This window comes from Salmo trutta, chromosome 12 (genome assembly GCF_901001165.1).
Source record: "Salmo trutta chromosome 12, fSalTru1.1, whole genome shotgun sequence".
NCBI classification, from domain to species: domain Eukaryota; kingdom Metazoa; phylum Chordata; class Actinopteri; order Salmoniformes; family Salmonidae; genus Salmo; species Salmo trutta.
This window is the reverse complement of record NC_042968.1, coordinates 56060492-56179584: the sequence shown is the minus strand read 5'-3', so window position 1 is coordinate 56179584 and position 119093 is coordinate 56060492. Positions and strand designations below refer to the sequence as shown.

General features: G+C 41.8%; 2 protein-coding genes and 2 long non-coding RNA genes across 4 annotated transcripts; 2 read left to right on the top strand and 2 right to left on the bottom strand.

The window, feature by feature from the left end:
* Window positions 1–54762: 54762 nt before the first annotated feature.
* Window positions 54763–56340, bottom strand: LOC115203836 (uncharacterized). Its single transcript, XR_003880263.1, has 2 exons — window positions 56229–56340; window positions 54763–55162 (listed from the first exon to the last, which is right to left on the bottom strand). It is a non-coding gene; the product is annotated as an uncharacterized LOC115203836 (long non-coding RNA).
* A 3736-nt stretch (window positions 56341–60076) lies between these two features.
* LOC115203833 (torsin-1A-like) lies at window positions 60077–78066 on the top strand. The gene is made up of 5 exons (XM_029768867.1): window positions 60077–60367; window positions 73045–73310; window positions 75115–75290; window positions 75983–76110; window positions 76470–78066. Exons 1-5 carry the CDS (start codon window positions 60184–60186, stop codon window positions 76712–76714), a joined length of 999 nt encoding a protein of 332 aa, XP_029624727.1. The 5' UTR covers window positions 60077–60183; the 3' UTR covers window positions 76715–78066.
* Window positions 78067–103543: 25477 nt separating this feature from the next.
* On the bottom strand, window positions 103544–105632 carry LOC115203835 (uncharacterized). The gene is made up of 2 exons (XR_003880262.1): window positions 105402–105632; window positions 103544–105204 (listed from the first exon to the last, which is right to left on the bottom strand). It is a non-coding gene; the product is annotated as an uncharacterized LOC115203835 (long non-coding RNA).
* A 137-nt stretch (window positions 105633–105769) lies between these two features.
* LOC115203831 (torsin-1A) lies at window positions 105770–118812 on the top strand. Its single transcript, XM_029768864.1, has 5 exons — window positions 105770–106057; window positions 115186–115451; window positions 115854–116029; window positions 116740–116867; window positions 117223–118812. The coding sequence occupies exons 1-5, from the start codon at window positions 105862–105864 to the stop codon at window positions 117465–117467; spliced, it is 1011 nt and encodes a 336-aa protein (XP_029624724.1). The 5' UTR covers window positions 105770–105861; the 3' UTR covers window positions 117468–118812.
* The last annotated feature ends 281 nt before the right edge of the window (window positions 118813–119093 follow it).

Here is a 119093-nt window from a genome sequence, read left to right as displayed (position 1 = left end):
TATACTGTATATGGGGGATACAACCATCTGAGCTCTGCAGATTTTGGTGTGAAGAGACAGAATCATTAGATCATTTGTTTTGGTACCGCCCATATGTAGCTTGCTTCTGGTCTCAGGTTCAAGAATGGCTGAAGAATTTACCTGGAGCTAACTCTGCAAATGGCACTGCTAGGTGATTTGAAAAGTCATAGTCAATCGATCAATAATATAATAATACTCTAAGTAAAAATGTTGATCTTTAATTTACTATCTTTAATTTACAATCTGTAGAAACAATAAGAAAAGAAAGGTTCAGAATGTTTGTGAAACAGCACAATGGAAAAATATATGGCAATTAGAAATAAAAACTGGATGGTCTTCAGAGATAGATGGAAGGGGTTGAGGGTAGCTGAAGGGTTGGACTATAAACTGGATGGTCTTCAGAGATAGATGGAAGGGGTTGAGGGTAGCTGAAGGGTTGGACTATAAACTGGATGGTCTTCAGAGATAGATGGAAGGGGTTGAGGGTAGCTGAAGGGTTGGACTATAAACTGGATGGCCTTCAGAGATAGATGGAAGGGGTTGAGGGTAGCTGAAGGGTTGGACTATAAACTGGATGGTCTTCAGAGATAGATGGAAGGGGTTGAGGGTAGCTGAAGGGTTGGACTATAAACTGGATGGTCTTCAGAGATAGATGGAAGGGGTTGAGGGTAGCTGAAGGGTTGGACTATAAACTGGATGGTCTTCAGAGATAGATGGAAGGGGTTGAGGGTAGCTGAAGGGTTGGACTATAAACTGGATGGTCTTCAGAGATAGATGGAAGGGGTTGAGGGTAGCTGAAGGGTTGGACTATAAACTGGATGGCCTTCAGAGATAGATGGAAGGGGTTGAGGGTAGCTGAAGGGTTGGACTATAAACTGGATGGCCTTCAGAGATAGATGGAAGGGGTTGAGGGTAGCTGAAGGGTTGGACTATAAACTGGATGGTCTTCAGAGATAGATGGAAGGGGTTGAGGGTAGCTGAAGGGTTGGACTATAAACTGGATGGTCTTCAGAGATAGATGGAAGGGGTTGAGGGTAGCTGAAGGGTTGGACTATAAACTGGATGGTCTTCAGAGATAGATGGAAGGGGTTGAGGGTAGCTGAAGGGTTGGACTATAAACTGGATGGCCTTCAGAGATAGATGGAAGGGGTTGAGGGTAGCTGAAGGGTTGGACTATAAACTGGATGGCCTTCAGAGATAGATGGAAGGGGTTGAGGGTAGCTGAAGGGTTGGACTATAAACTGGATGGTCTTCAGAGATAGATGGAAGGGGTTGAGGGTAGCTGAAGGGTTGGACTATAAACTGGATGGTCTTCAGAGATAGATGGAAGGGGTTGAGGGTAGCTGAAGGGTTGGACTATAAACTGGATGGTCTTCAGAGATAGATGGAAGGGGTTGAGGGTAGCTGAAGGGTTGGACTATAAACTGGATGGTCTTCAGAGATAGATGGAAGGGGTTGAGGGTAGCTGAAGGGTTGGACTATAAACTGGATGGTCTTCAGAGATAGATGGAAGGGGTTGAGGGTAGCTGAAGGGTTGGACTATAAACTGGATGGTCTTCAGAGATAGATGGAAGGGGTTGAGGGTAGCTGAAGGGTTGGACTATAAACTGGATGGTCTTCAGAGATAGATGGAAGGGGTTGAGGGTAGCTGAAGGGTTGGACTATAAACTGGATGGTCTTCAGAGATAGATGGAAGGGGTTGAGGGTAGCTGAAGGGTTGGACTATAAACTGGATGGTCTTCAGAGATAGATGGAAGGGGTTGAGGGTAGCTGAAGGGTTGGACTATAAACTGGATGGTCTTCAGAGATAGATGGAAGGGGTTGAGGGTAGCTGAAGGGTTGGACTATAAACTGGATGGCCTTCAGAGATAGATGGAAGGGGTTGAGGGTAGCTGAAGGGTTGGACTATAAACTGGATGGTCTTCAGAGATAGATGGAAGGGGTTGAGGGTAGCTGAAGGGTTGGACTATAAACTGGATGGTCTTCAGAGATAGATGGAAGGGGTTGAGGGTAGCTGAAGGGTTGGACTATAAACTGGATGGTCTTCAGAGATAGATGGAAGGGGTTGAGGGTAGCTGAAGGGTTGGACTATAAACTGGATGGTCTTCAGAGATAGATGGAAGGGGTTGAGGGTAGCTGAAGGGTTGGACTATAAACTGGATGGTCTTCAGAGATAGATGGAAGGGGTTGAGGGTAGCTGAAGGGTTGGACTATAAACTGGATGGTCTTCAGAGATAGATGGAAGGGGTTGAGGGTAGCTGAAGGGTGGGACTATAAACAAACAAAAAAGTTCATTCATGTAAAATATACTGTGGATCTTTATTTCAGGTCATGAAACATGGGATCAACACTTTACATGTTGAGTTTATATTTTTGTTCAGTATTTAATAATAATAATAATATACACTGCCGTTCAAAAGTTTGGGGTCACTTAGAAATGTCCTTGTTTTGGAAAGAAAAGCAAATTTTTTGTCCATTAAAATAACATCAAATTGATCAATAATGTAGACATTGTTAATGTTGTAAATGACTATTGTAGTAAAGTAAAGTAAAGTGAGCAGAGGGTACTGCTGATGCAGATAACATCTGAAATGGTACCCTGTTCCCTATATAGTGCACTACTTTTGAGCACTATGCAGGCCCAGGTCAATAGTACACTATAAATTAGAAATAGTGCCATTTCAGGCGTACCCCCCATGACTTCTCTGGTGGAGAAGAAAAGGCCTCTCTGACACACAGAGCCTAAAGACCTTGAGTCAGTCAGTGGGTAGGACTGTTAAAGTAGATGACCTGGCTGTGTACACAGTAGCAAAACACCTTGGAAAACAAGCCTGACAAATGGCCTTCTTTGTCATGGCCGTGGTCCTGACCAGAGCTGCCTGCTACTCAGTCCGTTTATGGAGCAAGGCGCTCTCTTAAACATGTCAAAGACATTAGCAGCCTGGGCCTAATGCGCCCACAGTGTGTGAGTGACAGGCTGTCAACAAATACACCTCAACAACCAAACGCTGGCTGTTAGCGAGCACACTGTGGAGGGGAGGGAGAGTGAGAGGAAATGGGGGAGGAAAAGGGAGAGGGCTGGGAAGCCAGGGAAGGAGGGAGCGTAGATAATGGAGGGAAGGAGGTAAAAACAAGGGAAGGCTGATTGACCCCCACAGGTAAGAACAACAAGCCATCAGCCAAGCGATTGTTAAATCCACAGGGTTTTTTCCATGTGGGGTTGTTCACCCGAGGGACTATTAATCCTACAGAAATCATGGGTCATAACACTTGCTATATCAGTCACACACACAGTCATTGCTCTTATGGTAGAGAAATTAATGAAATTAAAGCCTTTCATTGGTAGCACTGGTGGCTCCAAACCTAAAAAAGTTAGGAGCACCACATGAAATTTAGGAGCACCATCAAATAAGATTTTTGTTACTGATTGAGATACAGACTTTATTGGGCCTATATGAATTCTAGCTACTATGTTGTGCCCTAGAAACTAATATATAACTCTGTCAAGCCATTTGTTTATTATAAAAGCTCAAGTGTTTATACAAAAACCTGTCACTGAAATTATAAAGTAATTTGTGGAATATTAGGTTTCTACATTGAGTAAAAAGCAGTGTTGAAAATTGTACACTGTCTTTTTAAGAGTGTTACATTTGTGTGTGTTGACATGACATGCAAATTCGTCATTCATTAATCGCTATGATCATTGATCTCCTGAAGAAGGTATACCTTTACCATTCTTTATGTGCCCTCAAATGTTTGGACATACTGGTAAAGTAACCACTTTAAAGCTTAGCGGTGGTAATATGGTAACAACTTTTGAACGGTTTGGGCTACAGACAAGCGGTTTTCTCAGTAGTAATGGTGCAACCACCACGGTAACGAATCTGCGCTAAAAATATATCTAGGGCACTCGGAAACAGAGGTACGGCGAAGCCTAATCATTACAACATTTACAATTTGGCAGATTTTTTTGTTGTCGCACTGGTGCTCCCAAATTAAAATGTCAGGTCGCACAGCAAAATATTGAAGACCATACTCGACCACAATGGTCTCACTTTTGAGCCCTGCACACAGTCAAACAAACACACACACACACACACACACACACACACACACACACACACACACACACACACACACACACACACATAGAAAATAAGCACTGTCAAAAATGCTCATATAGTACAATGCACTTAAAATAGAACATGACTACAACTGACACACACTGGATGCATACACAATATGCTGAGCAAATTCACATGTTACACAGGCACACACACAAAACACACATTCTCCCACAATGTGAACTGAACTTGGAAAAAGTATATCCATGTATCCCGCCTCAAATCACAAATCCCTGTGCTGCTGAAAGACAGCAGTCTTTCTGGAGAGGAGTGGAGGATTACCGGAAATCTGTCCTCTGTCGAGCGCCGAGCCTCATCCCCGAGACAGGTCCCTGTCAGACGTCCCAGAGGAGAGAAACCCACTTAAAACCCCCTAATCATACAGTAGGAGAGCAGTCCTACCTTGGAGTACAACAAGCGTATATTTTGGGTTCTGATGGGGTACAACAGTTGAACTAAGGTCATAAGGTATTTATAGGTTCTTTTCTTCAAGAACCAGTGGGTACATATCATACATTTATAGGTCAAAAAATGGATGTAGCAACTAAGCATTGCCTCTTTAATAACAGGCAGTGACCTTCATATAGCAGAAATATGTCGTCATTTGAACGTGTTCCATTAACCTGCCCCCAAAAAAATTATTCTGTCCACTGTTCTGCAAAAGTCCCGCAAAATCATTCCCGTGTCCCACATTTGGCCATTTTAGATGTGGTCGCTCTTAATTCCACTGGTGGAAACATTGCTCGTTGGACCTGCGTTTACAATGTATCCACATGTGAATCTGCAAAACCACATGTGAAAGTGAGATTTTCAGTTGGAGTTTTCTTACATGGCATACTGCAAATTAGATTTTCACATATAAATGTTTTTCACAAGTGAAACTGCATATCCGATTTTCACGTGAAAAAGTGGTGTTAACATGAGATATTTAAGCTCAACGTGTGAAAATGGTTATTTCACATGTGAAACTACCAATTTTACATGTTTTAAGGGACACACACTTTTTTTTAGGGGTGTTTATATTAGCGCGCTGTGGGACTGTGGGGCTTGGCATTCCTCAGTGCCCTGGCCTGAGACACAAGGACAGAAGGGGTGGTACAGGATACAGAAAGGGTGTGATACCAGACCATTCCCATTCTGTCTCTCTCTTTCTCTTTCTCTTTCTCTCTCTCTCTCTATCACACACACACACACACAAATACATTCACGTACCACATACACACACATGTATGTATGCACGCAGACGCATGCACACACACACGCACAAAGATACATTCAGAAGCCTATTCCACCCCCACCCCTGACTCCCGACATAGGGGATAATGAACTTGTTTTAAATTCCTTCACCTCTTGACAGGATTTACATTCCAAGCCTTGAAAATAGAGTGGTTGGAACAAAGACAGGAAGTGATGTGAGAGGACTTCCTATCCGCCGCCCTCCCCCTCCTCTCTCCCTCCTCTCTCTGCATTTATATTGACCCTGCAAACTGGACTCCCTGAACAACCGGCCACCACAACCTAACACCCACCCACCTGGCAACCAAACGCACACACACAGGGATGCACGCACACACACGCACACACACACACCTTGTCAAACACCAGACTCTGCACCCCATTAAAACAGCATTCACCAACCCATGTACACCCCCTGCAGAAACGACCAGTCAACAGCCAGACTTTATTCCCTCACCTAATCCTCGGCCAGTAACACCAGACAGACTGATCGTAATTATCTGCACCCTCCGTCTACCCCGACGTACATACAGTTGAAGTTGGAAGTTTACATACACTTAGGTTGGAGTCATTAAAACTTGTTTTTCAACCCCTCCACAAATTTCTTGTTAACAAACTATAGTTTTGGCAAGTCGGTTAGGACATCTACTTTGTGCATGACACAAGTAATTTTTCCAACAATTGTTTACAGACAGATTATTTAACTTATAATTCACTGTATCACAATTCCAGTGGGTCAGAAGTTTACATACACTAAGTTGGCTGTGCCTTTAAACAGCTTGGAAAATTCCCCAAAATTATGTCATGGCATTATAAGATTCTCATAGGCTAATTGACATAATTTGAGTCAATTGGAGGTGTACCTGCGGATGTATTTCAAGGCCTACCTTCAAACTCAGTGCCTCTTTGCTTGACATCATGGGAAAAAATAAATTAGCCAAGTCCTCATAAAAAGAATTGTAGACCTCCACAAGTCTGGTTCATCCTTGGGAGCAATTTCCAAATGCCTGAATGTACCACGTTCATCTGTACAAACAATAGTATGCAAGTATAAACACCATGGGACCACGCAGCCGTCATACCGCTCAGGAAGGAGACGCGTTCTGTCTCCTAGAGATGAACGTACTTTGGTGCGAAAAGTGCAAATCAATCCCAGAACAACAGCAAAGGACCTTGTGAAGATGCTGGTTGAAACAGGTACAAAAGTATCTATATCCACAGTAAATCGAGTCCTATATCGACATAACCTGAAAGGCTGCTCAGCAAGGAAGAAGCCACCGCTCCAAAGCCACCATAAAAAGCCAGACTACGGTTTGCAACTGCACATGGGAACAAAGATCATACTTTTTGGAGAAATGTCCTCTGGTTTGATGAAACAAAAATAGAACTGTTTGGCTATAATGACCATCTTCATGTTTGGAGTAAAAAAGGGGGAGGCTTGCAAGCCGAAGAACACCATCCCAACCGGGAAGCACGGGGGTGGCAGCATCATGTTGTGGGGGTGCTTTGCTGCAGGAGGGACTGGTGCACTTCACAAAATAGATGGCATCACGAGGAGGGGAAATTATGCGGATATATTGAAGCAACATCTCAAGACATCAGTCAGGAAGTTAAAGCTTGGTCGCAAATGGGTCTTCCAAATGGACAATGACCCCAAGCATACTACCAAAGTTGTGGCAAAATGGCTTAAGGACAACAAAGTCAAGGTGTTGGAGAGGCCATAACAAAGCCCTGACCTCAATCCTATAGAAAATATTTGGGCATAACTGAAAGAGCGTGTGCGAGCAAGGAGGCCTACAAACCTGACTCCGTTACACCAGCTCTGTCAGGAGGAATGGGTCAAAATTCACCCAATTTATTGAGCTTGTGGAAGGCTACCCGAAATGTTTGATCCAAGTTAAACAATTTAAAGGCAATGCTACCAAATACTAATTGAGTGTATGTAAACTTCTGACCCACTGGGAATGTGATGAAAGAAATAAAAGCTGAAATAAATAATTCTCTCTACTGTTATTCTGACATTTCACATTCTTAAACTAAAGTGGTGATCCTAACTGACCTAAAACAGGGCATTTTTACTGGGATTAAATGTCAGGAATTGTGAAAAACTGAGTTCAAATGTATTTGGCTAAGGTGTGTGTAAACTTCCAACTTCAACTGTATGTTTCCTGCTGCAGTTGATTGAAGTATTCCTGGTGAGAAGTATGAGGATGCATAGATAAGGGATAGGGGGATACCTAGTCAGTTAGTTGTACAACTGAATGCATTCAACTGAAATGTGTCTTCTGCATTTAACCCAACCCCTCTGAATCACATGTCCTGGTCCCGTTTGGGTTTGATCCAACCTAAACCTGCTGTGACCTGTGACCTTTAGATCATGTGAGGTGTTGCCGTGATGATTACAGGCAGGCAGGAAGAGCAGAGGCAGCAGCAGGTAAACCGTTAAGGTTTAAGGTAAACCCATCATTCAATGAGCCTTTGCAGGAGAATGTGTGTTTTCATGGCGTTAAAAGCAGATCTGAAATGTATGAATACAACTCTGGCATTACAAGCCTTGGATTGCTGGAGATGTTTGGCCAGAGTATTGCATAATGTTAGAGTTGCATTATATGAACCTCTGTGACTTTAATAAACAACCTGGATTATCCACAGAAGCTGTAAGGTGATTAGTTCTCCATGCGTTTGTTCAGGATGGAGGTGAGTGCCACTGGTCTAAAATCATTCAAGAGTAGCTCCAGGCTTCTTTGGTACAGGTATAATATTGGATAGTTTCCATGAATTGGGTACAGTGCAGGTGGTCAACAGAAACAAACTTCTTTGGGATCGGTGTCCCTTCCACGGGACGGTTGAGCTAATGTAGGCTAATACTATTACCATGAGATTGTAAGTAACAAGAACATTTCCCAGGACATAGACATATCTGATATTGGCAGACAGCTTAAATTCTTGTTAATCTAACTGCACTGTCCAATTTACAGTAGCTATTACAGTGAAATAATACCATGCTATTGTTTGAGGAGAGTGCACAGTTTTGAACATGAAAAGTTATTAATAAACAAATTAGGCATATTTGGGCAGTCTTGATACAAAAGTTTGAACAGAAATACAATGGTTCATTGGATCAGTTTAATACTTTGCACATACACTGCTGCCATCTAATGGCCAAAATCTAAATCACAGCTGGGCTGGAATAATATATTATGGCCTTTCTCTTGCATTTCAAAGATGATGGTACAAAAAAAATACAAAAGAACGGTTGTTTTTTTCTTTGTATTATCTTTTACCAGATCTATTGTGTTATAGTCTCCTACATTCCTTTCACATTTCCACAAACTTCAAAGTGTTTCCTTTCAAATGGTACCAAGAATATGCATATCCTTGCTTCAGGGCCTTACAGGCAGTTAGATTTGGGTATGTCATTTTAGGCAAAAATTGAAAAAAAGGGGCGGATCCTAAAATGGGAATATAATCTTTAAGGAGGCCCCCTGACGTAGCTTCCATGGTACTGAACGACAGCTCCTTCTGTCCAAGAACCTTAATTCTCGGGTGGTTGGGATGAGGAAATTAAAGTAACTGCTCCTCTGGAAAATGTCAATGATGTGCATATTTTATTGGGTTGTTTGGAGATGATTTTGAATGAGTTTGAACATTCTTTGCATTTAAGTGAGTGTGACAAAATCAACAGTCAAATGGAACAGCCCGTCTTATTTAAGGCCTACGTAATATTAGTGAGTAGCTGAAGCTACATTAACATATTACAGACATGACATACTTTACCTATGAATAGAAAACGCATGTACATCAGTAGTTATATAGGATGACCCTTGACAAGAATGAAGTATATACATATGAAGTGGGTAAAACAGTATCTAAATATTATTAAAGTGATCAGTGTTCAATGACTATGTACATAGGGCAGCAGTCTCTAAGGTGCAGGGTGGTAGCCGACTAGTAACAGTGACTAAAGTTCAGGGCAGGGTACTGGGCGGAGGCCAGCTAGTGGTGACTATTTAACAGTCTAATGGCCTGGAGATAGAAGTTGTTTTTCAGTCTCTCGGTCCCAATTTTAATGCACCTGTACTGTCTCCGCCTTCTAGGTGGTAGCATAGTTAACAGGCCATGGCTCGGGTGGCTGAGGTCCTTGATGATCTTCTTTGCCTTCCTGTGACACCGGATGCTGTAGATGTCCTGGAGGGCAGTCAGTGTTCCCCCAGTGACGCATTGGGCTGACCGCACCACCCTCTGGAGAGCCCTGCAGTTGCGTACGGTGCAGTTGCCATACCAGGTGGTGATACAGCCCGACAGGATGCTCTCAGTGGTGCATCTGTAGAAGTTTGTGTGGGTCAAGCAGAATTTCTATAGCCTCCTGAGGCTGAAGAGGCACTCTTGCGCCTTCTTCACCACACTATCTGTGTGGATGGACAATTTCAGGTTGTCAGTGATGTGTACGTCGAAGGAACTTGAAACTTTACACCCTCTCCAATGAGGCCCCATCGATGTGGATAGGGGCATGCTCCCTCTGCTGTCTCCTGAAGTCCACAATCAGCTTCTTTGTTTTGTTGACGTTGAGGGAGAGGTTATTTTCCTGTCACCACTCCGCCAGGGCTCTCACCTCTTCCCTGTAGGCTGTTTCGTCGTTGTTGGTAATCGGGCCTACCACTGTTGTGTCGTCTGCAAACTTGATGATTGAGTTGGAGATGTGCATGGCCACGCAGTCATGGATGAACAGGGAGTACAGGAGTGGGCTGAGTACGCACCCTTGTTGGGTCCCCATTTAGAGGATCAGCGTAGTCGAGGTGTTGTTGACTACCTACAACAGGAAGGAAGTCCAGGACCCAGTTGCACAAAGCGGGGTTCCTACCCAGGGCACTGAGCTTAGTGATGAGCTTGGAGGGCGCTAAAATGTTGAAGACTGAGCTGTAGTCTCTTTTCCAGATAGGATAGGACAGTTTGCAGTGATGGCGATTGCATCATCTGTGGATCTGTTAGGGCTTATGCACATTTTAGTGGCTGTAGGGTTTCGGGTAAGGTGGAGGTGGAGGTGATATGATCCTTGACTAGTCTCTCAAAGCACTTCATGATGACAGAAGTGAGTGCTATGAGGCGATAGTCATTTAGTTTAGTTACCTTTGCATTCTTGGGTACAGGAACAATCGTGGACATTTTGAAGCATGTAGGGACAACAGACTGGGATAGGGAGAGATGGAATATGCCCGTAAACACGCCAGCCAGCTGGTCTGCACATGCTCTGAGGACCTGGCTAGGGATGCCGTCTGGACAGGCAGCCTTTTCGAGGGTTAACACGTCCTCGTGATCGGTGCTGGTTTTCCTCAAAGCGGGCGAAGAAGGTGTTTAGCTTGTCCGGAAGCAAGGCGTCGGTATCCACGACATGGCTGGTTTTCTTTATAATTCGTGATTGTCTGGAGTCCAGGCCACATACACCTTGTGTCTGAGCCGTTGAATTGTGACTACACTTGGTCTCTGTACTGAAGTTTTGCCTGTTTGATTGCCTTACGGATGGCCTAGCTGGACTGTTTTTACTCGTCCATGTTCCCAGTCACCTTGTCGTGATTAAATGCGGTGGTTCCCACTTTCAGTTTTGCGCAAATGCTGCCATCTATCCACGGTTTTTGGTTTGGGTAAATTCTAATCTTCAGAGTGAGAACAACATCCTCTATGCACTTCCTGATGAACTGAGTCAGTGAATACATCAATGTTATTCTCAGAGGCGACCTGGAATATCTCCCAGTCTGCATGATCAAAACAATCTTGAAGCATAGATTCTGATTGGTCAGACCAACATTAAACAGTCCTTACCATAGGTACTTCCTGTTTGAGTTTCTGCCTATAGTAAGGAAGGAGCAAAATAAAGGCGTGATCTGATTTGCTGAAGGGATGGCGGGGAGGGCCTTGTAGCCAGGGAGAGTAGTAAAGGTCAATATTTCTTGATGAGCGAGTAGCGCAGGCAATGTGTTGATAAAACTTCGGTAGCATTTTTCTCAGAGTTGCTTTCATAAAGTCCCCAGTTACAATAAATGCAACCTCAGGATATGCGGTTTCCAGTTTGCACAAAGTCCATTGTATATACTTGAGAGCCGTCGATGACCAAAGAGAATTCTCTCGGGAGGTAATGCAGTCGGTATTTGATAGTGAAGTATTCTAGATAGGGAGAACAAAAGGACTTGAGTTCCCTTATTTCAGTAACTGAAAGGTCGCTGGTTTGAATCCCTGGGCTGACTCGGTAAAAAATCTGTCGATTTGCCTTTGAGCAAGGCACTTAACCATAATTGCTCCTGTAAGTCGCTCTGGATAAGAGCATCTGGTAAAATGTCAACTTGTTGACCGTTTAAATACTACTTGTTTTTTGACAACTCTTTGAATTTTACTGTGAACACTGACTATATTTTTAAGAAGTCAATGCAGTGATTGTTTCTGCTCAGGAAGTTAAACAGCTTTGGTGTGAGCCATCATATTCTTGAAATAGTGTACTAAAGTCTGGTAGAAAGTATTCTTTACTTCAACATGACCACATGTTACAGCAACCTGAGTGCCAAGAACAGGACAAAACTGTCCAGAGTAGTATATATGGGCAGCAAGATAGTTGGTAAATCTCAAAGGCTGCTCAGTAACATGTACTGTATGTGCCGAGCACTCAGCGGAATGCACTAACTATTGCTAATGACCCCTCTCATCCCCTATTCCCAGAGTTTGAAATGCTCCCCTTTGGGAGGCGGTTCAGGATGCCGAGGACCTCTAAGAATATCTATAAAAAGTCATTTGTCCCAAGTTTCATTAGCATAGGTGCTTATAATGTTCATGGATCATGATGTACTGTATGTACATAGGAATTATTGAATCATGTAGATAACCAGGTGCCCTTCAATCTTGGCGATGATGTATTTTTAAATAGGTATCGTTTTTCGACCAATGATGAAATGTATACTAACTTGAAACAGAACTTGCACTGTAGCACTTTTGTGCTTTATATACTTTATTTTAGTTTATGGTGTTACTATTTTCTTTTTATCTATTTGCTAATTTTCCTTCTTTTTAACTGAATTGTTGGGAAAGGGCTCCTAAGTAAGCATTTCACTGTACAGTTCATACTTGTTGTATTCGACGCATGTGACAAATAAAATGTGATTTGTTTTGATTTGATTTAATGATCTTGAGGATGCTGTGCTCCTGAGGGTGTTTAATATCTGCTTTAAGACAACTGTCCACATTGCGTGGACAATAACGTTTTTCTAATTCTAATTAAGACACAATGTCAGTAGAGCTGTATATCAGTATAGCTAATATTAATGTAACTAACCAGCTTTAATCTTAACTGTATGAGTTGATCTTTTAGAAATTTGGGGGGACTATGAACTATATCTGTCTTGAGAAAGGTCCCCAACCAGAATGTTGACACAAACAGTGCAGAGGTAATAATTGTTTTGTGGGATTTTTCTTTATAACGAACGGTTCTATAAGCCTCGGCGTTGATGTGATGAGTTACAGGGCTATATTAAATTGGGAGATATAGGGTGGTAGAAAGGAAAGGCTTTTAGCCTGCAGTGACTCAATCTCCAGAAACAGACCTTCCTGGCCCATGGCATGGTTGGTTCCCTCCGTTAACACTACATTATACCACAGCATTGTTGAATACTCGTTTCTGATTGGCTAAAAGGACATTCTAAAATTGACATTACAACCAGAAAACGGGAAAGTTGAATTTGTACTTGTTTGTATTTATATTTATTATGGATCCCCATAAAGGCAGCAGCTACTCTTCCTGGGGTCATGCAAAATTAAGGTAGTTCTACAATTTTAGAAACATGTGCCCTCAGGCCCCTACTCCACTACCACATACAGTGCCTTTGGAAATTATTCAGACCCCTTGACTTTTTCCACATTTTGTTACGTTACAGCCTTATTCTAAAATGTATTAAATACAAAAAAGTCCTCAGCAATCTACACACAATACTTCATAATGACAAAGCGTAAACAGGTTTTTGGAAATGTTTGGACATTTCTAAAACTAAAGAACAGAAATACCTTATTTGCAAAAGTATTCAGACCCTTTGCTATGAGACTTGAAATTGAGCTCAGGTGCATCATGTTTCCATTGATCATCCTTGAGATGTTTCTACAACTTGATCGGACTCCGTCCGGGTGGTAAATTCAATTGATTAGACATGGTTTGGAAAGGCACACATATAAGGTCCCACAGTTGACAGTGCATGTCAGAGCAAAAACCAAGCCATGAGGTCGAAGGAATTGTCCGTAACGCTCAGAGACAGAATTGTGTCGAGGCACAGATTTAGGGAAGGGTACCCCAAAAAGTCTGAAGGTCCCCAAGAACACAGTGGCCTCCGTCATTCTTAAAATGAAGAGGTTTGGAACCACCAAGACTTCCTAGAGCTGGCCGCCTGGCCAAACTGAGCAATCGGGGGAGAAGGGCCTTGTACAGGGAATGACCAAGAACCCGATGGTCACTCTGACAGAGCTCTAGACTTCCTCTGTGCAGATGGGAGAACCTTCCAGAAGGACAACCATCTCTGTAGCACTCCACCAATCAGGCCTTTATGGTAGAGTCAGACGGAAGCCACTCCTCAGTAAAAGGCACATGCCAGCCCACTTGGAGTTCGCCAAAAGGCACCTAAAGACTCTCAGACGATGAGAAACAAGATTCTCTGGTCTGATGAAACCAAGATTGAAGTCTTTGGCCTGAATGCCAAGCGTCACGTCTGGAGGAAATCTGCCACCATCCCTACGGTGATGCATGTTGGTGGTAGCATCATGCTGTGGGGATGTTTTTCAGCGGCAGGGACTGGGAGACTAGTTTAGATCGAGGGAAAAAGATGAACAGAGCAAAGTGCAGAGAGATCCTTGATGAAAACCTGCTCCAGAGCGCTCAGGTCCTCAGACTGGGGCGAAGGTTCACCTTCTAACAGGACAACGGCCCTAAGCACACAGCCAAAACTACGAAGGAGTGGCTTTCGGGACAAGTCTCTGAATGTCCTTGAGTGGTCCAGCCAGAGTCCGGACTTGAACCCGATCGAACATCTCTGGAGACCTGAAAATAGTTGTGCAGTAACGCTCCACATCCAACCTGACAGAGCATGAGAGGATCTGCAGAGAAGAATGGGAGAAACTTCCCAAATACAAGTTTGCCAAACTTGTAGCGTCTTACCCAAGAAGACTCAAGGCTGTAATCGCTGCCAAAGGTGTTACAAAAAGTACTGAGTAAAGGGCCTGAATACTTGTGCAAATGTGATTTTTCCGTTTTTTATTTTGAATAAATTAGCAATATGTCTAAAAACCTGTTTTAGATTCGTCATTATGGGTTATTGTGTGTAGATTGGAGGGAAAAAAACAATTTAATACATTTTTGAATAAGGCTGTAACCTAACAAAATGTGGAAAAAGTCAAGGGGTCTGAATACTTTCCGAAAGCACTGTATCTACAACACAAAATCCATGCTTATGTGTGTGTATAGTACATATGTTATCATGTGTGTGTATGCATGTGCCTGTGCCTATGTTTGTGTTGCTTCATAGTCCCCGCTGTTCCATAAGGTGTATTTTTATATCTTTTTTATCTGATTCTATTGCATGCATCAGTTACCTGATGTGGAATAGAGTTCCATGTAGTCATGGCTCTATGTAGTACTGTACGCCTCCCATAGTCTGTTCTGGACTTGGGGACTGTGAAGAGATCTTTAGTGGCATGTCTTGTGGGGTATTCATTGGTGTGTGAGCTGTGTGCCAGTCATTTAAACAGACAGCTCTGTGCTTTCAATATGTCAATACCTCTCACAAATATAAGTAGTGATGGTCAATATCACTTCCACTTTGAGCCAGGAGAGATTGACATGCATATTATTAATGTTTGCTCTCTGTGTACATCCAAGGGTCAGCCGTGCTGCCCTGTTCTTAGCCAATTGCAGCTCTTTGTTAAGTGTTGCAGTGATTTCAGTCAATGTAGTAGCTGACGTGTGTAGTGTTGAGTCATCCACATACATAGACACACTGGGTTTATTCAAAGCCAGTGGCATGTCGTTAGTAAAGATTGAAAAAAGTAAGGGGCCTAGACAGCTGCCCTAGGGAATTCCTTACTCTACCTGGATTATGTTGGAGAGGCTTCCATTAAAGAACACTCTCTGTGTTCTGTTAGACAGGTAACTCTTTATCCACAATATAGCAGGTGGTGTAAAGCCATAACACATAAGTTTTTCCCAGCAGCAGACTATGATCGATTAATGTCTAACAAAACAACCCCCACAATCTTTTTATCATCAATTTCTCTCAGCCAATCATCAGTCATTTGTGTAAGTGCTGTGCTTGTTGAATGCCCTTCCCTATAAGCGTGCTGAAAGTCTGTTGTCAATTTGTTTACTGTAAAATAGCATTCTATCTGGTCAAACATTTTTTTCCAAAACTTTACTAAGGGTTGGTAACAGACTCGTTGGGTGGCTATTTGAGCCACTTGGAAAAGATATCGGACACTTTGCAATTATGACACAATATGCGCCAACACATGCAGACCATACTTGCGACAAAGTTACAGAAAGCTAAACGAACAACCACACAAACTGAAATTGGATACATTGTAAACGCAGGTCCAACGAGGAAAAACCTAGCTAGCATTTATTTGTTTTTGCAGAGACATATTTTTTTTGAGCATCTGATGACCTAACGTGGTGAGTAATGAACATGAATTTCTCGAGGCCCTACTGTTGCAGTCATGACGCAAGAGGCGCTATGCTGTCAAATCCTCCCACATGTTTCTAGTTTGACTAGCTGTTTCTAGCAACTGCTATTTTTGAATTTGTTTGTCATATTGGCAGGCTTGCTAGAAACAAACTATTTAGCTAGATTCTAGCCTAGTGTTTGATATGCAATGCGATCTCCTCCGCCGATCACATCTACAGGCCGTTTATTTTCTAAAAGGACTCAAGTAAAACAAAAGCCATTCTTCATTCTCGACCACCCAGGACCTGGATTGGGTTGCACTCCACAGATTCAGCCATGCACTGCAGGCTACATGTTGTTTATCAGCCATGTTTCCGTCTCTCTCCACCAGCTCCTCCTCTCCTTCTCTCCTCCTCTATACTCGGGGCCATCTGTGGCCTAGAAGTTAGAGCAGATAGCCTAGCAGTTAGAGCGTTAGAGAAACCGAAAGTTCACTGGTTTGAACACCCGAGCTGACAAGGTGAAAAATCTGTTAATGTGTTCTTGAGCAAGGCATTTAAACATGAATTTGCTCCAGGGTGCTGTATTTTTTTGTGGGGATGTAATGTATACCCACTGAGCATTTGATGTTAGGCGACGTCTTCTGGACGTCTTTTTTGTCGTACTCCATATTTGTTTTACTCCTCAGTCTTATTTTTGTATTTTTTAGTGCGATCTGGACTTCATTTCAACGTCCATGGGCGATTCTTTTTGGTCCGGTCCGGCTTTCACATTATCGATCATAGTCTGCTGCTGGAAAAACATATGTGTTATGGGTTTACACCACCTGCTATATTGTGGATAAAGAGTTACCTGTCTAACAGAACACAGAGGGTGTTCTTTAATGGAAGCCTCTCCAACATAATCCAGGCAGAATCAGGAATTCCCCAGGGCAGCTGTCTAGGCCCCTTACTTTTTTCAATCTTTACTAACGACATGTGACTGACTGACTTTGAGTAAAGCCATTGTGTCTATGTATGCAGATGACTCAACAATATACACGTCAGCTACTACAGTGACTGAAATGACTGCAACACTTAATAAAGAGCTGTAGTTAGTTTCATAATGGGTGGAAAGGAATAAGTTAGTTATAAATATTTCTAAAACTAAAAGCATGGTATTTGGGACAAATCATTCACTAAACCCTAAACCTCAACTAAATCTTGGAATGAATAATGTGTAAATTGAGCAAGTTGAGGTGACTGAACTGCTTGGAGTAACCCTGGATTGTAAACTGTCATGATCAAAACATATTGATGCAACAGTAGCTATGATGGGGAGAAGTCTGTCCATAATAAAGCGTTACTCTGCTTTCTTAACAACACTATCAACAAGGCAGGTCCTACAGGCTCTAGTTTTGTCGCACCCTGACTACTGTTCAGTCGTGTGGTCAGGTGGCACAAAGGAACACTTAGGAAAATTACAGTTGGCTCAGAACAGGGCAGCACAAAGTACTTGGGAAGCTAACATTAATGATATGCATGTCAATCTCTCATGGCTCAAAGTGGAAGAAAGATTGACTTTATCATTACTTGTTTTGGTAAGAAGTGTTGACAAGCTGAATGTACCGAGCTGTCTGTTTAAACTATTAGTACACAGCTATTAGTACACAGCTTGGACACACATGCATACCCCACAATATATGCCACCAGAGGTCTCTTCACAATACCCAAATCGAGAACAGACTAAGGGAGGTGCACAGTACTACATAGATGTGGCTGAGTTACAATTCATATAAGGAAATCAGTCAATTGAAATTAATTAATTAGGCCCTAATCTATGGATTTCACATGACTGGGCAGGGGTGTAGCCATGGGTGGGCCTGGGAGGGCATAGGCCCACCGACTGGGGAGCCGTGTGTGTGTGTGTGTGTGTGTGTGTGTGTGTGTGTGTGTGTGTGTGTGTGTGTGTGTGTGTGTCAGGTCTTTCCCTCTCTGGCTCTGTGTAGTCAACTGGGTGGCTCAGAGAGAGAGAGAGAGAGAGATAGTGGGAACCCTAGGATATCCCAGTGTCCCAGTAAACATATGGTAAGTATACTGAACAAAAATATAAATGCAACATGCAACAATCTCAAAGATGTTGCTGAGTTACAGTTCATATAAGGAAATCAGTCAATTGAAATTAATTAATTAGGCCCTAATCTATGGATTTCACATGACTGGGCAGGGGTGCAGCCATGGGTGGGCCTGGGAGGGCATAGGCCCACCCACTGGGGAGCCATGCTCAGCCAATCAGAATTTGTTTTTTTGTTTTCCCCAGCACAAGGTGCACCTGTGTAATGATCATGCTGTTTAATCAGCTTCTTGATATGCCACACCTGTCAGGTGAAAGAGAGAAATAAGCTCTTTGTGTATAGAACATTTCTGAGATCTTTTACGTCAGCTCATGAAACATGAGACCAGTACTTTACATGTTAACGTTTATATTTTTGTTCAGTGTAGATTCAGAGAGGGTAGGGGAGAGGTTGGAGGAAGGGTATGGGGTTCTTTAACATTTTTGAGTCTGGGCTGATACTGTCGATGAGTGGGAGTGTAAACAAAGAAGCAAGTGTTGCATTGGGTCTCTTTCACAGCTATATCAATGGAATGTTTGTGTTATCCCTATTCACTTTGTAGTCTAGTGTTCTGATAACAGCCTAATCAATGACTTTTGTGAAAGTGTATGAGTGCCCGCGTCAACGCACACTCAGAAGAGACTCCTAATGTTCTCTTTGTAGCAGCATGGTGCCCAAATAACCGATGGTGTCTTCATGAAGAAAGTTTTAGTAATTAACTCTTATCTCAGGGTTTTTGTATCAGAAAGACATTTCATTGATTGCATTCATTTTTTTGTTCTTAGTTTTCTTTTGATTGAATTACCATTTGATTAGCCTAAGTTGGATTGATTACTTATTGTTTGAATTGTTTATTATTTCGAATTTTACCTTAATGATGTATTGAATAATGTACATTTCCTTTTAAACTGATTGAACGTTTTAAACTGTAATGAAATTTGGAGAAAACAAATCAATTGACCTTCATAAAGAAAGTTTTAGTAATGAACTCTTATCTTAGCGTTACTGTCTCAGTGTGTGTGATGTGAAGACTCAAAGCCCTGAAGGTCTGATAACTCTTTTCACAGTCTGCTTTGATATACCAAGGAGTTTAAATGCATGAGTATCTTTGGCAAGAAGCAAACTCTTTCTTATTGAAATAATGAATCCTTGAGTCAAACACATTTCCGGTGGATTTTAACAGTTTAGATCTGGTTTGGTGATTGAGGTGAGTACGCATGCATTTACAGCTAGTAGCTCTAGGTTTACTGGGGTTGTGTAAGGTTTACGGTTTAGGATGTAGGGTCAGTGGCCTGTGGGCAGGTGGCTGTAAGACTAGCCCTGTGTTTGTTTGTTTCTCTCCCCCTCCTGTTGTTTCTGCTCATTCATCTATTTTTGGTGTCCTCTCCTCAACCTTCCTTTCTCCAACACAGGAAGGTTGTTCCCAAGACCCCTGTCACAGTGGGGTTCCCAGAAGGTACGGACTCTATAACAGACCCCCTCTACTCAGAGGTGATCTCACTCCCTCACTTACACTTAGGGGATCTTATTCGTACCCGCTTACCAACATAGTCTCAAACTAGCTGTTTCAGTTCAATTATCCTCTAAGCTTCTGTACTGTACAGTCTGCATAATAAATTGCTTTACAAACTTCACAGTATACTTAATTCAAAGTGTACTTCATAGTTCTTACTTCATTCTCTGCCGCATAGTACAACATTGGCAGGGATGGGACATTTAATGTTCTGTACCTGGTTGGTACATAAATGAGTTACTTTTGTTTTTACTTATCTGTGAATGACACATACTCTTTGAAAGGAAAGTGACCTTGTGAGTGTTCAAACAGGTGTGTGTCTTGTGTGTGTGTGTGCTCTTTGTGTGAAAGGAAAGTGACCTTGTGAGTGTTCAAACAGGTGTGTGTCTTGTGTGTGTGCTCTTTGTGTGTTTAACCTCAGAAAATATATTTATTTTGCCTCAACTATCCCTTGTAACAGTAAATATGGTGCTTCTTCGTTAGTTCACTAGGACATTGTCAGGTAAACATTTCTCCATATCGACCACAGTCATACATGGAAATCCACCACATTTAAACCACTATTCCATTACTACCATACCAACATAAAACTATTACTTTAACCCATGTGTTTTACATCCTTCCCACTTCCTTTTACTTTCCTTTACATTACGGACAAAAACTGCAATATGTCCATTTTTGGGCGATCTGACAAAATTCACATAGAAATGTTAGTTATAGATTTGTCACTCTCATTGAAAGCATGTCTAAGAAGCGGTAGATCTGTTCTATGCTCGCTAATTCTATACTTCCCATTCATAAAGGGTTAACTTCACAATTTTTCAATTTCTTATTCATCATCTCCAACACCACCCCAACCTCAACATATGTGAAAATGGTACTCTTATATGTTTTGTAGTAAAAAAGATAGAGGAAGATAAGTATTTCCAATGACATCAACGTTGTGCATCGTGTGATTTTGACCAATTGTGAGTATGCATTGTCTACTAATTGCCTACTAATTGGTTGATTATGTCATTAGAAACACTTACTTTTCTTTTTTACTACATATGTTGATGTTGGAGTGGTGTGGCGATGAGGAATATGAAGTAGAACTTTTTGGAATTTGCCCTTTATGTTCTTTTATTTTCAGTTTCGTACACCAGCTTCAAACAGCTGAAAATACAATACTTTTCGATATTGAAAAGATATTTCACAGATGTTTAGATGGTATGCTTGTTTAAGAATTGTATTAGAATTAGAATTGTGTTAGAATTTTAGCAACCAAGAAATGGCGTAGAGATTTCTGTACATTGTACCTTTACCTGATATTGGCTTATGGCTCTTTACTATCAAATAAAATACAATTTTATTTGTCACATGCGCCGAATACAACAGGTGTAGACCGTACAGTGAAATGCTTACTTACAAGCCCTTAACCAACAATGCAGTTTTAAGAAAATACAAAAAAAAGTAAGAGATAAGAATAACAAATAATTAAAGAGCAGCAGTAAAATAACAATAGTGGGGCTATGTACAGGGGGTACCGGTACAGAGTCAATGTGTTGGGGCACCGGTGTCGAGGTAATTAAGGTAATATGTACATGTAGGTAGAGTTATTAAAGTGACTATGCATAGATAACAGAGATAATGCAAATAGTCTGGGTAGCCATTTGATTCGATGTTCAGGAGTCTTATGGCTTGGGGGGTAGAAGCTGTTTAGAAGCCTCTTCGACCTAGACTTGGCGCTCCGGTACCACTAGCCGTGCGGTAGCAGAGAGAAGAGTCTATGACTAGGGTCTTCCTCTGACAACCCCTGGTATAGAGGTCCTGGATGGCAGGAAGCTTGGCCCCGGTGATGTACTGGGCCGTACGCACTACCCTCTGTAGTGCCTTGCGGTCGAAGGCCGAGCAGTTGCCATACCAGGCAGTGATGCAACCCGTCAGGATGCTCTTGATGGTGCAGCTGTAAAACCTTTTAAGGATCTGAGGACCCATGCCAAATATTTTCAGTCTCCTGAGGGAGAATAGGTTTTGTTGTGTCCTCTTCATGACTGTCTTGGTGTGCTTGGACCATGTTAGTTTGTTGGTGATGTGGACGCCAAGGAACTTGAAGCGCTCAACCTGCTGCACTACAGCCCAGTCGATGAGAATGGGGGTGTGCTCGGTCCTCCTTTTCCTGTAGTCCACAATCATCTCCTTGGTCTTGATCACGTTGAGGGAGAGGTTGTTGTCCTTGCACCACACGGTCAGGTCTCTGACCTCCTCCCTATAGGCGGTCTCAAACTGCAAACTTAATGATGGTGTTGGAGTCATGCCTGGCCGTGCAGTCATGAGTGAACAGGGAGTACAGGAGGGGCCCCCGTGTTGATGATCAGTGTGGCGGATGTGTTGTTACCTACCCTTACCACCTGGGGGCAGCCCGTCAGGAAGAACAGGATCCAGTTGCAGAGGGAGGTGTTTAGTCCCAAGGTCCTTAGCTTAGTGATGAGTTTTTAGGGCACTATGATGTTGAACGCTGAGCTGCAGTCAATGAATAGCATTCTCACATAGGTGTTCCTTTTGTCCAGGTGGGAAAGGGCAGTGTGGAGTACAATAGAGATTGCGTCATCTGTGGATCTGTTGGGGCAGTATACAAATTGGAGTGGGTCTAGGGTTTCTGGGATAATGGTGTTGATGTGAGCCATGAACAGCCGTTCAAAGCATTTCATGGCTACAGACGTGAATGCTACGGGTCAGTAGTCATTTAGGCAGGTTACCTTCATGTTCTTGGACACAGGGACTATGATGGTCTGCTTGAAACATGTTGGTATTACAGACTCAGACAGGGAGAGGTTGAAAATGTCAGTTAAGACACTTGCCAGTTGGTCCGCTCATGCTTGGAGTACATGTCCTGGTAATCCGTCTGGCCCTGTGGCCTTGTGAATGTTGACCTGTTTAAAGGTCTTACTCACCTCGGCTGCGGAGAGCGTGATCACACAGTCGTCCAGAACAGCTGATGTTCTCATGCATGTTTCAGTGCTACTTGCCTCGAAGCGAGCATAGAAGTTATTTAGCTCGTCTGGTAGGCTCGTGTCACTGGGCAGGTCCTGGCTGTGCTTCCCTTTGTAGTCTGTAATAGTTTGCAAGCACTGCCACATCCGACGAGCGTCGGAGCCAATGTAGTACGATTCGATCTTAGTCCTGTATTGATGCTTTGCCTGTTTGATGGTTCGTCGGAGAGCATATAAGCTTCCGGGTTAGAGTCCCGCTCCTTGAAAGCGGCAGCTCTACCCTTTAGCTCAGTGCGAATGTTGCCTGTAATCCATGGCTTCTGGTTGGGGTATGTACATACAGTTACTGTGGGGACGACGTCATCGATGCACTTATTGATGAAGCCAGTGACTGATGTGTTGTACTCCTCAATGCCATTGGAAGAATCCCTAAACGTATTCCAGTCTTTGCTAGCAAAACAGTCCTGGAGTTTAGCATCTGCTTCATCTGACCACTTTTTTATAGACCGAGTCACTGGTGCTTCCTGTTTTAGTTTTTGCTTTGCAAATGGAGGGTGAGGGAGAGCTTTGTACGGGTCTCTGTGTGTGGAGTAAAGGTGGTCTAGAGTTTTTTTCCCTCTGGTTGCACATTTAACATGCTGATAGAAATTAGGTAAAACTGATTTAAGTTTCCCTGTAAGATCATTTATGTTATTTTACAATCTGGATGTATAACACAAAGATAAAAAAACAAGATGAAGTAATTTGTATCAATGTCTGGTCTGGACGATAACTAACAAATAGGCCTTTAGAATAGAAAAAAAGGAGGAAGGAGAAAGAAAAAGAAAGCCATGTTATTTTGTTAATCATTTTCATAATCTGATAATCTGCAGATTAGTGTGTGTACTGTATCTGTATTGCATTGGGGATCGGGATTACCCTGGACAATGAAACAGAGCGCCCTAAAAAAAATACAGAAATTCATGTTCAATGAGATATGGATCAATCAAATCAAATCAAATCAAATTTATTTATATAGCCCTTCGTACATCAGCTGAAATCTCAAAGTGCTGTACAGGAACCCAGCCTAAAACCCCAAACAGCAAGCAATGCATGTGAAAGAAGCACGGTGGCTGGGAAAAACTCCCTAGGAAAAACTCCTGAGAAAGGCCAAAAACCTAGGAAGAAACCTAGAGAGGAACCAGGCTATGAGGGGTGGCCAGTCCTCTTCTGGCTGTGCCGGGTGGATATTATAACAGAACATGGTCAAGATGTTAAAATGTTCGTAAATGACCAGCATGGTCAAATAATAATAATCATAGTAATTGTCGAGGGTGCAACAAGCACGTCCGGTGAACAGGTCAATCAATCAACTTCACAAGTGAAGAAACAGACGTAATTTAACAAAGATCTGAAACCAAAATTCCCTGTGAAATTGAAATATAAAAAATGGGACAGAACAGGCGCAATTCCATGCTGAACACTGGGTCAAGTGCCATCCTTCTTTCCCAGTGAGATCCAGTCTGCGTGAGCCCTCAAGAGTGCCACCTCTGGATGAGCGTTTTCCTGTTTGCTTTTGGCGGTATACAGCTCCTTGAGTGCGGTTTTATTGCCAGCATCGGTCTGTGGTGGTATGTAGACAGCAATGAAAAATAGAGATGAAAACTCTCTAGGTAGATAGTATGGTCTACAGCTTATCATGAGATACTCTACCTCAGGGTGAGAAAAACCTTAACACTTCCTTAGATATCGTGCACCAGCTGTTGTTTACAAATATACATAGGCCCGCCCCATGTCTTACCAGAGACTGCTGTTCTATCCTGCCAATAAAGTGTATAACCTGCCAGCTGCATGTTCTTAATGTCATCGTTCAGCCACGACTCTGTGAAACATAAGATATTACAGTTTTTAATGTCCCATTTGTAGGATATGTGCTTTCAGTTCGTCCCATTTATTTTCCAGCGATTGAACGTTGGCTAACAGTACGGATGGCAAAGGCAGATTAGCCACTCGTCGCCTGATCCTCACAAGGCACCCCGATCTCTTTCCGCAAAATTTCAGTTTCTTTCTCCAGCGAATGACGGGGATGAGGGCCTGCTCGGGTGTTTGGAGTATATCCTTCCCGTCCGACTCATGAAAGAAAAATTATTCGTCCAATTCGAGGTGAGTAATCGCTGTTCTGATGTCCAGAAGCTCTTTTCTGTCATAAGACATGGTAGAAGCAACGTTATGTACAAAATAAGTAAAAAATATATATAATAAAATAGCACGGTTGGTTAATAGCCAATAAAACGGCAGCCATCCTCTCTGGCGCCATCTTAGAACCCTGACCTCTGTGTTTAAAGAGTGATTTATTGTCTTCCAGAAACACAGTAACATGGTTTTATGGCCATTACTGTAATCATAAAAATAAGTAATTACTACAAGCAAATGGACCCTGAAACTGGTCTGGTGTTGGCATCCTTCCTGAGTTTTGGAAGGGGGCTTTGGCTGCCACCCAACCTTCACATTATAGTGTAGCTCCCTAACGGGGCTTTATAGCAGTCAGACCAGTCATATCGATCCCTCTCACCATGTACTCTCTCTGTTCCCTGTGGTTGGCTCTCTTGGAAAACAGAGTGCTTTTAATGACATCACCAGTGCTTTTAATGACATCACCAGAGTCCAATTTATGTAAAGGGATGAAATAAAGACTTCTATAGTATAGCGGCTCCCAAACCACAACTATATAGTACTATAGGACAATAATATCATAGTGGTTCAAAACTTGTTTTCTTTGTGACCAACCTAAAGCATTTTTAAAAGTTCTTGTGAAATGCCATATAGATCAAATGTTTCTAACCACAAACTAGGCTTTAGCCGACTATTTGAGAAACTGTAAACTTGGTGTACTGTATGGTACAGCACAAAGTAAAATATTTTTGTTGAAGCTCTTACACCCTCACTACTCCTCTTTGACCCCTACCCCCTAGACCTCCCTGTCCCTGGTCTGAATTCTCTTCATGGGGAGCTCTCACCCCGAGAGAGGAAGACTGGAAAAGAGGAGGAAGAGGAAAAGGAGCAGGATGTTGGGTATGAAGTCACTTCCTAACTAGAGGCGTTAATATAGACTTCGGGTATTGGTGGATGTTTACGTTTTAATATAAAGTAGCTCATTATGATTCAATGGAACAGCTTGGAGAACGTTTCCCTATTCTGACGTACCGTCTCATCCCCCTATATCAGGGTTTCTCAAACTCGGCCCTAGCACTACACAGCTGATTCAAATAATCAACTAATCATCAAGCTTTTGCCATTTGAATCAGCTGTGTAGTGTTAGGGCAAAAAACAAAAAGTGCACCAATTGAGGTACCAAGGAACGAGTTTTGGAAACGCTGCCCTATATATAGTCATGTGATGTCTATTATTATTATTATTTCTCTCTCTCTCTCTCTCTCTCTCTCTCTCTCTCTCTCTCTCTCTCTCTCTCTCTCTCTCTCTCTCTCTCTCTCTCTCTCTCTCTCTCTCTCTCTCTCTCTCTCTCTCTCTCTCTCTCTCTCTCTCTCTCTCTCTCTCTCTCAACAGGATCCCTGTGAGCTGGCCGAGGTCAATAGGAATAACATGTGTTCCAGTAAAGTTAGCTTCTTAATGTTCATAGCCATGGTTTTCAACTGTACCGCAAAAATGGAACGTAAATCACAGAAAATAGTTGTTGTGGTGGCAGCTGGAGAGAAGTACTTGGGTGTACGAGATTTTATTGCAGAGGATTTACAAGGTGTGCTGAGCGATATTGTCCCGTCCTCCCAGAATGTCGGCCTGGTGAAGGATCAGATAGGGCCAAGTAGTGGAATAGTGGTTTTAATGGTCAGTCAACTCTTTATGTTTATGAGTAGGGCCTGGACCCATGAGTATTCAGTAAGTCATAACCATTGGTCATAAGCCTGATATACATTACATTAGATAACTTTACTTGCGTGTGCATGCATGCGTCACAAACACACACGCACACAATGGAATTTGGTAGGCTCCAGCCCTTACTGTGCTATGGACAGTGGATGATGGTCTATTACAGTACACATATAAAAGATAACAGAACAGGTGTTCCAGGTTATCTGTGTCGAATCGACACTTCCTTCCTCTCTGAGCTGTGTCTCTCAGCCAGCTGTGTCTTAGCCCCTATGATTAGGTCAGTAGTTCTCTCGATTGTTGAATTGGTATGTAGTCGTCCCATATGTTTCACAGTATTGTAACGGTGGCGACACACAACAACAACAAAAATGATTTGCAAAGGGTGATGGTTCTATGTGGAACCATATTGACTCAAAGAAACCTTTGAGCTCTTCAATGGTTCTTTAAAGTTCTCAAAGGGTTATTTGCTCTTTTGTGACAATTCAAATGTAGGGGAGCGGCTCATTCGAATATTTTGGGGCGTGGTTTGCGCAGAGCTCTTTTTGTGCAACCATTTGTGGGGTGTCATTCCAGTGTATGTAATGTGTTATGTTATGCCATTTCATACAACAGGTGGGTCTAATCCTGAATACTGATTGGATAAAACCTCATTCTAGCCGGTGTCTATTCCACAAGTTACCACTGACGAAATGTATGATGTTAAAATACCTATTTACTCTGTTCCATCTGACTGTGCATAGCCACTGTCTCATCAGCCCAGTCAAGCAATTTATAAACTTGATCTCCACTATAAAAACATCTGGACATTATCTCACATTTCTTTTAGACTAACATTTTGATTTCAACATTGGAGATTTGTATAAACCTTGCTGTCTGTCTCTTCGACATTTGCAACATTGTTTCAATATTCAAATTCAATCTCCTGCTGTCCCATAGTAATGAACCAGTCGGGACGAGACAGACAGGAAGGCAGCGTTTCTCAGCCAGTCGAAATCATGAATCAGCTGGCATCATTTTTATCGATATATTCAAAGAAATGTCAATTAAAAAAAGGTAAAAAGGTAAAAGGTAAAATGAAGCGAAGTGCAGCTAGTTTGCAGTCTTTCCTGCTTCAGTTTGAAGTGATTGTGTTAGCTGTGTTGTTGGCTAGCTCCTCTGAACAACAGTGTCCTGACGAGTGTGCAAATGTTCTATGCCAGGTGAAATCGTGCCTCATTTGCTCATTGTTATGGATGTATCCAAATAAATGTCACTATAAAACAGCTTAAACAAATGCAAATGCAGCTACTTAGCTGTTATTCTGACGTGACTGTAAGTTAGCAGTAGTTGGCTAGCTATCAAGTTAGGGATAATAATGTTGCCAGCCAGTATGGCAATGGCATCTATTTTGTCTCGGACCTAACAACTCCCATGCCAATATATCCTTTGATGAGCTCACAGCTCTGACAATGATATGGAATGTGTTTGTGAGTGCATGCGTGCGTGTGGCATATTTCATCTGTGGACATGCCTGTAGAAAATCACCTAATTCCCTCTGCTGGTGTTAAAGGGTAAGGACTTGAGGTACTGTACAGTCTGTAAACTATTACTACTGTAAACTCACAATATGGTGCCCCCTTGCAATTCCCAAGCACGTTGGTAAAAGGGGGTAAAGTGCATTGAAGGGGTAGGATGAGTAATCCCTGTAGCTAAGCAGTCTTGGGAGGGGGTAGGGATACAGCGAGATTTAGTATCACCTGTTGTCTCCTTTCCTCTCTCTTTTGATCCATTGTAGTTCCCCAGCTGAGGTATGCTCTCAGTACAGACCTGAGTCTAAGGGTGGATCACGTTTCTAAGAGAGAATGTATAAGATACCCTGTGTGGGAAGGAGCCTCTGCCTGTCGTGCTGTTGGTGACAGCTTGGGTTTCAATGTTGAAAGTGGTGGCCTTTGTTAGTATGGCATGATGAATAATTGTAACGTAACGTACAGTCATACTGTAGGAGAGAGACAGGGAGAGAAAGAGAAAGACAGGGAGAGAAAGAGTATAGATACATAGTTATGTTATGGAGAGCAGAAGACAGCTGTACACCAGCTGTACACTCCTTCTGGGAGTTGCCATTACAGTTAGAGGGGACCACTGTTATGAAGCAGATCCACAGCCAAACACCAACCTCTCTTAAACATGTTTACAGTTAACCAAGAGGGGAGGCAGTACTGTATATGAACAGGGAGGGGGAGAGGATCTACAAGTACAACAAGTGATAACGTGATGGAGAGAGTGAAACAACCATTTATTCTTGGTCGATTTACTCCTCTTCACTCTCACTCCATCTTCTTTTGACTTCTTTTGGCAGATTCCCTAATTATTGACTGCACAGGAATGTGCTTTAGCCCTGGGTTTACTCTCAAAGGAGCGAGGTGCTGGGCTGATAGGGGGTGGTGGGGGTAAAGGAGTGGGAGGCTAGGGCTAACCCAGGAGAAAAGAGGGGGAGCTGGGGTCAGCCCCTGCTTTGTAGTGGCAGTGGCCTCTGTTTAAACTGAGATTAGTAGCTGACTTGTCCTCTGTCATTCTAAGAACATGAAGCCTTCAGAGATGCCATCTTTCATTCCACAGCACCGAGCACCATTGACCATTGACCATTTGGGACACACTGATTCAGAACACTGGCTCAAATAACGTTATTATTATTATTGAGAGGATGCCCTGACCTGTCGGACTAGGCGGATTTTGTTACTACACTCTGTAGCCTAGCCAAAGAAAGAAGCCTCTCTCGTAAAACGACACACATAATTCACCGATTACAGGCTTGCTGTATAGCAGTGTTTATATCTGACACTGAGTAAGACTATATACTGTAGAATTATGTCATTAGAGATGAGATATGGATGCTGATGTTTTATTCCAAAGCAAAAGTCACACCACAGAGATACATTATCACCAGATTAGTCTTTATTTGGTGATTAGCTGTAAAGCCAGTTGATATTGTGGGATTATCTCTAGGGTTCCTTCCTAATACGTATACACTCTAACATCTGACCCTGTGTAATCCCTGTGAAGTGTCAGATTACCAAACGTCTGAAAATTATCTGATTGAGCAGAGGGCACTGCCGCCCTGTCTCTACACAAACGCAATACACACACACACACACACACACACACACGCACATTTATCAAAAGAGAGAGCTGAGGACTGGGGATTTGAAAAGTTGAGGAGGATGAGAGACCCACGGTATAGGCGCGGACTGCACAGAGACGTCAAAGTGTCACGTCCTGACCAGTATAAAGTATATTTGGTTATTGTAGTTTGGTCAGGACGTGGCAGAGGGGAGTTGATGCATGTTTATGGGGTTTGTCACTGGTCTATGTCTGTGTTTTTATGTTAGTTGATTGGGGTTAGACTCTCAATTGAAGGCAGGTGTGTTGAGTTGCCTTTGATTGGGAGTCCTATATAGTAGGGTGTGTTTGTCTTTGTGTTTCGTGGGTAGTTATATTTTGCACTGCTAGTCATAGCCTGCGAAACTGTCATTCGTTGTTCTTGTTTTCACGTGTTCACATTCATTTAATAAATTAAGATGATGAGCACTAACTCCTCTGCGTATTGGTCCACATTCTCCGACGATGATTTCGCTATATTGTCTGACGACGAAGAAATCTGTGACACAAAGAGTGTTTCAAATATCGTCAAATAAAAATTATTTTAACGTAAAATATTTAATAACATTTATAGTAAAATATTATGGGGAATGGAAATGAGAGGGCTACTTACACTGTGTTGGGAAAGGATCACAGCAGTGATTGAATGAGGTGTTCAGAGGCTTGACTTCAGTGCAGGACAGGGGTTGAGGTGTTCAGAGGCTTCAGTGCAGGACAGGCTCATCATGGCTGGAGGGTTTTGGAGAAGAGCTCAACTCATTCACTGAGGGCAGGATTTGACTGAGAAGACAAAAATCCACAACTCAACCAGTGGTTTGACCGGTTCAGAAAACAGAACCAAAAACCAAATAAAATTGAGGAACGGAAACAGAAACCGGAACATCAGTGATCAAATCTTGAGAACCGGTTAATAATGGTATTTTTTGTTCAGAAATATTCCAAACTTCGACTATATTATTCTGTAATTCAGTGTAGTTATAATGCTAGTTATAGCATAAACACATTCCATTTCAATTCATGATGTTCAGCGCTTCAAGCCAAGCCCCCTCCATGCCCACCCCTTTCTCTCGCTCGCTCCCCACCTGGGAAATTTCAGTTGCATCTCGCGCCTGCACTTACATGCCTGCACAAACATGTAAACAACTATTTTACCCATTCCACAGCAAGCTGCACTATCGGCGCATATTGGTGGAGTAAATTAATTAGTTGAATGTAAAAACAATGTTGATTTCACAGGTTAAAAAATGAACTAAAAGAAGGTATATGAACCATAACTTTTAGGGGGTTTGAACTGGTTCAGAACTTAATCTCTGGTCAGAACATCGGAAAGGAGTTCTGCTCAGAACGGAAAGATTGTGAATGTTGTTGTTTTTTTACCCCTGAACACAGCACATTTAGACAAATTAGCTAAGAATGAGTTAGTCCAAGCAAAGAGTAAAATCATTGATGTGTATATGTAATAATTAGATTGTTAGCTGCTAGTCTACTATGGTATTTATCCAAACATGAGGGGGCTACTTACACAGTGCTGGGAAGGGATTACAGCAGTGATTGAATGAGGGTATGAGGTATGAGTTGAGGTGTTCAGAGGCTTGATTTCAGTGCAGGAAAGGGGTTGAGGTGTTCAGAGGCTTCAGTGCAGGAAAGGGGTTGAGGTGTTCAGAGGCTTCAGTGCAGGAAAGGGGTTGAGGTGTTCAGAGGCTTCAGTGCAGGAAAGGGGTTGAGGTGTTCAGAGGCTTCAGTGCAGAACAGTCTCATTATAGATGGATGGTGTTGGAGAAGAGCTCAACTCTTCCACTAAGGGCAGGACAGGATTTGACTGGGAAGACAAAAAACAATAACACAACAGAGTTAGACAAAATAGCTATGAATGCGTTAGTTCAAGCAAGGAGTAAAATCACATTAATGTGTAATAATGTGATTGACTCCACATACAGAATAACTTTCCCTCTCACCGTGCCCCCTAAAAGCCAACTCTTACATGCCCAAAATTGCAGTAGTGTCGACAAGCCTCTTGAGAGAATCTGTTACTTCTTACCTTGTCGTTGTGTTGCAGTTTGAATATGCAAACCTTTGTCCATTACATTATCGAAGCGACTTTTTCCCAGAAGATTGAACTTGATGTCGGCAATGAAAGGGTTTTTCAACAAAAAAATCCACTACATTGTCATTAGAGTAAAAACTGCACTCTGGTAGCTAGCTAGCAACTTGCTAATGAAGTTAGCAAGGAAAATTGAAATAAATGATCACTTTCACTCTTCATTATCTCAACTTCAATCAATCCAACATTGTTACCAACTCACCAAGCTTCTGAATCACACATGCGTAGAACTAGGTTCATTCTCTGATCCTTTGATTGGATTGACAAGATGTTAGTTCATACTGCAAAAGCTTTGATTGGTTGGAGGACGTCCTCCGGAAGGTGTCATAGTTACCATGTAGGTCTATAGAAGGGGTGAGGAGCATAAGCCTCCTAGGTTATGTATTGAAGTCAATGTAGCCAGAGGACGGAAAATAGCTGTCCTGCGGCTACACCATGGTGCTACCCTAGAGGGTGCTGTTGAGACAACTGTAGGCCAATATTGCAAAAACGATTTTTTAATCAGTATTTGGTGACATATGAATATATTTAGTTATTTTAAAGGGTCATTTTTCAGAAATTCACTGAGTAGGATGGTCCTCCCCTTCCTCTGAGGAGACTTACTACTGTCCAGGAGGTTGTGATTGGACTGAGACAAAATTGTTGTGATTGGACTGAAACCAAATTGTTGTGATTGGACTGGCACACAAACATTCAAAAGCACACACGCATTCCAGGTTCCAAGTTTGTGTTCTCATGTAATGACTCCCAGATGTTATTGATATCTATTTTGTTACAAACTTATTTTATTTGCTGTTGTTGTAGCACATGTTTTGGTGACACAAATGGATTTCTCCATTGCCAATAACAAAACCTGAAGTGAACTAAGACTGAAATGGAAGCTGGAACTAGGATTAAAATATATAGAAAGACCGTATAAGGCATTAATGTAAAACATGTTGTGTTGTGTTCAGACCAAGTCAAAACGTTGAACATGAGTTACTGAGTTGCCATATCGGTGCCTTTGGTCATGATAATTGTGGCTAATAAAAAATAGCAATAAGACCTCTTGGTCTGCTCTGACAAGAAAATAACAAAAACAAAACACTGAAAAACACAACAGAAACATTCCCTGATGGCAAATCTTGTTTCACTGTATTTTTCCTCCTGAAAATCTGTCGCTCAATGACCTCCTTGAGAGAGCGAAAAAAGAGAAGTGTGGGTGTTTATTTTACAAATCTGGCAGAAGTGTTTGTACAGATCCCTTTGGGTGCCAAGAGTGGATGGGTCTGGGACGGGGAATGAAGGTAGAGCGGAAAGGAGTGTGTATTGGGATGTGCCCTCTCAGCTTTCAGGCCTTCCTCGTTTTCTCACAGCTTCCCACTCTATCAATGGAAACCCAAATCCCTCTCTTTCTCTCGTCTTATCTCTGCCTGCAAGAAGGCCTGTGCTTCGTCAAGGGCCACAGCCCTCACTACCTCCCCCCCAGGGGCCACACCCAGGGCCCTCGAAGGAAGGGCGCTGATCCTGAAGCATAACGAACACACACACACACGCAGGGAGGAAGAGAAAACACCCGAAACAGCAGAAAACGCCAGGCCCCTTTGTTTGGCTTCTTCCCTCACCAGGCAGAGATGGCCTCTGTTGTTGACAGATTTACAGCCAGGCCAGAGACCAGAGAGACTGCCAGGGAGGCAGGGAGGAGGCAGAAGAGAGGCAGGTAGCTGGGCGAAAAGGGTCAATATCAGGGGATATCTTTATCTATCTATATATTTCCAGATATCTTACATGTTATTAGATATAAGGAATAGATGCAGGAATGCCCACATGCAGGAACACTCCAAATAGCGGGCTGCAGTTACACACTATTGGCAGATTGGGTTGTCAGTGGGGGTCCCTCGCAGTCCAGACCCAACATGGTGGTAGTGTCAATCTGCGATTTACTCCAAACTGTCAATGCATATCATGAATCAAAATTGTGTCGATACTCCAAGAAAATATTGTAATTTCACATAACCATACCACAAGGTAGCTACTCTACCTGCTTCATTCATGACAAGAAAACGAAGTGGAACAAGCTAGCTAGCTAGCCGAGTTGCTATTTAGCTAGCTAGCTTATATTAACCAGTAATTCAAAATACGCCTAAACGTTTTAAAACATTAGCTGTTACCTCGAGGCTTGTTAGGGGGTAAAAACGTTTTGCTGAAGGAAAGGCAATTTAGTTATTTGTTAGCTAGCTAACTTAGGCTACCAGTTAGCTTTTACCCCCCTATCAAGCCTAGCTAGCCCTACTGGCTGCTGGCGAAATTAGCTAGCCAACATTCTTGATTCTAGTTACTAAGATAAATAAAACATCTCAAATGAGCTTCTCAATAGGGTGTTAACTTCTTTTAGGTATTTTCTGAACAGCTTCTCACTTCTTTGTGTCTCCAGTTGTCAGTTCGACCACACACTGTTTATACACTCAATTGTGGTGCTCAAATTCTAAAATACCTGATTCTTGTTGCTGGGCGATCACCTTTATGCAGAGGGAATACAAAAATTATAGCTAGTGTCTGAACGAATGATATGAATTGAATATTTGTCATATTATTGAGTATGTCCTCAAAACTCAAATAAGCATCAGAAATTGTCCTTATTTAGCATATCAAAAAGTATATCAAGAATCAAAAAGTATATCAAGATCTTGATATGGACATCAGTCAAGAGCGTATGCATTGTATGTGCTGAGAAAATATACTATGTAAGGCCTACTGTCAGTATTCGTCATGATATAGACAAAATAAGATGTCCACATAGTCCTACTTAAGGATATCTATTGAGTCAATATCCGGCCATATATCCAGAGGGAATCCAAAAATGATTTGTGCATGAAAGGAAAATATGGATTTCATATTTGTCAAATTATTGAGCATGTGCTGAAAGTCTCGGAAATGCATCAGAAACCGTCTTTATTTTCAGCATATCAAAAAGCATATCTAGATCCGGATATGGACCTCCGCCAAGAGAAGCATATCTGGAATGTACTGAGAAATGTGCTGAGAAAACACAGATATGCTGATGCACACAGTATTTGTCAACATGATGAGAGAAAAAAAGATGTCACATATCTCAGGATATTAAATGAGTCCATATCCGACCATAGGAAATGTCCATGTGTGATATTCGGAGTAATCCCAGTATCATAAAAGACAAATCTGGATTCAGAATTTGTCAGGATATGGTGCATATTCACAGAACTCAAAATATGCATTTCAAATGCTCTGTTTTCTCTAGAATATCGAAAAGGTGTCATGTAAAGATATCCCCTGATATGGACCCTTTTCGCCCAGTGGGTGGGAGTCAGGGTGTCCCAGGGTCGCTGAAGGGTAACCTGGCTGATCCTGATTAATCTCTCTGGCTCTGTTGTTCACCTGTCATACATCAGCTGATTAAAGAGCACACTGATCTATGAACAGACAGATTGTGTAACAAAAAGCCAGTTCACCTCCCATAGCAGGCAGACGGTCAGTCAGTCAGGGACCCCAAGGGTCTGATTTAACTACATACCAAACCTTTTAAGTACCTTATTGTCACAATTGTGCTGCTTTGCTGCATGTTCTGACCATATTGTAAGATTTATTGGATGTCAGTCCAGTAACATTGGCCATCTTGCCTGCATATGCTCCACCCCAGGTGATCTCCTGATCTGTCCCCCCCTTCATCTCTCTGTCTCTTTTTACCACTTCAACTTTTTATTGTTATATCTATATTTATTCCACACATTCCACTTCACATTCCTTAGTAAAAATCAGTATGAGTATCAGCATCCTCACCTCAGGCCCAGCTAAAGTGGGCCAAGCGCTGGTTGAGGTGCGGGGTTGGAGAGGGCAGACAGAGAGGGTGGATAGAATGGGAGGGGGATGGAACATTTGGTTTCTATAAACCAAACCATTATCTTACTCTCTCCTCTCTCTCTTAAAATAGACGGGCTTGATCCGAAGGGCCAGAGGGGGAAATGAAGTCAAAGATGAAGGGGTCACGAGCAGGGCAATGTTATTGATACAAAATAAAACAAGACAAGAACATTACCTTTTAATATTAAAGTAACAAAACAGAAATGTGACCCAATCTTTCTCCAAAACATGAACAGGAGGATAAACCCTAAGATCTCAAAGTGAGGAGTCAAAAATGTCAAACGTGATTCCCCTTGCCCACAATAGTCTTGTTATGTCTGATTCAATGGCACATCTTTGTTAATGTGTCCTCAGTCATAATGGTCTCAGGTAGGACTTGAATGGGTCTCAAATACACACACACACACACACACACACACACACACACACACACACACACACACACACACACACTCTAGTGCTGTCATCTATCATTGAGTTTCAACAAACCTAAAGTTGGAAGAGGGCCAACATAGTAAACATCTGGTGAGTCATTTGGAGTCAGTCTAAGGTCAGTGTGGTTTTTTTAAACCCTGCAGTTTTGTGAAGGGCTGCTCTGCTCTGTCTAGTTTGAGTGATTCCCCTGGTTTCCTTCTTCCTGTGTTCTGTGCTGTGGTGTGACAGACAACCAGAACAACCCTCATTTCACTCATTTACGTACGCACGCACGCACACACACACACACACACACACACACACATTCTCTCCCTCTCTCTCTCTCCCTCCCTCTCTCTCTCTCTGCGGTGGTGTGACAGACAACCAGGGACACGAGACTGTGGTAGACCACAACTAGACCATCCCAGGAGGGGCTAGGATGGGAGAGGATTGTCACTGTTGTGGTTGGTGCAGTGACAGGAGGGAGAGAGGTGACAGGGTGGTTGGGGACAGGGAGGTGGACGTCGTTGGTGGCATGGCACTGAAGGGGGAGGGACACTCTGGCATCAGGTTCTAGTTTTGTCTCTGCATCTGCTCTCATTCTGTTGATTGATGGCGGGCCACCCCACCTCTCAACAGCAGTGACAAAGATGAGATGAGTGTCACACAGATGTATACACATGCTGAAACACACACATACATATCTACTCACACATACTGTACACATGCATATACAATTTGTATAGAGACATATACATGTTTTGCACAGGTAGATGTACGTCCCCAACATACAAAAATACATGATTTTGTGTTACATACACTGAGTACAAAACATTAGTCAAATCAAATCCAACTTTATTTGCCACATGCGCCGAATACAACAAGTGTAGAGTTTACCGTGAAATGCTTACTTACAAGCCCTTATTAAATTAAAAATATTTACCAAGTAGGCTAAAATAAAAAGTAATAATAAAAAGTAACACAATAAGAATAACAATAACGAGGCTATATACAGGGAGCACAGGTACCGAGTCAATGTGCAGGGGTACAGGCTAGTTGAGGTAATCTGTACATGTAGGTGGGGGCGAAGTGACTATGCATAGGTAACAAACAAACAGCGCGTAGCAGCAGTGTACGGGGGGGGGGGTCAATGTAAATTTCCTCGACGCGAGCATAACAGGCATTTCGCTCGTCTGGTAGGCTCGCGTCATTGGGCAGCTCGCGTCTGGGTTTCCCTTTCTAGTCCGTAATAGTTTTCAAGCCCTGCCACATCTGACGAGCGTCAGAGCCGGTGTAGTAGGATTCAATCTTAATCCTGTTTTGACGCTTTGCTTGTTTTATGGTTTGTCAGAGGGCATAGCAGGATTTCTTATAAACATCCGGATTAGTCTCCTGCTCCTTGAAAGCGGCAGCTCTAGCCTTTAGCTCGATGCGGATGTTGCCTGTAATCCACTGCTTCTGGTTGGGATAGGTACGTACAGTCACTGTGGGGACGACGTCATCGATGCACTTATTGATGAAGCGGATGACTGAGGTGGTGTATTCCTCAATGCCATTGGATTAATCCCGGAACATATTCCAGTCTGTGCTAGCAAAACAGTCCTCTAGTGTAGCATCCGCGTCATCTGACCACTTCTGTATTGAGCGAGTCACTGGTACTTCCTGCTTTAGTTTTTGCTTGTAAGTAGGAATCAGGAAAATAGAATTGTGGTCAGATTTGCCAAATGGAGGGCGGGGGAGAGCTTTGTATGCATCTCTGTGTGTGGAGTAAAGGGGGTCTAGGATTTATTTGCCCTTGTTGCACATGTGACATGCTGGTAAAAAATTGGTAAAACTGATTTAAGTTTGCCTGCATTAAAGTCCCCGGCCACTAGTAGCGCCACTTCTGGGTGAGCATTTTCTTCTTTGAGTGATGGGATGCTTGTGTACTGATGCTTGTTTCAACATAACATTATCATGTGATCAATGACGTCCAAAGCTTTGTTAGATCAAGTGGTTTTTCACAGATTTTTTTCCGTGGTTCCGGGGCTTTCCTCGATTCTAAGTTGCTTTCAAACACCGACCTCTACTTGACACCGTACTTACAATGTAATTAGGATTTTTTTTATTTAGTGTCACCTGAACGGTAGTTCAGCAGGTAGAGTCGGAGCAGAGATAGACAAATGAGCCAGACATTTCACAGGATGTATAAGTGTGAAGCATCCACTTAGCGTTTTGATTCACTACCAAATATGATGATGAGAGGAAGCCCAGTGGCCCTCAGTGGGAGAAGATGGAGTGGTATGGATTTTAACCGACATTATGTACATTTTCTCATCGATGAAACATTTGATCTCTATACAGTTTTCTGTTCCCAAAACGAAAATCTGTTACGAACAGAGTGGACTTAGTTTTGTAGATTTTAACCCTTTGCCAAAGTAAAAAAAAAAAACAAGTGCCATTTAAAAGGAGTTCAAGGGTGAATTGAGTTATTTCACATGCACACTTCACAGAGTAGGAGGTCCCTAATGGAAATATACAAATACATTCTAGAACGCACCAATCAGATCTCGCTATAGCTCATGCTGGGCTCTGCCCGCCTCCTTGCTTGTTCTGCCCACTATGACTCATTTGTTCCAATTGGAAACGACAGGCTATGATCGATCATGGGTTAGTTTAAAAAAATCTTTGGTCAGGGTCTCGGGGACCAGAACACTCACAGATGGTAGGAAATAGGCTTGAATCCCGGTGGAAGCATATTCATTTGAAAATATTTGTGACACCACACTTTCTGCACATTGTTGTTCAAACAATTCGTTTTATTTAGTCAAGTATAAGCTTCTATCCTAAATAATGCCATAGGTTCATAGTTTTTGATAGCAAAAAAAAGGTATTCACAGCACAAAAGGAAGCACGGTGGAAGGTGCGAACCTATAACAGCAACTGATAAGATGCTTAGACCCACGATTAACCACTGCACCACGGATATTTGATATACAGTGCATTCGGAAAGTATTCAGACCACTTCCCCTTTTCCACATTTTGTTACGTTACAGCCTTATTCTAAAATTGATTAAAAAAAAATGTTGCCTCATCAATCTACCCACAGTACCCCACAAAGTGAAAACAGGTATTTAGAAATGTTTGCAAATGTATTCAAAATAAAAAACGGAAATACCTTAACTACATAAGTATTCAGACCCTTTGCTATGAGACTCAAAGTCGAGCTCAGGTGCATCCTATTTCCATTGATCATCCTTGCGATGTTTCTACAACTTGATTGGAGTCCACCTGTGGTAAATTCAATTGATTGGACATGGTTTGGAAAGGCACACACCTGTCTATATAAGGTCCCACAGTTGACAGTGCATGTCAGAGCAAAAACCATGAGGTTGAAGAAATTGTCCGTAGAGCGCCGAGACAGGATTGTGTCGAGACACAGATCTGAGGAAGGATACCAAAACATATCTGCAGCTTTGAATGTCCCCAAGAACACAGTGGCCTCCATCATTCTTAAATGGGAGAAGTTTGGAACCACCAAGACTCTTCCTAGAGCTGGCTGCCCAGCCAAACTGAGCAATTTGGGGAGAAGGGCCTTGGTCAGGCAGTATACCAAGAACCTGATGGTCACTCTGACAGATCTCCAGAGTTCCTTTGTGGAGATGTGAGAACCTTCCAGAAGGACAACCATCTCTGCAGCACTCCACCAATCAGGCCTTAGTGGTAGAGTGGCCAGACAGAAGACATTCCTCAGTAAAAGGCAAATGACAGCCAGCTGGGAGTTTGCCAAAAGGCACCTAAAGGACTTTCAGACAATGAGAAACAAGATTCTCTGGTCTGATGAAACCAAGATTGAACTCTTTGGCATGAATGCAAAGGGTCACGTCTGGAGGAAACCTGGCACCATCCCTGCAGTGAAGTTGGGATCTCTGGAGAGACCTGAAAATAGCTGTGCAGCGACGCTCCCCATCCAACCTGACAGAGTTTGAGAGGATCTGCAGAGAAGAATGGGAGTAACTCCCCAAATACAGGTGTGCCAAGCTTGTAGTATTATACCGAAGAAGACTCAAGGCTGTAATCACTGCCAAAGGTGCTTCAATAAAGTACTGAGTAAATACTCATTTTTTTGCAAAAAAAAAACACTTGTTTTTGCTTTCTCATTATGGGGTATTGTGTGTAGATTGATGAGGGAAAAAATCCTATTTAATAAATGTTAGAATAAGGCTGTAACGTAACAAAATGTGGAAAAAGTCAAGGGGCCGGAATACTTTCCGAATGTGGAATACATTTCTATATGAACATCCAATGCTACTTTTCATTGCTGACCAACAGTTGTCACTAATGTGCATTGTGTTATAAGCTCCAGGTAATTAACAGTTTTTCAGCACAATTTGGTGAAATCCCCAAAGTCTTCAGAAAGCCTCAGTTTTACATCCCTACAAAAATATTCCATAATCTGTAGATAGGACTGGGGTGTGAATGGATAGTTGAGAGGTTCTGCTATGTTCTGTACTCTGTAGGGAACTCAATATATGGTCTATACTTCGCATGTTTATGTAGGTTTCTCACTTCTGGAATATGGGGAATGGGCAGGGTATATGCAAATTACATTTTACTTTGCAAGACAGTCTGTAAGCTATTAGGTTCCTAACACCAGTGTTGGGGCAAAACATAGCTGTCAAAGTAAGACTTCGTAATGAATTGTCATAAACATTATCTTTCTGTCCATAGGACTAAAAATGAATGAATTCAACAACCATACCCATGTCACTAACAAATACAGTCATGGGTGATAACTCTACAATTCACTCTAAAAGGCAAGGCACGCTGGGTGTTTTAATAAATAACCTATTTTTCCTTTTTTTTTGTACGATGTTATTAAGAAAAATGTAAACAATACAAAACATACACGTACAAACGTCAACAAGAATTTATTTTTCCACTTGGCTAAGAAAGCAGACCTGGCCCTGGTCATGAATGAGGGATCCTTCTGTACTAAAACAAGTGCTAGTATGAAAAATATCCTCCCTCCTGTTTGGCAATAAACTGTCCTCTGTTGCCAGTTCGTTTTTTTTCTTGGTCTTTTGCAAGTCATTCTTTGTTTTCACTCAGTCTGCCTCCCATCCAATATCATGTGGGGTGTTGCTGTGGTTGGCTGGATGGCCTCACTGTACTGTAGCTATGACACCTCATTTCTGCAACAGTCATCAGAAAATATAGGAGGATAAATATGCAAATCAACAACACGTGCATGTGATATACACATGATATACACATGTACATTTGTCATAGATCAAGACTCAAAGATAGAGGCAGCTCTCTCACATGCACACACACAGACACACACTACCAGCATAGTATTGCAACACTGCATCTAATCATCTGCCAATAATATTACAACCCCTCACAAGTATACAGTAAGTAGTAGGAAGTGAAGCATGCTAATTCCAGCAGAACGTTCTGTCTCCGTCTCTGACCTGGCTGTGTGTCGCCCACATCCTCTGGCTTATAGCACAGCTAATGAGACCATGTTAGACAATTCCTCCCTCTTAGACAGAAAAATGACATACCATTTACTCATATCATCCATACAATTTAGCATTGTATGGATGTGGATGGAATACTCCTAGTGTATTTAGTTTAGATTTATCCTCAGATTGACTAAACTGACACATCCCAAATGCAATGTATGTGTGAAATTGTATAGTCGCTTAGGCTACAACATAGAAGTGATTGTACATTAAACCTAAAATATTTCACTGTTTAGAATTCTCTCCATTCTCATCAGATTCTCTCACAATCTTTTTATCTACCTACATTACATTATATGCGCTTAAAACATCCACATGCCACATGGAACCAATTAGACCAAAACTCATGTTTGAGTGATATTTTACAGCTTTTTTACCCACCTCTTTCAATGTTCTCTGACTTTATGTTAATAAAACATGTCATAACCACTGTAAAGGTAATACCAAAACTTCAGAGCGCAGTGTTAGCCTGTAAACGAGGGGAACACTTCACAAGGGCCAGTGGATGCTATTTAATCCTCTTTAAAGCCCACAAGAACAGAAATATAAATGTTTTCAACTGAAAGACAACGTCCAGAGTGAATCATTTATAGCTGGGCTTGAAGTGGGAAATCAGAATTAGGGACTTCTGATTTTTTTATGCGGCTCTGCTGTGTTTCCCCTACGATATGACATGCTAATACTTTTCAGTCTACTTTTATTTTCAGTGCTGGGTTGTATTTTAACGTTACCTCCCACAAGCATGATTTTTTTTTTTTTAAAGAAGAAGAAACACCTGCAAAGGTCTTCCTCTTCGCCAGTCACGACTGAGTTAAACACCTGAGCCATGGAGCAAATTAAAATACGGGGTGCAAAGTTGCACCTCCACTTTTTTACCAGAAAATGTGATCATTTTATGACATTTTTTAGCTTGTCTGTATTAAAAAAAAATATATGACCATTTTATAAATGGTATAATTGTGTGATATGATTGCATTTTGCAACCCTGCTCCCCCCGTTGCCCCAAGATGAATGGTTTTGACCACTAAAGTCTTGCTTCACTACTTCCTTCACTGCTTTGATTGGTGCAGCTAAACCACAAGTGTCTATCCTATAATGAACAGGCACCCGCAAAAGAAAATTCAAGGAACTTGTTGATCTATTTGGTTGTGCTGTTACATTTGTATTGGTGTTTCGTGTTCGGTGGACTCAGGGTGTTGTTACATGTCATTTTCGATGTGGATCATGAGCAAAGTCATTGTAGCCTATCATTTCACTTACCCTGTGAGAAGTGAACCATGAGCACGGGCTGACTTGGCTTTGCTGTAACGCTGCCAAAGCCTATCAGCAGCCAACCTACCAAAGGTCGCACTGTGTACATTACGATGTAGAAAAACATGTCTCTTTATGGAAAAGTGGTGGAAGACTACTATGCAGCCACTGGTGCCATCATCAACAGGGTTAAGAGTGAACTGTACCTGTCACAGGACTGGCATGAGACTCTCCCCACCTCTTTCCCTGTCAAAACAGAGACCATAAAGCTGCTTGGGGTCAGAGGGAAGGAGATGGCTCCATCAGCTGGGAGATCATCCACCACGTTCAACAGAAGATCTGCAAATTGAGCGCACGGCCCCTCACAATGACGGGTAAGATCCTGGTCCTGAAGGCAATCGTTCTCCCCATTCTACTGTACCTAGGCAGGTTGTTTCCCCCGGAGAGAGCGACCAGCAAGAAGATCGAACGCATGATGCTCACCTTTGTCTGGGGGAGCCAGATGGAGCGACTCAAGCACAGCACCCTGCACAAAGCAGTTGAGAATGGGTGGCCATCCTTAACATCATTAAGGCACAGGGACTATCCAACTTGGTCACCAACATCCACAAGACAGACAGGAAAGCCAGGTACTTTGAACGGTACTTTGCAACTCCTATCCTCAGAACCCTCGGACTCAGCACCATCGACCACACTGTACCCTATTGCTGGGACCCCCCCCCAGTGTACAAGACGTGGAAATATTTTGCCTTCAGGTCAGGTCTGCCCACGGTTGAGGCTGGCATCCTGGATGTACAAGGACATCATGGCCCACATCCGCTCCAAGGACACCATTTCCCACCTGAGAGCCAGCTCAGCCATAGACCCGCAACAGGTATGGTTAAAGTTCAATCACCACGACATCACAAACAAACAGAAAGACATCTCATGGATGGCTGTTCATGGTTGCTTCCCCACTAGGTAATTCATGTAAAGATGGCACATAGCACGTACAGAGAGCTGAAAACATCTACCACCTGTTTGTTGAGTGCAACGTGGCCAGGTGGGTCTGGGCCCTGTTGGTTCCGTCTGTCTCCCCCAACAGGTTGCTCACCCTACCTCACTTGACAGCGGAGAACAGTCCTCCCAGCGGATGCACCACCATCCACCACAAATTGACAGACTGATGATTGTTAAATGTTATTTGATCAAATGCCTTTGAAAAATAATGTTTTTTTTTTTGGTAATTGTTTCTTTTTCTTTTGATTAACTTAAGTTGATTGATTACTATTTTGAAGTTCAACAAAATGTTGATTAGACATTTTGGAATAACCAAATAAATTGACATTTGTAAAAGATGCCAAAACTTAGGAGACAATATTAAATGGTGAAGACAAAGACAACATCTGGGGCAAAATTTTCATTATATGCGTATGACAAATACAGCTCCAGACTAGCCAGCTGGCTAATCTTTTGAGTACAGTGTAGTAAAAAAGAGGTGCTAGTTCTAGGTCCCAAGAATTAAAAGAGATCTGATGTTTGATCTGACAATTCATCTTGACGGTTGTATAGTCGTCTCAAATAAAACTGTGACAAACCTTGGCGTTACTCTGGACCTCTGATCTCTCTTTTGACGAACTTATCAAGGATAAGGGCAGCTTTTTTCCATCTTTGTAATATTACTAAAATCTGAAACCTTTTGTCAAAACAATTATGCATAAAAGCTATTATCAATGCTCCTGTCACTTCTAGATTAGATTACTGCAATGCTCTATTTTCTGGCTACCCGGATAAAGCACTAAACAAACTTTAGTTAGTGCTAAATACGGCTGCTGGAATGATAATATTTTATCATATTACTCCAGTGCTAGTATTGACTGTATGTTTTGTTTATTCCATGTGTAACTCTGTGTTGTTGTATGTGTCGAATTGCTTTGCTTTATCTTGGCCAGGTCGCAGTTGCAAATGAGAACTTGTTCTCAACTAGTCTACCTGGTTAAATAAAGGTCAAATATATATATATTTTTTTTATTCAAGGTTTTACTACTAACCTACAAAGCATTACATGGACTTGTTCCAACCCATCTCTCCGATTTGGTCCTGCCGTACATACAGTACCAACGCGTACGCTACGGTCACAAGACGCAGGCCTCCTTATTGTCCCTAGAATTTGCAAAGCAAACAGCTGGAGGCAGGGCTTTCTCCTATAGAGCTAAATTTTTATGGAATGTTCTGCCTATCTATATGAGAGACGAAGACTCAGTCTCAACCTTTAAGTCTTTACTGAAGACTCATCTCTTTAGTAGGTCCTATGATAGAGTGTATTCTGGCTCAGGGGTGCGAAGGTGAACAGCAAGGCACTGGAGTGACGAACCGCCCTTGCCGTCTCCGCCTGGCCGGCTCCCCATTACAGGGGCGGAGTCACTGGCTTACTAGTGCTCCTCCATGCCGTCCTTAGGATGGGCGCATCGTGTCTTGACAGGTTATTTTTTCACTCCACTCGACTTGAGTGGGTTGAGTCACTGACGTGATCTTCCTGTCAGGTTTTGCGCCCCCTTCGGCTTGTGCGGTGGAGCAGATCGTCGTGGGATATACTCAACCTTGTCTCAGGGTAGTAAGCTGGAGGTCTGTTGAGATACCTCTAGGGGTGTAGGGGCTGTGGTTTGGCAAAGTGGGTGGGGTTATGTCCTTCCTGGTTGGCCCTGTCCAGGGGTATTGTCGGACAGGGCCTCAGTGTCCCCCGACCCCCCGTCCCAGCCTCCAGTATCTATGCTGTAATAGTTTATGTGCCGGGGTCTAGGGTCAGTCTTTCCTATCTAGTGAAATTAAATCAAATCAAAGTTTATTTGTCACGTGCGCTGAATACAACAGGTGTAGACCTTACAGTGAAATGCTTACTTACAGGCTCTAACCAATAGTGCAAAAAAGGTATTAGGTGAACAATAGGTAAGTAAAGAAATAAAACAACAGTAAAAAGACAGGCTATATACAGTAGCGAGGCTATAAAATTAGCGAGGCTACATACAGACACTGGTTAGTCAGGCTGATTGAGGTAGTATGTACATGTAGATATGGTTAAAGTGACTATGCATATCTGATGAACAGAGAGTAGCGGTAGCGTATGCTACAAATTATGCTGTCTTATCTGGTGTCCTGTGTGAATTTAAGTGTGCTCCCTCTAATTCTCCCATCTATCTCTCACTCTGTCCCTCCCTCTCCCCCCTCCCGGAAAACCAGAACCCTAGGACCATGCCTCAGCACTATCTGACCTGATAACTCCTGGCTGTCCCTATCCCCATCCAGTTTCTGCTGTTTTACCTGTGACTATGGAACCCTGACCTGTTCACCAGATGTGCTGCCCTATCGCGCTGCTGCTCCAGTTTCAACTGTTCTGCCTGTGGCTATGGAACCAGCTGTTTTCGACCCTCTACCCCCCCCCCTCTCTCCATCTCTCTCCCACACTCTCTCTACCGAACCTGCCCTAATGCACCCTCTACAACCACTGTGATTATTATTTGAACCTGCTTGTCATCTATGAACGTATGAACATCTTGAAAAGTGATCTGACCGTAATGGTACTCTTATAATCTCCACCCGGCACAGCCTGAAGAGGACTTCACACCCCTCAGAGCCTGGTTCCTCTCTAGGTTTCTTCCTAGGTTCCTGCCTTTCTAGGGAGTTTTTCCTAGCCACCTTGCTTCTACATCTGCATTGCTTGTTGTTTAGGGTTTTAGGCTGAGTTTCTGTATAAGCATTTAGTGACATCTGCTGATGTAAAAAGGGCTTTATATATTTTTTATGTTGAGATGATAACTTATTTATCTCATGATCACAACATAACAAAAGTTATTTTGTCGAGCTCAAGAGATAATCAAAAGTAGCATGCATCATCCATTCATTTGTTCAGATGCACGATAACCACCTCATCAAGGAGCCCTGTGGCTGCTTTGATCGCAATGCGCTCGTGGGGAATTTAAGCCCTTAATGATGCCTGCAGGCAGCCCTGTCTCCCAGGCTGCGTGGCGCCCCCAAGACCACAGCCAATCACATGCAAGGAACACAGCTAACTTGGCTAGTCTTGTGAGCAAGCTAGCTAGCTAGGTAGTCTTGTTAGTTGGCTAGCTAGCTAGCTAGATGGTTATCTATGCTGTTTGTAGCTATGGCTGTCACGGTGACTGTATTACTGCCACACCGGCAGTCACAAGTAATGACCACAGTCAAATTCCCTGTGACCCTTTTTTCTCCCCAATGTCATCATATCCAATTGGTAGTTAGTCTTGTCCCATCGCTGCAACTCCCGTACGGACTCGGGAGAGGCAAATGTCAAGAGCCGTGTGTCCTCCGGAACACAACCCTATGTAACAGGGTTGGTTATGTTTCCACTTGCCTCTAAAGAAATGTGTATTTAATGTTCAAGCATTCTTATTGGTTGGTTCAACTCTGATGACAATAAGGCGTGTTGTGATTGGCCCCGCTTGCAGCTAGGGGGAGATCGCGAATGTCAGGTCTTCCCTGTATGAAAATGTGATGCAAGTGTAACAGTGTAGGTTCCGTCCCTCTCTTCGCCCCAACCCGGGCTCGAACCAGGGACCCTTGCACACATCAACAACTGACACCCCACGAAGCATCGTTACCCATCGCGCCACAAAAGCCGCGGCCCTTGCAACGGAAGGGGAACAACCACTTCAGGTCTCAGAGCGAGTGACGTCACCGATTGAAACGCTATTAGCGCGCACCACCGCTAACTAACTAGCCATTTCACATCGGTTACACTCACCCCCCCTTTGACCTCCTCCTTTTCCGCAGCAACCAATGATCCGGGTCAACAGCATCAATGTAACAGTGTAGGTTCCGTCACTCTCTTCGCCCCAACCCGGGCTCGAACCAGGGACCCTTGCACACATCAACAACTGACACCCCACGAAGCATCGTTACCCATCGCGCCACAAAAGCCGCGGCCCTTGCAACGCAAGGGGAACAACCACTTCAGGTCTCAGAGCGAGTGACGTCACCAATTGAAACGCTATTAGCGCGCACCACCGCTAACTAACTAGCCATTTCACATTGGTTACACAAGGGGTAGGTCATGTTCTGTTTTACTGTTTTATATTTTATATTTTACAATGTGTACAAGTTTGCTGTACGTTACTGATTTATACATGTGTGGGTATATGGTACCTGTTAGGGATTGAGGGGCTTTCTGGGATGTGCTTTGGCATATGATTGCTGTATATAAGTGTGTTAGCTAGTATACACTGATGTAATGGTCACATAAGCCCACTGCTAACACAGTTGTCTTCATGCTACAGATTTTGCCATCGACAGCCATCAATATCGTTAAGCCCTGCACAACTAACGTGTTGTTTCCCATTTAACAACAGAAATAAATGATGCTCAACTGGGACCACTGGCTGATGTGATTTATTAGGAGAAAACACAACGCAAGGAGAGTACGATATACATCTGTTACACCTGCCAAGCCGCACTGCTTCTTGACACAGTGGACGCTTAACCCAGAAGCCAGCTGAGGAAACACTGTACACCTGGCGACCGTGTCACCGTGCATGCGCCCAGCCCGCCACAGGAGTCGCTAGAGCGCGATGGAACAAGGACATCCTGGCCAGCCAAACCCTCCCCTAACCCTGACGACGCTGGGCCAATTGTACGTCACCTCATGGGTCTCCCAGTCGCGGCCGGGTCCGAAAAAACCTAAAGGACAACTGGTCCAATCCGAGTGAGGGAAGCCGCAGAAAAGCCAATAGTTATGCTACTTTATTAAACCGGACCCATGGAGAAAGGGAGCGAGAGAGAGAGAGGCAAAGAGCGAGCAGCTCTAGGCTATTAGGGAGCGAAAGCCGTGCAGTGTGTGTGAATGTGAACGTTTGGGTTTTACTGCTAACCTACAAAGCATTACATGGGCTTGCTCCTACCTATCTTGTCGATTTGGTCCTGCCGTACATACCTACACGTACGCTACAATCACAAGACGCGGGCCTCCTAATTGTTCCTAGAATTTCTAAGCAAACAGCTGGAGGCAGGGCTTTCTCCTATAGAGCTCCATTTTTATGGAATAGTCTGCCTACCATGTGAGAGACGCAGACTCAGTCTCAACCTTTAAGTCTTTACTGAAGACATATCTCTTCAGTAGGTCCTATGATTAAGTATAGTCTGGCCCAGGGGTGTGAAGGTGAACGGAAAGGCTGGAGCAACGAATCGCCCTTGCTGTCTCTGCCTGGCCGGTTTCCCCTCTTTCCACTGGGATTCTCTGCCTCTACCCCTATTACGGGGGCTGAGTCACTGGCTTACTGGTGTTCTTCCATGCCGTCCCTGGGAGGGGTGCGTCACTTGAGTGGGTTGAGTCACTGATGTGGTCTTCCTGTCTGGGCTAGTGCCCCCCCTTGGGCTGTGCCGTGGCGGAGATCTTTGTGGGCTATACTCGGCCTTGTCCCGGGATGGTATGTTGGTGGTTGGAGATATCCCTCCAGTGGTGTGGAGGCTGTGCCTTGGCAAAGTGGGTGGGGTTATATCCTACCTGTTTGGCCCTGTCCGGGGGTTTCATCGGATGGGGCCACAGTGTCTCCTGACCCCTCCTGTCTCAGCCCCAGTATTTATGCTGCAGTAGTTTATGTGTCGGGGGGCTAGGGTCAGTCTGTCACATCTGGAGTATTTCTCTTGTCTTTTCCGGTGTCCTGTGTGAATTTAAATATGCTCTCTCTAATTCTCTCTTTTTCTTTCTTTCTTTCTCTCTCTCGGAGGACCTGAGCCCTAGGACCATGCCTCAGGACTACCTGGCTTGATGACTCCTTGCTGTCCCCAGTTCACCTGGCCGTGCTGCTGCTCCAGTTCCAACTGTTCTGCCTGCAGCTATGGAACCATGACCTGTTCACCGGACGTGCTACCTGTCCCAGACCTGTTGTCCCAGACCTGCTGGAACCCTGACCTATTCACCGGACGTGCTACCTGTCCCAGACCTGCTGTTTTCAACTCTCTAGAGACAGCAGGAGCGGTAGAGATACTCTCAAAGATGGGCTATGAAAAAGCCAACTGACACTTACTCTTGTGTTACTGACTTGTTGCACCCTCGACAACTACTATGATTATTATTATTTGACAATGCTGGTCATTTATGAACATTTGAACATCTAGGCCATGTGCTGTTATAATATCCACCCGGCACAGCCAGAAGAGGACTGGCCACCCCTCATAGCCTGGTTCCTCTCTAGGTTCCTTCCTAGGTTTTTGCCTTTCTAGGGAGTTTTTCCTAGCCACCGTGCTTCTACACCTGCATTGCTTGCTGTTTGGGGTTTTAGGCTGGGTTTCTGTACAGCACTTTGTGATATCAGCTGATGTAAGAAGGGCTATATAAATACATTTGATTTGATATGGGAGGCTCAGAGCACCATGAGCCTCAGAGCAGGCATGGAGGGAGAGACTGCAAACACTTATCTCGCGCTTGACTAACTTCTTGCTAGTTATTTAGCCTCACGTCCGATTACATAGTACGTGTCTTGACTATATCAAACTGAGATAAGCTAGCTAACTAGGCTAATTGTGGCTAGCCATAACATTACTGCGCTTCTTACATTTGCATGGCAATTACCAGCTGACAAAATGTCATGACCGCCACAGCCCTAGTTGTAGCTTGCATAAATTATATGTGTATAATTATAAGGGATCCTTCATGTTTTGTGGATAATATTTATGTTTACAGTGGGTGCGCTCCATTACTGACCATATTTAAATTCATCCTTGGTAGCTGATAGGTAGGCTGTTTCAAAGGTAAAGCCCTGCAGGCAGATTAGCTGTCAAAGTACTTTATAGGCAGATGCATATCTTGCAGGCTGATCAGATTCAATAGCAGCCTCAGATCATATACATAATGCATTGACTGCTAATCTGCCTGCAAGGAGCTTTACATATGAAGCAGCCTGTCAGTAATGGAGCTCTGATCCCACTCTGTAAATGTTTTTCCCACTCTGTAAATATTAATATTATCCATAAAACATGAAGTGTGCCTTACAATTATACACATATCAATTATGAAAGCTAACAACCAGCATAGATAACTAGCTAGCTAGTTCGTACGCTCAGAAAACTAGCCAAGGCTGTGGTCTTGGGGGTAGCACACAGCCTGGGAGACAGGACTGCCTTTCAGGCATTGTTCAGGTCTTAAATGCCCCATGAGGGCTTAAATGCCCCACAAGCTCTTAGCTCAATGTCACAAGCGTCGATGAAAGGTGACCAAAACGCAGCGGGTATAGTGCTCATCTTCGTGTATTTATTTAGAGAGAGTGAACACTTAAACAAAAATAACAAATGACAATCAACAGTTCTGTAAGGCACATGGCTATACAGAAAACAACCACACACAAAACACAGGAAAAAACAGGCTGCCTAAGTATGGCTTCCAATCAGAGACAACGAAAAACACCTGCCTCTGATTGGAAACCATACTCGGCCAAACATGGAAAAAGAAACAGAAATAGAAAACTAGAACCAAAATTCCCTAGAACCAAAAAAAACCAAAACACACAAAACAAACACCCCCTGCCACGCCCTGACCATACTACAATTACAAATGACCCCTTTACTGGTCAGGACGTGACATTCAAGGTAAGCGACATTTAGCTTGACAACATTCTAATTTATAAACTGATGAGCTCAAACACAAATTAAAGCATGATGTTAGCATGAAATGTACCATCCCTTAGTGTAGCAATCAATAGAAACGTATATGCTGATCCACCATGAGCTCTGCTGCCTCAGCCATACTGTCACTCTATTATCAATACCGCCCCACCGATTTATAGAGTTTCTCGTGATCTCAACAAAACAACTTTTGTTATGTCGTGTTCATGAGATAAATAATAAGTTGTGATCTCGACACAACGAGGGAATTTATTTATTCATATGTCCTCTCTGGACTTCCATAGCATTGACCTCTGGTGTGCGCCTTTAAATTCTGAAAACCGAGGCACATAACAGCAAACAAACTTAAAGATTCATGACATACAAATTAATATAAAGTACCTTCGGAAAGTATTCAGACCCCTTGACTTTTTCCACATTTTGTTAAGTTACAGCCTTATTCTAAAATTGATTCGTTTTTCCCCCCCATCAATCTACACACAATACAACATAATGACAAAGCAAAAACAGGTTTTTAGAAATGTTTACTAAAAACTGAAATACGACATTTATATAAAGTATTCAGACCCTTTACTCAGTACTTTGTTGAAGCACCTTTGGCAGCGATTACAGCCTTGAGTCTTCTTGGGTATGACGCTACAAGCTTGGCACATCTGTATTTGGGAAATTTCTCCCATTTTTCTCTGCAGATGCTCTCAAGCTCTGTCAGGTTGGATGGGGAGCATTGCTGCACAGCTATTTTCAGGTCCATCCAGAGATGTTCGATCAGGTTCTAGTCCGGGCTCTGGCTGGGCCACTCAACGACATTCAGAGAGTTGTTCCGAAGCCACTCCTGCGTCGTCTTGGCTGTGTGTATAGGGTTGTCCTGTTGGAAGGTGAACCTGCGCCACAGTCTGAGGTCCTGAGCACTCTGGAACAGGTTTTCATCAATGATCTCTCTGTACTTGGCACCGCTCATCTTTCCCTCGACCCTGACTAGGCTCCAAGTCCCTGCCGCTGAAAAACATCCCCACAGCATGATCAAATCAAAGTTTATTTGTCACGTGCACCGAATACAACAGGTGTAGACCTTACAGTGAAATTCTTACTTCAGGCTCTAACCAATAGTGCAAAAAAGGTATTTGGTGAACAATAGGTAGGTAAAGAAATAAAAACAGTAAAAAGACAGGCTATGAACAGTAGCGAGGCTATAAAAGTAGCGAGGCTACATACAGACACTGGTTAGTCAGGCTGATTGAGGTAGTATGTACATGTAGATATGGTTAAAGTGACTATGAATATTTGATGAACAGAGTAGCAGTAGCGTAAAAGAGGGGTTGGAGGGTGGTGGGTGGGACACAATGCAGATAGCCCGGTTAGCCAATGTGCGGGAGCACTGGTTGGTCAGCCCAATTGAGGTATTATGTACATGAATGTATAGTTAAAGTGACTATGCATATATGATAAACAGAGTAGCAGCAGCGTAAAAAGGGTTGGGGGGGGGGGGGCACACAATGCAAATAGTCTGGGTAGCCATTTGATTACCTGTTCAGGAGTCTTATGGCTTGGGGGTAAAAACTGTTGAGAAGCCTTTTTGTCCTAGACTTGCTTCCACCACCATGCTTCACCGTAGGGATGGTAACAAGTTTCCTCCAGATGTGACACTTGGCATTCAGGCCAAAGAGTTCAACCTTGGTTACATCAGACCAGAGAATCTTGTTTCTCATGGTCTGATAGATAGTCTTTAGGTGCCTTTAGGCAAACTGCAAGCGGGATGTCGTAACTTTTACTGAAGAGTGGCTTCCGTCTGGCCACTCTACCATAAAGGCCTCATTGGTGGAGTGCTGCAGAGATAGTTGTCCTTCTGGAAGGTTCTCCCGTCTCCACAGAGGAACTCTAGAGCTCTGTCAGAGTGCCCATCGGGTTCTTGGTCACCTCCCTGACCCAAGGCCCTTCTCCCTCGATTGTTCAATTTGGCCAGGCAGCCAGCTCTAGGAAGAGTCTTGGTGGTTCCAAACTTCTTCCATTTAAGAATGGAGGCCACTGTGTTCTGGGGGACCTTCAGTGCTGCAGAAATGTTTTGGTACCCTTCCCCAGATTTGTGCCTCGACACAATCCTGTCTCAGAGCTCTACGGACAATTTCTTCAACCTCATATGGCTTGGTTTTTGCTCTGACATGCACTGTCAACTGTGGGACCTTATATAGACAGTGTGATTTCCAAATCATGTCCAATCAATTGAATTTACCACAGGTGGACTCCAATCAAGTTGTAGAAACATCTCAAGGACGATCAATTGAAACAGGATGCACCTGAGCTCAACTTCGAGTCTCATAGCAAAGGGTCTGAATACTTAAGGTATTTATATGTTTTATAAATTTGCAAACATTTGTAACAACCTGTTTTTGCTTTGTCATTATGGGGTTTTGTGTGTAGATTCCTGAGGATTTTTTATTTATTTAATCCATTTTAGAATAAGGCTGTAACATAACACAATACTTTATGAAGGCACTGTATGGTGAATGTAAAGAGTGTAGTATAGGTGATTTGTAGACTTTAAAAAGGTGGCTGTAATGCAGTAGGATAATTCCCACTGAGAAGGTAAGGCAAGCCATTTACTCTCTACAATACAATAATGCCCTCTTCTGGTAGGTCTATCGATTAAAAAGTGGCATCAACCATAGCTTTTATTCAATATTCTTTCTAAAGACTTAAATAGTTCTGTCTCTTTTTTACATTTTTTTTTTTTTATCAAACAAACATGAAGTAAACCAATCATAGTACGCTATACCAGAAAATAGCATAATATTCTGGACAGGAGTGGCACATTTATTTGTGATCAAACATTCAGACATATTGGTCCCTTTAAATCTTGATAGCTGAGTTTACTGTTTTTACATATAGAAAATCAATATTATGCAACCTTGTAGAAAATTAACTTTCACCATCTCTTAGGCTTATATTGCACTCATCTTCAACTCAATCTTACCTATTCTAATTTGTCCTAGCCGACCAATGGTGTTAACAAATGTTATATGCAGGGGGAGACATAATTATTATATACATTTCATTTTTTAATCTAGTCAGATAAACTGTTGGGCCAGTAACTGAAAGGTTGCTGGATTGAATCCCCAAGGTAAAAATCTGTTGTCCTGCCCCTGAGCAAGGCAGTTAACCGACTGTTCCCTGGGTGACGTGGATGGTAATTAAGGCAGCCCCCTGCACCTTTCTGATTCAGAGGGGTTGGGTTAAATGCAGAATATCAGTTGAATGCATTCAGTTGTACAACTGACAAGTATCCCCCTTCTTTTTTTTTTTTAAACTAAATTAGTGACAGGTGCCTTGTGAAATTGGACGGAAATGTAATTAATTAAAAACCAATTTATTTAAGTCTGCAAAAATAAATAACTGTACATTTTCAAAGGAGGGGAACATTGAACATCAGCTCACACCAGATACCACACCTGTACAAAATGTGGAAAACAACACTGGACACTGGACCATCGTTAGTCTGGTGTCTCAAGCAAGTCTGTGATGAATTGTGCCCTCACCCAGGCTGGGGGCATGTTAGCTTAAATGCCTACATATAAAGGGGCATCCAGAGGAACAGTGGACATGCGAAGAAATCGGGAAATCCACTGCTGGCCGCCAGTTCACACTGGGCCAACGTTAGTCTGGTGTCTCTCAAGCAAGTCAGTGCTGAATTGTGAACTCCCCATGCTGCTCCTGGTCAACAGCGTCCAGCGAATCCACCCCTGCTGATGCTTGTTGAGAGAGGGAGAGAGTGTTAAACTACTAATAGTTAACACAACATTAGCAAATATTCAATCACAATGAGGCATGTCTTGGAGGCAAGAAAGACATCGCCCTCTTCTGCTGGTCTTCACCCCACTGGGGGAAAGACAGAAGCCTAGGGTAGATCACCCGGGACAGGCCGACCGTGAGGCAGGAGGGAGCGCTGGAGGTACTTGTACATTCAAGGGTTCATACATAATACATACAGAGAATACATAAGTGACAGCTACAGTATTAATCATTCTCAGCACCATGAGAGCAAATCTACAGCCAAGCAGCAGCATGAATGGTAAGTGACAGCTACTAGATTTAGTTAGCTAGCTATAGGACAAAGAATGCATAGGCCTACATGACAGATACACGGCTGAGTGTCATCATGGATGGATTTTCATCTTTGCAAAGTACACACTGCATTTATGGAAAGCATGTAGTAAAGTTGTTTAGCATTCAATGCATGTGAGATCTAACGGGCAAATAGTAAGACTAACGCAATGCATATCATCCCTTATTGTAAAGTATTGATGCTTGCAGAATGTCAAGGGAATTGAATAGCCTACCAAACACCACCATTTAACTAGCTAACATAATACATGTATTAGCTAATACATGACTGATACTGCTACATACATGTTGAATATACCTGTGCCATACACTGGAACCGAAAATAAACTACTGTAGCATGATAACATTACTGTACTGTAGCCTGCGTCACGTGCACACGATTTCACAACTATCGCGACTTCACAGACGTCTTATACCATAAAACAAAGCACGAATTTAAGCGATAGTGTGCATTAAAATAGATACGACTGTAAAAAAATATGATTGAAAATGCAGACAAGCGGTGACTGATTCGACCGGTAAAGTTAGCTACCGATGCCGAAACCAATGCTACTGTACGTGCATCATATGTAGACGACACCAGAGATCACACTGTACAATAATGTTTACAATTCGCTTTTCCATTCTTACAACTTCACAGATGTAGCAATAACATTACAATCGATTTCATGCAAGCTTATAAAAGATACTTACTCTGTAACTCTCTCTCCGTGTGATGTAAACAATGATAGGATGCGGGGAAAGTGTCATGGCCGCCGTTTGTTTTCTGAAAATTCGAGTTGGGGCCGCGGCTAAAGTCAAAGGGCTGGTGATTGGATACAGTCATTTCTGGGGTTCCCCTGTCTGTCTATAGATTATATAAATGCAGAGGGTGGCATAGTGATTGAAGCGAAAAGGTTTTTCAGTAAGAAAGAGGGGCAAAGATGTTAAAGTCTGTCAGTATTATTAATGTTTGAGAAGGTTGTACCAAAGAAAGTACAGGTGGGCTTCCTGGCTTTCACTGTTAGAGAGTGTCCCACCTCTACTAAGGTGTTTTAAATGCCAAAGAATGAGACATGTAGCGGATCTGTGCAAAGGAAAGAAAAGATGTGCCAAGTTTAGAGGGGAATATGATTATGGTGAACGTGGGAACAATGTCAAAGTTAAATGTAGTAATTGTGGGTGGGAACACTGCAGCATTTGGTGGATGCCAGGTGCAGAAAGAGGCCAAAATATATAAAATCACTCATAATGTCTTTTATGCAGAGGCTGCAAGGCAGAATGGTGGAACTATTAGGCAGAATGATGGAGATAATAGGGTTACTCCTGGAATAAGTGGACCTACTGTAGGAAATGTTGCTCATGTTGGTCCAGACACGGATACAAGACCTGTTCAGAAATCTTGTTCAGAAATCTCTAATAGTTAATCAGATTGACTTTATAGCCTTCATTGGAAGGATTACCAACCTGACTGTGTTTGTGGAAAAAATAACTGCCAAGTTGAAGATCATTGTGGAACCAGCAACAGAGTTTTTAAGAGTAACATATGTTACTATCGCCATGATTGTTGATATGTTGACTCCTAATAATACTAATGAGGGAATGTCTCAGTATGATAATAATTAGAGTTATGATTTTTGTTATCCTTCAGTGGAATTCCAGAAGCCTTATTGCTAACTGTCAGGAGTTAAAGAAATATGTAATAGATTTAGAGATCAAACTTGATGTGATGTGTGTTCAAGAAACATGGCTTAGACCACATCTTGATTTTATTATTCCTGGTTATTGTTCAATCAGATCTGATTGATCAACTAAACAGGGTGGTGGGTATCTTACGTTCATAAGGGAAGGTCTTGTATATCATAATATAACTGTCCCATCTGAATATGAATGTGTGATGGTGGAAATCTACAGTGCAGGTAGTAATATTAAGTTACACAATTTTTACAACCCTTGTCGTCAAATATCATTAGAGATGTTTGATGAAATATCAGGAGAATTGGGCTCTAGAGAGATATGTGCAGCGACTTTAATACACATAGTAGTTTATGGGGAAGCACACATACAGATGCTAATAGTACTATTGTGGAAGATATGATGGAAACAAGAGCATTAGTATGTCTTAACGATGGATGTGGTACAAGAGTTGATGTTGTTAGAGGGGTTGCATTCTGCCTGGACCTCATAACGGCTTCTAACTATATTGCATCTATGCGTTCAGCCTTAAAAGGCTGTGGATATACAGCCCCAGGTCATGGTCAGTTGTGCTATGTAATGTTTAAGCATCTACCTGATGAGGTCATACATGTTCTCCTGGGATTATTTAATAAGATTTGGAGTGAGGGGGTTATACCTTCTGGTTGGAAACATGCCTGGTAAGGACCCTTCATGTGCTGATATTTATAGACCAATAGCACTGACCTCTAACTTGTGTAAACTGATGGAAAAGATGATAGTTATATTTCCTGGAACATAGAGGTTTATTGAGTCAATGTCAAAGTGGATTCCGTAAAGGTAGGTCTACTTTGGATGCATTAGTAAAGGTGCGCAAAGAAGTTGAAAAAACTCTGGTCATGAAAGAAGTAATGGCTACTGTCTTTTTTTTTTACATTGAAAAGGCTTATGACACTATGCGGAGAAAAGGCCTACTGAATAAGATTGAAATAATTGGTATTGGTGAGAGATTATTTAACTGTTTTTTGGCCTTATTTAGTCGCTCTTTCCGAATTAAAGTAGGAGCATTTATATTTGATGCCTATGGAGTTGACTATGGTATTCCTCAAGGCAGCGCTATCAGTCCTATTTTCTTCAACATTATGATTAACAATGTGTTTTCGAATGTAGGTAGGGGTATTTGGCTTCCCTATATGCTGAGGATGTGGATATTTGGAGGGGAAGGAATGTCTCTCGTGATCAAATCTATTCAACAAGCTATAGTGGATGTTGAAAGATGGTCGATTGACTTGGGTTTTAAATTGTCAGTGGCGAAGTCTTGTTGTATGTTCTTCTTGAATAAGAAAGTTGCAGATAATATACAGTTGTTTCTGTATGGACAGCCTACAAGGAGGGTTTCTAAGTACAAATATTTGGGTCTATTGTTCAATGAGCTATATAAATGGAAAGACAATGTCATAAATGTTGAAGCAAAGTGTAAGAAGGTGATGAATCTTATGCGCTCGGTCTCTGGTTATGAATGGGGTGCTGACAGACAATCGTTGATTGATATTTATAGAGCTCTGATCAGGACGACAATTGATTACGGGTGTATAGTTTATGGAACAGCGCCGAAGATTTGGCTTCAGAAGCTGGACAAAATCCAGTGTATAGCTTTAAGGATATGTATTGGTGCATTTAAATCAACATCTGTATGTGCCTTACTAGTGGAGGCAGGTGAGATGCCTTTGGATAAACGGCATAAAAAATGGTCATTAGCTTATTATGTTGAAAGGTTGTGAGATTGATCATCCCACCGCTACTGTTCTAGATGATCGTTGGCTCAGTTGGTAGAGCATGGTGTTTGCAATGCCAGCGTGGTGTGTGCAACGCCAGGGTTGAGAGTTCGATTCCCACGGGGGCCAGTACAAAAAAAAAAATATGCATGAGATGTATGCATTCACTACTGTACGTTGCTCTGGATAAGAGCGTCTGCTAAATGACTAAAATGTAATGTAAATGTAACATACTAGTAGACAAGGTAGTGATTTTGGCTGGACAGTTGGAAAGCTTTTTTATTTTTATTTAACTTTTATTGAACTAGGCATGTCAGTTAAGAACAAATTCTTATTTACAATGATTGAACGTCACTGCGACGGCGGCGATTGAACCCATCCAGTACCAGCATAACGGATGGTATGTGTTTTACTATTTTCACGAATGTTGTATACCAGAGTGGATCTCCTAAAAACAGAGCAGGTACATTTAACATTTAGTATCGGTTTGGTAACGTTTATTTTTGGGGACATTTCCTAGACGTATTAAAGGCGTTGCAACTTTATTTATTTTTTTAACATATCCTCGTTTGTAGTAAGTAAAGTTTTATTTTTTTGTAAAAGGTATTGTGGTCCTTCCTTAGCTACTCTCTGGCTCAGTCGGAACACCTCTGGCCCTTGACATTGTAGGCTTTTTGAATATAATTTGCGATTTTAACTTTGAAATGCCGAATGACACCCATGTGACAAACCATGTTCGAACGTAGCTGATGTTGAATGTGATCCCTTTTCTGTCTGTGGTAACGAGTGACAACCAGCAAAGTCAAAATGGGCTATATCGTAAAAATTCATTTAAGGTTAAACCTTCATTTAAGGTTAGTCATAGGGTTAGCGGTGTGGTTAGTATTTTTTTTAATCCGATTTTAAATAGATACATTCTATAAATAGGCGGGATTTTGCCATTTGTAACTGTTTATTTATTATGCCGCGCTCATATTCTAGTCGGAACTCGGAAACGCCCGACTTGTTTCATTGAACCCTGCACGTGTATTAACTAAACAAGATAGCAATTCGGATATTCCGAATTCGTAGTTCCGACTACGCAGGATTATACCTGGTGACGACAATTTTGCTACAAATTTGTTTTTGCTGTGTGTCGCATAGTGATTACGTAGGAGGAAATAGCCGTCTTGCACTCCTAAATTATAAACTAGGTGGCTAAATGTTTATATGAAGTGAAAATGAGAGCAACATACAAAACCTTGTTCGTATTTTATGTTTTGATATCGAATGTTTTTGTGAACGCGTTCGAACCAATCTCAACCACATTTCTGGTCGGTTTGGGAGTTGCAGCAGTAGGACGGAAATTTTACAATTATGTATATGAAAGTTGCGATTCAAAATGGATTTATTTTAATTCAACAGGTATGTGTACAGCTAAATATTAAATGGTTGTGTTACGTGGTTTACTTAGACTATTTGATTATGTAGACAGTCAGTCCTTTTGCGTTTTTAATCTTGTAATTGCTCATGGAGCTCCACCAATATACCGTTGGCCTACTTTAGAATGCGAGGGTTGACTTTAGGGTCGTTAAATATTGGGTGGGTGGCGGGCGGCTTGAGAAAACGATACCTTAAATCCATAAATGTAGCAGTCTTGTGCAGTTCATATCTGTAGGCTACATAGCCTAAAATAAATGACAAACTTCTATCTGGCATTGGTGCATAAACCTAAGCTTTGGAACGGGCAGAAAAATCGATCGGCGTAGACAATAAGGACTAGTAGGCAACGTTTACATGCACGGAAATAATTTGATATTAAACTGATTACGTCAGTAGGCAGATTATGCCATAGTCTTGTAAACACCATACTATGCTTATGTTAATCGTCGTAAAATCAAAATGAACACCTCGTTTTCGGAGTATCTAACGAATTATAAGGACATCTAAACACCTTAATTGGCGTTCCAAAGGTGTGTTTGATCTGCGCATATGTCTGCAACGGTAGCGCAAGCCTACCAGTTTAGCACGAGTGAAGTGAGTTAGGAACAACTGAATCTATGCCTCCTATAGTTTTACATCAGGGGTGCAACTTTGGTTTTAGAAGTGTGGGGGGGGGGGGGGGACATAACCATAGAGGGGGTCCTCCCTCAGAATGGTTTTGGGCATCTATAGCTAATTTACTGCATTTCTACTAGGACTGTCCCTGATAAACGAGTCTTTAATTTTTGAAATTTTAAAATGTGTTTTTTTCCATATATAGACACACCCTATGTGTTTTAATAAAATCAACTGTATGTACTGAACTAGTCAGATGCTTTTAGCACGCTGTTTGATTAAACAAAAGATGACACACAAATTACTCAAAGGGAGCCGGAGATCAAGATAGCCTAACCAGAAGAAACAAAACCTGTTCCCGACCCGCCTTCACAGATTCTGCTGTTATTCTCCTGAAGTTGCTGGTAATAGGCTACACCAGCGGTTGGCAACCTTCTCCATTTGGAGTGCCAATTTATCTTACCATTTCTACCAATTTCCGCGCCAATTAGGATTTTCATATGCAATTTTGTGGAACGGGTTAATTTAATTTATAGTCTTTGTATCTCAAAATCATTGTCTGTGGTTAATCTATATTCTATCTAAATGAAAATGATACAAATCTAAAAGTAACTTTTATTGCCATTTGGCCAATTATGTAATAATAACCTACATAAAGCCAACACATACAAACATTACAGCCTGCAGGTAGGAAATAAATATCATATAAATTACATTGGCTACGCATGGCTTGTCTGCAATGATTTTGAAACATTGTGTCAACTATCAACTGTGTCGCCCCAAAACTCATGCTAGCAAACTTGAGACATTGTATAAAATAGTCTGGGCCCTCAGTTTCCAGTGCCAGTGATCTCGGGACAGACACAGCTGTAGGCTTTTTGTGCAAGGGATAAGAAGTAATCAGTTATTTTATGATGTTTCCACTGGATCAGAGCATTACGTTTTTCCCTTTCATGCTGAGTGGTTATCGAAAGGGAGAGAGCTGGAAATATTGTTCAAATACTTTGAGAACCTATTGTCATTCACAATTGATTGTAAAAACAGACTTTGTTTACTTGCTGTTTTGAGGTGAAGAAAAATTACTTTGAGAAGCTCCATAGCTCATTAGTGGGTGTGAGTTAAGACATCAGAAATACTATCAGACATACCCAAATGGGCACATTTATAGCTCTGCATTTGCGTGCAGGCCAGGTAGACAGACTAGTCCTACTTCTATATGTGTAATCAGGTGCTCGTCCTTACTCAACATTGACAGGAGCGTTTCAAACAAAAGACAATGAATAAATTGACAACTCGTAAATGTAATGAAATTAACCAAACTTGTTTCTCACAAGTGTAGCATATGTTGCGAGTTCTGCAAAACAGATGTCCACTCCGACAATGAGAACTAATGGTAAATGACTAATAAAAATATATTGAATGCATTAACAGAAATGACCATAAACAAACAAATATTGCAGATTAGAAATTATGTGAATTAATGGTAAATGTAGGCTACTACTGGTAATGTAAACTCAGCAAAAAAAGAAACGTCCTTTTTTCAGGAGCCTGTATTTCAAAGATAATTCGTAAAAATCAAAATAACTTCACAGATCTTCATTGTAAAGGGTTTTAACACCGTTTCCCATGCTTGTTCAATGAACCATAAACAATTAATGAACATGCACCTGTGGAACGGTCGTTAAGACACTACCAGCTTACAGACGGTAGGCAATTAAGGTCACAGCTATGAAAACTTAGGACACTAAAGAGGCCTTTCTACTGACTCTGAAAAACACCAAAAGAAGGATGCCAGGGTCCCTGCTCATCTGCGTGAACGTGCCTTAGGCATGCTGCAAGGAGGCATGAGGACTGCAGATGTGGCCAGGGCAATAAATTGCAATGTACATACTGTGAGACGCCTAAGACAGCGCTACAGGACTGACAGCTGATCGTCCTCGCAGTGGCAGACCACGTGTAACAACACCTGCACCGGATCGGTACATCCGAACATCACACCTGCATGACAGGTACAAGATGGCAACAACAACTGCCCGAGTTACACCAGGAACGCACAATCCCTCCATCAGTGCTCAGACTGTCCGCAATAGGCTGAGAGAGGCTGGACTGAGGGCTTGTAGGCCTGTTGTAAGGCAGGTCCTCACCAGACATCACCGGCAACAACGTCGCCTATGGGCATAACAAACCCTCTGTTGCTGGACCAGACAGGACTGGCAAAAAGTGCTCTTCTCTGACGAGTTGCGGTTTTGTCTCACCAGGGGTGTTGGTCGGATTCGCATTTATAGTCCAAGGAATGAGCGTTACACCGAGGCCTGTACTCTGGAGCGGGATCAATTTGGAGGTGGAGGGTCCATCATGGTCTGGGGCGGTGTGTCACAGCATCATCGGACTGAGCTTGCCATTGCAGGCAATCTCAACGCTGTGCGTGACAGGGAAGACATCGTCCTCCCTCATGTGTTACCCTTCCTGCAGGCTCATCCTGACATGACCTTCCAGCATGACATTGCCACCCCTGCATGACAATGCCACCAGCCATACTTCTCATTCTGTGTGTGATTTCCTGCAAGACAGGAATGTCAGTGTTCTGCCGTGACCAGCGAAGGGCCCAGATCTCAATCCCATTGAGCACGTCTGGGAACTGTTGGATCAGAGAGTGAGGGCTAGGGCCATTCCCCCCAGAAATGTCTGGGAACTTGCAGGTGCCTTGGTGGAAGAGTGGGGTAACATCTCACAGCAAGAACTGGCAAATCTGGTGCAGTCCATGAGGAGGAGATGCACTGCAGTACTTAACCTGTTGGGGCTAGGGGGCAGTATTTACACGGCCGGACAAAAAACGTACCCGATTTAATCTGGTTACTAATCCTACCCAGTAAGTAGAATATGCATATAATTATTGGCTTTGGATAGAAAAGACCCTAAAGTTTCTAAAACTGTTTGAATGGTGTCTGTGAGTATAACAGAACTCATTTGGCAGGCAAAAACCTGAGAGATTCCTTTACAGGAAGTGGCCTGTTTGACCATTTATTTGCTTTCTTTGACATCTCTTCCAAAAACTCAGGATCTCTGCTGTTACGTGACACTTCCCACGTCTCCAATGGGGTCTCAGAGCCCGGGAAAAACAGGAATGATGTAATTCAAAGCCCTGGCTGAAACACACGAGAGCTTTTGCTAAGTGGTCTATCAGAGGACAAAGGCTTAGGCGCGTGACCTGCCCCGCCCCCGGCTTTTTGTTTTTCCCTCAGTTTACAGACACGCAGATTCCCGGTCGGAATATTATCGCTTTTCTACGAGATAAATTGCATAAAAATTGATTTTAAACAGCGGTTGACATGCTTCGAAGTACGGTAATGGAATATTTAGATTTTTTTTGTCACGAAATGCGCCATGCGCACGACCGTGATTTACCATTCTGATAGTGTCTAGAACGCACAAACAAAACGTCGCTGATGGAACATAACGATGGATTATTTGGGACCAAACCTACATTTGTTATTGAAGTAGAAGTCCTAGGAGTGCATTCTGACGAAGAACAGGAAAGGTAAGACCATTTTTCTTATAGGAAATATGATTTTGATGAAGGCTAAACTTGCCGGGTGTCTAAATAGCTAGCCCGTGATGGCTGGGCTATGTACTTAGAATATTGCAAAATGTGCTTCATCCGAAAAGCTATTTTAAAATCGGACATATTGAGTGCATAGAGGAGTTCTGTATCTATAATTCTTAAAATAATTGTTATGCTTTTTGTGAACGTTTATCGTGAGTAATTTAGTAAATTCCCCGGAAGTTTGCGGGGGGTATGCTTTTTCTGAACGTCACATGCTAATGTAAAAAGCTGTTTTTTGATATAAATATGAACTTGATTGAACAGACATGCATGTATTGTATAACATAATGTCCTAGGTGTGTCATCTGATGAAGATCATAAAAGGTTAGTGCTGCATTTAGCTGTGGTTTGGGTTTTTGTGACATTATATGCTAGCTTGAAAAATGGGTGTCTGATTATTTCTGGCTGGGTACTCTGCTGACATAATCTAATGTTTTGCTTTCGTTGTAAAGCCTTTTTGAAATCGGACAGTGTGGTTAGATTAACGAGAGTCTTGTCTTTAAATAGCTGTAAAATAGTCATATGTTTGAGAAATTGAAGTAATAGCATTTCAAACGTTTTGAAAATCGCGCCACAGGATTGAACTGGCTGTTACGTAGGTGGGACGATTTGGTGCCACCTAGCCCATAGAGGTTAATGCAGCTGGTGGCCACACCAGATACTGACTGTTACTTTAGTTTATGTCTGTTGCTGAATCTTATGTTCATACAAATATTTACACATGTTAAGTTTGCTGAAAATTAACGCAGTTGACAGTGAGAGGACGTTTCTTTTTTTGCTGAGTTTATGTAATGGGGAATTGATACACAGCAAATAATGCAGTTATGAAACAATGAATGCCCACGAAATGGAGGAAGAGTGCATTCTGGAGAGAGACGTGCCTTGTATCTGAGCCTCAATCCCCATATTCTTGAACCGTGGTATACTCGCGGCCTCGTCAATGGATTAGTCCACTGAGGCATTCGCAAATCACACAGGTGTCTCTTGGGCCATGAAAAAAAAAGATCTATTTGTGACTGCTCGACAAAAGTAAATTAAATAGACCCCTTTTGTCATACAGTAGGCTATTTCATATAAGGCACCCAGACCTTATGAATGTTGCACGGTATACCCTTAATCTTGTAATAAATCAAATCTAGTGATACATCTTGACCTTTTTGCCATCCATTGTGACATTGTGGTAGGATAACCAACCTTCCAATTAATGGCGACGCGTTTCTTAGCCGCTATAAATGCTAGGTTACAGTTTCTTCTGATAAGTCTCCATTATCAACATTTCCAAGCAAACAAAACCAGGGAGAATCTGTAGACATGCAGAGATAAAATAACAAACTCTTTGCCAGAATTCAGCCAGCCTTCACAAGATCATAACATATGCAAATATGTCCCCTTTTGTGTTTTCCACATCCAGCAGAGGAATTACATGATATTCAGTTTCATTGGCATGTAGGATGTTCTGTGGATGGTCTTAAACTGCAGTAATTTATCTCTGAGATTATATGAACATGACTGTGCATTCAAAGATATGTATCCATTCATCATCATCAATATTGTGTTGAGTAGTGACCGTTCACCATGACAGTGTAGTCTGTATAGCTGTTCATACCGTGTCTGTTTGAAAAGTAGGGAATTAGCTAGGGAAACTGACAGATCAATAACGTTACATTGCTAAACTGGCTCTAATAAAAACTTCCGAATATCAGTCTAAAATTGTTTGGCCGCTGGTTTCATCATTTAATTCAGGTCTAGTGTGATTGAGAAAAAAATAATATCTAAAGTGTGTGAGCTAGCCAGGTAAAGTTAGCCAACTTTTGGCTAGCTCTAATGGTACATGAACTGGCGAAAACTAGCCAAGTTAGTTTGAAACGGGACAAAAAGGCTACAAAACATTTCCATACACACAACAGACTGTAGCTAGAGGTTCGAGATGAGCTGGCTGTGGTAGCTAGCTAGCTACACTACCGTTCAAAAGTTTGGGGTCACCTAGAAATGTCCTTGTTTTTGAAAGAAAAACACTTTTGTTGTCCATTTAAAATAACATCAAATTGATCAGAAATACAGTGTAGGCATTTGTTATTGTTGTAAATGACTATTGTAGCTGGAAATGGCAGATTTTTTATGGAATATCTACATGGGTATACAGAGGCCCATTATCAGCAACCATCACTCCTGTGTTCCAATGGCACGTTGTGTTGGCTAATCCAAGTTGATCATTTTTAAAAGGCTAACACAACGTGCCATTGGAACACAGGAGTGATGGTTGCTGATAATGGGCCTCTGTACACCTATGCCAAAAGTTCCCGAATGTCGTACTACATTGGCCAAAATAGGAAGTATACACGCAGAGGATACTATTTCCATACTTTAGGGCTCATAATGCAATTCTTCAGGAAATGGGCGTGGCTTTGTTTTCAGATTTGAAGATAATGGTGGAAAATATGCAGCTGAAGTTCAACAAGAGCAGATACAAATTCGTTGCTTTAACTAATTATGACACATGTTAAGAAAATGTTGATAAGTTACCTTACATGTTATATTGGCTGACAATTTGTTAGCTACTCTGTCCTTACGAACCACATAGCATATCATTACAGCAATATGTACCGGTATGTTAGCTAGGTACCTAACATTAGTTGGCTACTTATACATCAAACTTGCCAGTATATTAACTATAGGCTATCTAACTAACAACCCAACGTTTATTGACTTTATTGTTCCCGTCATTCTTTGCCAAATGGTATAGTCGTTGTGCGTTCTCAATGGACATTCGGGTGTTTTCGTGAATTCGCTCTAGCTAGCTACAGTCATGGCAAAAAGTTTTGAGAATGACGCAAATATTAATTTTCACAAAGTCTGCTGCCTCAGTTTGTATCATGGCAATTTGCATATACTCCAGAATGTTATGAAGAGTGGTAATTGCAAAGTCCCTCTTTGCCATGCAAATGAACTGAATCCCCAAAAAAACATTTCCACTGCATTTCAGCCCTGCCACAAAAGGACCAGCTGACATCATGTCAGTGATTCTCTCGTTAACACAGGTGTGAGTGTTGATGAGGACAAGGCTGGAGATCACTCTGTCATGCTGATTGAGTTCGAATAACAGACTGGAAGCTTCAAAAGGAGGGTGGTGCTTGGAATCATTTGTCTTCCTCTGTCAATTATGGTTAACTGCAAGGAAACACGTGCCGTCATCATTGCTTTGCACAAAAAGGGCTTCACAGGCAAGGATATTGCTGCCAGTAAGATTGCACCTAAATCGACCATTTATCGGATCATCAAGACCTTCAAGGAGAGTGGTTCAATTGTTGTGAGGAAGGCTTCAGGGCGCCCAAGAAAGTCCAGCAAGCGCCAGGACCGTCTCCTAAAGTTGATTCAGTTGCGGGATCGGGGCACCATCAGTACAGAGCTTGCTCAGGAATGGCAGCAGGCAGGTGAGAGTGCATCTTCACGCACAGTGAGGTGAAGACTTTTGGAGGATGGCCTGGTGTCAAGAAGGGCAGCAAAGAAGCCACTTCTCTTCAGGAAAAACATCAGGGACAGACTGATATTCTGCAAAAGGTACAGGGATTGGACTGCTGAGGACTGGGGTAAAGTCATTTTCTCTGATGAATCCCCTTTCAGATTGTTTGGGGCATCCAGAAAAAAGCTTGTCCAGAGAAGACGAGGTGAGCGCTACCATCCGTCCTGTGTCATGCCAACAGTAAAGCATCCTGAGACCATTCATGTGTGGGGTTGCTTCTCAGCCAAGGGAGTGGGCTCACTCACAATTTTGCTTAATAACACAGCCATGAATAAAGAATGGTACCAACACATCCTCCGAGAGCAACTTCTCCCAACCATCCAGGAACAGTTTGGTGACGAACAAGGCCTTTTCCAGCATGATGGAGCATCTTGCCATAAGGCAAAACTGATAATTAAGTGGCTCGGGGAACAAAAAAATCTATATTTTGGGTCCATGGCCAGGAAACTCCCCAGACCTTAATCCCATTGAGAACTTGTGGTCAATCCTCAAGAAGCGGGTGGACAAACAAAACCCCACAAACTCCAAGCATTGATTATGCAAGAATGGGCTGCCATCAGTCAGGATGTGGCCCAGAAGTTAATTGACAGCATGCCAGGGCGGATTGCAGAAGTCTTGAAAAAGAAGGGTCAACACTGCAAATATTGACTCTTTGCTTCAACTTCATGTAATTGTCAATAAAAGCCTTTGACACTTATGGAATGCTTGTAATTATACTTCAGTATTCCATAGTAACATCTGACAAAAATATCTAAAGACACTGAAGCAGCAAACTTTGTGGAAATTAATATTTGTGTCATTCTCAAAACTTTTGGCCACGACTGTACTCCGATTTCAGAGCACTCTGTACCAGAGCGCAGAATAATGAATTTACGGGCGCTCAACACCCGTTGAATATGGTCGGTGTTAGTAAACGTTGGCAAAAAAGCGCAAATTGTTTCCAGCAGCACAGTTAGTCACCAATGGATAACATAAAAACTACCTAACCAGCTCTGCTAGGGTGAGTAAAATGGTCCGGGTGGTCTCATTTGTGTCTGGAAGTAGCTAGCCAACGTTAGCTTGGGTGCTTGACTGCCGTTGTAAGGCCAGAACGCTCAAATCAATCCTACTCTTCGCCTCCAGTGTGCACTCTGAGGGAAACGGTCAGAATTTACAAACGGACAATCTGACAACTCTCTGAATTTATGGGCACACTCTGGAACTCCAAATTTAATTGAAGAACACACCCAAAGTCGTAAAATGTCTAACTAGTAATTTATGCCAACTAGCTAGCAAAAGGTTGTATAGCAACAACTTCCGGTAGACAAGCAAAGAGCTATTACACTCAACTGAAAGGATACCGTTCGTTTACAGTATACTAAAATGAACTAATAGTCTAGTGTATATTCTCATTGTAGTGTACAGTATGTTTAATATGGATATTCGAACACAGCTATAGCTATCTAAATAAGTCAAAAAAATATCCTGCACCCCCTGACAAAAATTGTTCCACCATCTGACTGTAGCCTACAGCACAGTTTCTATATTAGCGGTTAGGGTTGGATGCGGGCCTCAGATTTTCATGTTATCACGTGTCGTGACTATCATTGTGATGACATGCTGTTTTATCAAATCGATTACCTAACGTTTAATTATTACTTGATTTATATTAATCATGCAACAATGAACTCATTAGTAACCTGGGGCACCACGGGAAAAGTTTGTTTTAATGAGTTACCATTTCCTGAATTAACTCAAGAATATCAGAATTTCGATATCATATTAGTCATCAATTTCATCTCAAAATATAATACAAAAATAAAATCAATCATTAATTATAATTTTACCTCGGTCTCATTTTGAACGTAGTTGACTTCAAATCTGCACAAACCCTAACATAAATGATAAATCAGCGATATACAAATTAGCTTAATTATTTATTTACTAACTAAATAATCACACAGAAATACACACACAGCATAGTTATTGGTTACTAACACAATGCAATGATAGGTTCCTAGTGGACTAAACCGATATGACGTCTTGTTACACAATATGGCGGATTCAAAAGAGAGGGAAAGGGAGAGGCAAAGGAATTCAACTATCGGGACGTTTGTAAGCTATGCTCATGGGAATATGAATACTTTGCACATGAACGACCGCTCATTCGACAAGAATTGCAATGTATATATTTACGCCTACGTCTTACTCTGTCATCCCTCTGTAGAACTCGATGTTCTGTGGGAGGTTTTCGAGGGATGTAAGACTCTGGTCGTGTAAGTCTCTGGTTGTCCACCAGAGTTCGCAACGTCCTTTGTAATTGTAGTAAGCTTTTGTTCTCGAAGTGTTCGTTAGAATGTATACTACAAAACTGTACCACGAGGAGTTTCCTAGACTATTTTACATATACAGTTGAAGTCGGAAGTTTACAAAATCATTGCACCTTAGCCAAATACATTTAAACTCAGTTTTTCACAATTCCTGACATTTAATCCTAGTAAAAATTCACTGTCTTAGGTCAGTTAGGATCACCACTTTATTTTAAGAATGTGAAATGTCAGAATAATAGTAGAGAGATTTATTTCAGCTTTTTTGTCTTTCATCACATTCCCAGTGGGTCAGAAGTTTATATACACTTAATTAGTATTTGGAAGCATTGCCTTTAAATTGTTTAACTTGGGTCAAACGTTTCGGGTTGCCTTCCACAAGCTTCCCACAATAAGTTGGGTGAATTTTGGCCCATTCCTCCTGACAGAGCTGGTGTAACAGAGTCAGGTTTGTAGGCCTCCTTCCTCACACACGCTTTTTCAGTTCTGCCCACAAATTTTCTATAGGATTGAGGTCAGGGCTTTGTGATGGCCTCTCCAATACCTTGACTTTGTTGTCCTTAAGCTGTGTTGACACAACTTTTGAAGTATGCTTGGGGTCATTGTCCATTTGGAAAACCCATTTGCGACCAAGCTTTAACTTCCTGACTGATGTCGTGAGATGTTGCTTCAATATATCCACATAATTTTCCTACCTCATGATGCCATCTATTTTGTGAAGTGCACCAGTCCCTCCTGCAGCAAAGCACCCCCACAACATGATGCTACCACCCCCCGTGCTTCACGGTTGGGATGGTGTTCTTCGGCTTGCAAGCCTCCCTCTTTTTCCTCCAAACATAATGATGGTCATTATGGCCAAACAGTTCTATATTTGTTTCATTTAGACCAGAGGTCATTTCTCCAAAAAGTACATTCTTTGTCCCCATGTGCAGTTGCAAACCGTAGTCTTGTATTTTTGATGGCGGTTTTGGAGCAGTGGCTTCTTCTTTGCGGAGCGGCCTTTCAGGTTATGTTGATATAGGACTCGTTTTACTGTGGATATATATACTTTTGTACCTGTTTCCTCCAGCGTCTTCACAAGGTCCTTTGCTGTTCTGGGATTGATTTGCACTTTTCACACCAAAGTGCGTTCATCTCTAGGAGACAGAAAGCATCTCCTTCCAGAGCGGTATGACGGCTGCGTGGTCCCATGGTGTTTATACTTGCGTACTATTGTTTGTACAGATGAACGTGGTACCTTCAGGCATTTGGAAATTGCTCCCAAGGATGAACCAGACTTGTGGAGGTCTACAAATTTCTTTCTGAAGTCATTTCTTTTGATGTTCCCATGATATCAAGCAAAGAGGCACTGAGTTTGAAGGTAGGCCTTGAAATACATCCACAGGTATACCTCCAATTGACTCAAATTATGTTAATTAGCCTATCAGAAGCTTCTAAAGCCATTACCTAATTTTCTGGAATTGTCCAAGCTGTTTAAAGGCACAGTCAACTTAGTGTATGTAAACTTCTGACCCCCTGGAATTGTGAATTATAAGTGAAATAATCTGTCTGTGAACAGTTGTTGGAAAAATTACTTGTCATGCACAAAGTAGATGTCCTAACCGACTTGCCAAAACTATAGTTTGTTAACAAGAAATTTGTGAAGTGTTTGAGAAACTAGTTTTAATGACTCCAACCTAAGTGTATGTAAACTTCCGACTTCAACTGTAGGTCATGGATGGCAGGAAGCTTGGCCCCATTGATGTGTACAGCTGCAGACTGTGAATGTGTAGTCCCGTCTTCACCTTCGTATACTGGTCTTGTAGTTTTAACCATTACGTGACGTCCGGTTTACACTGTCCGGCTGCTTGGTCTAATGTAAATTTCGTTAGGAGTACTTTATAAGCACTCTGGTAAAAAGGGCATTCCATCGTTTTGGCATAATGTCTGTGCTCACGTGGGCGTGGTTAGTGACTTGGCAAAGTATATATGAAAAATAATTATCTAATTAGGAAGGCTAAAATCACATTTTATCTTCTCAGAAATTGTTTCCTATTTTAATCATATGTTTTACAACAGATGTAAATCTAACTGGAATGTGTACACCCTCAGAGATACCGTTATTTAGTTATACCCTCCTTAATGATTTTACAAAACAACAAAGGATATGACAGAATTATTGTTTGGGTCCCACCAAACATTCCAGACGTTTGAATATTAAAGCTAATGTTCCAATGTCCAATCTTTTGATGTTTGAAGTTTTGGCAAGAGTCTCTCTTTACACACAAAGGATTTTTGACTTCTCCATACTGCAGTGCAAGAAGGAGAGCGTTTACGACCGGTCGTAAGTCATACAACCAGCCCCACTTCTTCCTCTGGTGGGAGAGGGGGGGGGGTTTGCCATCTTTGATCCTCACCAATGAGGGAAAGTCGGGTGGTTGTGGATGGGTTATTAGCAATTGCGAGTGAACAGACAGCTTACTCGTTCACCGTTAGCCTACATAGCAGCTGTGTCCTACATGCGTAACTAATCACGTTAAGATAACCACCTATAATTAGTATAGAAATAATGGTGGTGTATTCATAGCACGTCCCATTCATTGACACTAATAATCAACTTCTGCCCTGTCATCAGGTTTGGAAGTGGCCCTAGATCAGAAGCTGTTTGGTCAACATGTTGCCTCCAGAGTCGTCCAGAAAGCTGTAACGGGTTTCATCAACAATAAAAACCCTAAAAAGCCCCTGGTGCTCTCTCTACATGGCTGGACTGGCACAGGGAAGAACTTTGTCAGCCAGTTGATAGCTGAAAACATCTACAAGGAGGGCATGGCCAGCAGTTTTGTCCATCAGTTTGTGTCTACAGCTCACTTCCCTCATCTGAATCAGATTGAGGACTACAAGGTAAAACAAGTATTTTGTTTAATTGAAACATAATCCCCAGTAACGGTGGCAGGGAAATTCTCAATGGAGAATTGGACTATTAAAAAAAAAAACGCTCTTATGCATATTCTATATCAGTGGAATACAAATCTTACCCTACAAGGTCTGGAGTACTGTTGGTTTTCTGATCTACCTGGTAATTAATTGCACCCAGATGGTGTCCCAGGTCTAAATCAGTCCCTGGTTAGATGGGAAGAATGAAAAAGAGAAAAGCAGTGGAACTGGCTTCAAGGTCCATATTTGGATTTGAGGGTTCTATATGATAGGGGATGTACAGTATCAGTCAAAAGTTTGGACACACCTACTCATTCCCCGTTTTTTTATTTTTACTATTTTCTACATTGTAGAATAACACTGAAGACATCAAAACTATGAAATAACATATGGAATCATGTAGTAACCAAAAAGGTGTTAAACAAATCAAAATAAACTTTGTTAAAAAGAACAGCTCAAATAAGCAAAGAGAAACGACAGTCCGTCATTACTTTAAGACATGAAGGTCAGTCAATACGGAACATTTCCAGAACTTTGAAAGTTTCTTCAAGTGCAGTCACAAAATACATACATGCGATGACGAAACTGGCTCTCATGAGGACCGCCACCGGAAAGGAAGTCCCAGAGTTACTTCTTCTGCAGAGGATAAGTTCATTAGTTACCAGCTTCATAAATTGCAGCCCAAATAAATGCTTCACGAAGTTCAAGTAACAGACACATCTCATCATCAACTGTTCAGAGGAGACTGTGTGAATCAGGCCTTCATGGTCAAATTGCTGCAAAGAAACCACTACCAAAGGAAAGCAATGAGAAGAGACTTGCTTGAGCCAAGAAACACAAGCAATGTGAGATGTCTTTGAGACACAGAGTAGGTGAATGGATGATATCTGTATGTGTAGTTCCCACCGTGAAGCATGGAAGAAGACGTGTGATGGTCTGGGAATGCTTTGCTGGTGACACTTGTGATTTATTTTGAATTCAAGGCACACAACCAGCATGGCTACCACAGCATTCTGCAGTGATACGCCATCCCATCTGGTTTGTGCTTTTTGTGCTTAGTTGGACAACCATTTTGTTTTTCAACAGGACAATGATCCAACACACCTCCAGGCTGTGTAAGGGCTATTTGACCAAGAAGGAGAGTGATGGAGTGCTGCATCAGATGACCTGGCCTCCACAAGTACCTGACCTCAAACCAATTGAGATGGTTTGGGATGAGTTGGACCGCAGAGTGAAGATAACGCAATCAACAAGTGATCAGCATATGTCGGAAGCTGGTTGAGAGAATGCCAAGAGTGTGCAAAGCTGTCAAGGCAAATTTTTACATTTTACATTTTAGTCATTTAGCAGATGCTCTCATCCAGAGCGACTTACAGTAGTGAATGCATACATTTCATACATTTTTTTTTTTCCTCTCCGTACTGGCCCCCCGTGGGAATCGAACCCACAACCCTGGTGTTGCAAACACCATGCTCTACCAACTGAGCCACAGGGAAGACCTGGTGGCTACTTTTGTAGAATCTCAAATATAAAATATATTTGGATTGGTTACCAAATGATTCCGTATGTGTTATTTCACAGTTTTGATGTCCTCACTATTATTTTACAATGTAGAAAATGGTTAAAAAAAAAAAAAACGTGGAATGAGTAGGTGTGTCCAAACTTTTGACTGGTATATCTGATTTTTTAAAATAGCTTACAGCAAAGCTGCAAAATATATCTAAACTGCTGTAGATATATCTGTGTTTTTACTGCTGTGACCATCCCCCAGTCTCAGCTGCAGCAGTGGGTCAAAGGCAACGTCACCAACTGCCCACGTTCCATGTTCATCTTTGACGAGATGGACAAGATGCACCCTGGCCTGATCGACTGTATAAAGCCCTACCTGGAATACTACGAACATCTGGATGGGGTCTCGTACCGCCAGTCCATCTTCATCTTCCTCAGGTAGGACAGACAGACTAGCAGTGTGTGTGATAAGAATTCCTGTGTTGTTTTTGGATACTTATGTTTTTGATTTACAGTCAAATATATTAGTCATCCATCATCCTATCTTTCCCACAACTTAACGACTCGTTGTAGTGACCATGGTTGTACTTACCTAAACGTCAGCTGTCAATCAGATACGGCCTCCCAAAACTAAAGTTCAGTTACTTCAGATTTTTTATTTTGCAAATAAAATCAGCACATGAACCTAATGCATTTAGAAACTACCCCATGTCCGGACCAGTGAGGAAGAAAAAGAATGTTGGATCCAGCTTAAAGTGGCAATATGCAACTTTTATGGGCGACCTGACCAAATTCACATAGACCAATAACTCACATTTCTATCATTCTACTTGAAAAGCAAGTCTAAGAAGCAGTAGATCTGTTATGTGCTCACTTTCTATGCTTCCCATTAAGTTTTGTTTTTGTGTCTTTTACTTTTTGTTTTTTTACACCAGCTTCTAACAGCCGAAACAACAATATTATTAGTTGTAGAAAATATATTTCACAGCGGTTTAGATGGTACAGTGATTCTCTACTAGCTTATTTTGTCACAAACTGAAATTAGGCGAACTATTAGAGTTTTAGCAACCAGGAAATTTCTGCATAGTGCAACTTTAATATCAACTAGTTTGCTTTGCTCATATCCATAGCAACGCTGGAGGAGAGCACATCACGCAGGTGGCCCTGGACTTCTGGAAAGCAGGTCGAGACCGAGAGGAGATGAAATTGCTCGACTTAGAACCAGCTCTCTCCCTGTCCGTGTTCAACAACAAGCAGAGTAAGCCACCTCTTTGCCGTCCTTCTTTAGGGCTGAAGCCTAACTTATGCACTTTGGTAACTCTTTTTTTTATATTTAACAAATCATGCACATGTTTCTCTAGGTCAGGATTCTCTCCTTTATGGTACTAAGCCTTGGGTTAGAAGACTGGGGATGTTATTGGAGACTTTTCAGACCTTCAATACTAAGATTACCTGTGATATCTATATTCTGTCCATCTGCCTTTCTTGCCCCTGCCCATTTTATGACTATCCTTACCCCCTAGGCACTTGTGTACATCTGCGAGGATTGGGTAAGCAATTGGTGGTAGCTTCTTCTTGCCCATCTTATGCCTGTGTTCTCCCTCCCTTTCTGTGTAGGTGGGTTGTGGCACTCTAGTCTGATAGACAAGAACCTAGTTGACTTCTTTGTCCCCTTCCTGCCTCTGGAGTACAGACACGTGCTGCTGTGTGGCATGGCAGAGATGTCCGCCAAGGGCCTGAAGCCCGACCAGGACGTGGTCGACCAGATGGCCAGAGACTTGATCTATTTCCCCAAGAGTGAGAGGATCTTCTCCAGCAAGGGCTGCAAGACCGTCAACGGAATGCTAGATTACTTCACATAGTGCGTGTTTACGTTGCTCCCGGGGGCTGCAGACTGACTGGTCTAATCATAATGAGTAGTAATTTAGGATGGAAGGGGGTTTGTAGGTCTGATCAGTCGGTCTGCAGTTGCTGACGGTAATGTAGATGATCTCAGCGGGAACAGCTACTGTATCTATCTACCTCCTACTCTACTGTGTGCACTTTCTTAATGAGAACATCTCCGCCAGTCGGAGTGAGGAACTCTGACTGGTGACGCGCCCCTCAGGTCTCCCAACATCAACGGTCTTGTTCTGATGGTGTCACTTCTCCCTGAAGATGGATTACTGAGAGAGAGGGCGGATTTAAGAAGAGATATACAAAAATAAAATTCAAACACTGAGGGGAAACGCTATTCTTTTTAACCAATCAAGGTGCTTGTTCCTGATTTTGTATATTTTGTAAATGATTATCTCCAAATAATGATTTCCTTTTTCATGGAATTCTGCTGCACATGAACTGTGGCAAGTGAAAATTTGTTGTGTATTAGAAACAAATGTGGTTTAAAGTTACAATCTCTAATACTGTAGAAAAGACACATGGAGTTGGTGGAAGAATCCTTTAATTCATGGCCACTTACTCAGCTTGGCCAGGGGCGCTTTAATTAGGTCAGGTGGAAATGTCCGACAGATCTCAACTCCATAAAAGGAGGAAATCTCCATCGCCCGATCTCGCTGCTTTCTCTTCCTTAACTCCGTCTAATCCAGAAGTTCTGTGCGTCCATGAATCCACTGAAGTCCACCGAATCTGTTACCTTTCATCTGTTACCTTTCATCTGAACTTTTCATCTGAACTATCTGTTGCGATCGGGAGAGCGGGCCATCAGTTATTGTTTATAGTTATTACCGCGGAGTGCTGCTTGGAGCGTACGCTTCAAACCTATTGTGTAATGTGAATAGTTAATGATCACGGCCCTACAGATCATCACAGGCCAATTATGCCATCGATATATGGTTAATATGTAATGAAATTACATGTACATATGAAGACACTTGAAAGGGTGAAATATGAAACGTCATCGTTTGCTGATCTGATCGATTCTGATATCAAACTAATGGGGATTATAGATTGAATAACCGATCACTGTTTGTATTATTCTTCTCATGAATATGATAAATAGTTACGAGCATAAATGACTCAAGGATGATTCCTATTGACTTCTTAATGAACTGGATTGTTGAATTCCTTAATTATGTTAATGAATGATTGTTATGATTTGATCTTTGTGATTATGAATTTGTATACATGTTATGAATTTGATTGGATACCTGTTATTCTGTTTCCTTTGTTATGCAGCAGACTACCCAGTAAATATACCACTTTATGGTTAAAGGAATTCCTGCCTCAGTCTCATCCATTCCTCCCCACACAGATTCCACTATTCTTTCAGTGGTCCTTCGAGCAGGATCATGACTGAACCAAAGACAGGTGAAAAGGAAATGGAGGGGGAGAAGGAAGAATTGTCTCCACTGGATGGAAGGAGAAAGGAGGAAAGAGCAGCTGAGGGAAAGGTCTTGGAACAAATAAAAGATCCAGGAGCTAAGCCTAAAGCAACAAGGAAGGCTTCATCCTCAACCACCAGCAGCACCAGAAGAACCAGACAAGCACCTGGTTAGCTTAATGATTATGTGTTCGAGTTTCCCACATCAAAGGGCAAGCCCACCAGAACTCAAAGTGGTGATGGATCAACTGTACGTTTCAGCAATCAACCAATCAAGTTCGACCAGTGGATACCCCTTTGGAAGTGGCCATGGCAGCCGCCATTCACTAGCCCTCAGCGATTCACAGACCGCTGTCCTACTAGCGTTGGAGGAAATTGAGGGTCAGATTGAGGAGGAACGACAGGCTGACGAACGATGTCACCTATTGGATGTGCAGGCCCGTAGAGCTCTACAGGAACGGGAATTCATTGCCAAGGATCTGGAACAGCAGCGACGGCACCGTCAAGCAAGAAGGGAATTGGAGGAGGCACGAATGGTCTTATCCTTCCTGGAGAGGAACGAACAGGGAGTTGACCTGACCACCCCTCCACATGGACCTGACCTGTCTGCCTTTCTTTCCCAATCTGCCCCTCTGGTACAGCATGGCACACAGTCCCCGGAGGCTCCGAGGCCAACACGGGGGACAGGCCGCTCCGCCAACGCCCTCTATGCCAGTGACACAAGTTAGCATTCCTCCTTCATCTAGACAAAGCATCACTCCTTCGCCTTTCCACCAATTACCAACCACGGCAAATCGTTCCTCTCATCCAGGGCCTGGGCCAGGCCAGTCAAATATTTTTCAGCCAAACGGCAGCCCTGCCACTTGGTTTGCTATCAATCTGAGGGATGCTGGGGCCGGACAAATGTCATCACTCTCTAAACGACAGAGGACTCGCAGTCCATGAGATCAATGTGATGGTTATATTCTTCAAGAATCAATGGGTACATATCGCTAATTAAAATAAGATTTGGACAGCTGTAAGTATTGCAGGTTGCCCCTTTAATTGTCATTGGAATATATTGTGCACTGGATACCCATTGTGTATTATATATCTGTTGTCAATACCCAGTTTACCAAAACCTAAACATGGAAAAATCGGCCTTTACTTGCATTTGTTTTTAATCCTTTCATTCACCAGAAGAATTGTGTACATTTGTCAATCTGCTGTAAGTTTATCTTTGGGGGTAGTCATGACTGGCCTGTGAGGATCAGCTCTATAGAGATATCCCTCACTCCCGCAGAGGGGAAGAATTATGAAGCTGTGTGGGGGGGGGGGTTTATGACCCCTCACGCCTGTTGTAAATTATAAGGCAGCAGACCAACTCTGTTCTGGTCTCTGTGAGAGGTCGTAATGTCTTTGTCCCTTATGGAGTATCTGAATGTCGATTTTGTGACGTCATTAAAAGTTAAATGAGGATGTTATGACAAACATTGTAACTTGAGTTTTCATAATATGTACATGTTTACATACTGTGTGTTGTGTAGAAAATATCCAGATCAAAATGAATGTTTTTGTGAAGATGAACTGTGAATTTAGTTGTCTGAACAGATCCGGGTAAGTCTGATGCCTTGTAACTAGTTGTGCCTCAGGGAGCCCAGAGAGCATGCCAGGATGACATAAACGCCCTCTTTCGCCCAGGGTATAAAGCATTTGTGTTAAGAGTTAACATATCAGACTAGAGACCATGTGCTGCAGCCTAGGTCTACTATTATTTGACCGCAAAACGCAACACGAGGTTGAAGAAGACAAAGGAACCTCTTAACAATCAATGCTACGGTTGAGTATCTGTATCTAAGGTGAATTCAAGCAGGACCATCCGGTTATTCTCTCCAAGCAATTGTGTGTACACTGCTTTTATTCCCACTCTGGGAATATCTAGACGGCTGATTATCCATCCTCAGAAGACCAATCTTCCAGAACGAGTACAAGGAGCCAGACAACTAAGGGAAAGGAGATTGTGGCACCTTGTGGACAATCAGAGACTTGCACCCGGCCATCCGAAGAACAAGACCCACTAAGCAGAACGCGGCCCACGAAGGCCTGGGCCCATCAGGAACTCGGCCCACGAAGGGATACCCAACGGAGACCTTCAACAAGTAAATACATTCATTATAATTCTGACACATAAGAGCGGGCAGTTCAGGGCAAGGTGTTAGGGCTAAACTAAGCATAGTTTACAAATGTATCCAAGTGTGCTTTTCTCTCGTGCACTTTCTTGAAATCTCCATCTTGTGAAATGTGTCATATAGTGTTGGCCCGCTAGGGACCTGTGTAACTGAATTAAGTTCTAATCAATAATCTTTAACCTAGACTGTATGTGTATCTTATATTATCATTTAGCTTGTTAGGAAATAAATAATCAACTCAATTGGTGTGGTACGGAATGATTCAGTGAGACCCGGGTTTGTGCAGATTTAAGAATTATGCGACATTCAGAATGAGACTTATGAGGAAATTAATTCATTAGTGACTGCTGTGAAATTGTACCTGATTAATTTAATCATGTAATTGTAAAAATAGTTCATCATTCGTTGATTAGCATGTCATCACGTTAATGATAGTAAACGTCACGGCAGGGTATAAAAGTATTTAGTTTTCAGTCCATCAATTTGATTTTTTTCAAGGTTGATCCAGATTTGTCCTAAATCATTTAATTGAGTAGTCCAACAGTCCTTGATTAAATGTCTGCAACGAAGTAAATCCAATTGTAATATGTTTTAATATAACTTAACCACAATGAAACAATTGTATATTGTATGTATACTGTGCCTTAGTTGGCATACTGTTCCCAGTCTAAACAATGCACCAAATAATTACAGGAAGGAAGGTTTGCAAATTTTTCATAAAAATGTTTTGTTTGAGTACATGAAATATCTAACATTTTGAAGGTAATGTAAGAACTCCTACTGTTAAGTCAGGACATCAGGACGCATATTTGTACATTTTACTTTTTTTTCAAGCCAAAGCATTAAAGCTCTGAATATTTACAATAAATCTCAAAGCATTCTAACTTGCTCATTTATGCATTTTTGGATGCATTATATTCATGCGAGACCATAACAATTTAGCTGGGATTTTAGTCCATGGACAGATTGTAGGCTTGTCTGATCTAGTCAAGAAGTGTAATATTCTCTTCCCTCACCTCCCGGATCATGGCCTGCAGGGAGGTCAGCTCCACACTGTTCACCCCTTCTCTCTTCTGCCTTCTGGTGGTCTTGAACAGATTGAGGGCCGTCATGATGTTGGTCATCACTAACATCAGCAGCACTACAACCAGTCTGGTGGTGAAAACTCAGAGGATTGGCTTCAATAGAAACACATAAAACATTTTTTATTTAACCTTTATTTAACTAGGCAAGTCAGTTAAGAACAAATTCTTATTTACAATAACGGCCAACCCTAACGACGCTGGGCCAATTGTGCGCCGCCCTTTGGGACTCCCAATCACAGCCGGTTGTGATACAGCCTGGAATCAAACCAGGGTCTGTAGTGACACCTCTCGCAATGAGATGCAGTGTCTTAGACCGCTGCGCCACTTGGAAGCCCTAAAATTAGGAGATTGATCATCAGCAAAACTGATCCCTGATCCAGGATCAGTTTTGCTTTTTTGATCATATTGAATAAGATTACATGGACAGTGGGTACCTAATCTTAGATTAGCAGTCCTACTCTTAGATCTGGGCCTGTTTTCATAGTGTCTAAGTGTCTGGAAATATGTCAATAATGACAAAGTCAAAAAGTTAGTTCCATGTTCAGTTTACCTGTGACAATGAGGGAGTGGAACTCACTGTCAGAGAAGTTATGACAGAAGAGGTTATTCTTATGAACACAGATGTAGTTCCCTTGGTGGAAGTCACCTGTAGCAGGGAAGAGGAAAGCAGCAGAGTGATTGACAGCTGGCTGAGTCTGGGTTCTGTTGGAGCAGGTGAACGTGAGAAGGAAGGAGCCTCCTGGGTAGAGTGGAGCAGGTGATGGTGAAGCTGTAGCCACATAACACCTCTGTCTCCCGGAGACCCCTCCCATTGGGGCAGTCAGAGATATTAGGCTGGAGCAGGAGATCTGAGCAGATCACCTCAACATAGGATGGTATTGAACCAAAATCAATTACTTCAAATAAAGCATCCTTTCTATGGGGAAAATACTCAATTGCAGATTCAGAGCCATCACATTTAAACTGTATCATCAGTATCTCTTCTGGAACAGAGTGGTTTAGCATTTAACAGCAAAGCCACAGCCCAGTTGTCTACATACTACTTCTGCAACACCCATTTCTTAAAAGAAGCCGCTCTAGCCTTTAGCTCAGTGCGGATGTTGCCTGTAATGCATGGCTTATAATTGGGATATATATGTACGGTCACAACACGGAAGTGGTCTGATGAAGCGGATGCTAAGGTACAGGACTGTTTCGCTAGCACAGACTGGAATATGTTCCGGGACCCATCCGATGTCATCAAATCTGGGTTTGGCGAATGCCAGGAGAACGCTACCTGCCCCAGTGCGTAGTGCCAACTGTAAAGTTTTGTGGAGGAGGAACAATGGTTTAGGGCTGTTTTTCATGGTTCGGGCTAGGCTCCTTAGTTCCAGTGAAAGGAAATCTTAACTCTACACAATAATACAGTGACAGCAGTGGTGAGCGCTCTGAGATTGAGCCAGTCCAGGATGAAGTGGGCCTATATGCGGCGACAGGTGTAGTGGAGACTTCCAACGTTTGCCCTGAGAATCCTACCAGAGATGATTTTGGAACGGTAGGAGTGAGATTTTTGGAAAGAGTGGATTCCTGGTTTTAGCCTAGTCTTGCTAACACCAGCCTCTCTGTAGTCATATGGGTCACGTGTCAGCCTGGCTAGTTTTAACCTATCTTGTGGTCCTTTCAAGACAGCTTGGAACTCTAGGAAAGGAGAAAATGGTGGAAGCGGATGTGAAGTTTGAATCAGATGGTGTTTCGAGTGGAGATGAGTGAGAAGAATTGAATTACGGTGACGAATGCAAAAGGAAATAAGGTGGTAGTGGATAAGGTGGTAGTGGAATCTAGTAAATTCAACCCTTAGTTCTGATTATTTTTTGGTCGGAGTAAGGGTTTTGGATCGATGTTAACTGGGAGATCCGATTTGAAGTCTCTACAGAAATTGTGGAGTCGTTGGATGAGGTGGCGTCGATGAGAGTAACGACAAGTGGGCTTATTTCATTATTTTGTGTATGTAACAGAAAGAGCGCTCTATGCGCCTCAAGAAGATATTGGATAGAAATGTGTGTGGATCTTCGAAGTAGGATGCCTATCAAGGGTGTTATCTTTGGGGTGTCGCTAGAAGTAAAAGCAAAGGATATATGTGAAGAATTGGATTGAGTGGTTGGTGCACACCGACTGACCTGCATGGTGGATGGAGTGAGGAAGCCTACTCCATCAGTCGTGGAAAAAGTACTTAATTGTCATACTTGAGTAAAAGTACCACTCAAAAGTTTTGACACACCTACTCAAGGTTTTTATTTATTTTCACTATTTTCTACATTGTAGAAAAATATCGAAGACATCAAAACTAGGAAATAACATCATGTAGTAACCAAGAAAGTGTTAAACAAATCAAAATATATTTTATATTTGAGATTCTTCAAAGTAGACACCCTTTGATGACTGCTTTGCACACGCTGGGCATTCTCTCAACCAGCTTCATGAGGTAGTCACCTGGAATGCATTTTAATTAACAGGTGTGCCTTGTTAAAAGTAAATTTGTGCAAATTATTTCCTTCTTAATGCGTTTGAGCCAATCAGTTGTGTTGTGACAAGTAGGGGTAGTATACAGAATATAGTCATATTTGGTAAAAGATCAAGTCCATTTTATGGCAAGAACAGCACAAATAATCAAAGAGAAATGACAGTCCATTAACTTAAGACATGAAGGTCAGTCAATTCAGATAATGTCTAGAACTTTGAAATGTTCTTCAAGGGCAGTCGGAAAAACCGTCAAGCGAAAGGAAGACCCAGAGTTACCTCTGCTACAGAGGATAAGTTCATTAGAGTTACCAGCCTCAGAAATTGTAGCCCAAATAAATGCTGCACAGAGTTCAAGTAACAGATACATCTCAACATCAACTGTTCAGAGGAGACTGCGTGAACCAGGCATTCATGGTCAAATTGCTGCAAAGAAACCATTACTAAAGAACACCAATAAGAAAAAGAGACTTGCTTTGACCAAGAAACACGAGCAATGAACATTAGACCGTTGGAAATCTGTCCTTTGGTCTGATGTGTTCAAATTTGAGATTTTTAGTTCCAACCGCCGTGTCTTTGTGAGACGCAGAGTAGGTGAACGGATTATCTCCGCATGTGTGGTTCCCACCGTGAAGCATAGAGGAGGAGGTGTGATGGTGTGGGGTGCTTTGTTGGTGACATTGTCTGTGATTTAATTAGAATTCAATGCTCACTTAACCAGCATGGCTACCACAGCATTCTGCAGCAATACGCCATCCCATCTGGTTTGCGCTTAGTGGAACTACCATTTGTTTTTCAACAGGACAATGACCCAAAACACACCTCATGGCTGTGCCAGGCCTATTTCACCAAGAAGGAGAGTGATGGAGTGCTGCATCAGATGACCTGGCCTCCACAATCACCCGACCTCAACCCAATTGAGATGGTTTGGGATGAGTTGGACCACAGAGTGAAGGAAAAGCAGCCAACAAGTGCTCAGCATATGTGGGAACTCCTTCAAGACTGATGGAAAAACATTCCAGGTGAAGCTGGTTGAGAGAATGCCAAGAGTGTGCAAAGCTGTCATCAAGGTAAAGGGTGGCTACTTTGAAGAATCCAAAATATAAAATATATTTTGATTTGTTTAACACTTTTTTGGTTACAACATTATTCCATGTGTTATCTCATTGTTTTGATGTCTTCACTATTATTCTACAATGTAGAAAATAGTAAAAAAAAAAAATAAAGAAAAACCCAGAATGAGCAGGTGTTCCCAAACTTTTGACTGGTACTGTATATGTTGAAGAAGGTTGGGCTTAAGCTGCATCCCTGTCTCATCCCCCGGCCCCGTGGAAGGAAATGTTTTTTTTGCCAATTTTAACCTCACCCTTGTTTGTGTACATGGATTTAATAATGTTATGTTTTTCCCCAAAAAACAGTTGCCATCTATTTGTATAGCAGACCCTCATGCCAAATTGAGTTGGAAAGCTTTTTTGAAATCAACAAAGCATGAGAAGACTTTGCCTTTGTTTTTGTTTGTTTGTTTGTCAATTAGGGTGTGCAGGGTGGATACGTGATCTGTCGTATGGTAATTTGGTAAAAAAGCCAATTTGACATTTGGTCAGTATATTGTTTTCGCTGAGGAAATGTACGAGTCTGCTGGTAATGATAATGCGGAGGATTTTCCCAAGGTTGCTGTTGACGCATTCCCCCCCAGTAGTTATTGGGGTCACATTTGTCTCCACTTTTGTGGATTGGAGTGATCAGTCCTTGATTCCAAATATTGGGCAAGATCCCAGAGCTGAGGATGATATTAAAGAGTTTTATTATAGCCAATTGGAATTTGGGATCTGTGTATTTTATAATTTATAATACCATCAACCCCACAGGCCTTTTTGGGCTGGAGGGTTTGTATTTTGTCCTGTAGTTCATTCAATGTAATTGGATAATCCAGTGGGTTCTGGTAGACTTTAATAGTTGATTCTAAGATTTGTATTTGATCATGTATATGTTTTTGCTGTTTGTTCATTGTTATAGAGCCAAAAAGATTGGAGAAGTGGTTTATCCATACATCTCTCTTTTGGATAGATAACTCTTTGTGTTGTTGTTTGTTTCGAGTTTTTGAATTTTTCCAGAAGTGGTTAGATTCTATGGATTCTTCAATTACATTGAGCTGATTTCTGACATGCTGTTCCTTCTTTTTCCATAGTGTTTTTCTGTATTGTTTTAGTGATTCACCATAGTGAAGGAGTAGGCTCAGGTTTTCTGGGTCTATGTTTTTGGTTGGATTGGTTTCACAATTTCTTTCTTAGGTTTTTGCATTCTTCATCAAACCATTTGTCATTGTTGTTCATTTTCTTAGGTTGTCTGCTTGAAATTTGTAGATTTGATAGGGAAGCGGAGAGGTCAATTATACTGTTTAGATTTTATACTGCCATGTTTACACCTTCACTATTAATTACAATGAAACGTTGTCTAGAAGGGATTGAATTGGTTATTGCCTAATTGTTTTTTTGGTAGATTTCCACAGTATTTTCTTTCAATCTATAGCGTTTCTTTGGCTTTGATGCCTCAGGATTGTGCATAGCTCTAGTTCAAGCAGAGTGTTATTTTGCTGTGATCTGATAGATCACTATGTACATAGGCCCAGCGCCCGACAGAGCTGCAGGAGTTGTGACCCATTTTTGTTGGCTATGGTGTCGTAGTTGTGTCTAGGGGGGCATATGGGGGAGGGAATGCTGTCACCTCCAGGTAGGTGTTTGTCCACCTGTGTGCTGAGGGTGTCGGGTTCCTGTCTGGTTCTGGAATTTAGGTCACCACAGACTAGTACATGTCTCTGAGCCTGGAAATTGTTGATCTCCCCCATCTAGGATGGAGAAGCTGTGATCGTTAAAGTATGGTGATTCTATTGTGGGGATATAGGTAGCAGACATGAGGACATTTTTCTCTTTTGAGATAATTTCCTTATTCATTTCTAGCCAGATGTAAAATGTTCCTGTTTTGACTAATTTAATAGAGTGGGTTAGGTCTGCTCTATGCCAAATTAGCATACCCCCTGAGTCTCCTCCCTGTCTCACACCTGGTAGTTTGGTGGATGGGACTACCAGCTCTCTGTAACCTAGAGGCCAACCAGTGGGTCCGTATCCTTTATACCATATTTCTTGCAGGATGACAATGTCTGTATTTCCAATTTCTTTGATGAAGTCTTGGTTCCTGCTCTTTAGGCCAAAGGCAGATGACCTCAGACCTTGTATATTCCAGGATGAGATAGTAAAAGCTCTGTGTTCCATAGTGTCTATGTAATGTCTATCTACGAGATGTGGGTGTAGGAGTCAGGCACAGGAGAGAAGATCATTTCAATCACAAGAGTTTAATAAAGTCCATCAAAAAACATACAGGCACCGGACCAAAAATATACAGTCCAAAAATGACCAAAAGAACGAAATCCAAAGGACATAACCTGAATGAGAAATTAACAAAATAATGTTATACCCAACATAAAACAGGGAAACGAAAATAAACCCGCACGACACAAAGCGGGTAGAAAGAAAATAAATACCCACACTAATCAACCCAAACAAGGAACAGGTGCACAACCAAAACAGACAACACTAAACGAAAAGGAAAAAAAGGATCAGTGGCAGCTAGTAGACCGGCTACGATGACTGCCGAGCACCACCTGAACAGGGAGAGTAGCCATCTTCGGTGGAAGTCGTGACAGTCTAGTGTTTTTGTGTGGTTTAGGCCCGGACCATCACGCCATTGGGCGGGTGTAAAAGTGGGGGTTGGGCCTGTTGCTCTGCTCACGGCCTGGACATAAGTCCTGCTGTCATGTTGAGGTCCTTGCCGCAGGGGCGGGGGGCATGGGGTGGGCAGAAAGGGCATAAGTCTGATATGGGGGGGAGGAGCTATATAGGGTGTGGCCAGGGTTTGCTTGGGGTGGTCTTAGCTGGTTGGGGTGTGGCTGGTGACGCTGTGGTCTGGGTGTAGGTCCTCTTGGCGTGGGTTCTCTCGATGCAGGTCCTTCGGGAGGGGGTCTTACAGGTCTGGGAGGGTGTTTTGCTGGTTTGTGCGGGGTGTCTGTTGCTCTGTTGCTCCTGTGTGAGGTCCTGGGGCTACAGTTGAGGGTGATATCCTTCAGGGTCCTGGCAAAAGTTAGGATTACTGCCTTGTAGAGGTGGTCCTAGTCGTAAAGGCTGTTCAAGTCCAGTTCACCCGCTGTATGGTGGAGGGGTGAAAGTATTTTTGTGAGAGCAGGGTGGAGGTAACCACTTGTGCGTTCGGGAAAGTGTAAAAGCTTTTTCAATCACTCCCTTGAGTGCTATTGCCTCCCTTTCCTGCTGGTTCCTCAGGTCATTTGTGCCTGTATGAATTAGGATGTGGCTGGCGGACCCTTGTATGTCCTCTGACAACAGCTCCAGGGCATGTCTAGTGTTTGGGCACTATAGTTCAGTCACTTTGTGTTTGGGAAAAAGTTTATCCTTATGAATGTATTTGCCATTTAAGTCACAATCTCTGACTTTTGTGTGTGTGTGTGTGTGTGGGGGGGGGGGGGGGGGGGGGGTGTATTGTCATGAGGGCTATCGGGGGAGCTGACAGAAGGGCTGTTAGGACTATTCTGTTGGGACTATTCTGCTATTCTGCTGGCTTTCTGACCCCATCCTTCAGTGCCATGTGTGCCTCTTGAAGTTCTCTCACCTCAGTCCGTAGAGCAGCCAGCTCTCTCAGACAGCCGTCCATCTCCACCTTCTGCCCTCCGGGTCTTGTTGGGGGGGTGTTGTTGTGCTGGTCTGTTTTGTGGGCTTGTTCTGTCTAGATTGTGTGTACTAGCTCTCTGAGCTCCCCCATGTCTTTCTCCAGCTCTGTGAATGTATCCCTCTCAGTGATGGAGGAGCAGTGCAGTTGAGGGACCTGGGTGTGTTCAGTGCTGGGGGGTGACTATCCTGGTCTGCAGGACAGTTTGAAGAGGTGTGATCAGACTCACTCAGGATGGGGGAGTTGTCACAGAGAGAGAGCTTTTCCTGCTGTGCTCTCACTTTGATCCCGTAAAGATCCTGCTGGAACTGCATGAGGATGTCCTGCACCATTACTGTTCCAGACTTGTACATGTGTGCCATGCCATGGGATGGTCTGTGTGGAAAACTAAGTTGCTTACCTTCCCCTCTTTGTAGCAGTCAGCAAATAGTGTTTCTGGATTGTCCTTGAGCTTTTTTAAAAACTTATTCCTTACAGGGTTATTTTTAATACCCATGTGGTACTGTGTTGTAATGACCTCTGTACAGGGATAAGTCATTGGGGCTTCAAAGGCCTCTGTGTTTGTTAAGAGTTTTCACACATCTGACTTCACACTTCAGTGCTAATTGAAGGTTCCGTCAGGTCTGTTCTGTCCGAGCAGCTTGGTAGCTTACTATACTTATTTACTTAGCTTTATATAACAAAATTATATAGAGATTATTTTCTTTTACATTTTGGCTTCAGAAGTAGCTTCAGACTGAATATTATTCACTCAGTTTTGTGTTGGATGGTATTTCCAGGTTCTGCTGTGTTTATTCTGCAGGTTTTGGTTTGTTAGACGTTTTTACTCAAAAGTCCTTGGTAGTAATAGTCCAGTCAGGTAATTTTGTCCAAAATCACAGTTTTAGGTATGGAATTTAAGTCCTTGTGAAAAAAATTATAGTTTATCAACATTTATCCAACTCCAATTCTATATTTTTTGCAGAATAACTCTCTCTCCTCCCTCTTTTCTCTCTCTCTCTCTCTCTCTCTCTCTCTCTCTCTCTCTCTCTCTCTCTCTCTCTCTCTCTCTCTCTCTCTCTCTCTCTCTCTCTCTCTCTCTCTCTCTCTCTCTCTCTCTCTCTCTCTCTCTCTCTCTCTCTCTCTCTCTCTCTCTCAACTCAATTTAAGGGGCTTTATTGGCATAGGAAACACATGTTTACATTGCCAAAGCAAGTGAAATAGATAATAAACAAAAGTTTTTAAAAAATAAAGACATTTCAAATGTCATATTATGTCTATAATATAGTGTTGTAATGATGTGCAAATAGTGAAATTACAAAAGGGAAAATAAATAAACATAAATATAGGTTGTATTTACAATGGTGTTTGTTCTTCACTTGTTGCCCTTTTCTTGTGGCAACAGGTTACAAATCTCGCTGCTGTGATTGCACACCACTCTATCTCCCTCTACTGAACCTCCTCTTGACCTCTGAATGCTCGGCTATGAAAAGCCAACTGACATTTACTCCTGAGGTGCTGCCCTGTTGCATCCTCTACAACCACTGTGACTAATATGTGACCCTGCTGGTTATCTATGAACATTTGAACATCTTGAAAAGTGATCTGACCTTAATGGTACTCTTATAATCTCCACCCGGCACAGCCTGAAGAGGACTTCACACCCCTCAGAGCCTGGTTCCTCTCTAGGTTTCTTCCTAGGTTCCTGCCTTTCTTGGGAGTTTTTCATAGCCACCTTGCTTCTAGATCTGCATTGCTTGCTGTTTGGGGTTTTAGGCTGAGTTTCTGTTTAAGCATTTAGTGACATCTGCTGATGTAATAATGGCATTATATATTTTTTATGTTGACGACATAACAAAAGTTGTTTTGTCGAGCTCAAGAGATAATCAAAAGTAGCATGCATCAACCATTAATTTGTTCAGATGCACGATAACCACCTCATCAAGCTAAATAGATGGTTATCTATGCTGTTTGTAACAGTCACAAGTCATGACCACAGTCAAATTCACTGTGACCGTTGGTCACGGTAATCCCAATCCAAAACTGCGCAAATGAATGGCGCTGATGGGTAGCCTACCAAACTTGCTAATGGCCTGGTACTCAGCACTCTACTGTCCCTCTAATCACTCTCTAAACACATTTAATTTTAATAATCTGAATGATGAGGACAAATGATGATGAAAGTTAGTATTCCCGTTCCAAAATGGACACGGGAAAGCCCCAGACTCAATATGCAACATTTTTAAAACCAGTTCCTAAAGGACAACCTGTCTGATCCGAGTAAGGAAGCAGCAGAAAAGCCAATAGTTTTGCTACTTTTTTCAACCGGACCAATGGAGAAAGGGAGTGAGAGAGAAAGGCAAAGAGCCAGCAGCTGTAGGCTATTAGGGACTAATCTAATCAGTCTGTCAGTAATGGAGCTCTGATCCCACTCTGTAAAACATCAAGTGTCCCTTTAATAATGGTGCCTGGGTGGAATGGCTGCCGTTTTACGAGCTCCTAACCAACTGTTTTGTTTCTTTTTTCGCATTGTTTGTAACTATTTTTGAACAAAATGTTGCTGCTACCATCTCTTATGACCGAAAATAGCTTCTGGACATCAGGACAGCGATTACTCATCTCGAATTGGATGAAGATGTTTTCTTTAATGAGTCCGATGCGAAGGATATACTGCTTTGTCAAGACCCAAATCCCTGTTATCATCGTGAAGAAAATACGGAGAAAAGGTTTGAGGAGGGCATGGTGCCCTGTAAGAATTTGCAGACGAGTAAGTAAACCACCACTACCCACCGTATTATTGGCCAACATGCAATCATTGGAAAACAAACTGGACGATCTATGATTAAGACTATCCTACCAACAGGACATTAAAAACTGTAATTTCTTATGTTTCACCGAGATATGGCTGAACGATGACACAGATAATATAGAGCTGGCTGGCTTCTCCGTACATCGGCAGGACAGAACAGCTATGTCTGGTAAGACGAGGGGCGGGGTGTGTGTAGATTTGTCAATAAATGCTGGTGCGAGTTTAATATTAAAGACGTCTCGACTTATTGCTCGCCTGAGGTAGAATACCTCATGATAATCTGTAGACCACACTATCTACCAAGAGTTCTCATCTATATTATTCAAAGCCGTCTATTTACCACCACAAACCGATGCCATAAGCAAACAAGAAAAGGCTCATCCAGATGCGGCGCTCCTAGTGGCCGGGGACTTTAATGCAGGCACACTTAAATCCATTTTACCTAATTTGTGCAAGCATCAACTAGAGGGGAAAAAATCTAGACCAACTTTTTTTATGTTGTGATCATGAGATAAATAATAAGTTGTGATGTCAACATAAGAAGGGAATGTATTTATTTATTAACATGTCCTCTCTGGACTTCCATAGCATTGCCCTCTGGTGGGCGCCTTAAAATTCTGAAAACCGAGGCACATAAGGGCAAACACTCACTAAACCCTAAACCTCAACTAAATCTTGTAATAAATAATGAGATGACTAAACTGCTTGGAGAAACCCTAGATTGTAAACTGTCATGGTACAAAAAAGGACTTAGGAAAATTGCAATTGGCTTAGAACAGGGCAGCACGGCTGGCCCTTGGATGTACAAATCAAATCAAATCAAATCAAATTTCAAATCAAATTTATTTATATAGCCCTTCGTACATCAGCTGAAATCTCAAAGTGCTGTACAGAAACCCAGCCTAAAACCCCAAACAGCAAGCAATGCATGTGAAAGAAGCACGGTGGCTGGGAAAAACTCCCTAGGAAAAACTCCTGAGAAAGGCCAAAAACCTAGGAAGAAACCTAGAGAGGAACCAGGCTATGAGGGGTGGCCAGTCCTCTTCTGGCTGTGCCGGGTGGATATTATAACAGAACATGGTCAAGATGTTAAAATGTTCGTAAATGACCAGCATGGTCAAATAATAATAATCATAGTAATTGTCGAGGGTGCAACAAGCACGTCCGGTGAACAGGTCAGGGTTCCGTAGCCGCAGGCAGAACAGTTGAAACTGGAGCAGCAGCATGGCCAGGTGGACTGGGGACAGCAAGGAGTCATCATGCCAGGTAGTCCTAGGGTTCAGGTCCTCCGAGAGAAAGAAAGAGAGAATTAGAGAGAGCATATTTACATTCACACAGGACACTGGATAAGACAAGAGAATACTCCAGATGTAACAGACTGACCCTAGCCCCCCGACACATAAACTACTGCAGCATAAATACTGGAGGCTGAGACAGGAGGGATCAGAAGACACTCTGGCCCCATCCGATGATACCCCCGGACAGGGCCAAACAGGCAGGATATAACCCCACCCACTTTGCCAAAGCACAGCCCCCACACCACTAGAGGGATATCTACAACCACCAACTTACCGTCCGAAGACAAGGCCGAGTATAGCCCACAAAGATGTCCGCCACGGCACAAGATGTCCGCCACGGTTGTGCCGTGTACACAGAGCTAATATTAATAATATGCATGTCAATCTCTCCTGGCTGAAAGTGGAGGAGAGATTGACTTCCTCACTACTTTTATTTATGAGAGGTATTGACATGTTGAATGCACTGAGCTGTCTGTCTAAACTACTGGCACACAGCTCGGACACCCATGCATACCCCACAAGACATGCCACGAGGTCTCTTCACAGTCCCCAAGTCCAGAACAGACTATTGGAGGCACACAGTACTACATAGAGCCATGACTACATGGAACTCTATTCCACATCAAGTAACTCATGCCAGCAGTAAAATTAGATTTAAAAAACAGATTAAACAAACACCTTATGGAACAGCGGGGACTGTGAAGCAACACAAACATTGGCACAGACACATGAATACACACACACACGATAACATGCGCACTATATATACACATGGATTTAGTACTGTAGATATGTGGTAGTGGTGGAGTAGGGGCCTGAGGGCACACAGTGTGTTGTGGTGAAATCTGTGAATGTATTGTAATGTTTTTAAAATTGTATGAACTGCCTTAATTTTGCTGGACCCTATGAAGAGAAGCTGCTGCTTTGGCAGCAGCTAATGGGGATCCATAATAAATACAAATATACAGTGCCTTCGGAAAGTATTCAGACCCCTGGACTTTTTTCACATTTTGTTACATTAAAGCCTTATTTTAAAATTGATTAAATAGCTTTTTTCCATTATCAGTCTACACACAATTCCCCATAATGACAAAGCAAAAACTGGTTTTTAGAAATATTTACTAATTTATCAAAAGTGAAACATGACATTTTTAATCATTACTTTGTTGAAGCACCTTTGGCAGCAATTACAGCCTCAAGACTTCTTGGGTATGACGCTACAAGCTTGGCACACCTGTATTTGGGAAATTTCTCACATTCTCTGCAGATGCTCTGTCAGGTTGGATGGGGAGTGTTGCTACACAGGTATTTTCAGGTCTCTCGAGATGTTCGACAGCCAGCTCTTGGAAGAGTCTTGATGGTTCAAAACTTCTTCCATTTAACAATGATGGAGGCCACTGTGTTCTTGGGGACCTCCAATGCTGCAGAAATGTTTTGGTACCCTTCCCCAGATACCACAGGTGGACTCCAATCAAGTTGTAGAAGCATCTCAAGGATGATGAATAGAAACAGGATGCACCTGAGCTCAACTTCTAGTGTTAGAGCTTTGGACTAGTAACTGAAAGGTTGCAAGATCGAATCCCCGAGCTGACAAGGTAAAAATATGTCGTTCTGCCCCTGAACAAGGCAGTTAACCCACTGTTCCTAGGCCGTCATTGAAAATAAGAATTTGTTATTAACTGACTTGCCTAGTAAAATAAAGGTAAAAAAAATAAAAAATAAATTTGAGTCTCATAGCAAAGGGTCTGAATTATTTTGTAAATAAGTTATTTCATTTTTAATTAAAAAAACAAACATTGGCAAACATTTCTTACAACCTGTTTTCACTTTGTCATTATGGGGTATTGTGTGTAGATTCCTGAGGATTTTTTATTTAATCCATTTCAGAATAAGGCTGTAACGTAACAAAATGTGGAAAAAGTCAAGGCGTCTGAATACTTTCCGAAGGCACTGTATGGTGAATGTAAAGTGTAGTATAGGTAATTTGTAGACTTTAAAAAGGTGGCTGTTATGCAGTAGTATAATTACACTGAGAAGGTAGATTTATATCAAGGTAAGGCAAGCCATTTACTCTTTACAATAAAACAATGCCCTCTACTGGTAGGTCTATGGATTAAAAAGTGGCATCAACCATAGAATACAAACTATCTTCCTTCTAAAGACTTAAATAGTTCTGCCTCAGTTTTACTTCATGTTAGTTAAAAAATTGTATTATAATCATAGTAGGCTATACCAGAATATAGACTAAGATTCTGGATAGGAGTTGCACATTTATTTGTGATCAACCATTCTGTCATATTGGTCCCTTTACACCTTGATAACTTAGTTTACCGTTTTTACATATAGAAAATCAATATTATGCAACCTTGTTGAAAATGAACTTTCACCATCTCTTAGATTTATATTGCACTCATCTTCAACTCAACCTTACCTATTCGTATTTGTCCTAGCTGACCAATGTTGTTAACAAATGTTTTAGAAGCGGTGGGGAAATACTTTTTTATTTTTTTATCCAGTCATATAAACACTCCAAACAGCCTACCCGACTGCTCAGAAGTGTCCGCGTGGCCCAAAGCACCTCGTTGCCTCATTTTGTATCACATTCCAGTGTGATTTCAGAATGTGGGAATGGGGGCATGCCCCCCCCCCCCCCCCATCCCCAGTGAAAGTTGTGCCCTTGTGTCTATGTAAACAAGTTAATGTTTATTTTAGGCTATTAAATTTGGCCTACGTTTTAGACATTTTCCAACGTTGCCCTTTAGTGATATCATGTAAGCCCTGCATGCATCTTTAGCTCAGACCACAGAGGTGTAACATGCTGACTAGACCGGGCGTCGGCGTGCATGTTGATCTTGTCCATTCACGCCAGACTCAATCAGGACACGCAGGTTGAAATATCAAAACGAAAAGCATTTAACATTCATGGCAATTTAGCGAGCTAGCTTGCTGTTGCTAGGTAATTTGTCCTAGGATACAAGCATTGGGTTGTTATTTTACCTGAAATGCACAAGGTCCTCTACTCTGACAATTAATCTACAGATAAAAGGTTAAACAAAAGTTTCTAGTAATCTCTCCTCCTTCAGTCGTATTCTTCTTCTTTGGACTTTAAATGGCGGTTGGCAACCATCTTTAAGGTGCATTACCACCACCGACTGGAGTGTGTACCTCAGTTCATTCTTCAATCACCTGCGTGGGTATATGCTCCTAAAAAAAATGAGGAGATGGGAAAATAAGCGAGTCAAGCGTCAGAAATAGAACCAAGTTCTATTTTAGCGCCTGGCAATGCAGACTCTTGTTGAAGAGGCTGCTGGTTCCTGATTGGACGTTTGATGGCGTAACGGATATGGGGGACGGAAGATTGCGGAAACTGAGGTTACAGTGGCGAAGAAAAAGGGAAACGAGAAGTAAAGCTATGGTGGAATATAGGAAACCACTAGACTCGTTTTTGGTTGGAGTCAGGCTTTTGGATCAATGCTACTTGCGAAATCCGTTTAACGTCTCCAGGAAAATCTGGAATGTGTTGGAAGAAAGTGTGGAGTCGGTGAGAGTCACAAGAAGTGGTCTTATTTAGATTTTTTGTCTGAGGAGCCGAAGAAGCATGTTTTAAGACTCAAAAAGATATCGGAGTGGAATGTTTCCTGCATGGATTTTCGCAGCAGGGCACCTATCAAGGGGGTTATTTCTGGGGTGGCGCAAGAAAAAAGGCAGAATATATAACTGAAGACATCGATGGAGTGGTTGGTACATGTCGATTGACCTGTATGGTGGACAGAGAAAAGATGTTCACTTCATCCATGCTACTGTTCTTTGATGTAGTCTCTCCCTTCTCATATAAAGTTAAGATTCATGAGATGCCCTGTAATAGCTTTTGTGCACAAGCCCCTTCAGTGTCATAAATGTAAAAGATTTGGTCATTCCTTTAGCTCAGTGCTGATGTTGCCTGTAATGAATGGCATTTGGTTGGGGTATGTACATACGGTCACTGTGGGGACGACGTCATCGATGCACTTATTGATGAAGCCAGTGACTGATGTGCCAATGAAAGAATCCCAGAACATATTCCAGTCTGTGCTAGCAAAACAGTCCTGTAGCTTAGCATCTGCGTCATCTGACCACTTATTTATTGAACGAGTCACTGGTGCTTCCTGCTTTAGTTTTTGCTTGTAAGCAGGAATCAGAAGGATAGAATTATGATCAGATTTGCCAAATGGAGGGCGAGGGAGAGCTTTGTACGCATCTCTGTGTGTGGAGTAAAGGTGGTCTAGAGTTTTTTTCCCCCTCTGGTTACACATTTAGCATGCTGGTAGAAATTAGGTAAAATAGATTTAAGTTCCCCTGCATTAATGTCCCCGACCACTATGAGCGCCGCCTCTGGATGAGCATTTTCCTGTTTGCTTATGGCCTTATACACATCCGGCTGTGATTGGGAGTACCATAGGGTGACGCGAAATTGGCCCAGTGTCGTCCGGCTTTGGCCATCATTGTAAATAAGAATTTGTTCTTAACTAAATAAAGGTTACATTTAGTGCCAGCATTGGTTTGTGGTGGTAAATAGACAGCTACAAAAAAATCTAAATTAAAACTTGATAAATAGTGTGGTCTAATGCTTATCATGAGATACTCTACCTCAGGCAAGCAAAACCTTGAGACTTCCTTAATATTAGATTTCGTGCTCCAGCTGTTGTTTACAAATATACACAGACCGCCATCCCTTGTCTTACCGGAGGCAGCTGTTCTATCTTGCCGATGCAGCGTAATGGTACTATTGTGGAAGATATGATGGAAACAAGAGCATTAGTCTTAGCAATGGATGTGGTAAAATAGTTGATGTTAGAGGGGTTACATCCTGCCTTGAGCTCATAATGGCTTCTAACTATATTGTATGTTTGTGTAAAGGTAGTGTAATGAATGATTCTACTGTTGGAAGTGATCATTTCCAGATTTGGTGTACCATGAACTTTGATTTTACTATTCCAGATAGGGTCCCATTCAGAAGATGGGGCTTTCATGAAGCAGACTGATAAAAATGTGGAGATCATTGCTTAAAGTCTATTGGACTGTTGTCTTTAGAGAGGCCGGTTGATTTACAGTTTGTGCTTCCTCTGTGACCTCTGATTTTGAGTGCTGCGAATCTATATGTACCAATGAGTGAAGTGGGTGAGAAATTGAAGGTGGTTCCTTGGTGGACTGAAGAGTGCACTGTGGCTATTCAAGAAAAAAATAGGACTATGACTCCTGAAAAAAAAAAAAATAGGAATATGACTCCTGAGAATCTAGTTGATTTCCAGAGGAAGAGAGCTCTGGCACCCCAATGGTGGAAAAAGCTCCCTCACGACGCCAGGACAGCGGAGTCAATCACCACCTTCCGGAGACACCTGAAACTCCACCTCTTTAAGGAATACCTGGGATAGGATTAAGTAATCCTTCTAACCCCCACCCCCACCCTCCCCCCCAAAAAATATATAGATGTACTATTGTAAAATGGTTGTTCCACTGGATATCATAAGGTGAATGCACCAATTTGTAAGTCGCTCTGGATAAGAGCGTCTGCTAAATGACGTAAATGTAAATGTCATTAAGTCTGTCAAGAGAAATGCATGGAGACAGTTCTGCTCTACAATAGGCAGGGGTACTGAGCTGTCGGATGTATGGTCTATGTTGAATAAGATGACTGGAAGAAGCAAGTCTTCTCGAATTCCAGTTTTGGTTGTGGGTCAAAAAATGTCTAACTGATAAAGAAAAAGATGACTTGTTGGGGAACACATTTGCTAGGGTACATAGTGGGCTTACTTTGGATGAAGTATATAAGTAACGCAGGTGTGAGATTTTAAAAGGTCATGTTAATGTGTATAAAAAAAGAGATACTGTTGACTCTTCTTTAGATGCTGTCTTCACCATACATGAGATGCGTTCTGCCCAGGTCATGATCAGTTGTGCTATGTAATGTTTAAGCATACCTGATAAGCATACCTGATAAGGTCATACATGTTCTCCTGGGATTATTTAATAAGATTTTATTTAATAAGATTTGGAGTGAGGGGGTTATACCTTCTGGTTGGAAACATGCTGTAATATTACCTTTTGTAAAGCCTGGTAAGGACCTTTCATGTGCTGATGGTTTCATGGAACATAGAGGAGTGGATTCCGTAAAGGTAGGTCTACTTTGGATGCATTAGTAAAGGTGAGCAATGAAGTTGAAAAAACTGGTTATGAAAGAAGTAATGGCTGTCTTTTTTTACATTGAAAAGGCTTATGACATTATGTGGAGAGAAGGCATACTGATTAAGATGGAAAGACTTGGTATTGATGGGAGATTATATAACTGGGTTACGGCCTTCTTATTTAATCGCTCTTTTCAAGGTAATTGGATCAATTTTATTTGATGCCTATGGAGTTGTCAATGGTATTCCTCAAGGCAGTGCTATCAGTCCTATTTTGTTCAACATTTTGATTAACGAGGTGTTTTCGAATGTAGGTAGGGGTATTGGGGCTTCCCTATATGTCGATGATGGATCTATTTGGAAGAGGGGAAGGAATGTCTCGTGATCAAATCGATTCAACAAGCTATAGTGGATGTTGAAAGATGATCGATTGACTAGGGTTTTAAATTGTCAGTAGCGAAGTCTTGTGAGTTCTTCTCAAAGAATAAAGTTGCTGATAATATACAGTTGTCTCTGTATGGACAGCCTGTGGGGAGGGTTTCTGAGTACAAATATTTGGGTCTATGGTTCAATGAGCGATATAAATGGAAAGATCATGTCATAAATGTTGAAACAATGTGTCAGAAGGTGGTGAATCTTATGTGCTCAGTCTCTGGTAATGGGGGTGCTGACAGATAAATCGTTGATGGATATTTAAGGAGCTCTGATCAGGACAATTGATTATAGGTGTATAGTTTATAGAATAGCACTGAAGATTTGGCTTCAGAAGCTGGACAGAATCCAGTATATAGCTTTAAGGATATGTATTGGTGCATTTAAGTCAACATCCGTATGTGCCTTTCGAGTGGAAGCAGGTGAGATGCCTTTGGATATACGTCGTACAAAATTGTCATTAGCTTATTGGGTTAAGTTGAAAGGCTGTGAGGTTGAGCATCCCACTGCTACTGTTTTAGATGACTGTTGGGAATATACTAGTAGACAAGGTAGTGGTTTTGGTTGAACAGTTGTAAAGCTTGCTCATGAGAGTGGTTTGAGGGGGTTGGAGGTTGGCCCTTCTGTGGTGATAGGGGATGTTACTCCCAGATCCTGTTGTTGATCTAACCTTGGTAGAGAAAAAGAAAGATTGGTCAAAAGTCAGTGATTAGGGAAACTGGTTGACAATTACATTGGTAGAAGTTATGCTTTTTTACCGCTTTTCACAGATGGATCCAAGGACCCAGATAGTGGGCAGGCGTTTACATTCCTGAATTTGATATGCAGATATGTTATCATGACACAAGGCGAGACCCAGATGCAGACACAGGAGGCAGATGGTTGGAGTCTTACAATATTTATTAATCCAATAGGGTCAGGCAAGAGAATGGTCGTGGACAGGCAAAAGGGTCAAAACCAGTTCAGAGTCCAAAGCTGGCTCTTTTGGCTTCCAAACGGCTCTTGAAAAAATACAAAACATATTATTTACTTTGGTCAAACAGTTTGTGATCGTTTGACTATGATTGGTGTTAAAACAATTATAATTAAATTATTACATGAAATCACTCTACATTAACCACAATGCATTTAAAAATGCATTGGTTTGATATGAAAAATAATGCTATTAAACATTTGCATTTAAAGTATAACATTAATGTATATAAACAAAAGTGGATATGAATGTAACAATTCAAAACGAATACAATGAAATAACATAACATTGCACAATTTCAAAGAAAAATAAATAATGTGCAAAACTGCAGCATCCCACTTAAAACATTAAACTGGTCCCTCTTTTCTCTCTTATTTATTGCCATGTTATAACCTGCAGCACACAGCAATGCTGACCAAATTTTGCTTTTATGAGAGATTTGCATTTGCATGCAAGCTGCCTCACTTTCAAAGGGCTGATGCGGTTTCTTCTCTCAGTAATTATTTGTCCTGTTTTTGAGAAGACCCTCTCAGAGGGAACGGATGTGGCCACTATGCAGAGTCTCCCTGTCATGACTTTAGTAAGCCGTGGGTAGACAGAGGCCTTGTTCTTCCACCAGCTCAGAGGATCTGCAGATGAGGGGCTCCTCCAAATAGGATTGGACCTCCATTATGGCATCTGCTGAGGGATTCCTTCGTGCTGCATCCCCAGTTGCTCTCTCGTCAAACAGCATCCAAACAGCAGACGTTTGTGGCACTACTGCTGATGCTTCTGCTCCATCTGATCCCTCTTCTTCCTGGTGCCCTGGTGCCTGAGCCAGCTGACTGTTGGGGCTGTCCCTCCCTGCTGCTGAGGTTATTCTTTGAAGAGCCTCATCGATCGCTCTGGCATCACTGAAGGCTAACTTCTTAAACCTGGGGTCAAGTGCAGCGGTTTCTGAAAGCACGTGATTATATTCCATTCTGTGGAACTTTCTGTCTATTGATGAAGATAGGGTGTCCATCAACTCTGCCACATGTCCTGTGGTTACATTTGCTTTTCTCTGGTGGCTGGCTGTGATTCGCTGCAGACCCTTACACAGGAGTATCATTTTTGAGGCTGTCACATAGCTGAAAAGAGAGAACAGTAACTTATTAGTTCAGGTTCATGTTTTGTCTACTGATACTTAGCTTACTAAGTATCTAACTGTCGTCGATGCATTTCTGACTGAAATAGTTTGCAATGACCATGTTTAAATTACAGCCCTGTGAAGGAGGTGCTAATGAACATTGTTCAGCGCCTCAGTTTCTTCCAGATTTAATGGTATTGTGAGCTTCCATAGTTTCCCTGTTCAGACACTGCCATTAATTGACGAGTTATTCTTGTTTATGACTCATCTGTCGCTGCGTCTGAAGCAGAAGGATTTGTCCCATCGGTTCAGTATCCACCAATCGACAGTGAGCCGGATTATCATCTCTTGGGCCAACTTCCTCTACTGTCTGCTTGGATCAGCTGAGTTCAAGGACTATCCAGACACCCAGGTAGTGATCGACTGCACTGAACTCCACTGCCAGACACCATCTTTACTACTACTGCAGAGTGAGGTGTTTTCTTCCTACAAGTCACACTGTACCTTTAAGGCCATGTTGGGAATGTAACCACATGGAGCTGTCACTTTTGTGTCATCGTTGTATGCTGGATCTGTGAGTGACAAGGATATCTTCATGCAGTCTGGAATTATTTCCTTACTCACCCCTGACATGGCCATTATGGTGGATAAGGGCTTTCTCGTAGATGACATTGTTCCGTGCAAGGTTTACCGGCCAGCCTTTCTGTCAACAACGCACACAGATGCCAGTACATTAGGTTAGGGAGACCCAATCCATTGCCAGGCTGAGAGTGCATGTTGAAAGAATGATCCGCAGAGTAAAGGAACATCTTCTGACATAAGAACAGTCCCAAAATAAATGGTCAAGAGTTTCTGGGTCACAACAGCAAAATACACATTTGTTATCAATAGCTATTTTAAATCTGTGTATAATAAAAGGTCTTTACAGGGAAGATTCTATGAATGAGTTTGTATGATACTTCTTTCACCTTATTAGATATACAATATTTACCAGATAACAACAAAACTTTGTTCCAGTTCACTTGTCCTAAGGCTGCATTCCAGTTCATTTTAGCAGAGGTAATAGTAACATATTGATAGTTTCCTTATATACATGTTATTACATTTATAGTTTAAAATGTAAATTCCTTCTAATTGTATTGAGGCTACAAAATCGTCAACAGTTGCACTTGTAGTATTGTTATATTCTCCTAAAAGAAGAATAGCGCCTTTAGGGACAGCTCTAAAAACAATTTGATACTCCTCGGGAGTGAATGTAACATCTTACATTTACATTTTAGTCATTTAGCAGACACTCTTATCCAGAGCGACTTACAGTAGTGAATACATACATTTAATTTTCATTTCATGCATTTAAAAAAAAAAATTGTACTGGCCCCCCGTGGGAATCGAACCCACAACCCTGGCGTTGCACACACCATGCTCTACCAACTGAGCCACAGGGAAGGCGTAACATTGTGTGTTCTCATGAATTCTGGATAATCATATAGTTGGCCATCATTATTCAATAATTGTTTAACCCAAATAATGTTGTTGTCAAACCAGTTCTGGAAAAATAAAGACTTGTTTTTGTATTTTATGTATACCTACGTGGAGAAAAATTGTGTTTATACATGAGGTTCCAAGTTAGAAGTAATTGTTTATGAAAGTTAGCAAGCTTAATAGGGATTTTACCCATATCAAAGTTGCATTTGAGTAAGAATTCTAGACCACCAATCTGTTGGAATATTAAATTAGGGATGATATTCCAAATGCAATCCTTATTTCTTAAATAGTTTTGTATCCATTTGATCTTAAAGATTATATTAGAGGTTTTAAAATCCAGAGCATTCAACCTCCCTCAATTTGGGTGCTACATATTACCACTTTTCTTAAATAATGAGGTTTTTCCTCCATATGAAGTTAATTTAGTATCAACCATTTTAGTTACTGACAGGAACATCCAAGGCAAGGGAGGTATAAACTAATCTGGACAGACCTTCAGATTTTGATAACAGTACACATCCAAATAAAGAAAGATCTCTTAATAACCAGGAGTTAAATCTCTTTCAAATTTTCTCTACAATAGGAGAGAAATTTAAGTTGGCCCTTTCTTTCTGATCATTAATACCAAGATATGTGATCACATATTTTACAGGGATATTACATACTGAGTTTAATTCACATCTTTTCAACGCAAATAATTCAAATTTCCTAATATTCAGAGATAAACCAGATAAATGTCAGAAGGCATTTAAAAAATGGTGGTGTCGTCAGCCAATTGTGAACAATCTGAATACCCCTAAAACTATCCTTATTTATATGAAGTGCCGTAACTTGTGTGACTAATAAAAATAAGAAAGGAGAAATTGGGCATCCTTGTTTAATTCCACGTCTAATGATGAATCTCTGAAGTTCCATGGAATAATTTAACAGAGCTGTTACTATTATTGCAAAGTGTCTTAATTACACTTTGAAAATATTGACCAAAACCAAAAAGTCTCAAAAATAAAATTAGTGTTCAACTGTATCAAATGCCTTGTAAAAGTCTACAAATAAAATAAAGCTATCTTCCATAATGTGCTCATTGTAGTCTATCAAGTCCAATACTAGTCGAATATTATTACATATGTCTGCCCTTCATAAAACCAGACTGGGTATCATCAATGATTTGGTCAAGACCTTTAAGTCTTTCTACAAAGATGGATGCAAGTAGCTTTCCATCATTGTTTATTAATGTGATTGGTCTCAAATTTTCTAACAGCATAGAATCTTTGTTTGGGTATGTGAGAGTTAATGTAATGTAACTAGGTGCAGCTGCTATGCTGAATAAACATAATTGAATTAGCAGGAAGTAGTAAGGACAATAATTACATTGGCCGGATGGAGAAATGGTGACACCCAGTGCGTTTGCCATCTCTGAGTAGGATAACATGCCAAAGATTACATTAAGCTAATGTACATGAGTACATTGGCCAAGACCATAATTACATTTGTGCCATCTGGACATACTAATGTCAGGAGGACACAGGAAGGAGGATGGTAGCAAAAAGACCAACATGTGAAACATAATTATGCAATAAATGTATTATTTTTTGTATGACATAAGGGGTCCCGCCACCATTATAATCTAGCCTGAAGCAGATGTGGGTGTGAACAAGCAAAGAACTCGGACTAAAAGATAATGGTGGCTAGCTAGCTTATCTGGCTATCTAGTGTTGTCGCATACTTAGTTTTAGAGGTGATTAACTTGCAGAAAGTAATCAATTACTTTGGTAAACAAACTAATCCATATTCATACAGGGTTTTATGACCCTAGAAATGACCAAATGGTCATATTTGGGTAAGGAAATCCAATAATTCCTTCAGCTACCAAAACAATTGATCTGCACTGACCGCCATCTTGGGCGCACCAGAAACAAGAATGATGCGGCCCATAAATAACAAACATAGTAGTGTCTTAACTACAGTAGGGGCTCATTTAACTATACAGGAATACATTGTGTCTCAGTATCACAATTACCAAACACTGCATCAACATATCTTTACCAAATAACATGTTAAATTGGCAATTCTAAATTGGGATTGGGACCCATCATTAATATCTATTGATAAGATTAAACATTAACACTGTCTCCAACACATTTTGACCATGATGACAGTGTTCCACAAGAGATGTTTAACAAGGTCCCTAGTAGCCATCTATAACCCTTCCCTACTCTTATGCTCTGCAGCTTTTCACTCTTCTTCATGGACTTGTGACAGGCAGCCCTCACGGTGATCTCCCCTGTCAATGTATCTTTGTTAGATACTGTGTAGAAGACATGAATAATTTTATTTTTAGGTAACAAGCATACCAAGCTAACGAAAATACACACATTCTCAGGTAGATTCTGTCAACGTTACATAATTTTACAAAGTAAATAGCTAGCTACAGTTAATAGTTAAATTAGATGGCTAATATGATTGTAGCTAACTAACGTTATCTGTCACTGACTTGGTACTCACCTTCATAGTTGTCTATGTAGCTTCCTATTACATCTTTAACCCCTTTTCATTCTTGCTAGCTGTTGTCTCGGAGCCTGATATAACAATTCTATGTACATCATTAATATTCATTTGAGTCAAGTCCTGAAGACACCTAGTAAAAAACTGCGACATAGTGGTAGTAACGTTATATTGTCCATAACAATTAGACTGACTTCCGTTCTATAGTATGCGCCACCGGAAATTGCCATACCGGTAGGAAGTGTGTTTAGAACGTTCGATAATGGAATGTGCATAAGGGCTATTCGGATGTGTCCGAGTTTCATAGTTGCGACTAGTATATGTGCCTGGTGACGACCCTTTTGCTACAGATTTGCTGTCGCATAATGATTACGTAGGAGGAAATAGCTTACTTGGACTCTTAACGTCTTTTCGTTCTTAAATTATAAACTAGGTAGCTAAATGTTTATTTGAAGTTAAAATGAAAGCAACATACAAAACCTATTTCGTATATTATGTGTTGATATCGAGTGGTTTTGTGAACGCGTTCGAACCAATCTCAACCACAATTGTGGTCGGTGCGGGAGTAACGTTAGGCCTAGCAGCAGTGGGGCGGACAATTTACAATCATTTACATGAAAGTTGCGATTCAAAATGGATTGCTTTTAATTCAACAGGTATGTGTACAGCTAAATATGAAATGGTTGATGTGTTATCATGGTTTACTTAGGCTATTTTAACATGTAGACACAGTCAGTCCTTTTGCGTTTTAATCTTGCAATTGCTTATCGATCTCCACCAGTATACCGTTGGCCTACTTTAGAAAACGAGGGTTGACTTTAGGGTCGTCAAATATTGTGTGTATGAAGTGCGGTATCTTAACGATATCTTAAATCCATAAATGTAGCAGTCTTGTGCAGTTTATATCTATAGGCTACATAGAAGTGTGCCACTTTATTTTAGGCTATCTGGCATTAGTGCATAAACCTAAGCTTTAAGGCCTAATTGTACACGCGCCAAATGGGAACGGGCAGAAAAATGGAATGACGTAGGCAATAACAACTAGTAGGCTACGTTTACATGGACGGAAATAATTTGATATTAAACTGATTACGGCAGTAGTCAGATTATGCAATAGTCATGTAAACACCTTACTCTGTTTATCATAATCGTCGTAAGATCATAATCGAAATAAATACCTAGTTTTCTGAGCAATCTTTAGATTTATAAGGACATCTAAACACCTTAATTGGCGTTCCAAATGTGTTTGATCTGCGCATGTTTCCGCAAGGTTAGCGCAAGCCTACCAGTTTGCACGAGTGAAGTGAGTAATTGTGTATATATTTTTGCCTTTATTTAACTAGGCAAGTCAGTTATGAACAAATTGTTATTTACAATAACGGCCTACACAGGCCAAACCCGGACAATGCTGGGCCAATTGTGCGCCGCACTATGAGATTCCCGATCACGGCCGGTTGTGTAACAGCCTGGACAGTTATCTATGCCTCTTAGAAGTAGTTCACATCAGCGGAGCAGAAGTGAGGGGGACATAACCTGGCAGGGGGTCCTCCATCAGTTTTTGGGGGGCATCTGAAGCTCATTCTACTCGGGCTTTCCCTGACAAAAAAAATCTTGGTCAACCAAGAGTAGTCTTTTCTTTTGACCAATCGATTAATCAAAATGTTAACTTTTTCCATAATCAACTGTATGTACTGAACTAGTCAGATGCTTTAAGCATGCTGTTTGATTCAAAAAGACACAAATGACTCAAAGGGAGCCAGAGATCAATTTAGCCTAACCAGAAGAAACACAACCTGTTCCCGACTTTCCTTCTCCGGCTGGCCTTCACAGATTCTGCTGGTATGCTCCTGAAGTTGCAAGTAATGGGCTACGCCCGCGGTAGGAAACCTTCTCCATTTGGAGTACCGATTTCTTACCATTTCTACCAATTTGCGTGTCAGTTATGATTTCCATATGCACATTTTTTGCGGAACAGTTTAATATAGTTTATAATAGTCTTTGTCTCAGTCATTGTCTGCGGTTAATCAACATTCTATCTAATACAAATGATACAAATCTAAAAGTTACTTTTATTGCCATTTGCCAACTATGTAATAATGACCTACATAAAGCCAACACAACATTGCAGCCTGCAGGTAGAAAATAAAAATATAAATTACATTGGCTACACGTGGCCTGTCTGCAACGATCTTGAAACATTGTATCAACTATCAACTGTGTCGCCCCAAAACTCATGCTAGCAAACTTGAGACTTTGTATAAAATATTCTGGGCCCTCAGTTTCCAGTGCCAGTAATCTCGGGACAGACACAGCTGTAGGCTTTTTGTGCAAGGGATAAGAAGTAATCAGGTATTTTATGATGTTTACATTGGATCAGAGCTTTACATTTTTGCGCTTTGGTTATCGAAAGGGAGAGCGCTGGAATGTACTATCAGACATCCCCAACTGGGCACGTTAAACAAATGGGCGTGTTACAAACAAGACGATTAAGAAATATACATACCTCTTTTGTCATACAGTAGGCTATTCCAAAAAAGCACCCGTCCCAAGTGAAAGTTGCACCCATTTCGCAAACATGTCCAAACTCAGAATCCAATATGCTTCCAAAAAATAACATGGTAGAATGTTTATTTTGATTGCCGATTATGTATTTATCAGTGTGCTATCAGGTAGCCCAATTTCAGATGTCCATGTAAACAGGATTATTAGGGAAATTGTTCTTGCAAAGCATGTAAACTTTTCAATCCAACTATCCACAATCACATTGTATGCTGATAACGTACGCCTCTTGGAGGGAACTCAACACCCCGCTACATCTCAACTCCCTGTGTAGTTAAAAGTATGTGATCGTAGGTGCGTGGAAGGACGGCAGAGAAAAATACAGTTTACAGGAAATCTATTATTCCTAAACATGGTAATGTGGGGAAAAGGGGCTGGATGGAACCAAAGAAAATAAAAGTTAAGGAATCCCCTCGCCTACCTGCCTTCCCACTTCTAACTTAACTTTCAGCTCTTCCTGGCGTGCTAACCAAAATACCGGGGGTGGTCTGCCCAGGTCTTATCTAGTGTGCATAGACAGATTAAATACTACGGATTATACATGCCCGCAGGCCTCTTGCCTAAACACTCCCAAGGTGTGTTCCCCTTCCCCCCTTGGGAACAAATGAAACAGAATAATTTACCAATATTTTAAGTTAAACATTTCAATAACCACAAACACTAAGTCAAATTTATTTATATAGCCCTTCTTACATCAGCTGATATCTCAAAGTGCTGTACAGAGACCCAGCCTAAAACCCCAAACAGCAAGCAATGCAGGTGTAAAAACTCCCTAGAAAGGCCAAAACCTAGGAAGAAACCTAGAGAGGAACCAGGCTATGAGGGGTGGCCAGTCCTCTTCTGGCTGTGCTGGGTGGAGATTATAACAGAACATGGCCAAGATGTTCAAATGTTCATAAATGACCAGCATGGTCAAATAATAATAATCACAGTAGTTGTCGAGGGTGCAACAAGTCAGCACCTCGAGTAAATGTCAGTTGGCAGAGTATCTCTACTAGAGGTCGACCGATTAATCGGAATGGCCGATTTCAAGTTTTCATAACAATCGGAAATCGGTATTTTTTGATGCCGATTTAGCCGATTTAAAAAAAATTATATATATTTTATTTTTTTAGACCTTTATTTAACTAGGCAAGTCAGTTAAGAACACATTCTTATTTTCAATGACGGCCTAGGAACGGTGGGTTAACTGCCTTGTTCAGGGGCAGAACGACAGATTTTTACCTTGTCAGCTCAGGGATTCAATCTTGCAACCTTACGGTTAACTAGTCCAACGCTCTAACCACCTGCTTTACGTTGCACTCCATGAGGAGCCTGCCTGTTACGCGAATGAAGTAAGAAGCCAAGGTAAGTTGCTAGCTAGCATTAAACTTATCTTATAAAAAACAATCAATCAATCATAAACACTAGTTAACTACACATGGTTGATGATATTACTAGTTTATGTAGCCTGTCCTGCGTTGCATATAATCACTTAGGTACACGTTGCTCCAACCATAAACATCAATGCCTTTCTTAAAATCAATACACAAGTATATATTTTTAAACCTGCATATTTAGTTAATATTGCCTGCTAACATGAATTTCTTTTAACTAGGGAAAATGTGTCACTTCTCTTGCAAACAGAGTCGGGGTATATGCAGCAGTTTGGGCCGCCTGGCTCGTTGCGAACTGTGAAAACTATTTCTTCCTAACAAAGGTAGCCGACTTCACCAAATGGGGGATAATTTAACAAAAGCGCATTTGCGAAAAAAGCACAATCGTTGCACGACTGTACCTAACCACAAACATCAATGCCTTTCTTAAAATCAATACACAGAAGTATATATTTTTAAACCTGCATATTTAGCTAAAAGAAATCCAGGTTAGCAGGCAATATTAACCAGGTGTGTGTCATTTTGCGTTCATTGCACGCAGTCAGGGTATATGCAACAGTTTGGGCCGCCTGGCTCGTTGCGAACTAATTTGCCAGAATTGTACGTAATTAGGATATAACATTGAAGGTTGTGCAATGTAACAGGAATAATGTTTTGTTTTCGAGATGATAGTTTCCGGATTCGACCATATTAATGACCTAAGGCTCGTTTTTCTGTGTGTTATTATGTTATAATTAAGTCTATGATTTGATAGAGCAGGCTGACTGAGCGGTGGTAGGCAGCAGGCTCATAAGCATTCATTCAAACAGCCCTTCGCAATGCATTGCGCTGTTTATGACTTCAAGCCTGTCAACTCCCAAGATTAGGCTGGTGTAACCGATGTGAAATGGCTAGCTAGTTAGCTGGGTGCGTGCTAATAGTGTTTCAAACGTCACTTGCTCTGAGACTTGGAGTAGTTGTTTCCCCTTGCTCTACATGGGTAATGCTGCTTCGAGGGTGGCTGTTGTCGATGTGTTCCTGGTTCGAGCCCAGGTAGGAGTGAGGAGAGGGACGGAAGCTATACTGTTACACTGGCAATACTAAAGTGCCAATAAGAACATCCAATAGTCAAAGGTATATGAAATACAAATCGTATAGAGAGAAATAGTCCTATAATTCCTATAATAACTACAACCTAAAACATCTTACCTGGGTATATTGAAGACTCATGTTAAAAGGAACCACCAGCTTTCATATGTTCTCATGTTCTGAGCAAGGAACTTAAACGTTAGCTTTTTTACATGGCACATATTGCACTTTTACTTTCTTCTCCAACACAGTTTTTGCATTATTTAAACCAAATTGAACATGTTTCATTATTTATTTGAGGCTAAATTGATTTTATTGATGTATTATATTAAGTTAAAATAAGTGTTCATTCAGTATTGTTGTAATTGTCATTATTACAAATAAATACATTTTAAAAAATGGCCGATTAATCGGCATCGACTTTTTTGTTCCTCCAATAATCGGTATCGTTATCGGAAAAATCATAATCGGTCGACCTCTAATCTCTACCACTCCTGCTGTCTCTAGAGGGATGAAAACAGCAGGTCTGGGACAGGTAGCACGTCCGGTGAACAGGTCAGGGTTCCATAGCCGCAGGCAGAACAGTTGAAACTGGAGCAGCAGCGCGGCCAGGTGGATTGGGGACAGCAAGGAGTCATCATGTCAGGTAGTCCTGAGGCATGGTCCTAGGGCTCAGGTCCTCCGAGAGAGAGAATTAGAGAGAGCATACTTAAATTCACACAGGACACCGGATAAGACAGGAGAAATACTCCAGATATAGCAGACTGACCCTAGCCCCCGACACATAAACCACTGCAGCATAAATACTGGAGGCTGAGACAGGAGGGGTCAGGAGACACTGTGGCCCCATCCAATGATACCCACGGACAGGGCCAAACAGGAAGGATATAACCCCACCCACTTTGCCAAAGCACAGCCCCACACCACTAGAGGGATACCTTCAACCACCAACTTACCATCCTGAGACAAGGCCGAGTATAGCCCACAAAGATCTCCGCCACGGCACAACCCAAGGGGGGGGGGGGGTCGCCAACCCAGACAGGAAGACCACGTCAGTGACTCAACCCACTCAAGTGACGCACCCTTCCTAGGAACGCCATGGAAGAACACCAATAAGCCAGTGACTCAGCCCCTGCAATAGGGTTAGAGGTAGAGAATCCCAGTGGAGAGAGGGGAACCGGCCAGGCAGAGACAGCAAGCGTAGCAAGGGCGGAGATCTTTGCTCCAGAGCCTTTCTGTTCACCTTCACACTCCTGGGCCAGCCTACACTCAATCATAGGACCCACTGAAGAGATGAGTTTTCAGTAAAGACTTAAAGGTTGAGACCGAGTCTGCATCTCTCACATGGGTAAGCAGACCATTCCATAAAAATGGAGCTCTATAGGAGAAAGCCCTGCCTCCAGCTGTTTGCTTAGAAATTCTAGGGACAATTAGGAGGCCTGCGTCTTGTGACCGTAGCGTACGTGTAGGTATGTACGGCAGGACCAAATCGGAAAGATAGGTAGGAGCAAGCCCATGTAATGCTTTGTAGGTTAGCAGTAAAACCTTGAAATCAGCCCTTGCCTTAACAGGAAGCCAGTGTAGGGAGGCTAGCACTGGAGTAATATGATTAACATTTTTTGGTTCTAGTCAGGATTCTAGCAGCCGTATTTAGCACTAACTGAAGTTTATTTAGTGCTTTATCCGGGTAGCCGGAAAGTAGAGCATTGCAGTAGTCCAACCTAGAAGTAACAAAAACATGGATACATTTTTCTGCATCATTTGTGGACAGAAAGTTTCTGATTTTTGCAATGTTACGTAGATGGAAAAAAGCTGCCCTTGAAACAGTCTTGATATGTTCTTCAAAAGAGAGATCAGGGTCCAGAGTAACGCCGAGGTCCTTCAGTTTAATTTGAGACAACTGTACAACCATCAAGATTAATTGTCAGATTTAACAGAAGATCTCTTTGTTTCTTGGGACCTAGAATAAGCATCTCTGTTTTGTCCGAGTTTAAAAGTAGAAAGTTTGCAGCCATCCACTTCCTTATGTCTGAAACACAGGCTTCTAGCGAGGGCAATTTTGGGGCTTCACCATGTTTCATTGAAATGTACAGCTGTGTGTCATCCACATAGCAGTGAAATTTAACATTATGTTTTTGAATGACATCCCCAAGAGGTAAAATATATAGTGAAAACAATAGTGGTCCTAAAACGGAACCTTGAGGAACACCGAAATTTACGGTTGATTTGTCAAAGGACAAACCATTCAGAGACAAACTGATATATTTCCGACAGATAAGATCTAAACCAGGCCAGAACCTGTCCGTGTAGACCAATTTGGGTTTCCAATCTCTCCAAAAGAATGTGGTGATCGATGGTATCAAAAGCAACACTAAGATCTAGGAGCACGAGGACAGATGCAGAGCCTCGGTCTGACATCATTAAAAGGTCATTTACCACCCTCACAAGTGCAGTCTCAGTGCTATGATGGGGTCTAAAACCAGACTGAAGCGTTTCATGTACATTGTTTGTCTTCAGGAAGGCAGTGAGTTGCTGCGCAACAGCTTTTTCTAAAATATTTGAGAGGAATGGAAGATTCGATATAGGCCGATAGTTTTTTATAATTTCTGGGTCAAGGTTTGGCTTTTTCAAGAGAGGCTTTATTACTGCCACTTTTAGTGAGTTTGGTATACATCCGGTGGAGAGAGCCGTTTATTATGTTCAACATAGGAGGGCCAAGCACAGGAAGCAGCTCTTTCAGTTGTTTAGTTGGAATAGAGTCCAGTATGCAGCTTGACGGTTTAGAGGCCATGATTATTTTTGTAATTGTGTCAAGAGATATAGTACTAAAACACTTTAGTGTCTCCCTTGATCCTAGGTCCTGGCAGAGTTGTGCAGACTCAGGACAACGGAGCTTTGGAGGAATACGCAGATTTAAAGAGGAGTCCGTAATTTGCTTTCTAATGATCATGATCTTTTCCTCAAAGAAGTTCATGAATTTATTACTGCTGAAGTGAAAGCCATCCTCTTGGGAAATGCTGCATTTTAGTTAGCTTTGCGACAGTATCAAAAAGAATTTCGGATTGTTCTTATTTTCCTCAATTAAGTTGGAAAAATAGGATGATCGAGCAGCAGTGAGGGCTCTTCGATACTGCACGGCACTGTCTTTCCAAGCTAGTCAGAAGACTTCTAGTTTGGTGTGGCGCCATTTCCGTTCCAATTTTCTGGAAGCTAGCTTTAGAGCTCGTCCTATTGTCATACACATACCTCTGAAGGAGCAGCTACAAAATATATATATATATTTTTTTTACATTCACTGACTGCCACAACAACCAACACAGGATGTGAAAATAAGCTATTTTCACTGACGAAGGAACACTGGCTTTTATCAAGGTGGAGAAGGAGTTGGTAATCGAAGAGACAGCTGTATCCCCTGACGAGAGGGAGGGGTCAGAGCTCCAATCAGCCAGGGGGCCGACCAATCAGCTGCTTTAGGAATCCACGAAGCCAATTCCTGAAATAGACACACATACAGACCCACAACAACACAGACACTGGGGAACATAACATATGCATGTAACCGTACAATTATCTGAGTTTAATTCAATAAGAGAAAAGCTGCGAAATAAAAAGGTAGTGCCTGAAAAGTAATGTTTCGGAAAGATTTGGGGAATTGGTAAAAGAGGATGATAGATTGCTATTTTATGTGTGATGATTGTGAGGCACTATACACTAGACAGTCACAAGACAGGGACTTCAAATAGGCCTATGCACATCAAGGGAACTGTAGCCTAGGCTATTGTTCAGATGGGTAGAATGGAAACTGAAATCTGCACACTAAGTGTATAACCTCTCACATAGCCTTTAATAGTAACTCCTACAGAATGAAGCATTTCTTGCAGTAAAATGATACACCAAATGTAGGCACAATTTTGACTCGGGAACAGGAGTGGAGAAATATGATTTCTTTCATTCAGCATCTTGAGAGAATGCGCATTTAGCACATAACCAGACTATATCTATCTGTATCGGGATCAGAAAAGCTGAAAGTATTTCAACCACATAAAATATACATCCAAGCCGAACTGAAATCTTATCAGAAACATGTTGGGTCGTTTTCACAGCTTTCTAGTTCCTTACAACCGGTCAAACTGAAATTTGAAACATAGTCTTACGTTTTTTTTGCACTTTCTTCCCGGTCTCTAAACATATTTGCTCCGTGATAGATGCAGAGATGACCGAGAACTTTACTGATGTCAACTAAATTAAAGCATTCATCCTATTGATTTATGACATTATTCTGGTGAGCAAGGGTTTGTTTAGTCTTTCAGGGCAATATATAATGACAGAAGAGAAGAAGCTGCAAGTATCTAATTTTAGGCCTAGAAGTTGACTAACAAATCACCTACCAAAATGTTGGAAATTATAAGCAGAAACAGCCTATCTAAATCAGGCAAAGAAACATCCTGCAACCCCTGACAAAAAAATCGTTCCACCATCTGACTGTAGCCTGCAGCACATTTTCTATATTAGCAGGTTAGGGTCGAGTGCGGGCCTCAGGTTTTCAATTTATCACATATAGTCGGGTGGTTGTGGAAGGGTTATTATCAATTGCGGGCGGGTGCGAGTGAACAAACAGCTGACCCGTGCACCACTAGCCTACTTAGCAGCTGTACCCTACATGTATAACTAATCACATGTTATGAAGATAACCACCTATAATTAGTATAGAAATAATGGTGGTGTATTCATAGCACGTCCCATTCATTAACACTAATAATTAACTTCTGCCCTGTCATCAGGTTTGGAAGTGGCCCTAGATCAGAAGCTGTTCGGTCAACATGTTGCCTCCAGAGTCATACAGAAAGCTGTAACGGGTTTCATGAACAATAAAAACCCTAAAAAGCCCCTGGTGCTCTCTCTACATGGCTGGACTGGTACAGGGAAGAACTTCGTCAGCCAGTTGATAGCTGAAAACATCTACAAGGAGGGCATGGCCAGCAGTTTCGTCCATCAGTTTGTGTCTACAGCTCACTTCCTTCATCTGAGTCAGATTGAGAACTACAAGGTAAAACAAGTATTTTGTTATATTGTAATCCCCAGTAACAGGAAAATTCTCAATGGAGAATTAGGCTGTAAAAAAAATGATCACTCTTATGCATGTTCATTATCAGTGGTATTCAAATCTTACCCTACGAGGTCCGGAATACTACTGGTTTACTGTTCTACCTGAGAATTAATTACACCCACCTGGTGTCCCAGGTCTAAATCAATCCCTGGTTAGATGGGAAGAATGAAGAAGACAAAAAGCAGTGGAACTGGCTTCAAGGTCATAGATTTGAATTTGAGGGTTCTATATGATACAGGATGTATATCAGAATTGTTTTTAAATTTATTTTGCGGCTATGCTGTAAGCGATTGTTGCTGCTGTAGATAAGTCTGTGTTTAAACTGTTGTGACCATCCCTCAGTCTCAGCTGCAGCAGTGGATCAAAGGCAACGTCACCAACTGCCCACGTTCCATGTTCATCTTTGACGAGATGGACAAGATGCACCCTGGCCTGATTGACTGTATAAAGCCCTACCTGGATTTCTATGAAAATCTGGACGGGGTCTCCTACCGCCAAGCCATCTTCATCTTCCTCAGGTAGGGCAGACAGACTAGCAGTGTGTGTGATAAGAATTCCTGTGTTGTTTTTGGATACTTATGTTTTTGATTTTTGATTTACAGTCAAATATATTAGTCATCCATCATCCTATCTTTCCCACAACTTAACGACTCGTTGTAGTGACCATGGTTTTACTTACCTAAACGTCAGCTGTCAATCAGATACGGCTCTCAAAACTAAAGTTCAGTTACTTCAGATTTGTTATTTTGCAAATAAAATCGCCACACATGAACGCAATGCATTTATAAACTACCCCATGTCCGGACCAGTGAGAAAGAAAAAGAACGTTGGACCCAGCTTAAAGTGGCAATATGCAACTTTTATGGGCGACCTGACCAAATTCACATAGAAATGTGAGTTATAGGTCTATCATTCTACTTGAAAGCAAGTCTAAGAAGCAGTAGATCTATAATGTGCTCAATTTCTATGCTTCCCATTCTTAAGTTTTGCTTTTGTGTCTTACTTTCGGTTTTGTACACCAGCTTCAAACAGCTGAAACAACAATATTATTAGTTGTAGAAAATATATTTTAAAGCGGTTTAGATGGTACAATGATTCTCTACACAATACTAGCTTATTTTGTCACAAACTGAAATTAGTCAACAAACTATTTGTTTTAGCAACCAGGAAATGGAAAATTCTGCACAGTGCAACTTTATCTACTAGTTTGCTTTGCTCATATCCATAGCAACGCTGGAGGAGAGCACATCATGCAGGTGGCCCTGGACTTCTGGAAAGCAGGTCGAGACCGAGAGGAGATGAAATTGCTCGACTTAGAACCAGCTCTCTCCCTGTCCGTGTTCAACAACAAGCAGAGTAAGCCACCTCTTTGTCGTCCTTCTTTAGGGCTGAAGCCTAACTTATGCACTTTGGTAACTCTTTTTTATATTTAACAAATCATGCACATGTTTCTCTAAGGTCAGGATTCTCTCCTTTACCTTACTAAGCCTTGGGTTAGAAGACTGGGGATGTTATGGAGACTTTTCAGACCTTCAATACTAAGATTACCTGTGATATCTATATTCTGTCCATCTGCCTTTCTTGCCCCTTCCCATTTTATGACTATCCTTACCCCCTAGGCACTTGTGTACATCTGAGAGGATTGGGTAAGCAATTGGTGGTAGCTTCTTCTTGCCCATCTTATGACTGTGTTCTCCCTTTCCCTGTGTAGGTGGGTTGTGGCACTCTAGTCTGATAGACAGGAGCCTAGTTGACTTCTTCATCCCTTTCCTGCCTCTGGAGTACAGACACGTGCTGCTGTGTGGCATGGCAGAGATGTCCGCCAAGGGCCTGAAGCCCGACCAGGACGTGGTCAACCAGATGGCCAGAGACTTGGTCTATTTCCCCAAGAGCGAGAAGATCTTCTCCGTCAATGGCTGCAAGACCATCGGCGGCAAGCTAGATTACTACACGTAGTGTGTGTTTGAGATCGACTACGTTGCTGCCGGGGGCTGCAGACTGACTGATCTAATCACAATGAGTAGTAATTTAGGATGGAAGGGGGTTTGTAGGTCTGATCAGTCGGTCTGCAGTTGCTGACGGTAATGTAGACGATCTCAGAGGGAACAGCTACTGTATCTATCTACCTCCAACTCTACTGTGAGCACTTTCTTAATAAGAACATCTCCGCCAGTCGGAGTGAGGAAGTCAGTGACTGAACTCAAAGGGAATGATGACCTGCCCATCAGGTCTCCCAACTTCGACACAACCATGTGGAGGACATCAACGGTATTGCTCTGATGGTGTCACTTCTCCCTGAAGATGGACTACTGAGAGAGAGGAGGATGAATTTAGAGAGAGATAAAAAATATATTTTAAAAACAGTGAGGCGAAACACTTCTTTTTAACCAATCAAGGTGCTTGATCCTGACTTGTATATTCTGTAAATGAGCATCTCCAAATAATGATTTTCTTTTTCATGGAAATCTGCTGCACATGAAATGTGCAATCGAAAACAAGTTGTGTATTAGAAACAAATGTTGTTTAAAGTTACAATCTCTAATACATTTTTCAGCCAAATGGCAGCCTTGCCACTTGGTTTGCTATCAATCTGAGGGATACTGGGACCGGACAAATGTCACCACTCTCTAAATGACAGATGGAGCTATAGATGCACGGACTCGCATTCCATGAGATCAACGTGATGGTTATATTCTTCAAGAATCAATTGGTGCATATCGTTAATTGAAATAAGAATTGGCCAGCTGTAACTAATGAAGCTTGCCCCTTTTAATTGTAATTGAAAACGTAGCACTGAAGTATTGTGCATTTGTGGCGCACTGGATACCCATTGTGTATTTTGTATCTATTGTCAATACCCAGTTTACCAATACCTCATCATGGAAAAATCTGCCTTAAAATCAATTTTGCCTTTGTTTTTAATCCTTACTCATTCACCAGAAGCATTGTGTGCATTTCAAATTCTGCTTTAAGTTTATCTTTGTGGGTATACAAGTATTTTGTTTTCAGTCCACCAATTAAAACATGTTCAGGGTTGATCCAGATTTGTCCTAAATCATTTATTTGAGTAAATAATTTAATTGAGTAGTCCAACAGTCCATCTTGATTAAATGTCTGCAACAAAATAAATCCAATTGTAATTTGTTTTAATGTAACTTAACCACAGTGAAAAAATTGTATCCTTTATCTGCAACTGTATACTGTGCCTTAGTTGGCATAGGGTTCTCGGTCTAAATGCACAAAATAATTACAGGAAGGAAGGTTCCACATTTTTCATTAAAATGTTTTTACATGGGAAAAATCTGTTTTGTTTTACTTTTGTTTGAGTACATGAAATATCAAACATTTTTAAAGGTAATGTAAGAATATTCTTTCTCATCTCCTCTCTTCTTCGCTCACCTTCTGCAGGGAGGTCAGCTCCACACTTCACACCTTCTGGTGGTCTTTAAAACAGAGGGCCGTCATGACTTGGTCATCACTAACATCAGCGGTACTACGACCAGTCTGATGGGGAAATCTGTCAGAAGATTGGCTTCAATAGAAACACATAAAATGAGGGGATTGATCATCAGGAAAACTGAT

Bases quoted from the DNA above. Each gene is read 5' to 3' on its own strand.
- LOC115203833 (XM_029768867.1), top strand. From the start codon at position 60,184: ATGAGAGCAACATACAAAACCTTGTTCGTATTTTATGTTTTGATATCG. The intron at 60,368-73,044 runs GTATGTGTACAG...CCCTGTCATCAG, and splicing joins GATTTATTTTAATTCAACAG to GTTTGGAAGTGGCCCTAGAT. The intron at 73,311-75,114 runs GTAAAACAAGTA...ACCATCCCCCAG, and splicing joins ATCAGATTGAGGACTACAAG to TCTCAGCTGCAGCAGTGGGT.
- LOC115203831 (XM_029768864.1), top strand. From the start codon at position 105,862: ATGAAAGCAACATACAAAACCTATTTCGTATATTATGTGTTGATATCG. The intron at 115,452-115,853 runs GTAAAACAAGTA...ACCATCCCTCAG, and splicing joins GTCAGATTGAGAACTACAAG to TCTCAGCTGCAGCAGTGGAT. The intron at 116,868-117,222 runs GTAAGCCACCTC...TTCCCTGTGTAG, and splicing joins CGTGTTCAACAACAAGCAGA to GTGGGTTGTGGCACTCTAGT.